General features: G+C 41.7%; 3 protein-coding genes and 1 long non-coding RNA gene across 5 annotated transcripts in view; 3 read left to right on the top strand and 1 right to left on the bottom strand.

Annotated features, from left to right (window-relative positions):
- Window positions 1-25,599: 25,599 nt before the first annotated feature.
- LOC117251721 (uncharacterized) lies at window positions 25,600-26,752 on the top strand. The gene is made up of 3 exons (XR_004501253.2): window positions 25,600-25,680; window positions 25,764-25,825; window positions 26,264-26,752. It is a non-coding gene; the product is annotated as an uncharacterized LOC117251721 (long non-coding RNA).
- A 63,164-nt stretch (window positions 26,753-89,916) lies between these two features.
- LOC144458867 (E3 SUMO-protein ligase ZBED1-like) lies at window positions 89,917-93,836 on the top strand. Its single transcript, XM_078162600.1, has 3 exons — window positions 89,917-90,150; window positions 90,958-91,156; window positions 91,925-93,836. The coding sequence occupies exon 3, from the start codon at window positions 91,969-91,971 to the stop codon at window positions 93,382-93,384; it is 1,416 nt and encodes a 471-aa protein (XP_078018726.1). The 5' UTR covers window positions 89,917-90,150; window positions 90,958-91,156; window positions 91,925-91,968; the 3' UTR covers window positions 93,385-93,836.
- Window positions 93,837-110,954: 17,118 nt separating this feature from the next.
- Window positions 110,955-140,385, top strand: LOC117264514 (uncharacterized). The gene is made up of 16 exons (XM_078163010.1): window positions 110,955-111,083; window positions 113,577-113,938; window positions 116,352-116,527; window positions 116,721-116,792; window positions 116,972-117,062; window positions 117,516-117,622; window positions 118,699-118,814; window positions 118,894-118,935; window positions 119,082-119,153; window positions 119,250-119,315; window positions 119,401-119,489; window positions 120,589-120,700; window positions 120,794-120,902; window positions 121,016-121,086; window positions 121,333-121,474; window positions 140,057-140,385. The coding sequence occupies exons 7-16, from the start codon at window positions 118,794-118,796 to the stop codon at window positions 140,383-140,385; spliced, it is 1,053 nt and encodes a 350-aa protein (XP_078019136.1). The 5' UTR covers window positions 110,955-111,083; window positions 113,577-113,938; window positions 116,352-116,527; window positions 116,721-116,792; window positions 116,972-117,062; window positions 117,516-117,622; window positions 118,699-118,793.
- Window positions 140,386-143,746: 3,361 nt separating this feature from the next.
- Window positions 143,747-144,179, bottom strand: part of cnn3a (calponin 3, acidic a) — a 39,993-nt gene continuing 39,560 nt past the window's right edge. For both annotated transcript variants that reach the window (XM_033639106.2, XM_033639107.2), the window contains exon 7: window positions 143,747-144,179. This exon is cut by the window's right edge and continues 2,507 nt beyond it. The gene's annotated coding sequence lies outside the window, so the exon portion shown is untranslated.

Here is a 144,179-nt window from a genome sequence, read left to right as displayed (position 1 = left end):
TGTAGATAAAGTAAAATGTCGTCGGCATATAGATTAATTTTGTGCTCTGAATTGGCGGAATGGATACCTATGATCTTGCTGTTCTGACGGACTGCCATAGCCAATGGTTCGATGAATATTGCAAACAGAAGAGGTGAGAGTGGGCACCCTTGTCTTGTTCCTCTCTGCAAAGTGAAACTTTGAGATGTGATCCCGTTGGTGGTGACTGTGGCCTTAGGGGAATTATATAAGGCTGATACCCACTGGATAAATGACTCTCCAAAGCCAAATCCACTCAGGGTGGCAAAGAGGAAGGACCAGTTGACCTTGTCGAAGGCTTTTTCTGCATCAAGTGACAAAATAATTGCTTTTGTGTTGCCGCGTTGTACTTTACTCATCAGATTAAGAACTCTTCTGACGTTATTACTAGAGTGTCTGCCATTAATGAATCCCGTTTGATCATTATGAATTATTGATGCTATTATTTTCTCCAGCCTAGTGCCTTGAGATAATTTTGATATCACTATTGATTAGTGATAGAGGACAGTAGCTAGAAGGAAGTGTGGGGTCTTTGTCTGGCTTTAGTAATAATTTGATTGCTGCTGTATTCATGTGAGGTCTTATACCTCCGTTCTTTTTGATCTCTGTCACTGTCCTGAAGAAAAGTGGTGCTAATATTGTCCAGAAATGTTTTATAAATTCGGCAGGAAAGCCGTCTGGTCCTGGAGCCTTACCTGTTGGCATTTTGTCTAATGCGCTCTCCAGGTCATTAATAGTCAGGGGAGCATCTAAGATGTTTCTGTGCTCAGTGGATAATTGAGGTAAACTTAGGTTATCGAGAAAAGCCTGAATATCTTCTGGGTTTGGATTGTTTACTGTTGAATATAAGTTATGGTAGAAAGTACAGAAAATCTGATTAATCTCCTGAGGAGACTGTGTGTAATTGCCAGACGGCCTCTGGATTGTTGGTATCAGAGATTTTTCTTTATTGAGTTGGAGCTGATGAGCCAAAAATTTTCCTGATTTGTCACTGTGTTCAAAGTTATTATATCTTAGCTGCTTTATGATAAATTCAGTTTTTTTTTGATAGAATATTGTCCAGTTGCGATTTTGCACACTGTAATTGGCTCCATACTTCATTTGGGATCACTTGGATTGTTTGCATATTCCTGTGTTAGTTGTTTAATTTTTTCCTCAATGTGTTTTTCTGCTTGCAATTCCTGTTTCTTCTTGTAGGAGGAGTATGATATAATTTTTCCTCTGATTACTGCCTTCCCAGCTTCCCATATTAAAGATGGAGATAAATTTGGAGAGTCATTATCTTCAAGAAGGTTTGCCCACTCCCGTCTCACCATTTTGTCAAAGTCAATCGATCAATCAATTTTATTTATAAGGCCCAATATCACAAATCACAATTTGCCTCACAGGGCTTTACAGCATACGACATCCCTCTGTCCTTATGACCCTCGCAGCGGATAAGGAAAAACTCCCCAAAAAAAACCCTTTAACAGGGAAAAAAAACGGTAGAAACCTCAGGTAGAGCAACTGAGGAGGGATCCCTCTTCCAGCACGGACAGACGTGCAATAGATGTCGTACAGAACAGATCAGCATAATAAATTAACAGTAATCCGCATGACACAATGAGAGAGAGAGAGAGAGAGAGAGAGAGAGAGAGAGAGAGAGAGAGAGAGAGAGAGAGAGAGAGAGAGAGAGAGAGAGAGAGAGAGAGAGAGAGAGAGAGAGAGAGAGAGAGAGAGAGAGAGAGAGAGAGAGAGAGAGAGAGAGAGAGAGAGAGAGAGAGAGAGAGAGAGAGAGAGAAAGCCTGAGCCAGCCTGAGCCAGCCCTAACTATAAGCTTTATCAAAGAGGAAAGTCTTAAGTCTAGTCTTAAATGTGGAGACGGTGTCTGCCTCCCGGACCGTAACAGGAAGATGATTCCACAGGAGAGGAGCCTGACAGCTGAAGGCTCTGGCTCCTGATCTACTTTTGGAGACTTTAGGGACCACGAGTAACCATGCGTTCTCAGAGCGCAGTGTTCTGGTGGGATAATATGGCACTATGAGCTCTCTAAGATATGACGGAGCTTGACCATTTAGAGCTTTATAAGTTAACAGTAGGATTTTAAATTCAATTCTGGATTTTACAGGGAGCCAGTGCAGCGAAGCTAAAACAGGAGAAATATGATCTCGTTTCTTAGTTCCTGTTAGTACACGTGCTGCTGCATTCTGAATTAGCTGGAGAGTTTTTAAGGACTTACTAGAGCTACCTGATAATAGAGAGTTACAGTAATCCAGCCTAGAGGTAACAAAAGCGTGGACCAATTTTTCTGCATCTTTTCGGGTCAGGATAGGCCTAATTTTCGCAATATTACACAGATGAAAAAATGCAGTCTGTGAGGTTTGTTTTAAATGAGAATTAAAAGACAAATCTTGATCAAATATTACTCCGAGGTTTCTTACGGTAGTGCTAGAGGCCAGAGCAATGCCATCTAGAGAAACTATGTCATCAGATAAAGAGTCTCTGAGTTGTTTGGGGCCAAGAACAATAACTTCAGTTTTGTCTGAATTTAACATCAGGAAATTGGTGCTCATCCAAGTTTTTATGTCTTTAAGGCAGTTATGGAGTTTAGTTAATTTATTACTTTCTTCTGGCTTCATCGATAAATACAACTATCATCCGCATAACAATGGAAATTTATAGAGTGATTTCTAATAATGTTACCTAAAGGAAGCATATATAGAGTAAATAGGATTGGTCCAAGCACAGAACCTTGCGGAACTCCAAAACAAACTTTGGTATGTAAGGATGATTCATTATGAACGTCAACAAACTGAAAACGATCAGATACATAAGATTTAAACCAGCTCAGTGCAGAACCTTTTAGGCCAATTAAGTGATCCAGTCTCTGCAGTAGAATTTGATGGTCAATTGTGTCAAACGCCGCACTAAGATCTAATAAAACAAGTACAGAGACAAGTCCTTTGTCTGAAGCAATCAGAAGGTCATTTGTAATTTTAGCTAGTGCTGTCTTAGTGCTATGATGCACTCTAAATCCTGACTGAAATGCCTCAAATAAATTATTATCATGGAGAAAATCACACAGCTGGTCTGCGACTACTTTCTCAAGGATCTTTGACATAAAGGGAAGATTAGATATTGGTCGATAGTTGGCTAACACCTCTGGATCCAGGGTGGGCTTTTTAGTAGAGGTTTAATTACAGCTACCTTAAAAGACTGTGGTACATAGCCTGTTAATAAGGATATATTGATCATATCTAATATATGAGTGTTAACTAAAGGAAAGACCTCCTTAAGTAGCCTAGTTGGGATAGGGTCTAAGAGACACGTTGATGATTTAGATGAAGAAATCACTGCGGTCAATTCTTGAAGAGAAATTGGGGAGAAGCAATCTAAATATATATTAGATTCTACAGCTGTGTTTGAGGTTAGATAGGTACTATCTGAGGACAGGAGGTCATGAATTTTGCCTCTAATAGTTAGAATTTTGTCATTAAAAAAGCTCATAAAATCATTACTGCTAAAGGGCTAAAGGAATACAAGGCTCAATAGAGCTTTGACTGTCAGTCAACCTGGCTACAGTGCTGAAAAGAAACCTGGGATTGTTCTTATTGTCTTCTATTAATGCTGAGTAATAGTTTGCTCTGGCATTGCGGAGGCCCCTCTTATAAGTTTTGAGACTGTCTGTCCAGATTAAACGAGATTCTTCCAGTTTGGTTAATCGCCAATTCCTTTCAAATTTTTGCGATATTTGTTTTAACTTACGGGTTTGAGAGTTATACCAAGGAGCAAACTTTCTTTGCTTTTTTAACTTCTTTTTAAGAGGAGCTACAGAGTCAAGTGTTGTTCGCAGCGAGCCTACGGCGCTATCGACAAAATGATCAAAACCCGGTACAGGAAACCTCTGTTACTGAGGGACTTGGTATTGAATTTAATGACAGAGTAATCTTTTCCTTAAATTTTGCGACAGCACTATCTGATAAACATCTAGTATAGTAACTGTTGCTGAGTGGTGTGCAATCGAGTAAAAAGAAATCAAAAGTAATCAGATAATGATCCGATAGCGAGGGATTCTGTGGAAAGACTTTTAGGTTATCAATTTCAATTCCATACGTCAGAACTAGATCGAGGGTATGGTTAAAACAGTGAGTGGGTTCATGTACACCCTGACTGAAGCCAATGGAGTCTAATAATGAGATAAACGCGGTAGCCAGGGAGTCATTATCAACGTCGACATGAATGTTAAAATCGCCTACAATAATAACTTTATCTGATTTAAGAACTAAACTGGATAAAAACTCTGAGAATTCAGATACAAATTCAGAATACGGGCCAGGAGCACGGTACACTATAACAAATAAAAGTGGCTGCGAGGTTTTCCAGGTCGGATGTAAAAGACTAAGAACAAGGCTTTCAAATGAATTATAATCTAGTTTAGGTTTAGGGCTGATTAACAGACTAGAGTTAAAAATGGCTGCACCTCCCCCTCCTCGGCCGCTGCCTCGAGGAACGTGGTTATTATTATGACTGGGAGGAGTGGACTCATTAAGACTAACATATTCATCTTGACACAGCCAGGTTTCAGTGAGACTGAGTAAATCAATATGATTATCTGATATTAATTCATTTACTAACACTGCTTTAGACGATAGAGACCTGATATTTAACAGTCCGCATTTAATTCTCCTGTTTTGTCTTTCTGTCACAGAAGAGGTTTTAATTTTTATGAGGTTGTTATGCACAACTCCTCTTTGTTTAATTTTAGATTTAAATAATTTAGGTGGTCGGGGGACAGACACCGTTTGTATAAAACTATGAAAACTATGGCTGGGTAACTGAACTAGAAGCTCGGAGAGGCGTATAGGACTGCGCATAGACATATATACATAGACGCCGCATTGACTGCCTGAGCGCGTCCTAGCTGGCCGCCATCTTGGATGGGTCTCGCTTCGCCTCCACAGTGCATTCACTTCTATTGAGGAAGGAGCTGTATGCACAAGTAAAATAGAATAACTCACTGAATTTTCAACTGATTTTCACGCAGTTTGGTTTGTTACAAATGGCACACATGTAGTTATGATACAGGATGCTTTCATACATTAAAAATGCGGGATATCATGCTTGAATACTTTCTGCAGATAGCAACAGCATGTTATTTAGGTCATAACACAGTTCTTTTATTCACCTCAACCCCAGAGTGGGGGATATATATATATATATATATATATATATATATATATATATATATATATATATATATATATATATATATATATATATAGTACAGGCCAAAAGTTTGGACACACCTTCTCATTCAATGCGTTTCCTTTATTTTCATGACTATTTACATTGTAGATTCTCACTGAAGGCATCAAAACTATGAATGAACACATGTGGAGTTATGTACTTAACAAAAAAGGTGAAATAACTGAAAACATGTTTTATATTCTAGTTTCTTCAAAATAGCCACCCTTTGCTCTGATTACTGCTTTGCACACTCTTGGCATTCTCTCGATGAGCTTCAAGAGGTAGTCACCTGAAATGGTTTTCCAACAGTCTTGAAGGAGTTCCCAGAGGTGTTTAGCACTTGTTGGCCCCTTTGCCTTCACTCTGCGGTCCAGCTCACCCCAAACCATCTCGATTGGGTTCAGGTCCGGTGACTGTGGAGGCCAGGTCATCTGCCGCAGCACTCCATCACTCTCCTTCTTGGTCAAATAGCCCTTACACAGCCTGGAGGTGTGTTTGGGGTCATTGTCCTGTTGAAAAATAAATGATCGTCCAACTAAACGCAAACCTGGATGGGATGGCATGTCGCTGCAGGATGCTGTGGTAGCCATGCTGGTTCAGTGTGCCTTCAATTTTGAATAAATCCCCAACAGTGTCACCAGCAAAACACCCCCACACCATCACACCTCCTCGTCCATGCTTCACAGTGGGAACCAGGCATGTGGAATCCATCCGTTCACCTTTTCTGCGTCTCACAAAGACACAGCGGTTGGAACCAAAGATCTCAAATTTGGACTCATCAGACCAAAGCACAGATTTCCACTGGTCTAATGTCCATTCCTTGTGTTTCTTGGCCCAAACAAATCTCTTCTGCTTGTTGCCTCTCCTTAGCAGTGGTTTCCTAGCAGCTATTTGACCATGAAGGCCTGATTGGCGCAGTCTCCTCTTAACAGTTGTTCTAGAGATGGGTCTGCTGCTAGAACTCTATGTGGCATTCATCTGGTCTCTGATCTGAGCTGCTGTTAACTTGCGATTTCTGAGGCTGGTGACTCGGATGAACTTATCCTCAGAAGCAGAGGTGACTCTTGGTCTTCCTTTCCTGGGTCGGTCCTCATGTGTGCCAGTTTCGTTGTAGCGCTTGATGGTTTTTGCGACTCCACTTGGGGACACATTTAAAGTTTTTGCAATTTCCGGACTAACTGACCTTCATTTCTTAAAGTAATGATGGCCACTCGTTTTTCTTTAGTTAGCTGATTGGTTCTTGCCATAATATGAATTTTAACAGTTGTCCAATAGGGCTGTTGGCTGTGTATTAACCTGACTTCTGCACAACACAACTGATGGTCCCAACCCCATTGATAAAGCAAGAAATTCCACTAATTAACCCTGATAAGGCACACCTGTGAAGTGGAAACCATTTCAGGTGACTACCTCTTGAAGCTCATCGAGAGAATGCCAAGAGTGTGCAAAGCAGTAATCAGAGCAAAGGGTGGCTATTTTGAAGAAACTAGAATATAAAACATGTTTTCAGTTATTTCACCTTTTTTTGTTAAGTACATAACTCCACATGTGTTCATTCATAGTTTTGATGCCTTCAGTGAGAATCTACAATGTAAATTGTCATGAAAATAAAGAAAACGCATTGAATGAGAAGGTGTGTCCAAACTTTTGGCCTGTACTGTATATATATATATATATACACAGTCAGGTCCATAATTATTTGGACAATGATACAGTTGTCATCATTTTGGCTCTGTACACCACCACAATGGGTTTTAAATGAAACAATGAATACCTGCTTAAAGTGCAGACTCTCAGCTTTCATTTAAGCCTTTTTTCAAAAATGTAGTATGAACCGTGTAGGAATTACAACCATTTCTTCACACAGTCCCCCAACTTTAAGGGCTCATAAGTATTTGGACAAACTAACATAATCATCAATTAAACAGTCAGTTTTAATACTTGGTTGCAAATCCTTTACAGTCAATGACTGCCTGAAGTGTTGGACACACAGGCATCATCAGATGCTGGGTTTCTTCCCTGGTGATGCTCTGCCAGCCCTTTACTGTAGCCGTCTGCACTTCCTGCTTGTGTTTTGGGTGTTTTGCCCTCAGTTTTGGCTTCAGCAAGAGAAACGCATGCTCAGTTGGATTCAGGTCAGATGATATGACTTGGCCATTGCAGAACATTCCACTTCTTTGCCTTAAAAATGTCTTTGGTTGCTTTTGCAGTATGCTTCAGGTCATTGTCCAACTGCACTGTGAAACATCGTCCAATGAGTTTTGAAGCATTTGGTTGAATCTGAGCAGATAATGTAGCCCCAAACACTTCAGCTTTCATCCTGCTGCTCTTCTCAGCAGTCACATTATCAATAAATACAAGAGAACCAGTTCCACTGGCAGCCATACATGGCCATGACATAACAGTACCTCCACCATGCTTCACTGATGAGGTGGTGTGCTTTGGATCAGCAGTTCCTTCCCTTCTTCCTTCTCTTGTCTTCCCATCATTCTGGTAGTTGATCTTTGTTTTATCTGTCCATAGTATGCTGTTCCACAACTGTACAGGCTTTTTACATGGTTTTTGACAAACTCTAATCTGGCCTTCCATTTTTAAGGCTAACCAATGGTTTGCATCTTGTGATAAACCCTCTGTATTTATTCTAGTGAAGTCTTGTCTTGCTTACAAGAGCAGCAGGATGAAAGCTGAAGTGTTTGGGGCACCATTATCTGCTCAGATTCAACTAAATGCTTCAAAGCTCATTGGACGATGTTTCACAGTGCAGTTGGACAATGACCTGAAGCATACTGCAAAAGCAACCAAAGACATTTTTAAGGCAAAGAAGTGGAATGTTCTGCAATGGCCAAGTCATATCATCTGACCTGAATCCAACTGAGCATGCGTTTCTCTTGCTGAAGCCAAAACTGAGGGCAAAACACCCAAAACACAAGCAGGAAGTGCAGACGGCTACAGTAAAGGGCTGGCAGAGCATCACCAGGGAAGAAACCCAGCATCTGATGATGCCTATGTGTCCAACACTTCAGGCAGTCATTGACTGTAAAGGATTTGCAACCAAGTATTAAAACTGACTGTTTAATTGATGATTATGTTAGTTTGTCCAAATACTTATGAGCCCTTAAAGTTGGGGGACTGTGTGAAGAAATGGTTGTAATTCCTACACGGTTCATACTACATTTTTGAAAAAAGGCTTAAATGAAAGCTGAGAGTCTGCACTTTAAGCAGGTATTCATTGTTTCATTTAAAACCCATTGTGGTGGTGTACAGAGGCAAAATGATGACAACTGTAACATTGTCCAAATAATTATGGACCTGACTGTATATATACACACACAGTATATATATACTGTATAAACATACTGTATAAACACAATATACCCAATACCAAACATAGTATAGCATATTAATACATTTATTAATATATTTTATAAATAAAATGCTTGACTGTTGATTGAGTTCATTTCTCACTCTCTTTTATACCCACAGCCATCAGACTTCATAATTCTTTGTTAAATAGATGATCTTACAGACTTCTTTGAAATTTCCTTTGGGGATTAATAAAGTTCTTCTTATTCTTATTACACTGACTGCTGTGATCCCTCAAAAGTAGCAAAAAACATTTTCAATATTTACATAAACACTGAAATTAATTTTGGTATTGGTATTATAACTATGAAAATGGGACTGTGGTCAAGATAATTTGAATAAAGATACAGAAGGATGAGCAGCAGGGGATATTTGCAGCTTAGCTGGTGGAAAAGTGAATATGTGCACAAAGGTGTGCTATACATAATATGCTATACTGTTTTGTATTGTGTATATTGTGTTTATACAGTATGTTTGTACTGTGTGTGTGTGTGTGTGTGTGTGTATATATGTATATATATATATATATATATATATATATATATATATATACATTCCACTCTGGGGTTGAGGTGAATAAAAGAACTGTGTTTGACCTAAATAACATGCTGTTGCTAACTGCAGAAAGTATTCAAGCATGAAATCCCGCATTTTTAATGTATGAAAGCATCCTGTATCATAACTACATGTGTGCCGTTTGTAACAAACCAAACCGCGTGAAAATCAGTTGAAAATTCAGTGAGTTATTTTATTTTACTTGTGCATACAGCTCCTTCCTCAATAGAAGTGAATGCACTGTGGAGGCGAAGCGAGACCCATCCAAGATGGCGGCCGGCTAGGACGTCGACTCCAATAGGCAGCGGCAGTCAGTGCGGCGTCTATGTCTATGGGACTGCGTCTCCGAGTCCTGGTCTAAACTCTGGGTTGTCAGGGATTTAAATTACTAATAAAGTTTGCCAGGTTCCTAGAAATGAGAGCAGCTCCATCCAAAGTGGGATGAATGCCATCTCTCCTAATAAGACCAGGTTTTCCCCAGAAAGTTTGCCAATTATTAATGAAACCCACATCGTTTGCTGGACACCACCTGGACAGCCAGCGATTAAATGATGACATGCGGCTAAACATGTCATCACTGGTCAGATTTGAGAGGGGTCCAGAGAAAACTACGGAGTCCGACATCGTTTTTACATATTCACACACTGAGGCAATATGAATTTTAGTGACCTCCGATTGGTTTAACCGGGTGTCATTGCCGCCGACGTGAAAAACAATCTTACTGAATCTACGTTTAGCTTTAGCCAGCAGTTTTAAATTTGATTCAATGTCGCCCACTCTGGCCGCAGGGATACATTTGACTATGGCCGCTGGTGTTGCTAACTTCATGTTTCTCAGAATAGAGCTGCCAATAACCAGAGTTTTATCCTCAGCGGGTGTGTCGCTGAGTGGGGAAAAGCGGTTGGAAACGTGAACAGGCTGGTGGTGAGCCGTGGGCTTCGGCTTGGAGCTGTGCTTCTGGCGAACCGTAACCCAACCTCCCGGCTGAACGGGAGCAAATAAGCAACACTTATTACAATTACCACTGTCGCTAAAGGAGGCAGAGGCATAACTGAACATTTGGCACACCGAGCAAGAAAGAGCAGAGGGAGAAGCCATCGCTAACTGTAAAGCTAATGTAGCTACCAAGGCTAGTAACGTGCAAACAACAGCTAAGAGATTAGCGAGAAAGTCATAGAAAGGAGGAGAGCTATAAGTGCTTAAACAGAACCAGTGTGGGTTAAGACTTGAAGTAGACGTTAAAGCAACGTTAAAGCAACTGAAGTGAGAAAGCAGGCTAGTAGAGTTCACCAGAGCAGTACAGAGACGCTGTCACAGAAACACCGGAAATGACACAACTCGCTTACCGCAATACATCAGCACGTTCTTGCCAAGACCTCTGTCAAAGTCTGGGTCTTTAAGTAAAGAGATATTAAAGCGCCACGTTGGGGACCGTTTATGGATGGTTTCTATTTGCAGATTGAGTGATATTGGTGCATGGTCGCTGATAATGATCGGATTATTTAAGAGAAAAAAGTCAATTCTTGAAAATGAGCAATGCACAGGAGAGAAGAAAGTATATTCCCTCTTCAATGGGTATTTGAGTCTCCAGCCATCGCCAAGCCCAAAATCATCCATATATTCCTGTATTAACTTAGCCAATTGTGATTGCTTTGTGTGTACTGAGTTACTAGATCGGTCTAGTGATGAATTTAGGACTGTGTTAAAGTCTCCTCCAATTATAGCTGTCGAGCTGTCTGATAGGTTAGATAGTAGAGAGAAGACTGTGTGAAAGACGGCTGGATCATCATTATTAGGGGCATACAGATTAACAATTGTATATAATTTGTTAAAGATTGTTACCTGAATAATGATGTAGCGGCCTTCTGGGTCTGTTACCGTGCTGTTTAAGGTAAATGGTAGTCTCTTGTGGACCATGATAGAGACACCTCTTTGTCTGCTGTTATAGCAGGATGAAAAATTTGGATCTTTAAGAGATTTTTCTTCTAACTTTAGTAAGTGGGTTTCTTGTAGGAGAAAAATATCTGTTTTCAATTTTGTGACAAAGTCCATCACTTTAATTTTTTTTCGCCTGTGAGCGAATGCCGTGTACATTCCAGGATACCAAGTTTAACTGTGACATTAACAAAGTGGGGGTTCTATCATACTGTGTGTGGATATGGAGAATAATCTGTGTGTGTTTCTATGTGAGTTTCTATCTGCATGGATTTTGCATGAGTAGATGTAATTGTTAAGTGTATGTATTATAGTCGACCGATGTGTCATGTGGTGAAGCACCACAGAGTTATGGAGCAGAGCCTTAGAATATATTTAAGCATGTTAAACAACCAGAAGCACCTGAGCCTTGAAGTATTCACAAACCTGAAAAACAAAGGGGTTACATGGAGTGAATGTGTGTGTGAGGTGAAGGAGGGGGATTGAGTGAGAGGGAAAGGGGGAGGGAGAGGGGGAGGGAGGGAGACATGGAGGAGGGAAAAAAGAGAGAGGAGAAGAAAGGGGAGAATTCTGGGTGGAGTATGTGAAGTGTACGTTCACACCTTGTGAGATTTTTTTTTCTTTTTTCCTTTTCACTAGTTCAGTGTTGTGTTCATTATATATACATATATATCCATATATCCACATGTACATACATATACATCTACATATACACATACATACATATATACCAGAGCCGCACAATTAATCGCATTGCAATCGCAGGAATGCTTAATTATTTGTTGCAGGAGAAATGTGTCAAAATACTATTTTGAATTAAATATTAGATTAAATATTGTCATGCTGCAGAGATGTTGTGGGTTATATATTATATTCTGCAGACTTAAGACGTCTCTGTTTTGTACAGATCTCCGCAATAGTCGCACCATAGTCATTTTGACATGTTTTTCAAACATAATGAAAATAATGATGTAAAAGTTGCCATTCGCCTTAATATTGCAGATCATATCACTATCGCAATATCAATCAAAGTAATCGCAATTAGATATTTTTTTCAAAATAGTGCAGCCCCAATACACACCTGCATACACACAGCTTTTGTTCTTTCTTTTCTTTTTTTCTTTTTTTTAATAATACAATTAAGCCATGAGTCTACTTTGATTTGTGGTTTTAGGGGTACTTATCTCATTTAGAAGAGCCATGGGGTGGTGGTAGAGTGTCGGAACAGCTGCCCATCTATGTATAATTTGTCGACCACAAGAGAGGTCCTTTTTCCCCTCTGCCTGTGCTCTTTTAGGATGGGATATAACACTTTCCGCCTCTCGTTGATTTCCCTGGGGAACTGATCGTTCATACCGAACGAAGTGCCTTTCAGCTCTCGTCCTTTACTTTTAACAAGCATTTTCTGCTGATAATGTTCGAATTTGGCGATGATCGGACTAGGACGCTGACCTCCTCGGGGTCCAAGCCTGTGGATGCGGTGAAAGATGATGTTGTTGACAGTCTCCGCCGGGATCTTGAGGGCCATCACCATGAACTTTTTTATCTGGTCTTCTGGGTTGTCTGGTGTGCTCTCCGGGATGCCAGAAATGATTAAATTGTCTCTCATGCTTCTGGACTGTACGTCGAGGACAGTTTCCTTCAGGAGTTTATTTTCCTTTTTGAGGAGATCTGCATCTGAAGTGACCGTCGATAAGGTGGAGCGGAGTTCAGCGTTGTTTTGCTGCAGGTCGCTAATCTGCTGGTAAGTGAACTCCTAGCTTACCTTCAGGTCTTTAATCTCCTGGTGGAGCATACCGAGCACTTCTAGCTTCCTGTTGATGGATTCCAAGACGCTAAATTCGGAGGATAATAAGTCTTGTGTATCGGTAGCGGAGTCGGTTTTCTTGCTCTTATTGGGGTTGTCGGCAGGACCCTCCGTGATGCACTCGTAGTAGTAGTGATCGATAAACTCTTCTAGGTCCTCCACTCTGGCTGATGGTGCAGGCTGGAGTTGTCACCAATTAGATAGTTATATTTGTTTTGTTCGAGATATATTTGGGAGGCTAGTTTGTTGATATCTAATCTAGCAGCTAGGCGCCGCCATGTTGAATCTCAAAATCTCACAGTGGTCTCGCGGTCTCACGCTGCCATCATTCCTGCCATCAAAAATATGGTTAAAAGATAATCAGGCCTGCGATCACAATCAGTAGTCCATACTAATCCTATAATTCTGTCTATCTGCTTGCGTGCCTCTCTGCCTCCATGTTGCCTGCTTGACTGCCTATCTGCTTGTCTGTTTCGATTGCTTACATGTTGCTTAAATGTGCATTGCGTTTTGTTTTGTATTTTTCTGTATTGTTTTGTTCCTGGTGTCCTGCCAATGTGTTGCATGACTACTATGTTTGTCTGTTTGCCTGATGTAGCCTACCTGCCGGCTGAAGCTTATTTTCCTGTCTTTTAATGTGCTTGGTGTGCTTTCCATTGTGATTTATGTGCCACTTCTTGTTTTTACTGTGTGTGTTATGCCTTCTGTTCTGATCCATGTGCTTTTATTTGTGCTGCATATTTTACTGTTATTACGAAATGTCTATTGTATTGGGTTTTTTTTTCCTTTTAGCTGGCATTTAACACCTTGCCTGGGGACTGCAGTTGGAAACTAGCTACTCAGCTAAAACTTTTACACACATTTACAGAAATGTTCATTAATGTGCACTGTCCCTGTACAAATAAACAAATAAATGAAAATGAAAATAAAAATGTAACCACCCGCTTGTCAGTTGTCATATCTCTGTGCTAGGGCCGCACTTAGACAGTGAGGTGAAAAACTTGCCTCCAGTTGAAACTCTTTGTCCTTGTCTAGGTAGGCCAGGCAGGGTGCCTGGTGCTTGTCTTTTCGGAGGAGCTCTGTAAGAGGTCTTGCTATCTCTGCATAGTCCTCAGTGAACTGGCGAGAGTAATTGCAAACACCCAGAAAGCTTCTGAGCTCTGACACATTGGTGGGGGCCTTGATGTCCTGGATGGCGTTGGTTCTACCACCCTGTGGCTCAGTACCATCTGTGCCAACTGTCAGGCCAACATACTCAACCTTGGTGCGGCACCACTGGCCCTTAGCGAGAGCCAGTTTGGCACCTGCTACAGAGAGCTGGTTGAGCACATGGCAGATCTCCTTCAGGTGAACTTCAAAGGTTTGACACTGATCTATCTGCTCTTGTGTTGTAAGAGCATCAGTTTTCGCAAGCTGTTGGTCAATTTTGTCAAGAGTCACATGGCAGGCGATGGTGATCATTTTGGTTGGGAAAGTAAAAAGGACTTTGTTAAGGTCATCACCTCTAACTTGGGATGAGGGTAGCTCACCAATGACAGGTACTGTCAACTCAAAGTCATGAAATGAGCAATCAACCAGCATCCCTAACGGTTGCCATGCGGTTACTTGAATCGGGACATGAGTCAGATTCTGAATCAGCAGGTAGGTTGAGTGATTGTTCAGTTCAGCAGGGATATGCCGCAGACTGTCAGGTTGAGTTCTTGAAAGTGAGGCAAGGGTTGGAAAAACGCCTGTAAGCCAGGCATTTTCTGTCCCATCAGGTGTGCAAGGTGCATGGGGAACCCCACTGTCCTTGCAAGGACGGTGATGCCTATTTCACTGGCAACGTGACATGTCAGGGGAATGACCTCACCTGATTCCATGTGCTCTGAGTCTGTTGTCACGGGTTGACTATCGGTGCCTGCAAGAGACCACAAGACCTGTGTCTAGCTGGGCACCGAGCCTGACCAGTTGGTCTGCCCCAATGGTGAAAGGACGCTGAAGATAAGGGACTACACTGATGTAGTGCATGACCTATTTCTTGCCGATCTGTACGGTAAGGGAGCACACCCCAGTTGTCATAAGAAGGGAAATAACGAGATGGCTTTGCTGTATGTAAGCCAAGGAGGTATTGTGCTGACACAAGGTCTTGAACAGGCCTTGATCAATGGCGGACTTCTCGGACCAGAGCGTTAGGATCACTTCAGGGACCAAGGTGCCATCAAGATGTACACCTCCAGTGATATAGGGGCTGTACAATGATGAGCTCACATTTTTCAGGGAGCCAAGTAAAGACCTGTGTTCTTGAAAAGAGGTTGGGCTGTCAGACTGCGACAGCTGTAGGCACACCAGCAGTGTGGAGGGGCCAGAGCTAGAGCTGGTTTCCACAGGAGGCATAAGCATCTTCGGGGGTGTTCTGGCAACGTTGCTGTCGGAAACTAGTGCACTAGCTGCGGGATTGAGCGGTTAAGGTGTGTCAACCTGTGCCCAAATGTGGCCACGGTGGCAGTCAATGAGTGGTGCCAGTCTGTCCAGTAGGTCCTGTCCAATGAGCAATGGCTCTGTGTCTAGGACGCAGATGTAGATGGGATGAACAAGCGTCATCTTGTGGAAGGTTACGTCGAAACAGGCATGTCTTGTGATTGGGTGTCCGGCGTATAATGCTAACATTGCAGGTCTCAATTTGGAGGGGTTTGCCGAGGAAGAGCATTGCTCTAGCAACCTCTTTAAACATGTCACAACTCATTAAGCTTATCTCAGACCTGGAGTCAAGCAGGGCTAGGGTGCTGACGCAGCCCCTATCACCACAGAGTTATATATGTGTCGGGCATTGCCCTTGCGGACAAATTCGCCCAAGAAAGCCAAGAAAGGGGTGTCAGTGGAGCAGGGAGTGTCCACTTTAAGGACTCCCTTGACCTCCCCTGGTCTTCTTCCCCAACCGACAAAGTAAACTTTGGCTGTGGAGGGGGAAGGTACCTGGTCTAGTCACGCTGAAGGGGGCTTAGTGTCTGGCCTCTCTGGGGGGTCGTGACGCGAGGTGGAACAGCTGGGTAGGTCAAGTTCTCAAACTGCTTCTGCCAGGCAAACTCGGATCAATTCCTTCATTTTTGACCCCATGCCATCCCTGTTAGGGTGGTTTGGGGCCTTCTGGTCATACTTACCCACTTGCTTTGAGTTCCAGTCAGCTTTCTGTTTTTGGCGGGAAGAGTTTTGTTGTCTCTGCCTTCCCCTGCTTCTCATCCCCTTGTTTCTGCCATCCACCCTGTTGGTTTGGTGTTTATCACCTCTGGGGTCCTGCTCGGGTAGCAGTCTTGGCATGAGGCATCTCATTGCCTTCAAGTGCCAAGTCTGCATCTTCCGCTGCTTGGATCCCCAGGACTCCAGCATCGCTCTCAGGCTTCTTTGCTGGGTGCACGTGTATCTCCCATACCATCTGTGCATACCTCCGGATCTCCTGCATAGGGAGATTCCTGGTCCTGCAATACACCGCAATGTTGTATCCTACTGTCTTATGGAGGTTGTGCAGAAACAGGGACTTGAAGCCATGTTCCTCCTCTAGTCCCGGTGCATTGCCGCCTTGGAAGTATGTGATTCTAAGGCACTGATAGTACTCCTTTGGAGACTCTTGCTTCCTTTGAGTGATGGTAAATGCGCAAAGGGTGGCAGAGGCAGGGTCTGTCAACAGGGAATATTCCTCCCTCAGAGCTTGGCAGAGAGCTGAGTAGCGGTCTCGGGTCCCTGATGGGAGTGACTCCATGAACACATGGACACTTCTGGTCATGGTTTTCTAGATAAGTTTGAGTTTCTTAGGCATGAGGGACGAGGCAGGTCAAGGAGACATCACTCAACCTCTCAAAGATAGTCATCAACATTTGTGTCTCTGTTGCTCGTGTCGAATCGTTCTATATCCCTAGCGAGACATTCAAGTTGACAAGTTCGCAGACGATGCTCCCGTGTTGGGCATGGACCATCCGAGTCATCCGAGGAAATGTCTCTGGTGCTTCTGTGGCGATGAGAGTGTGACACACGTGGGGGTTGACGGTCCCCTGTGAATGCCTGCCCATAGCCACTTGTACCGCGTTGGGCTTGAGGAGAAATCTCATCACCCCAGAATGGGGTCACTGTGTCAGTGAAGCGCAAGGTGGTGCGGCTAAAGACAGACTGAGGTGCACTCTCTACGACCGGGAACCTTGGTTTCACTAAGCTATTCATCAAACTAAACGGAACACCTGAGGAAGCTAAGGTGCTGGTTATCTGAAACATCACTGATCTGGACAAATACCAATGACCATGATGAACTGGACAATAAGGTAACCATCAAGGACACATACAACCATCGCACACACTCAATCTACATCTAGAGACAAGAGACACATAACTAGGGAAATAAGTGAACATGACAAAATGGAACTGAAAATATCTGAATACACTGATCATAATTTACAGGATTTGGAACATGATATAGACCCAGACAATAATTTCTTTTCCACCATCAACAACAACTGCTGCTACTACACTGAGGAACAATACAACCAGAACATTAAATCAAGGGACAAATTATCAATTATCCACTTCAACAGCAGAAGCCTCTATGCAAACTTCAATAACATCAAAGAATATTTACACAAATTCACACAGCCATTTGGCATAATTGCAATATCCGAAACCTGGATCAACATGGTAAAAGGAACATACTTTGAGCTGAATGGCTATGAACTGAGGTATAACAACAGACAAAACAAGGGTGGAGGAGGAGTAGCCATATATGTAGATAAAACACTGGATTTTAAGGTTTTGGATAATATGACAGCTGTGGTGGATAATTTACTAGAATGCTTAACAATTGAAATCTGCAATAAAAAACTAAGAATATCATTATTAGCTGTATATATGGAGCACCAGGCTCAAGCATAGAGAACTTCAATGACTGGATGGAGGGCATGTTTTCAAAAAAGGGTAACAAAGCAGTTTTCATATGTGGAGATTTCAATATTGACCTGTTATATCCAAACAATCACAAAACTACAGATGACTGTATCAATACAATGTACAGTATGAGCCTTTTTCCAAAAATCACAGGACCAAGCAGAATCACATCCCACTGTGCCACTCTAATTGATAACGTCTTCCCTAATGACATTGATAATAGAATATTAAGTGGTTTATTAATCAATGATATCAGTAACCACCTGCCTGTTTTCACAGTCTTCGAAAGCATTGACAGGAAAAATAAACATGTTAAACAAACTGAATACAGAAGAGTGAGGTCTGACAAATCCATCAATGCACTAAAAAATGACTTAATGGCACAGAATTGGGATATGATATATCAAGAAAGAGACACTGATAATGCATATGAAACATTCTTAGAAACATTTAAATCATTATATGACAAACATTGTCCAATAAAAGAATATAACAGAAAACTAAAATATACTAACTGTCCATGGATCACAAAAGGTTTACATAACGCATGTAAAAAGAAAAATACACTCTACAGAGATTTCCTAAGAAAGAGAACTAAAGAGGCAGAAAATAAATATAAAACATATAAAAATAAGTTGACTCGTATTATAAGGACAAGCAAAAAAGATTATTATAAGAAAATATTAGATGAAAATAAAAACAATAGTAAAGAAATATGGAATATACTAAACAGTATTATAAGAAACAGCTCCAGACAATCAAATTATCCTTCGTATTTCATTGACAAGGATAAAGAAAATTACAATTTGGAGGATGTAGCTAACAGCTTTAATAATTTTTTTGTAAATGTTGGACCTGATTTAGCAGGAAAAATCCCAGATCCAGGAACACCTGAAGAGGATCCATGGACAGAGAGTAATCCCAGCTCAATGTGTCTCAAAGCAGTGAGTGAGAGAGAAATATTGGATATAGTTAAAAAATGTAAAAAGAAAAAGTCTACGGATTGTAATGATATTGATATGACTTTATTAAAAAAAGTCATTGAGCGGGTTTCAAAACCATTAACATATATCTGTAACTTATCAACTTTCAACCAGGTTCATTTCCCAGCAAAATGAAAATAGCCAAAGTCATACCTCTGTACAAAACTGGGAACAAACACAACTTCACAAACTACAGACCTGTCTCGTTACTGCCACAATTCTCCAAAATATTAGAAAAACTCTACAATAACAGATTGGACTCATTCATAGATAAACACAAATTACTTATCAAAAGTCAATACAGTTTCAGAACAAACAGATCGACAGCAATGGCAATTATGGAATCAATTGAGGAAATCACTAACACAATAGAACAGAAGAAACATGCACTTGGGATATTCATTGACCTCAAAAAAGCTTTCAACACAATAAATCATGACATTTTAATCAGTAAACTAGAACGGTATGGGATAAGGGGTATTGCACTGAGCTGGATTAAAAGCTACTTAAGAAAAAGACAGCAGTTCGTGAGGTTGGGTTCTTTTAGTTCAATATGTTTGGACATTGCTGGTGGTGTCCCCAGGGGTCAGTGTTGGGACCTAAACTATTTATCCTTTATATAAATGACATTTGTAAAGTATCCAAACTATTTAAGCTAGTGCTATTTGTGGATGATACGAATATTTTCTGTTTTGTGGACGATTTAAAACAACTACTGGAGGACGAATGTTATTTGGTAACTCTAGAATGAAAACACAAGTTCAGATACAGATAGATGGAGTCAAAATTGAACAAGTTCACGAAAATAAATTTCTAGGGGTAACGATAGATTAAAAAAACTCAACTGGAAATCACATATTAAACATGTACACAATAAAATGTCAAGAAGCATCTCAGTATTATATAAAGCAAAGCAGGTTCTTGATCACAAGTCACTCCACATTCTCTACTGTTCACTCGTCTTACCATATTTAACTTACTGTGCAGAGATCTGGGGCAATAACTACACAAGTTCACTACATTCATTGTCTATTCTGCAAAAAAAAGAGTAATAAGAATCATTCACAATGCTGGATATCTGGAACACACCAACTCCTTATTCCTACAGTCAAAATTATTAAAATTCAAAGATCTGGTTGCACATTAAGCAGTACAAATAATGTTCAAGGCTAAAAATAAAACACTACCAGAAAACATCCAGACATTGTTCAGTGAAAGGCAGGGGGGTTATAATCTCAGGGAAAAACACAACTTCAAACTTTACAGTGCTCGTACAAACCGGCAAAGATTCTGTATATCCATCTGTGGTGTGAGACTATGGAACAGTTTGAATGTGGAGTTAAAGCAATGTCCAAACATACACCAGTTTAAGATACAGTACAAATACAAGGTATTCACACAGTACAGGGAGGAAGAAGAGGGTTGACAATCACAGGGTGGTTATAGGGGTTCTTTTTATTGCTACATGGGTCATTGTTTGCTTTGTATTTATTTGTTTATCTATTGGTTACTGAATGTGTTCTTTATGAATAATTTAGTATTAACATGTGTATATGTGTACATGTGTATGCATATATATATATATATATATATATATATATATATATATATATATATATATATATATATATATATATATATATACACATATATGTGCGTGTATATATGTGTGCATGTGTAGCCTACTGTATGTGTGTGTTTATGTATGTATGTAGGTACAGTATGTACAGTATGTGTGTGTATTTATATGCACATGTATATAAATATATATATAGGAAGTATAGGAAACTAATGATCATTAATCAATGATGGAAAAGGGGTGGTCTAAATAAGTTTTTTGCTTCTTCCCTCTCCTTTTCGAATATGTAAAATTGAATCATCAATTGTTAGAATATTTCTTGTGCTTTATGCCTATTGTTTGCTTCAAATATGAATGCATGTATATGCTTCTCATTTAAATTTTGTTGTGTATTTTGGTATTGACTAATATTCTGTGCTTAATGTCTATTTTCTGTGCATAGTCGAAATAAATATTTCAATCAATCAATCAGAGTGAGGCTGAATTTGTGTTGTTAATGCACAGGTGAGAGCTGTACCAGTGACTTACACTCAGGGTCCAAAACTAACACTCGCCACTCGCCAATTACGGATAGATTTTGTCTCTGGCTGGTAAATTTTTAAGACCACTCGCCACTCTGGAGAGTTATTTTTTTACCAGCGAAAAATGCATTTTTTGTTACTGGAGAACGATGCTGGTATTGGCTGGTTTCCTGGCAGAGTAATGTGTATTTCAGGCAGAGACGATCTTTGGTCACGTAAGTGCGTCAGTCATGACATTATCACAGCGCGCCGAGGTGGATAGCTGGCTCGTTGGCGAGGCGCAGCTGTGAGGCTAGCGGAGCGTTAGCCGCAGCATGACCGGAGAGAAGCGCAGCCAGTTAGCCTCCGCTAGCTTCCCAGCTAGCCCCGGCTCTCCGTTTGGATTCAACCAGAGCACTGAGCCCTGGTTTGTTATTCAGGTTAAAGTGGGAAGAAGCAGCGGGTTTGTCGGGCTGCTGAGTGAAGTGGAGCCTGCGGAGGAAACACCGGGACTGTCTGGATGTAATAGTCCGTGGAGGTGCCATGTGCTCAGCTGCACAGATAGGAAACCCCTCAGCTGACAGGATGTACCACTCTCTCACTCTGCTACTTTGTTAATAGGCTTGTTCGAGATGAACTGCGCCTCGCCTGGAAAGTGGACGAGAGCAGGCAGCCGCAGCGGAGGGCGGTGACAAAAAGCCGCGGTGAAGTCGGACAGTTTCCTGACAGTTTCCAGCAGCCTTCAGTCCGTACAGGAAGTCACAGACACACTTACATCCTGTCTGGAATGATGTCAATTCATTAAAAAAGTGATCAGGTCCATTTATCAGCTTGTTTTCAGTCTCCAGTTGTTTTAATTATGATAGATTAATTTATTAAAATGCTTTACAGGTGATCTGTAGTTTATGTTCATGGTTTACTCCACTGAGAGTGGAGTACGAGGAAGGTTCCTGTAAAGTTACGGGCTGCCATTTTGAGCGGGGCGACGTAGGGACGCCATTAGCCGATAGCGGTGTCTGTAATAACTCACTAAATGGCCCATGAAAAAAATATTTTTTCCAGTGGATGTCTTAGTTACAACATGATTGAGCTAACTAGAGTAGTTTCATGTCGTATCTGACAACGGGAGGCTTTTAACAGATGACGTCCTGATGTTAGCTGCTGCTGTTAGCTGTCCCTGTCAGCTGATGCTTTCTAGACATCGTGATTTCCCAAAACTGAATAAATACCACGCATAGCAACACAAAACTGCTTTGCTAGCTCAATCATGTTGTAACTAAGATATCCGCTGGAAAGAAAAAAATTTTCACAGGCCATTTAGTGAGTTTTTTTTACATGGCGGCGAAAGCTATATGAACGAGCTAATCCTCGTCTGCTGAGTTTTAAAAAATGCCGGCTATTTTGTTGCTTTCTGTTGACGTCACATCCCTCCTTGAGTATATCCAATCAGCACCAAGTAATCCTCAAGCCCCAGCCAGGAGACTTTAAGGGCCGTTCTGAGTACCTACCCCGAGGCAGGGACTTGTTTAGCCCCTGTAAAAGTTCCGGAACTCTGTCCCTCGGGGGTGGTTCCTGCGGTGGAGACACACACCAACAGCCCCGGCCCCGTAAAATTACCCCGAAGTTCCTGCAGTGGAAACGGGCCTAAAGTAGCGGAGTGAGAGAGTGGTACATCCTGTCAGCCCAGGGGTTTCCTATCTGTGCAGCCGAGCACAAGGCACCTCCACGAACTATTACATCCAGACGGTCCCGGTGTTTCCTCCGTAGGCTCCACTTCACTCAGCTTCACTCAGCTGCCCGACAAACCCGCTGCTTCTTCCCACTGTAACCTGAATAACAAACGAGGGCTCGGTGCTCTGGTTGAATCCAAACGGAGAGCCGGGGCTAGCTGGGAAGCTAGCGGAGGCTAACTGGCTCTGCTAGCCTCACAGCTGCGCTAAAGAGCATGGATACCATGAGGCGAAGCTCAATAGAACGCCCCATAGCAACAGACTCGCCCATGGTTTCGTCCTACCGCCGCCACTTTGGACTGTCAGCAGACCGCAGCAGACCCGCTTGCATACAAAAACACACAGACAAACTTAAGTATCGCTATTAATTATGCTTACAATGCTACTCACCTCCTGATAGCTTGGTCACAGCTGCTTTTTCACGTTTTTGAGCAAAATATAGACTTTAAAAAAACAAAACGAAGAAAAACGGCAGAGATGGCATCTCTACATATTACATCTATTTTGTTTGTCTCCCAGAAATAAATAGTACTTGTTTAGTTCACATCAAGAACTTTAATTTGCGAACTGGGTAGATCATGCATCCTCATACATGTTGTTTTCCTGAGTTAATCATGCTCTTCTTCCTACTACCATAACATTACTTTTTAGTCTGATAGGAACCGCCCCTGACACCTAGTGGCTAGGAAGTGTAATAACATCTAATCAACACATCCCCCTTTCTTTAAAGGTAAAATAAAGTTGACACACAAATCTCAGGTGCCAATTATTCTAGCCACTAACACTCAAAGTCTTATATCACTTTGTACAGTGTAAAACATACTTAGACATGAACTTATATATATATATTTTTTGGGTTCTGTGTCAAAATACTAACCTGAACAATAATGCAATAACAAACATTTTTCAAAAGTTTTTTTTTTTTTTTTTAAACTTTTAATCACAAGTTCAGTCTTTCAGGCTTCTTGATTGTTCATGTGGATCTCCTGACCACAGGCTCACTTGACATGTCTGAGTTAGTGTCACAGTCTGTGTGAAGTGAACGAGTTGGCTCAGACTCAGTTATGGCTTCACTGCGCTCTGTAACAGTCTCTAGAAGATTGTGGCGATTGCATCTGAAGATTTGTCCTTCCTCAGTCCTCACACTGTATCATCTTGGAGCTACCTCTTGAAGCACAGTAGCTTTGGTTTTCCATCCATCAGCATCTTCAATCCTGACTGTGTCGTTGCATGACAGGGGAGGAAGCTGCTTGGCTGTTTTGTCATAGAATGATTTCTGTTTCATTTTCTGTTCTTGCAGTCTTTGTTTCAGCTTTGGTGGTTTCTTTTGCTGTGAGTGGCTTGGCAGTGTGGTACGTAGTTTTCTGTTCATTAGTAATTCAGCCGGTGATGCTCCACACTCGAGTGGTGATGCTCTGTAGCTGAGTAATGCAAGGTAGGGGTCAGAATTACTGTCAGCAGCTTTTTTTTAGGAGTTGCTTGAGAATGTGGACTCCCTTCTCAGCTTTCCCATTCGACTGTGCATACAGAGGACTAGACGTCACATGCCTGAAGTCGTACTGTACTGCAAACTCTTGCCACTCTCTGCTGCTGAAACATGCTCCATTGTCACTTACCACTGTGTGTGGTATGCCGTGTCTAGCAAAGATGGATTTTACATGTGTTATGACACAGGCTGATGTCATGTTTGCCAGTAATGCCATTTCCGGGAAGTTTGAGTAATAGTCAATGACCACTAAATAGTCTTTACCCTTGAGATGAAACAAGTCCATTCCTACTTTGTGCCAAGGTGCTGTTGGCACATCAGACAGCATCATAGGCTCTTTGGTTTGCTTGTTTCTGTGTTTCTGGCATGTTTCACATCTGCTTATCAGTCTCTCAATGTCTTTGTTAATGCCAGGCCAGAATACCGTCTCTCTCGCCCTTCTTTTGCATTTCTCGACACCGAAATGACCTTCATGGATCCTGTGTAGCATGTCCCGTCTCATGTTTTGTGGAATAATGATCCTGTTCTGCCTGAGTAACAGTCCATTAACAACACTCAGCTCACCTCTGATGTGGTAGAACTGCGGACAGGAGCCTACAGGCCATCCATTCTCCATGTTCATGATTACCTGTTGCAGCTCTGTGTCTTTTTCTGTTACATCTGCTATTAGCTTGGACTTTGTGTCTGTTACAGGAAGTGCAGCTGATATCATGTTCACGTGAATTTGAACATCTTCATCCGTTGTGCTCACTCCGCCTCCTGCAGGTGCGCGTGAGAGAGTATCACCGATTGATTATCAGGTGCTTTCCAGGTGTGTAGATGAGTTCAAAGTCATATCTCTGCATTTTCATCATCAGCCGCTGAATCCTTGGAGTCATCTCATTCAGATTCTTTTTGATGATGGCGACTAATGGACGATGGTCAGTCTCCACAGTGAATGATGGTAAGCCATATATGTAGCTGTGGAACCTCTCTAGGCCGAACACCAACTCCAGACATTCTTTTTCTATTTGTGCGTACCTGCACTCAGTTTCCGTCATGGTCCTGGATGCATAGGCCACCGGTTTCCAATGTTCATCTTCAGCCTGCAGCAGAACTGCACCAATTCCGTCTTTTGATGCACCCGTCGAGACTTTGATCCTCTGAGTCAGGATGTTATTCGAATGTTAGCACAGGTGCTGTTGTTAGTGTCTCTTTGAGCCTTTGCCACTCTTTGTCATGTTTTTCTGTCCATTTGAAGTCATTGTCTTTATGCAGGAGCTCGCGAATGCAGGATGTCTTGGCAGATAGGTTGGGAATAAATTTTCTTACAAAGTTGACCATCCCCATGATGCATAATACACCTGTCTTATCTGTGGGTCCTGGCATGTTATGTATAACATGTATATGTATAACCCAGGTTAAAAAAATCTGCCTTAATATAACTATTAATTATTATTGCACACCCTCCGAACACCTCGACGTCACTACCTCACGTCACCCAGTCATGTGACCGCTCCCAACCAATCACGTCACGCAGAGCGAAATTTGTAGCAGCTGCGGCGGATCTCCTACTCAGACTTGCGGGGAGAGCCGGTTGACAGCTGCGTGCAGGTTCGTAACCATCTGGTCTTTACAGACGTTCGCTCTTTCGGTTGTTTTCTACTCAGCATGCTAAGTATGTCATAACCTTTTAGATCCGACTACTGGGCCGCTGGGAGTTCGTGCCGCCGTCGTGCGTGGTTTATCAAAGAAACTGGTGAGTGTTGCATGTTTGGGATGTTATGCTAACGCCGCTAGCGTTAGCATTAGCATCGGCCATTCATGATTCATGTGTCTGGGCTATGTTGTGCTAAGCAAGGCTAGCGTTACCTTGTGTTTTGGTTGCTACGTCTGCTGCATGTATTTCGGCTGTAGCACAAGCTAAATTGCTACATGCCCACAGTGAATGCATTGTTGTAATTTGTTATTGTGTTAACATGTGCAAACTATATGCCAACCTGTAGTACTTTGGATGTAGCTAAAACATGGAAACTCTGAAAGCACTTTGGATGTTTATATGAATTGTATTTTCTATGTTTAATTTATAATTTTTATTTTGTATACACATAAATGGATATAAATGAGGTAAGCTAAAAGTTAACACAACTATCTGCCATAACACCTTGGTTTGACTGGACCTGTTATTTTGATGCAGGCCAGGTGTCTCCTTTTGGAGCCGAAGATGGCGAGCTACTGAAACTACGGCTGGGAGCCAACAACCTCTGTAGCACTACAGCATCGCAGCCCTACTGGTCTGGTAGGAGGCTGTGACAGCCCCACGCAATTCTCATTAAACTGCCACAACTCCACTCACATCCCTTCCCTTCAATGGACAATATTCAATGGACAATTCCCCGTGAACACTCACTCAGACCCTCGTGGATTGTTGTGACAGTGTGTAGATTGGGTGCAAGCAACTTTGGGGATTCATTTATTTTCCCATTGTGAACCTTTGTATGTTGTTGTGTTAAATCCTGAACCAAACTGAGCCATATCTAAAGTGCACTTAAGTAATATTCTAACCGGTTGCCATAACTGCAGTTTTGTATATATTTTGGGTTTTTCTATTTTTTTCCTTACCATTTGTTGTTGTAAATATTTTGGGTTGTCATATTCACTTTGAAATACAAGGTACCTGCACTAATTAACCGCCTCTGGTGTCCTTATTAGTTGCTGATCACCAGTTCCCGCAGCCGCATCTAGACTTCTGAGCCGATTCTAGCCCATAGCCACGGTGCATTGGTTAGCCCATCTGGCTAATATTGACAACTTATTGATATTGGCTAACGAGTGCAACTACCCGCTACACGTACCTGCACTCAGTTTCCGTCATGGTCCTGGATGCATAGGCCACCGGTTTCCAATGTTCATCTTCAGCCTGCAGCAGAACTGCACCAATTCTGTCTTTTGATGCACCCTTCGAGACTTTGATCCTCTGAGTCGGGTCGAAGAATGTTAGCACAGGTGCTGTTGTTAGTGTCTCTTTGAGCCTTTGCCACGCTCACACTCGAATGCAGGATGTCTTGGCAGTAGATTGGGAATAAATTTTCTTACAAAGTTGACCATCCCCATGATGCGTAATACACCTGTGTTATCTGTGGGTCCTGGCATGTTATGTATGGCTTCAATCTTTTCTTGGTCAGGCTGAATACCTTTTGCTGAGAGCTTGTCTCCGAGGAAGATGATTTTCTGAACTCCAAACTGGCATTTTTTTTTTGTTGAGCTTCAGTCCATAACTCTCCACACGCTCAAACACACATTTCAGCCTTTCATTGTGTTCTTGGAGTGTTGACCCCCAGACAACGATGTCATCAACGTAGACTCTCACACCATCTAGTCCCTCAGTGATATGTTCTATAGCTCTGTGAAATATTTCAGATGCTGAGACGATACCAAAGGGCAACCATAGAAAGCAGTATCTACCAAAGGGTGTGTTAAAGGTGCAGTATTTGGTGCTGCTTTCATCCAGCTTCAACTGCCAGAAGCCTTGAGATGCGTCAAGCTTTGTGAAGTACCTTGCACACCATCTCACTGGTGATTTCTTCACGTTTAGGTATCTGATAATGTTCATGCTTGATGTTCTCGTTCAGATCCTTAGAGTCCATACATACTCTCAGGTCGCCATTTTTCTTCTTTGCGCACACCATGGAGTTGACCCAATCGGTTGGTTCCTCAACCTTCTTTATCACGCCAAAAGTTGTCATCCTATCCAGCTCTTTCTTGAGCTGGTTTCTCAGTGGTGTTGGAACTCGTCATGGAGCATGCACCACTGGCTGTGCATTTTCTTTGAGCTGGATTTTGTATGTGAATGGCAACATACCAAAACCTGTGAATACATCTGCAAAGCTCTGCACTATGTTGTCAACAGAGTCGCTTGGTGTACCCACTGCTGTGTTGATATGATACACTCTTTTTACCAGGTTCAGATCTTCACTGGATTTGTCACCCAGCAGTGACTCAAATCCTTCAGCCACAACAAAGAAGAGTACATGGTGCACTTTTTCTTTCACTTTTACTTTCAGCCTGCATGTGCTGAAACACTTGATACTCTGGCCATTGTAGTCTCTTAGTGCAAGCATTTTCTTCTGTATTTTTGGTTTCTCCTTCATTGCTTTAATGTCAGTCATGCTGATCAAATTTGCCTTTGCACCAGTATCAAGTTTCACAGTGATTAGAGCCCCATTTACTTGCAACACCGCTGTCCATTTATCATCTTTCACAGCACTGATTTGCTTTTCTTGCTCTCTTTCACAGTTTACAGTGCCCACGAAAAATGTCTCACTTAAATCAGTTTCCTCCACAGTGTGTACAGTTGCTCCTTTTTGTCCCTCTTTTCGTTTTGAGAAGCAATGCTTAGCATAGTGATTCTTTCCATGACAATTTGAACATTGCTTACTGAAAGCTGGGCACTGTTTCGGCTTGTGCTGGGAGCCGCAGCGCTTGCAGTTGAAGACCTTATCATCCGTCCGCTGTGCAAGTCGCATCTTCCTGCCTGTCTGTCCCTTTGAGATGGCATCCACAGCCGCGCTTTCACTCAAGGTTGTTGTGCTTGCCGCCCTATCGCCACACGTCCTCACATGCAGCTGGCAGAGTTCACTTGCCTGGCAAATCTTAATAGCTGTTTTCAGCGTCAGCTCAGTTTTTCTTAAAAGCCTCTCTCTGATCTTTTTATCCTCCACACCAAACACAATCTGGTCCCGGATCATGGAGTCCGTTAATGTAGCAAAGTTACACGTCTGTGCCTTTAGCTTCAGGTTGGTCAGAAAGTGATCAAAAGGCTCACGCTGTTGTTGTAGTCGAGAGCGAAAAACATATCTCTCATACGTTTCATTCTTCTTAGGAGAGCAGTGAGCATCAAACTTACTCAGTACAACGTCCAGTTTGTCTTTATCATCAGCGTCGTCATACACAAAGGTGTTGTACACTTCAATGGCTTGCGGGCCTGCTATTGTTAGCAGCAAAGCTATCTTCCTGGCGTCCGGCTTTGTCTCCAGCCCCATGGCCGCTATGTACAGTTGAAACTGCTGTCTGAAAACATGCCAGTTGCTGTCGACATTCCCTGTTAGTTTCAAAGTCTCTGGTGGCTTTAAAGAATCCATGTCGCTTGTCACAACTCAGCACGCTGTTAGCTGTGTTTACCTCCGTTGTACCTAAGTTTCACTTTTGGCCCACCGTCGTATCTCTTGATTTTTGCCTCGATGTCACTGTAGTTTTTACTCCTGGTACCACGTTTTGTTTGTTGTCTCCCAGAAATAAATAGTCCTTGTTTAGTTCACATCAAGAACTTTAATTTGCAAACTGGGTAGATCATGCATCCTCATACATGTTGTTTTCCTGAGTTAATCATGCTCTTCTTCCTACTACCATAACATTACTTTTTAGTCTGATAGGAACCGCCCCTGACACCTAGTGGCTAGGAGGTGTAATAACATCTAATCAACACAACATCCACTTATGAGAAGATTAACTTAATTACTCCTTCAAAATCACCCCATAAGCCAAAACACCAAAAAATAAAAATAAAAATCAAAATCAATATTTTAACTAGAAACACATTAATGGCGACGTCACATAGTCAGGAAAGTTTGTAGGCCTACAGTAAGGGGACAGTAATAATAATAATAATAATATATAGGCTATTTTTGTGTACAGCACTTTGGTCCATTGGGTTTTTAAAGTTGGTATTTTAATATGATATATTTTAATGCTAAAGCAGTAATCAGTTCTGATATAAATGGTCTGAGAGACCATGTGTATACATATACAGTACAGGCCAAAAGTTTGGACACACCTTCTCATTCAATGCGTTTTCTTTATTTTCATGACTATTTACATTGTAGATTCTCACTGAAGGCATCAAAACTATGAATGAACACATGTGGAGTTATGTACTTAACAAAAAAAGGTCAAATAACTGAAAACATGTTTTATATTCTAGTTTCTTCAAAATAGCCACCCTTTGCTCTGATTACTGCTTTGCACACTCTTGGCATTCTCTCCATGAGCTTCAAGAGGTAGTCACCTGAAATGGTTTTCCAACAGTCTTGAAGGAGTTCCCAGAGGTGTTTAGCACTTGTTGGCCCCTTTGCCTTCACTCTGCGGTCCAGCTCACCCCAAACCATCTCGATTGGGTTCAGGTCCGGTGACTGTGGAGGCCAGGTCATCTGCCGCAGCACTCCATCACTCTCCTTCTTGGTCAAATAGCCCTTACACAGCCTGGAGGTGTGTTTGGGGTCATTGTCCTGTTGAAAAATAAATGATCGTCCAACTAAACGCAAACCGGATGGGATGGCATGTCGCTGCAGGATGCTGTGGTAGCCATGCTGGTTCAGTGTGCCTTCAATTTTGAATAAATCCCCAACAGTGTCACCAGCAAAACACCCCCACACCATCACACCTCCTCCTCCATCCTTCACAGTGGGAACCAGGCATGTGGAATCCATCCGTTCACCTTTTCTGCGTCTCACAAAGACACGGCGGTTGGAACCAAAGATCTCAAATTTGGACTCATCAGACCAAAGCACAGATTTCCACTGGTCTAATGTCCATTCCTTGTGTTTCTTGGCCCAAACAAATCTCTTCTGCTTGTTGCCTCTCCTTAGCAGTGGTTTCCTAGCAGCTATTTGACCATGAAGGCCTGATTTGCGCAGTCTCCTCTTAACGGTTGTTCTAGAGATGGGTCTGCTGCTAGAACTCTGTGTGGCATTCATCTGGTCTCTGATCTGAGCTGCTGTTAACTTGCGATTTCTGAGGCTGGTGACTCGGATGAACTTATCCTCAGAAGCAGAGGTGACTCTTGGTCTTCCTTTCCTGGGTCGGTCCTCATGTGTGCCAGTTTCGTTGTAGCGCTTGATGGTTTTTGCGACTCCACTTGGGGACACATTTAAAGTTTTTGCAATTTTCCGGACTGACTGACCTTCATTTTTCTTAAAGTAATGATGGCCACTCGTTTTTCTTTAGTTAGCTGATTGGTTCTTGCCATAATATGAATTTTAACAGTTGTCCAATAGGGCTGTCGGCTGTGTATTAACCTGACTTCTGCACAACACAACTGATGGTCCCAACCCCACTGATAAAGCAAGAAATTCCACTAATTAACCCTGATAAGGCACACCTGTGAAGTGGAAACCATTTCAGGTGACTACCTCTTGAAGCTCATGGAGAGAATGCCAAGAGTGTGCAAAGCAGTAATCAGAGCAAAGGGTGGCTATTTTGAAGAAACTAGAATATAAAACATGTTTTCAGTTATTTCACCTTTTTTTGTTAAGTACATAACTCCACATGTGTTCATTCATAGTTTTGATGCCTTCAGTGAGAATCTACAATGTAAATAATCATGAAAATAAAGAAAACGCATTGAATGAGAAGGTGTGTCCAAACTTTTGGCCTGTACTGTATATCATATATGGCAGAATATATCAACTTCCAACTTGCTATGGTGAGATACATGTAAAAATGTAAGAATTTAGTCACACAGATTTTTTTTTTCATTGATATAAAAATTTATATAGCCCAGATTGTCCTGAAAAAAAAAAACAAAATATAGCATGTGTATGTAGCCTTTATAATATAATATATAATATAATATAATATAATATAATATAATATAATATTATCTTTGATATGAGCTTAAAAGTAAAGGCAGGAAAAATACCCCAAAAAGGCCTAGGGCCCAAATTAAATAACTCACACGAGTGTTACTTCTTGTTTAATCCATTTATACACACTGTTGATGTTGTGTAATTTCATATTATCCTCATTCATTTATTCAGTTGTTACCCATTTAGCTTAAATAAATTTTCATTTATCGCCAAGTCATTGTCTGTGGATATTTCTTTTGAGCAGGAATTAAGATCACTATATGGAGAATTCATAACTCAGATATTGAGAATGATTCATTATTGTTAAGCATGCTGACTAATAATAATTGGTTTATGGAGTTATTAATTTGATTAGTCGCTTCCCTCATTAGAAGGGTGGTGCCCCAAACTTTATTACGAGTGCAAACATTCTCAAAAAGGTATTTCCCCTACAGCTGTGATAAAGCTATGCCCAGTTGTTACATTACCGATCCTTGAATGGATGGAAGAAAGAGTCGCTTTGGTGGTGTGCTGCTTTGTTAGCTGGCAGAGGAAGGCGTGGTTCCAGATGCAATCTTTGTTTTGTCCTTTGTTCCAAAGGTGAAACTCTGAGGAAGCTGGTCGCTCAGGGTCTTTGCAGAGTTAGACGCTGGGTGCTAACTCACTTGATTCTCCTTGTTGCTAGAAAGCTAGTTGCAAACCTTGTGCTTACAAATCTAACTTCTCTAGGTCAGGTTTAGAGAGTCTGTGATCAGTTGCCCTCCCTTTAGTGGTTTGGGGCAATGGCCTCTGAGTTGGTCAGAGGTGGGACATCCTGGAGATGGGTGTCAAATAGCTCTCTTTGTTTGAAGAACAAAGAGCATGCAGAGAAGAAAAGCCTTCCCATGTCCAGCTTAGATTTTAATAAATGACAAATCATCTGTGGTCCTCTGAATCCCAACAGGATGGAACAGGCAACATGTTGTCTGCCCTCCCTCCGCCAAACCAGAACAGTCCAGTGAGACACATTGGGTGGTAGCTACGCCAGGGGTGAAAGTAAGCTGGTACGCTCCGGTACTGCGTACCACTTAAAGATTCAGTGGCGGTACTCAGTACCAAAAAGAGGAGAGAGCAGCTGCCTGCTCAAGCCTACATTCAGAACCAGTCACGGTCGCACTTTAGGCCAGAGAATAGATCTGCTAGCAATATATGCAGTTTTAAACACCACTTTGTCTGTTTATTAATTGCTTTTAACTCGTTCTGAATTGCTTCTGAACTGTCCGTGCTGTGTTTTGGTCCATGCTGGACGGAGCCTTGGCCGGACATTTCCCTCTTTCCCCCAGCCCCTCCCCTGGGAGAGAGTCTGGTGGTCTCCTATGAGCCCAGGCTTCGAGACGTGCAACCCTCCATTTTTGTAGCGAAAAACGCCTAAAATGACATACCCAAATTAAAATATCTGTGGCCTCTGAACCGCTCTGACTACATGCATGCATGAGGTCTTGCCAGAAAGCAAACTCTCTGAAGTTTCTTGTGAAAGTGTTAGAAACACTCTAGGTGATACAGCGACAGAGTAATGGACCTCTGAAGTCAGTAAAAAGTTGAAGATTTTGCCTAAAATAAAATAAAAAATGATTTTCAGGATGAATAACTGTCTGTGGCTTCATCTGAGCAGGTAAATGACACTGTGGGGCTGTAGGCACACTATCAATGAACATTTGTTTCAAGTTTGAAGAAAATTGCTCAAAGTATGACCATTCTACAGTGTTTTTTGCATGAAAAGATCCAGGCGGAGCTCCAAATGACAAGAGCGCTCACTCTGCTTCAAAACAGTACTATCAGTGATCAAACAACACTCAGCAAGCTTCACACATTGTACCTCATTGAAATCAGACGTGATTATGATAGCTGATGTTGTTTATGACAGAAACACCATAAAATATCACCAAATAAAGCCATATGAAATGTGAAAGTTGTGATCCTACTTTCTAGGCGGTATATCTCAGCCAAAAATAGTGGTAGGAGTGAGACTCTTACCTTTTCTAAACCAGCTACGTGTCCACTGACGGCTCGGCATGAGATCGAGAGTAATCTGTTAACTTTTCCCCTCGAAAAACGGCATAACATGGCTTGTCACCACTCATCGCTATTTTGGACTTCGTGTATTTAGGCTGCTCTGGTGCGAAATCCATAAGGAATAAAAGAAAAACGATGCCGGATTCAGGAAACCGAGAGCTTCCTGAATCCAGTGATACCAAACATCACATGGTTTGATGACGCAGTGCGCCTGTGAGATACCATTTAACAGAGGAGGGAGGGAGCGCGGACGCCGGCGTCCGAGGGGAGTTAAAGAGGTTAAATAACTTATTATACAGATATATATGGAGAAAGACGACGTTTAGAGAGCAAGCCCAAATAAGCAACTCCACTTAGAAACAAGCCAAAAGTCACGGTTAATAAGTGGACCTGGCAAGTAGCAACCCTGCGGCTTGTCCTCCTCACATTTCTTCCGTCCTCCTGCGTGCTGACATGAGATGTATCCCGCCTCTCATTGGCTGATGCTCTTTGTCAGTCGTGTCACACTTCTCCAGTTTTCTAGCATGCCAGATATCCAGTCCCAGTCACAGACGAGGGGGCGACTTGCACGTAGGCTTGTTAACACATGAGGACTCGTTGTGGCAGACTAAATGCCGACTCACCTTCAACCCAAGGTGGCTCTCAAGATCTTCTGTGACGTCAAATTTGTGGTGAAAATCGTGTAATGTGAACTAGGCTTAAGGCTACATACATTTGGGTCTGTTGAGCCACAATACATCACCTGTTAAAAAGTTACGTTAAGATGGAGCAATATCAGATTGTCAAAGTGTAGGTCTAGTTGTTCTAGAAACACCTCTAGTGTGTTCTTCCATCACGACGGTAGAACTGGAGCGTGAAGGAACACAACTGGCCGACACTGCAGTGAGTGGATATGGGAGTCTTAATTGGAAGTGATCACTACTGTGACATTGCGTCTGGAAAAGCAGAGCCCCTCTCTGGATCCATCAGTGTGCCAGACAGTAAATTTGGATGGCTTATCTAAGGAACTGTATCCATGTTTAATGTAACCCACATTTCCTACTGGGAAACTGAATCCATCTAGATTGTAACAGAAAGAAGAAGCAAAGAAACGTGACAAGGATGCAATGCAGCATTTTTAAAAAATCTGTCCAGGTCGCAAAAAATGCCCAAAAACATATCTTTAAAAAAAAAAAAAAAAAATCTGTCCAGGTCAAAGGAGAAATGTGGGGTGAGCCCCGGGAAAAATTTGAAAAATGACTTGCGCTCCAATTATATTATGACTGAGCAAAAAGACATTTTGATGAGCTCATTAAGACGTTTAAAACTAATCTGCCACTTTATGATCAATTATTGAGGTTATTGAAGTTAATGAGGAGTATTTAATCAGCTCAATTCAATTCACTTTTATTTATAAAGCCCAATATCTCAAATCACAATTTGCCTCAGAGGGCTTTACAGCATTCGACGTCCCTCTGTCCTTTGGACCCTCACAGCGGATAAGAAAAAAACTCCCCCAAACTCCCCCGTTAAAAAACCTTTAACGGGGGAAAAAAATGATAGAAACCTCAGGAAGAGCAACCGAAGAGGGATCCCCCCTCCAGGACTGACAGACGTGCAATAGATGTTGTACAGAACAGATCCTATGGATCACTAAGCTCAGAGGAGTGTTTGATACTTCTTCACATGCTACAGGTTGTTTATAGTTAAATGATTGCTTAATGACAGGCCAAAATCTGAATCCTGAGTTACTCAGTATATTGTTGGAGCTCAGACGGCACAAAGTATGATATCTATCTAATATATATATCTATCTATATATATATGATGATATCACAAAAGCCTTTTTGCAGATTTCTATATGAGAGCAAGACAGGAATGTATATGTGTAATTGACAAGCAAGAGTGAAAACATTGAATTTCCCCTCAGGGGGATTAATAAAGTGAATAAACTTAAACTTAAAACTTAACTTATCAATCAATCAATCAATCAAATTCATTTATAAAGCCCAATATCACAAATAGAGGGGGGTAGAAACCTCAGGAAGAGCAACTGAGGAGGGATTCCTCTTCCAGGACGGACAAACGTGCAATAGATGGCGTACAGAACAGATCAACATAATAAATTAACAGTAATCCGTATCAATCAATCAATCAATTTTATTTATAAAGCCCAATATCACAAATCACAATTTGCCTCACAGGGCTTTACAGCATACGACATCCCTCTGTCCTTATGACCCTCGCAGCGGATAAGGAAAAACTCCCCAAAAAAACCCCTTTAACGGGGAAAAAAAACGGTAGAAACCTCAGGAAGAGCAACTGAGGAGGGATCCCTCTTCCAGGACGGACAGACGTGCAATAGATGTCGTACAGAACAGATCAGCATAATAAATTAACAGTAATCCGTATGACACAATGAGACAGAGAGAGAGACAGAGAGAGAGATGCAGGTAATAACAGTAGCTTACAACAACATTATTGAAAGTAATAATATTATAGTTATAGTTCTGGCTACTGTGGTACAATATGTTGAAAGTATGTATTAATATCTGGCAGTATGCATGTGTGACAATAGTCATATGTGTATAATAACAGTAGAAGTATGACTAATGACTAATGATGGCAGCAGCAGCAGGAGGCATCTGGCAGGACCAAGGCAGCAGCACAACCACACACGTCACGCTGTCCAGGCACCGCTGCGATATGAGTTAATCTGAGAGACAGTGGAGCACAAAGGCTCCGGAGAAGAAGCCGAGTTAGTGACATCCAGAATGGCCGAGTTAGCAAGATGCAGTAACAGAATACGAGAGAGTGAGTATGACACAATGAGACAGAAAGAGAGACAGAGACAGAGAGAGACAGAGAGAGATGCAGGACAGACAGCAACGGTAATAGCTTACAACAACATTAATGAAAGTAATAATATTATAATTATAATTCTGGCTATTGTGGTACAATATGTTTAAAGTGTATATTAATATCTGATAGTATACATATGTGACAATAATCATATGTGTATAATAACAGTAGAAGTATGACTAATGGTAACAGCAACAGCAGGAGAGAGAAAGAAGGAGAGAAGGTGCCCGGTGTATTATGGGAGGTCCCCCGGCAGACTTACTGCTGGTATAAGGCAAGCCTGAGCCGGACCTAACTATAAGCTTTATCAAAGAGGAAAGTCTTAAGTCTAGTCTTAAATGTGGAGACGGTGTCTGCCTCCTGGACCGCAACAGGAAGATGAGAGGAGCCTGATAGCTGAAGGCTCTGGCTCCTGTTCTACTTTTGGAGACTTTAGGGACCATGAGTAACTCTGCATTCTCAGAGCGCAGTGTTATGGTGGGATAATATGGCACTATGAGCCCTCTAAGATATGACAGAGCCTGACCATTTAGAGCTTTATAAGTTAACAGTAGAATTTTAAATTCAATTCTGGATTTTACAGGGAGTCAGTGCAGAGAAGCTAAAACAGGAGAAATATGATCTTGTTTCTTAGTTCCTGTTAGTACATGTGCCGCTGCATTCTGAATTAGCTGGAGAGTTTTTAAAGACTTACTAGAGCTACCTGATAATAGGGAGTTACAGTAATCCAGCCTAGAGGTAACATGAGCGTGGACCAATTTTTCTGCATCTTTTCAGGTCAGGATTTTCGCAATATTACGCAGATGAAAAAATGCAGTCCGTGAGGTTTGTTTTAAATGAGAATTAAAAGACAAATCTTGATCAAATAAGCAACTCCACTTTAGAATCAATGTATGTAATGTAAACCCCACGAAGAGGTCAATATATCCATTATGTTATGACCAGAGTGGGAGATGCTCCAAAGGGGGATTAGACATCACTTAGGAAAATTTCAATTACAGTATCCGACTGTGATATGTGCACTCAATGAGTGTTGGTATATAGACAACCTGATTTGTAGTGCACCCGGTGTTCAAGCAGCCACCATCTTATCCATGCAAGCCAATTTTGATTTTGCAAGATGCAGGAATGAATCTGTATAAATGGAGCAAAACCTCTGGAGAGCTACAAACCTGTGGAATGATAAAAAAATGAAAATAAAAAATAAAGTTACACATGGTAAGTCGAAATGTGAAAATGGAAAGTACTGTGTTAAAAGTTCTTGGATTCATGTGGAGAATATAGCAGGATGACTTTGTTTTTGATTCGAGGGGTTTTGCTGGATTTTGTGGAGAAGAAATGGTACGCTAAAAGGAGTGTTGCAAGCTGCAGTCGGATTTCTTTCTCCCTTTACCATCACAGTGAATTGTCTCTCCCAATAAATGTGGGAACGTGGACTGAAATGGGACAATGGGACAATAGGATGAAATTTTGAATCTACGCCATCAGTGGTGCACAGTGTTACCTAACATCAGAAATTTAATGATCTCCAGATGTTATCAAGCAGTTCTCCTGGATTAGAATGCACCTGTGCAGAAAGAGGTGAGTGAGTGTACAGTAACTCTTATAACGTCTCAAACAAGAGTTACACCCTTTAAGAAGGCTGCGCTACCCAGACTTTCAGACTATTAGGTGCTCTTATTGGAGCTGGACTTAGTAAATACATCTTCACACATCTTGACATGAAAAGAGCCAGGTAAAATTGTGAACTGACTCTATGATTACTTTGCGCTGCATAAAGAACTCCTGTGGAGTCAAAGAGATACAGAGTCTACCAGAACCCACACAGTTAGAATCAGTATATTGAACGTGAAAATCTTGCAGATGTCACAACAGCCATAAATGGCAACAAGTTAAGATAAAATTCACTCTAGTGGACAGGCCCAATGTGGCTCAAACAAAGAGAAATGAATTACTTGGAAAATGACATTGAACCACAACAGAATGGTAAAGTTTTAAAGGAAAATCGGTAACACTTTATATTAAGGTACTATAATAAGCGCTAATTAATGCTTAATAAGCACAAATTAACAGTTAATGAGCACTTCAAAACAGTGTCGTATAAATGTTAATAAACTATGAATATGCACTTATTAACAACTCATAATGCGTCTTTCCAACTACTGGATCTAAAGTGGGAACCGTGTCGTATAAACGTTAATAAATTATTAATATGCACTTATTAACAGCTCATAATGCATCTTTGCAGCTACTGGATTTAAAGTGGGAACAGTGTCTTGTTGACATTCATAAACTCTTTATTATGCACTCACTAAAGTTAATAATTCTATGAAAGCCCCTACAAGGAACTTTCATTTTGAGTTGATTTTGGCGTAAGCGCCACCGCCGCTAAAAACGCAGTGGTCGACTGGTAAGGTTGAAGGCCTGTTTGGCGAGCACTTCCACGGCTTCTTGGACTGAGTATGGAGTGGTGCCTCACCTCTTTATTTCTCGGCTCTCGCTGGACCCTGTTGACGCCTGGCTGGTACCTGTCGTCGGCCCGGATGAGGTGTTCCAGCCCCGCGGCCCCTGCTGTCCTCGTCCCCGCTGGCGCGGGGTGAATCTGCGCAACCTGCAGCCTCTGTGTGTGGCTTCCTGGACTAGCTAACGCCGTGGACCCGCCGGTTCCTGCCAGGATTGGGCTGTTAAATGCTAGATCGCTAGCGAACAAAACGTTTATCCTGAAGGATTTCCTGACTTACCAAGGATTGGATTTTCTCTGTGTGACTAAGAGGTGGCTGACTGTTGGTGAGTCCAGTGCTTTCACAGAACTTTTACCCGATGATTGCTGCTATTTTAACTCCCCACAGACGTCGGGTCGAGGAGGAGGAATAGCGACTATTTATAAGAGTCACTATAGATGTAAGCAGTTAGGTAAAATGACGTGTGCCGTCTGAGTGCCGTAAATCATCATCAGCAGAAACGAGAGACTTTTGCATATCCAGTTAAAAGTTCCTTGTAGCAGCTTTAATTATGCACCTATTGCAACATCCAGATATCAATCATTATTTCAACATTAAAGAATTCTGATGTGTTCTTTTCACTCTAGTATGTTATTATTTTCTTTAGCAAAGGATCATGGGAATCTAATTTCCTCAAAATGGCATACTAAGACAAACATGAGTCATTTGAACTTAAACATTTGAGCAAATTGATTCAGAGTTAGCTGGTTTATTCACTCGTGATGAGAATTCAGCCTACCAGTGGTGGTGAAAACACAACATAAGGACATATTTCCCTTTCATATTGATTTTTAATGCAACCACTATTGTCAAAAACAGGAAAAAAGGATTGGAAACCCTAATAGTTGAATTCTGAAGTGAGTTGAGTTCCACAAAGCTCCCTTTAACCCATCAGTTTTCTGAAAGTAAGTGACAAAAGTCTCAACATCAGCCAGTCCAAAGGTGGCCAGATCAGTGATGTCTTCAGGCCAGTTGCTTAGGTCAAACATGGTGGCAGCGGCCTTCAAGACACCCATATCAAGACTGCCAAACTGCGTGGTGAGGTTGTCACAGAAGCCACTGATTAGTTTATCTTTCACTTTGTGGAAGTCATCATCACCCACTTGTTTCCTGTTGAGTTTTACACCAGATAAGGTGTTTCCGGGAAAAGGTTCCACTTCATCCAGGAAGTGCTTCAGATGCTGATCTGGGACTGTCTGAAATACAGAAGAAAAAAACTTTTACTGTCACGATTGCTAAACATACACCGTAGCATATTAATTCCTCTCTAGTTTAGTTTAGTTTAGTTTAGTTTATTTATAGTTTCGTGGACAATCCCCATTGATTGACTGACAAAGAAAAAACAGTAAATAGGGCAGCTTTAGCCAAGTCTTATAGTGTCTTATAAGCCAATAATAAATGTGGTTATTGTTCTATAATTAACCCTTATAAATCATAATTAATGTAAATAGACATCTTATTAATTAATATTTAGGATAGCTTTATAAACTGTTATCAAGTTTTTATTAAGTGCTTATAATGCTCCTATATGCAATAATATGTTGTTAATTATGCTATAATTAACACTTAGTCTTATTAATGGTAATCAACATCTTGAAAGAGGGATCCGTCCTCAGTTGCTCTTCCTGAGGTTTCTACCGTTTTTTTTTCCCTGGTAAAGGGTTTTTTTTTGGGGAGTTTTTCCTTATCCGCTGCGAGGGTCATAAGGACAGAGGGATGTTGTATGCTGTAAAGCCCTGTGAGGCAAATTGTGATTTGTGATATTGGGCTTTATAAATAAAATTGATTGATTGATTGATCTTATTCTGTTTTATAAGTGCTCATTAACTGGTTAATTGGTGCTTTTAAGCATTAATTAACGCTTATTACAGTAGCTTAATATAAAGTGTTACCGGAAAATCTGTCTATTGTGTAATCTACACGTTTGATGACTTCTGGAGGTTCAACTAAAAATGATTTACTGGAGTTGAAAAACTACAGTGATCTCAACCGAGGGTTACATGTAACTGGTTAACATTTAACCTCTCAGCCCTTTTTGGAAGACAAAGGGATATTAGAGTAAGAGGCTGGCTGCAGATTAGTAGTTGGAACTTTAAACAAAGACATCCCTGCATTCTTCCTGCTAATTCAATAAGGAAAAACATGTTTTCATAGTAAAAAGAATATTTACTAATGCACATAGGAATGCAAAATGTGAAAAGTCTTTGGCGATTAGACCCTGTAGAGATGGTATGATTTAAAGAGGGTGATGAATCCATAGTTGAAAAGGGACCCCCCCCCCCAGGGGCTAGATACTGGTGGTGGTAGAGGTGGTGAAGATGCAATGAGAGGAAGATGGAGAAGTGCTGATCATCTGGATGAGTAGAAGAGTGAGTCTTTGTTGAGCCTGTCCTGGACTCTGGATACGATGGCTGGAGGAGAACGGGGTGGAGGAGTGCACGAAGAAGCTGCCTAAAATCATGGCTGACAGCAGCAGAAGAAAAAGCAGATTTAAAATTTTGCAGTGGCATCCTGATTGGCTGAGAGAGATTGTAGCTAAGTTTGATAAGGAAAAGAGTGAACACCCATAGTCAGCTAATTAGAGGAAACAGTAGGAGTGGGATGGAGAGAGTTGTAAATGAATGAGTGCAAAGAAAGTCTTCCTGATTGAACTTGTGCTGAGCTTCATTAAAAGTCTTCTGAGTTGACAGTGAAAAAAATATCATCAGCAAGTGGAAAATTACAGCCTCAAAGATACTTCTAATCAAGTGAGAGAGAGATTCTGGATAATTAAAGGAAGACAAGTGACAAAAAGAGCGATACATACTTGTCTCATCTGTCGCAAGTACAAAGTCAAACCTGCTCAGCAGATTTCAGCACGCTTACCTGAACAGCACATTTAGGAAGTGCCTCCCTTTGAAAACACAGGAACACAGGAAGTTTATATTGCTCTTTTTACCTGTGCAGTCACAAGGACTACTCATTTAGAATAAGCGACTGATCTGACCACTAAAAACTTCCCAGTGGCATTTGGACACTTCGTGTCATGCAGAGGACTTTGTCACACAATATGTGAAATGCAAATGCAAAAACATTCAGAGGAGCCCATAAAGAACTGAACTTATTGTAGGGTTCCCTGTCGTCTTTGCTGACTGCCTTCACATGTATGATCCCTGACCTCCTAAGTAAAGATTTCGATCTAATTAACTGCTCTTGGTGTCTGGTATTTTTCTCTGTGACTGTGTCCCAGTTCTGTACTAAATCTTTACAGAAAGAGTCACTTGGTGCGGTGGCATGTGGGAGAGGCTGGTGAGGTCAGTGACATACGGACAAACTGAAATGATCCTTACAGAAGTGGAAGCAGTCGTTAATTATCGTCCCATCACTTTCACCCACGCAAGTAGTGACAGACCTGTCCCACCAACTCCCTTACATTTTCTCATGGGTCAACAGGTTAACACACTTAACTGTCACCGCAACATAAACAGTACCTGACATGAATCAAGGTCAGTTGAACAAACAACATATTACATATTTTTTTGGTGTTAAATGTAGTTTTTTTGTTGTTGGTAAATGAAGGTTATCAATAAAAATAAAACTTTTAAATTGCATTGTTAAAAATGTGAAAATATAGTATCGCCTACCAACTGAGCTTGTGCGCACGGCAGACTTGAGCGCATCCGTCTGAGGCTGTGGATCAACGCCAAGTTTTACCACTTTATCACTTTTCCCTCTAACTTGTAGCTGTTTTTTCGTTATCTTTTGAATTTAATATGAATTATGGAACCATTTTTGTCAACGTTTGTTTCTACCGTTTTGTATAATAAATTATTGATTAAAGTTTCAACAAGTTTCTTTTGGAGTGCGTGACACAAGTGTGTTTTGAAAACGACCGCGGACTGTCACCTGCTCAACGCATCAGTACCTTCGGATGCCATGACAGTAATAGCCAATAATGTCAAAATATCATTTACAGACCGATTTAACAGACGATCACTGCTGCCCGACCCGCAGGTCCATTTGCAGGTCCCGCGGGTTACGGGTTGACCTGCGCATCACTACTCAGCTCAGTCTATAAATGCTGTACACAACAGTAAGGCTATAGACATTATATTCTATTCAGGCCGGCAGAACCAGCAGTGCATCGACTCTACAGTACATGGCACTGCTGATTAACCATTTTATTGCAGCACAGAGTGTCTGCCAGCAACCAATTAATTGCAGAGGCTTCTTACAACTTGTTTCAACGGTTCCGATTTAATCAGAAGACAAATTAAACAGGATGACTAGCCAATGTGAAAATCAAAAGAAAGCATAGAATAATGTACTAAAGGAGACTGTTGTGCCATCACATTTTTTTGTGGTTTGAGAGCAAAGATCCAGTTGCCGCTGTGCAAAACTCTGCAATACAATTAGGTCCGAAAAAACCCCGGAGGAGGGCTTCGCAAGGAGTCTTTGAAAGGAGTAAAATGGCGTAAAACCGGAGAAAGCAGGCAGCACGGCCTTATCTTTATTGGCATTGTACATTTACAGTGAAAATGAATGCAACCCCCTCAATGCAAAGATAAGTAAAAAAAAAACCTAATAAAAATTTTTTTTCACATTTTTCTATCAACAACTTTGTTACAATTATTATATTTTGCTCCTTAATAAATATAAATATATATATATATATATATATATATATATATATATATATATATATATATATATATATATATATATATATATATATATATATATATGCCATCCATCCTGACCACCTCCCTGTGAATCCAGTGCGGTACATAAATGTAGTGTTTTATTAATACAAAGAAACATAATCTCTGAACATAATACAGGCAAAAATTACACCACAATGTAACTATAAATGCAATTTAGTAATATACACACACATAATTTCTAGGAGACAGGGTTGGGTGGGAAACACCAACTGTGGACAACCTTGCCTGCTGAAAACAGTGCTGCATTCTTTCGAGACTTGTTGACTCGCTCCAAGCAACACACCAACTAAAGACCTGGATCACCCAGCTGGCAGCAGCTGACAAGAGAGCTGGGAACCAGCAAAGCTGTTTAAATCAGTGCTTCCCGATGACTTGGCTGTGGGGGCTAAAATGAAAGAAAGATACAGAGGAGTATATTGTTAAGGGAACTTGGTCTTTATAACCGTTTAATTGATATTCTGTCAGAATGACTCCATCATTGACGATGCCCCTCTTTGTGCCCATCATAATTACTGTGAGTACTGTAGTGGCCTTTTCAAAGTATAAAAGCTTTGTGATTTCTGGGACTTTGCTCGGTGCTGAATCAACAGCTAAAGTTTTCTGAGGCCTCTGATCTAGGCTGTGGACTGTGCTCCTCTGTGTGGGAAGGCTCCTCCTCCCTCTTTCATTGTGCTTCACCTCCTTTCATGGTCATGTGAATATGCACAGTGATGTCAGGGTGGATGGTACCTCCCCTCAGACATACAGTAAGTTCAGACCCCATGCAGCATTCATTCCTATTTAAAGTACAATTTACTCTGCATTCAGATAGCGAAAACTCTAAAATAGCTTTTAATTCTAACTTCTTCTCAGACAATATGATGTGTACTTATCATTAAACTACTTATAAATTAAACTCCCAAAAGAAGATGCTGTTTGAACCTCTCTAACTCCGCCTGAACGCCAACGTCCTCGCTCCCCCCCTCCTCTGTTAAATGGTATCTCACAGACGCACTACGTCATCAAACCATGTGATGTTTGGTATTGCTGGATTCAGGAAGCTCTTGACTTTTCAAAAATAACATTGTTTTTCTTTTATTTATTATGTATTCCGCACCAGAGCAGCCTAAACACACAAAGTCCAAAATTGCGATGAGTGGTGACAAGTCATGTCATGCTGTTTTTCGACGGGAAAAATTAAAGGATTACTCGCAATCTTAGGCGGAGCCGTCAGTGGACACATAGTTGTTTTATAAAAGGTAAGAATCTCACTCCTACCACTATTTTTGGCTGAGACATACCGTCTAGAAAGTGGGATCATAACTTTCACGTTTCATATGGCTTTATTTGGTGATATTTTATGGTGTTTCTGTGTCAAAAACAACATCAGCTATCATAATCACTCCTGATTTCAATAAGGTACAATGTCTGAAGCTGGCTGAGCGTTGTTTGATCACTGATTGTATTGTTTTGAAGCTGAATGAGCGCTCTTGTCATTTGGAGCTTTGCATGGAAAAAACACTGTAGAATGGTAATACTTTGAGCACTCTTCCTCAAATTTGAAACAAATGTTCATTGATAGTGTGCCTACAGCCCCACAGTGTCATTTACCTGCTCACAGTCTGCACACAGACAGTTATTCATCCTGAAACACATTTTTTTTTATTTAGGCAAAATCTTAATTTTTTTACTGATTTAGAGACTCATTACTCTGTCTCTGTATCACCTAGAGTGTTTCTGACACAAGAAACTTCAGGGAGTCTTCTTTCTGGCAAGACCTCATGCATGCATGTAGACAGAGCGGTTCAGACGCTACAGTCATTTTAATTTAGGTATGTCATTTTAGGCATTTTTGCTACAAAATGGGGGTGGAGTGCAAGAAGGTCCAGTGTGTGAGATTTAGTGGCATCTACCAATGAAGCTTCACATATGAATCTTCTCCTGTGTGCCAAATGTGCAAGAGTACGGAGCCCGTTAAAGGTCAAGTCGGAGATTTTTTTTTGGACTGACTTTTGCGTCCCCTCGCATTACTTTTGCGTCCCCTCGCAATACTTTTGCGTTACCTCGCAATACATTGCGTTACCTTGCAATACTTTTTGCATTCCCTCACAATCATTTTTCCGTCCCCTCGCAATAGTTTTGCATTCTCTCACAATAGTTTTGCATTTCCTTGCAATAACGTTTTGGATTCCCATGAGCCACCTGTCACTTCCTCTTAGATGCCCGCACTGATCGGTGACCTAGTGAACTTGTATAAAGCTGGCGAGATCTCCTTTTAAACTGTAGTGCTGTTATTTTCTTTCACGCTGTTGTAAGTAGCCTACTTAATTAGGTTGGGGAACCAGCACCGTGCCGGTTCTGTGTCAGTTGAAATGTGCTATTTGTGACTCTGGGCCCAACTCTGCCACTGATTGGCCAGTCTGACAATCTTAATACATAAAGAACATTAGTGAAACACATAGTTACTTGTTCCACAGACGAAAGACACCCGTTGTAATACACCCGCTGTAAGTAACTTTTAACATACGTGAGTTTTTGTGACTCTTGGCTCTTGTCCCCTAACTAACGCTTGTTTCTGTTTCACTAACGATATTTTCACCCGATTAAGTCACATTCTGTTATTTCCCGTTATTTCCTCTGTAAACCTAACGTTACAGCAGCCTACAAGCATGCTGTGTCAATAAATCAGCTCAGACACTGTTAGAAATGTAGTATTTAGCCTAATAACATCATGCTACAGCAGTAATGATGTCAGCTTTAGTCAAATGGCTCTAGCTCTCCCGGTAAATGTCATAAACTCTGGATATATTTTCCCTGTATGTTGACATGATAATGGTAGCATTTCCCAGACCGCTCTTAGCACTAAGAGCTTCTTAGGAACGCTCTTAGGTGTCTGTTTTATGAAGATCGATTTTGTTTTTGTTTTTTTGACCCTCCCCGAAACTACACATATTAGCCATGTTTCCCACTTAAGACCGATCTTAAGACTTAAGAGCACAGTTAAGAATGTCTTAGCTAAGAAGGGTTGCTAAGATAAGAGTGTTTTCCAGATGCGTTCTTAATGCCCTTCTTAGGATCACTCTTAAGTACGCTCTTTAAGAAGCTCTTAACAGGAGCTGGCTGTTGCAGCCACAGCCTGGCCTCCAGTTTTTTCCTTGTGTTTCCCCTACCCTTGTGTCCCCTGTGCTCCTGTCTGTTTCTCTGTCTGTGTCTGTGTGGTGGGCGTGGCGCTCCTCTGCTTCCGGCTCCCTGGTCACTGCTGATTTGACACACCTGTTCCAAGCCAGTCACCTGCAAACCATCAGCTCATCAGCCCTGCAGTATATCTACCCCAGTTTTCCAGCCGCTCATCGCCAGATTGTTTCACTGCTGCGGTAGTACGCTTCAGGCCAAATCTATAGTGTTCTAAAGCTTTGCTTCTCTGTGACTCTTCGGTGCTTAACTTAATTTACTCTTCTGCTGCAGATCCATCACCTGCTCATCCAGCTGCCAGCCACTTACCTGCACGTCCGCCTCTCCACATCACTGCTGCCTTCATCTACTGTGGATCTCCTTGCCCTTGCCATCAGCCCTCCATCCAATACCCCCCCTCTACAATAAAAGACTTTATATCAACAACACCCCTCTCCGTGTCCTGCACTTGGATCTCCACCTTTGTTCGTAACAGAACAATCTGGCCAACATGGACCCAGCGGACACAGGGGAACCCCGCCCTGCCCCAGATGAGCTTCGCCATGCGCTCGCCAGCCAAGGCGTGCTTGTGGGCCAACATGACCAGGTTCTCCGTGAAGTTGTGGAAACCCTCAGGAATCTCTCAGCCAGTGTTCATCGGATCGGAACTCAGGTAGAACAACTCTCCTCGCAGCCCACACCTCCACAACCTGCCACCCAGGCTGACCCCCCTACTGCTGCACCTCCCCCAGCCCCTCCTGTTTATCAGCCCAGAGAGCCTAACATTCCCCCACCAGAGCGTTATGCAGGTGATTTAGGCACTTGTAGGGCTTTCCTCACTCAGTGTTCTCTTATCTGAACTGTCATTACCTGCATCTCTCTCTCTCTCTCTCTCTCTCTCTCTCTCTCTCTCTCTCTCTGTCTCATTGTGTCATATGGATTACTGTTAATTTATTATGCTGATCTGTTCTGTACGACATCTATTGCACGTCTGTCCGTCCTGGAAGAGGGATCCCTCCTCAGTTGCTCTTCCTGAGGTTTCTACCGTTTTTTTTTTCCCCGTTAAGGGTTTTTTTTTTGGGGAGTTTTTCCTTATCCGCTGTGAGGGTCATAAGGACAGAGGGATGTCGTATGCTGTAAAGCCCTGTGAGGCAAATTGTGATCTGTGATATTGGGCTTTATAAATAAAATTGATTGATTGATTGATTGATCTTTGAGCAGCAGCCCTACACCTATTGTACTGATGCAGCTAAGATTGCTTTTGTAATGGGGTTACTTAGGGGGAAAGCACTAGACTGGGCTACGGTGGTTAGGGAGAGCCAGCCTAACTTCAGCGTGTCCTTTACTGCTTTTGTCTCAGAAATGAGGAAAGTGTTTGACCACCCTGTCCGGGGGGGGGGGGGACGCTGCCAAATGGCTCCTTTCGCTTCGGCAGGGCTCTTGTAGTGTAGCGGAGTTTTCGGTGGACTTTAGGACGGTAGCGGCAGATTCTGGGTGGAATGACACAGCATTACAGGGGTTGTTTTTGAGTGGGCTTAGTGAACAGCTCAAGGATGAGTTAGCGGCCCGAGATGACTCAGACAGCCTAGACTCTTTAGTCTCCCTGGCTATTAAGTTGGATAATCGCCTGCGTGAGCGGCGTAGGGAAAAAGCCAGCCGTCAACCTCCCTTGCCCACCTCAAACCCCTCCCCTCCATCTTTCCCGGGAACAGCTTCAGGGTCCTTCCTAGCTCACCGCTCCTTCCCCAGTCCCAACACTCCCACTTCCACAGAAGAGGAGCCCATGCAGCTGGGTCGAGCCCGTCTCTCACCGGAGGAACTTCTCCAGAGGATGAAAGCTGGAGAGTGTATTTACTGTGGTCGGTCCGGCCATTTTCTTGCTTCCTGTACCCATCGACCAAAAGAGGCGGCTCGCCAGTAGCAGTGGGGGTTCTGGTGAGCCGAGCTTCTTCTTCACAAAGCCCCCGACCCAGAATGCAACTTGAGGCCACGCTATGCTGGAACCAGCAGTCCCTGCCACTGCTCACACTAGTGGACTCTGGGGCTGACAAAAATTTTCTGGACATCCACTTCGCTGCACAAGCCGGAATCGCCACTGAACCACTGGAAGTCCCCATTGATGCGAATGCTCTCAACGGTAAACTCTTCGCCTGGATCACCCACCACACCAAACCCTTGCATCTAATCCTCTCTGGTAACCATCGTGAGTACATTCAGTTCCATCTGATTTCCTCCCCTCTCTCTCCCATAGTTTTAGGCCAGCCCTGGTTAATTAAACACAATCCCCATATTGACTGGTCTCTGGGTAAAGTTGTTAGTTGGAGCCCTTTTTTTTGTCCTCGTGTCTGCAATCTGCCCTAGCTCCAGTAGGGGCCACCACTTCCCCATTGAACATTGAGCCTCCTGACCTGTCAGCCGTTCCCCCAGTCTATCATGCTTTGGGTGAAGTGTTCAGTAAACAGCTCGCTCTCTCTCTTCCCCCACATCGTCCTTACGACTGTGCTATTGACCTCCTCCCCGGTGCCCCTCTGCCTTCCAGTCGTCTGTTTAACCTATCTCGTCCAGAGAGAGAGGCAATGGAGAAGTACATCCATGACTCCCTGGCTGCCGGAATCATTCGCCCGTCCTCTTCCCCTGTTGGAGCTGGATTTTTCTTTGTTTCTAAAAAGGACCACACCCTCCATCCCTGCATTGATTACCGGGGTCTCAACGCCATCACTGTCAAAAATAAGTATCCTCTGCCCCTTATCAACTCTGCTTTTGAACCCATCCAGCAGGCCACCATCTTTTCAAAACTCGACCTGAGGAATGCCTACCACCTCATTAGGATTCGGGAGGGGGATGAGTGGAAAACGGCCTTCAACACACCCTTAGGTCATTTTGAGTACCTGGTCATGCCCTTTGGGTTAACTAACGCCCCTGCCATTTTCCAGGCCCTAGTGAATGATGTGCTACAAGACTTCCTCAACCGTTCAGTCTTTGTCTACCTAGACGACATCTTGATATTCTCCCGCAATCCTGATGAACATGTTCAACATGTAAAACAAGTGCTACAGAGGCTGCTGGAGAACAAACTCTTCGTGAAGGCAGAAAAATGTGAATTTCATGTCAAATCCGTGTCATTCCTGGGCTACATCATTGAAAGTGGGCAAGTGAGGACGGACCCAGAAAAGGTCCAGGCAGTGGCAGAGTGGTCCAAACCTACCACAGTTAAGCAACTGCAGCAGTTTCTCGGCTTTGCTAACTTCTACCGCCGCTTTATCAGAAACTACAGCCGAGTGACAGCGCCCCTGACCCAACTAACCTCATCTGCTACCCCCTTTTCTTGGACTCCTGAGGCAGATGCAGCTTTCACAGATCTTAAGAAATGTTTTACATCTGCTCCAGTACTCACCCACCCTGACCCCTCTCGGCAGTTTATTGTGGAAGTGGATGCCTCCAGCTCCGGGGTGGGGGCCGTGCTCTCCCAGCGCTCTGTTACTGACCAGAAGCTGCATCCCTGCGCCTTTTTCTCTCGCCGTTTGACCCCTGCCGAGCGAAACTATGATGTCGGTGATCGGGAGTTGCTGGCTGTTAAGCTAGCTCTGGAGGAGTGGAGGCATTGGCTGGAGGGAGCAGAGCATCCATTCATAGTGTGGACTGACCATAAAAACCTGGCTTACATTCAAACTGCCAAGCGGCTCAACTCCAGACAGGCCCGCTGGGCACTGTTTTTTGGTCGGTTCTCCTTCATTCTCACTTACCGTCCTGGCTCCCGGAACCTCAAGCCAGATGCCCTCTCCCGTCAGCATGCCCCTGAGGAAACACTTCCCTGTCCTGACACAATCTTGCCTGCATCCTGTGTGGTGGCTGCAGTAACCTGGCAGATTGAGTCTCTTGTTAAAGAAGCTCAGCAGGGCCACCCCAACCCAGATAACTGCCCCACTAACCTTCTCTTTGTTCCCAACTCTGTCCGGTCTCAAGTGCTCCAGTGGGCTCACAACTCCCGGTTTGCCTGTCATCCGGGTGTCAACCGCACCCTCTCCCTCTTAAAGCAGCGTTTCTGGTGGCCCACTAGTGTAGCTGACACCCGTGCCTTTGTTGCAGCCTGTACAGTGTGTGCCCGCTCCAAAGCCTCCCATCAACCTCCCTCTGGCTTACTCCGCCCCTTGCCGGTCCCTGGACGTCCATGGTCTCATATTGCTCTGGATTTTGTTGCTGGACTCACCCACTCATTCTCACCATTTCCATGTTTTTCGCCTCCATGGGATTCCCACAGACTTAGTGTCTGACCGCGGCCCCCAGTTCATCTCGCAAGTCTGGAAAGCCTTCTGCAAAGCCCTTGGAGCTATGGTGAGTCTGTCCTCTGGTTACCATCCACAGACTAATGGTCAGACAGAGCGGGCCAATCAAGACTTGGAAGCTGCACTCCGCTGTGTGGCCTTCAAGAACCCTTCCTCCTCCCAGTCTCCCAGTCCAGTGCCGCCACAGGTATGTCACCTTTTGAATGTGCTATGGGGTTCCAACCACCTCTGTTTCCAGCCCAGGAGGATGAGGTCTCTGTTCCCTCAGTCAAGGCGCACCTCCGTCGATGCCGTAAAATTTGGAGACATGCGCGTGCTGCCTTGCTGCGCTCCGCTGACCGCAACAGATACATTGCAGACCGCCATCGGAGACCAGCTCCCAACTACCAACCAGGTCAGAGAGTTTGGCTTTCCTCCAAAGATCTCCCTTTAAAGACTGTTTTCAGGAAACTTTCACCCCGTTATGTTGGTCCATATGAGATTGATTCAGTTATTAACCCCAACGCAGTTAGACTCAAGCTGCCCCCCCACATCAAGGTTCATCCCACATTCCATGTCTCTCAGCTCAAACCAGTTTCCTCCAGTCCTCTGTCTCCTCCAGCTGCAACCCCCCCTCCCCCCCGCATCATCGATGACTACCCAGCTTACACCGTCTGGCGACTGTTGGATGTGCGCCGCCGAGGCCGGGGCTACCAGTACTTGGTGGACTGGGAGGGTTATGGGCCAGAAGAGCGCATCTGGGTTTCTCGTCGGGATATCCTGGACGCATCCCTGGTTCAGGACTTTCATAGGGAGAATCCGGACAAACCTGGTGGGTCGCCTGGAGGCGCCCGTTGAGGGGAGGGTACTGTTGCAGCCACAGCCTGGCCTCCAGTTTTTTCCTTGTGTTTCCCCTACCCTTGTGTCCCCTGTGCTCCTGTCTGTTTCTCTGTCTGTGTCTGTGTGGTGGGCGTGGCGCTCCTCTGCTTCCAGCTCCCTGGTCACTGCTGATTTGACACACCTGTTCCAAGCCAGTCACCTGCAAACCATCAGCTCATCAGCCCTGCAGTATATCTACCCCAGTTTTCTAGCCGCTCATTGCCAGATTGTTTCACTGCTGCGGTAGTACGCTTCAGGCCAAATCTATAGTGTTCTAAAGCTTTGCTTCTCTGTGACTCTTTGGTGCTTAACTTAATTTACTCTTCTGCTGCAGATCCATCACCTGCTCATCCAGCTGCCAGCCACTTACCTGCACGTCCGCCTCTCCACATCACTGCTGCCTTCATCTACTGTGGATCTCCTTGCCCTTGCCATCAGCCCTCCATCCAATACCCCCCCTCTACAATAAAAGACTTTATATCAACAACACCCCTCTCCGTGTCCTGCACTTGGATCTCCACCTTTGTTCGTAACACTGGCCACTGCTGTGGTGCTGAAACTAAATCAATCGATGTCAAGCAAATCGATCACCCACCACTTAATCAGCGCATAAGTCACACACAGCGCTGCTAACTAACGCACTAATTCCCTGCTGCTTGTGTGTGTTCTAATAATTCTAATGAAAAACTAAGACGATAAATATTTGTTCATGACCTATTTTCATGATGAAAACAAGATTACAGTACAACTAAATAAGAAGTAGTCTTGGTAAGAGAATCACAAGGAAATGTATTATATTTATACAAAAATATGAAAGACGGACAAAAGGACAAATGATCTTAAGGACCTGCATTGTATCCTGACCAAATTGTATCCTACTCGCATTCATCAGCATTGTGTCTCTGCATCATGGATAAGGGATGGATAACAACATTGTGTCTCTGCATCATGGATAAGGGGCTATACTTGATGTGCGTTACAGAGACCTGGCACCAGCCAGAGGTGTACTTCTCTCTAAATGAAGCCTGCCCTCCTGGATATAACTTCTTAGAGAAAGCTCGCAGCTCTGGTCGAGGTGGCGGCCTGGCGGTCATATACTGGCAGGAATTAGAACTGTCGCCCCTCTCTCTGCCTACACTATCCTCGGCTGAATGCCTTGCATTCAAATGCAAGCCCCCCTTCTCCATTACCATACTCTTCATCTACTGGCCCCCTAAGCCCAACCCAGCCTTCATCCCTGAGATGCACAACCTCCTCACCACACTCTGCACAACCTCTGCCAGTACTTTAATATTAGGGGATTTTAATATTCACGTAGGGGCGGCATGGTGGTGTGGTGGTTAGCACTGTCGCTTCACAGCAAGAGGGTTGCTGGTTTGATCCCAGGTGTGGGAGCCCTTCTGTGCGGAGTTTGCATCTTCTCTCCATGTCAGCGTGGGTTCTCTCCGGGCACTCCGGCTTCCTCCCACAGTCCAAAGACATGCAGATTGGGGACTAGGTTAATTGATAACTCTAAATTGTCCGTAGGTGTGAATGTGAGCGTGAATGGTTGTTTGTCTCTATGTGTCAGCCCTGTGATAGTCTGGCGACGTGTCCAGGGTGTACCCTGCCTCTCGCCCAATGTCAGCTGGGATAGGCTCCAGCCCCCCCGCAACCCTCAAGAGGATAAGCTGTTAGAAGATGAATGAATGAAAGAATATTCACGTAGACACCCCCTCCCTCCGGTCTGCAGCTGATTTCCTTCAACTACTGGACTGTCTCAACCTCCAACACCACATTGAAGTCCCCACACACTCCAAGGGACACACTCTAGACCTGATCATCACAAACTTGCAGGTATATGATCTGGGTGTATCAGACCACAAGATCATCTCACTGGAGCTGTCTTTCCCCACCCCATACACCATGCCCAAGCAGGAGATCCATTTCAGGAACCTGAAAAGCATCAGCACAGATGCTCTGGCCTCTGACCTTCAACATTTCTCCTCCAACCCTGCAGACCTCTCCTCAGTCACGGAGGCAGTTGATTACTACAACCAGTCACTAAACACCCTGCTGGATCTCCATGCACCTCTGAAGACCAGAGCCTTCTTGCGCTCAGCCCCATGGTACACCAGTGAGCTGCGGGAGAAGGTCACAGTTCTACTCAAACATCATCAATAATAGCCCTGGTAACTCCAAGAAATTGTTCTCCACCATAAACCATCTCCTGAAACCACAAGCACTCCCCCTTTCTGAAGCCTCAGAGGAGCGGTGCAACAGCTTCGTCACTTTTTTCAGGAAAAAAGTTCATCAGGTCAGGTCTCTCCTCTCCAGCTCTACCAACCCCCCTGCCCGGATGGCCCACCCACAGTCTGGAACCGCCCAACCTCTCTGTTGTTTCTCAGACACCACACAGCAGGAAGTTGAGAACATCATTAAGTCAATGAAACAATCCACCTGTGCCCTGGACCCCCTCCCCACAGCCCTGGTGAAAGCCAACCTCTTTGCCATCAGCCCCCTTATCACCAAGGTCATAAATCACTCCCTTCAGGCCAGTCACGTTCCATCTGCCCTGAAAACTGCTGTCATTAGACCTCTTGTTAAAAAACCCACCCTTGACCCTGATGTTTTCTCAAACTACAGAGCCATCTCCAACCTTCCATTTATATCCAAGGTATTGGAAAAAGCAGTTGCTGCACACCTTCAGGACCATCTTAAGCAAAATGATCTGTATGAAAAATTTTAGTCCGGTTTCCGTCCTGGCCACAGCACTGAAACAGCTCTGGTCAGGGTCACCAATGACCTCCTGATGACAGCGGACACCGGCTCCCCATTCCTACTCATACTTCTGGATCTTACAGCTGCATTTGACACTGTGGACCAGGCCTGGAATTTCGTCATTTTAGGGCCAAGGCCACTTGGCCTTTTGTGTTGTCAATTTTTTGAGGGCACAAAGGCCAAAAGCCAGGGCAGCAAGGCCATAAAATAAAACAATGATTTTAAGTCCACGTTCATAATGAATTTAAGGACTAACGATGTATAACTATCTGTGAAATTAATAAATAAAACAAGCTCAAGTAATAATAATGAGTATAATAAGTAATAATGCGATTTATTTAATAGTACTAATAGACCCAATGTGTTTTAAATATAGAACAACCAGGTTTATGTATTTATAAGCAAACAATCTTAAATATTAGGCCTAAATATTTTTTGAGTGTACATGATAAACTGATTCACTGAACAAGACTGGCTTACAATTAGCCTATTTTTGATGTGTTGTTAGATAGCTAACAAACAAACAAACTACAGCAGGGCTATTCATTTAGGCTACTATTTCAACTGGGCCACATTTTTAGCAGTGAGCAACCGATCCACTTTTTTTTTTTTGCATACATATATTTATATACAGGCATGGCCGTCCTCAACGTGATGCAGAAACAGAATATAAATGAGCTATCAATGCACAGAAGCATAATAAGTGACATTAACAGTATCTAATAACACACACTATCTCTCTACCAGCATTAGAGCTTAGATTCTCTGCCCGGCCCGACCCGGCTTGGGCCTGCGGGCCGGGTCGGGTCGGGCCGGGAGCCCCCCTCCCTCTGACGGGCCCAGGCCGGGCCGGTCAGATATGACGTTTTTTTTTTTTTGTTTGTTTTTTAAGCTATGATTTGATAATGTTATAGGTTATCTATGTATTGTTGTATTCTGTGTTCTGTTCTGTTCTGTATTGTTGTGTTCTGTGTTCTGTGAGTTAATGGCATGTTTGGGATTGAATGAGGTGCGGGGTGCGAGTGTGACGGGGATGAGGAGGGCTGTGTGAGTGCGCGTGCTGGTGTGTGTATGAGCGAGCTGGAAGAGAGAGCAGGAGTGCACAGATGGAGTTACAGCCAAGTTATTGTTTGTTGGTTGTTTTGGCGTGGTTACGGCCAACAGTAACCTGTATTGTTCAGTAATAAACGGTGGTTTAATTGCCGAATAACTGTGTCATCCTTTCCACACGTCCAATGTTGCAACATTGTGCGTGCACAGCCCTTCACCACCTGGATCCTAAAATAAACACCTGTTTTATTACATAATCATGCTTCCGTGTTGCGCCATTCATTAAGATCCTATATTTCTGTCATTCAAATAACAAGAATTGTGGTTTAATACTCTTAATTATAACAGCCAACTTATTGAAAAATGTCGGGTTTAAATTGGGCTTGGACCCATAATTACAGTTAATTGGACGGGACGGGCCGGGCTGGACATAACGTGCATGGGCTCGGGCTGGGTCGGGCTGAATTTTTTGGGCCCGATCTAAGCTCTAACCAGCATCTCCCTCTCCCCTCTCCTCCACACACACACACACACATGCACCTCACCTCCTGATGCTTTCCTTATAGGTCAGTTACACAGGATATAGTTTTAATACAGTCCATGGCAGCAACAGTCATGTTTACAACAACAAAGTCACTATTTAAAACCTAATAATATCTCGCTGGAATATAAATATTCTTCCTGACATCACAATACTGAGTGAAGAAAGTCACGTTATCTCAGCATGAAGACAGACATCAGTATCAGTCATTTATCCTGCTCTCTGTCCCTCCTCTACTGAGGACACTCACTGTCTGCAGGTCGGCTGCCTCAGGTACATCTTCAGATAAAGTGTTAGCCTACATACAGACAGCTTTCATTTAGTTTGTCTTTAATATTTCACTGTTAGCACCAAGAGCGCGATGTGCTTTTGTCGACTGCGATCATAAATCATTATCAGTGTTGGGTAAGGGTTACTTTAAAAGTAATCAAAGTACGTTACTGCCTTACTTTTTAAAAAAATAACCAGTTACTTTACTGCGTTACTCCCTGAGTAAAGTAACTCAATTACTTTAAAAGTACTTCCAACCTTACTCCCTGAGAAAAGTAACTCAAGCACTTTTAAAGTACTTTTGAGTATTCTACATTTTCTATTGGGCAATGGACCACAGGGCCCTAAGCCTACATTTTTTTGTCTCCAAAATTAAAGTTATGGACCACTTGCCCTTCACTAAGATCCAATTCTCCCATCACAGCCGTCACTTTGACCAGTAGAAACACACAACGATCTGCTGCCGTAGACAGTATGACAACAACACCCCAGCATTTTTAATATTTCCTCTAGGGATGTTACCACACAGAGTAAAAGGGGGAAATGATGGTGTGAAACAGCAGAGGCACTTTGTCAACCCGCTGAGTTAACGTTACTGTCATTAGCATCAAGCTAGCAAAAAATGGTAGGGGAGAGCCGCCTTGAATGTAACGCGTCAAGGTTGTAACATCCACGTTTTCTCTTGATTGGTCAATGCGGTCATGACGTCATCACGTCAGCATGTGACGAGTACCGTAATACATGTGCCCAGGAAATTTCAAGTCTTCTCATCCATGCTGCAGGGAGATATCCGCGGAGAAGCTGGTTTTCCACAAAGTAAGTAAAAATTCACTCCCACAGTATTTTTTGACAACAGATTTTTTATTTAATGTTACAGAGCTAAAATCCACTTGGGTGTCTGTATGTATAAGTTCGTCACTAGTTTGCATCGTTTTAACACGTTATGATTGTTAGGTCCGCTCTGTAAACAACGCCAAATGAACGGTGCGCCGAGCGGCCCAGTTGTAACACGTTACATTTGAGACGACGGCAGAAATTTGCAAGCGCAGCTCGAATAATTCTGCTCTTTGTTTGCTTTTTTGTTTGTTTTACAGAATGTCCCCACAAAGGACCACAAAAAGGGGCTTGATATCAGCTGATGTGCTAAAGGCAGCCTCAGATGAGGTGTTAAAAGGGGGGCTGTCTGTGCGAAGAGTGGCCAAAGACTATAAAATGTGTATGGGGGAAATGTTCTGTTGTGTTGGTTTTGTTGTGTAAGTTGTAGGCTGATTTTTACTTTGTTATGTGCCTTATAACCTAGCAAATGTTTTAATGTGAACACATTTTTTTAATCCTTAATCTTTTTAATCTTTAATCTGACTCTTTCCCCTTGACTGCTGTAACACTGGAATTTCTCAATTGTGGGATCAATAAAGGTGTGTCTTATCTTTTAATATTTCTGGATGCTGTGTTTGTGCACTTTGTTCTGTGTGGCATGTTCTTTACGCCATCGAGGTCAGTTTTACCTTTAAATTGGTAGCCTATTTTTGCAGTTTTGCCTTTTAAAAAATGCACTAGATGCTGAACTGCACATATTATGATGTTCTTTGCACTGAGATGTAGGCCTAGTCCTACCTTGAAATGTAATAGGCTAACCTATTTGGTTCTGTCTGTAGGCAAATGTTATTGTAGCCTATTTTGGGTGCACCTTGAATGCACTTCTTTATGCAACTGACATTTTAAGTCAAGAGTTTTTGCAATAAAACTTTAAAATACAAATAGACTGTTTTTCTATAGCATAGACTGTAAAAAATAAGTGATTTGGGGTGTTGCTACATATTTGACCCTGCAGGGGTCAGTGCAGGTATGAATGGGACTTGTCCAAAAGTCATGCACCATATTTGCCAATATTCTGTGTTCAGTCAGCTGTCATTCAGTTATATTCTAAGTCAAATTAGGGTTGTATAACATTTTTACAACTCCATCAGTCAAAGTCACTAACTTTATAGGCATAATCAATGCATTTTCCTATCAAGGAATTCACACAAACGCTCCATCTGGTACATCCGGTAAGTTTTAGTAATATACAATATTTTTGATACATTCTTATCACATTCTTGGTATGAAAGAAACGTTAAACAGTTGCCTGAATGAAATATAATTGATTTGACCTGAAAACGATGAGTTTAATGCTACTTTTTAGCAGTATTACAATTGTAACTCCTGCTGTTACAATTAAGACTCAAACACGCTTCAGTTGTAACATCGGACAGAGTCTGCTTTCAGTTTTATTACTCGAAACCTGTTTTATCAATTGAAAAACTTTAAGTGGTTTATAATAGCAGACATGTGTTGGTGCTTTGCCTGAAAATATTACATATGTAGGTAAAACGATCTCTGAGTAACAGAGTGAAAAGTGAAAAACGTTACAATTGTGGCAGCTCTCCCCTACATTCTCACGGTCAGACATAAAGTAATAACATTGACAAATAGCGGCGGGGCTTTTACTCACCACAACTGCAGAGGCTCCCAGCTTCATTTGAAACAAACTACATTATAGACGGTCCGTTATTTATTAATCCCTCTGTGTGTTTATATAACGTTATTTACTTTTTATCCACTCCATTGTCTTTGTAAAGTTAACATATCGCAACACTTCAAATTAAAAGCCCCTTATAACCTCAGCTGAGAGAATCCCTCCATTTTCTAAATAGGCTTTTATTCTGAAACATTTGTCAGGAGTGCATAGTTGGAGTTACAGCTAAGTTCTTGTTTGTTGGTTGTTTTAGTAACCTGTACTGTTCAGTAATAAACGGTGATTTTCCGAATAACTGCATCATCCTTTCCATGCTACAGTATAGCAAGCATAAATAAAACAACAACTACTGTACACAGTAGGATTCAACGGCTTTGTTCAACTTAACCACATACTTTGAAATGAAAAAAAGTGCCAGGGAAAAATAAATCCGCGAACCCACGCGCGTATCGGCCAATGCCGATACAAGTAAAAAACTCAAATATCGGCCTGATATATCGGCCGGCCGATGTATCGGTCTATCCTTAATATATATATATATATACACTCAACAAAATATAAACGCAACACTTTTGTTTTTGCTCCCATTTTTCATGAGCTGAACTCAAAGATCTAAAACATTTTCTATATACACAAAAGACCATTTCCCCTCAAATACTGTTCACAAATCTGTCTAAATCTGTGTTAGTGAGCACTTCTCCTTTGCCGAGATAATCCATCCCACCTCACAGGTGTGGCATATCGAGATGCTGATTAGACAGCATGATTATTGCACAGGTGTGCCTTAGGCTGGCCACAATAAAAGGCTACTCTGTTTTGCTTTATTGGGGGGGTCTGAGGGGGTCAAAAAACCAGACAGTATCTGGTGTGACCACCATTTGCCTCAGGTTGTTGATTGTGGCCTGTGGAATGTTGGTCCACTCCTCTTCAATGGCTGTGCGAAGTTGCTGGATATTGGCAGGAACTGGAACACGCTGTCATATACGCCGATCCAGAGAATCCCAAACATGCTCAATGGGTGACATGTCCGGTGAGTATGCTGGCCATGCAAGAACTGGGATGTTTTCAGCTTCCAGGAATTGTGTGCAGATCCTTGCAACATGGGGCCATGCATTATCATGCTGCAACATGAGGTGATGGTCGTGGATGAATGGCACAACAGTGGGCCTCAGGATCTCGTCACGGTATCTCTGTGCATTCAAAATGCCATCAATAAAATGCACCTGTGTTCGTTGTCCATAACATACGCCTGCCCATACCATAACCCCACCGCCACCATGGGCCACTCGATCCACAATGTTGACATCAGCAAACCGCTCACCCACATGACGCCACACATGCTGTCTGCCATCTGCCCTGAACAGTGAAAACCGGGATTCATCTGTGAAGAGAACATCTCTCTAACATGCCAGACGCCCTCGAATGTGAGCATTTGCCCACTCAAGTCAGTTACGACGACGAACTGCAGTCAGGTCGAGACCCCGATGAGGACGACGAGCATGCAGATGAGCTTCCCTGAGACGGTTTCTGACAGTTTGTGCAGAAATTCTTTGGTTATGCAAACCGATTGTTGCAGCAGCTGTCCGGGTGGCTGGTCTCAGACGATCTTGGAGGTGAACATGCTGGATGTGGAGGTCCTGGGCTGGCGTGGTTACACGTGGTCTGCGGTTGTGAGGCCGGTTGGATGTACTGCCAAATTGTCTGAAACGCCTTTGGAGACGGCTTATGGTAGAGAAATGAACATTCAATTCATGGGCAACAGCTCTGGTGGACATTCCTGCAGTCAGCATGCCAATTGCATGCTCCCTCAAAACTTGCAACATCTGTGGCATTGTGCTGTGTGATAAAACTGAACATTTTAGAGTGGCCTTTTATTGTGGCCAGGCACACCTGTGCAATAATCATGCTGTCTAATCAGCATCTTGATATGCCACACCTGTGAGGTGGGATGGATTGTTAATAATTGGCAAACTTTCTGGGGAAAACCTGGTCTTATTAGGAGAGACAGCATTCACCCCACTTTGGATGGAGCTGCTCTCATTTCTAGGAACCTGGCAAATTTTATTAGTAATTTAAATCCCTGACAACCCAGAGTTGAGACCAGGACAGAGAGTTGCAGTCCTAAACGCCTCTCTGAGCTTCTAGTTCAGTTACCCAGCCATAGTTTTCATAGTTTTATACAAACGGTGTCTGTCCCCTGACCACCTAAATTATTTAAATCTAAAATTAAACAAAGAGGAGTTGTGCATAACAACCTCATAAAAATTAAAACCTCTTCTGTGACAGAAAGACAAAACAGGAGAATTAAATGCGGACTGTTAAATATCAGGTCTCTATCGTCTAAAGCAGTGTTAGTAAACGAATTAATATCAGATAATCATATTGATTTACTCAGTCTCACTGAAACCTGGCTGTGTCAAGATGAATATGTTAGTCTAAATGAGTCCACTCCTCCCAGTCATAATAATACCCACATTCCTCGAGGCAGCGGCCGAGGAGGGGGAGTTGCAGCCATTTTTAACTCTAGTCTGTTAATCAGCCCTAAACCTAAACTAGATTATAATTCATTTGAAAGCCTCGTTCTTAGTCTTTTACATCCGACCTGGAAAACCTCGCAGCCACTTTTATTTGTTATAGTGTACCGTGCTCCTGGCCCATATTCTGAATTTGTATCTGAATTCTCAGAGTTTTTATCCAGTTTAGTTCTTAAATCAGATAAAGTTATTATTGTAGGCGATTTTAACATTCATGTCGACGTTGATAATGACTCCCTGGCTACCGCACTTATCTCACTGTTTTAACCATACCCTCGATCTAGTTCTGACGTATGGAATTGAAATTGATAACCTAAAAGTCTTTCCACAGAATCCCTTGCTATCAGATCATTATCTGATGTCTTTTGATTTCTTTTTACTCGATTACACGCCACTCAGCAACAGTTACTATACTAGATGTTTATCAGATAGTGCTGTCGCAAAATTTAAGGAAAAGATTACTTCGTCGTTAAATTCAATACCAATACCTTCAGTAACAGAGGTTTCCCGTGCCGACTTTAACCTCTCCCAAATTGATCATTTTGTTGATAGCGCCGTAGGCTCGCTGCGAACAACGCTCGACTCTGTAGCTCCTCTTAAAAAGAAGTTAACAAAGCAAAGAAAGTTTGCTCCTTGGTATAACTCTCAAACCCGTAGGTTAAAACAAATATCGCGAAAATTTGAAAGGAATTGGCGATTAACCAAACTGGAAGAATCTCGTTTAATCTGGACAGACAGTCTCAAAACTTATAAGAGGGGCCTCCGCAATGCCAGAGCAAACTATTACTCAGCATTAATAGAAGAAAACAAGAACAACCCCAGGTTTCTTTTCAGCACTGTAGCCAGGCTGACTGAGAGTCAAAGCTCTATTGAGCCTTGTATTCCTTTAGCCCTTAGCAGTAATGATTTTATGAGCTTTTTTAATGACAAAATTCTAACTATTAGAGGCAAAATTCATGACCTCCTGCCCTCAGATGGTAGGCCTACCTATCTAACCTCAAACACAGCTGTAGAACCTAATATATATTTAGATTGCTTCTCCCCAATTTCTCTTCAAGAATTGACCGCAGTGATTTCTTCATCTAAATCATCAACGTGTCTCTTAGACCCCATCCCAACTAGGCTACTTAAGGAGGTCTTTCCTTTAGTTAACACTCATATATTAGATATGATCAATATATCCTTATTAACAGGCTATGTACCACAGTCTTTTAAGGTAGTTGTAATTAAACCTCTCCTAAAAAAGCCCACCCTGGATCCAGAGGTGTTAGCCAACTATAGACCAATATCTAATCTTCCCTTTATGTCAAAGATCCTTGAGAAAGTAGTCGCAGACCAGCTGTGTGATTTTCTCCAGGATAATAATTTATTTGAGGAATTTCAGTCAGGATTTAGAGTGCATCATAGCACTGAGACAGCTCTAGTTAAAATTACAAATGACCTTCTGATTGCTTCAGACAAAGGACTCGTCTCTGTTCTTGTTTTATTAGATCTTAGTGCGGCGTTTGACACAATTGACCATCAAATTCTACTGCAGAGACTGGATCACTTAATTGGCCTAAAAGGTTCAGCACTAAGCTGGTTTAAATCTTATTTATCTGATCGTTTTCAATTTGTTGATGTTCGTAATGAATCATCCTTACGTACCAAAGTTTGTTTTGGAGTTCCGCAAGGTTCTGTGCTCGGACCAATCCTATTTACTCTATATATGCTTCCTTTAGGTAACATCATTAGAAATTACTCTATAAATTTCCATTGTTATGCGGATGATACACAGTTGTATTTATCGATGAAGCCAGAAGAAAGTAATCAATTAACTAAACTCCATAACTGCCTTAAAGACATAAAAAATTGGATGAGCACCAATTTCCTGATGTTAAATTCAGACAAAACTGAAGTTATTGTTCTTGGCCCCAAACAACTCAGAGACTCTTTATCTGATGACATAGTTTCTCTAGATGGCCTCTGGCCTCTAGCACTACCGTAAGAAACCTCGGAGTAATATTTGATCAAGATTTGTCTTTTAATTCTCATTTAAAGCAAACCTCATGGACTGCATTTTTTCATCTGCGTAATATTGCGAAAATTAGGCCTATCCTGACCCGAAAAGATGCAGAAAAATTGGTCCACGCTTTTGTTACCTCAAGGCTGGATTACTGTAACTCTCTATTATCAGGTAGCTCTAGTAAGTCCTTAAAAACTCTCCAGCTAATTCAGAATGCAGCAGCACGTGTACTAACAGGAACTAAGAAACGAGATCATATTTCTCCTGTTTTAGCTTCTCTGCACTGGCTCCCTGTAAAATCCAGAATTGAATTTAAAATCCTACTGTTAACTTATAAAGCTCTAAATGGTCAAGCTCCGTCATATCTTAGAGAGCTCATAGTGCCATATTATCCCACCAGAACACTGCGCTCTGAGAACGCAGGGTTACTCGTGGTCCCTAAAGTCTCCAAAAGCAGATCAGGAGCCAGAGCCTTCAGCTATCAGGCTCCTCTCCTGTGGAATCATCTTCCTGTTATGGTCCGGGAGGCAGACACCGTCTCCACATTTAAGACTAGACTTAAGACTTTCCTCTTTGATAAAGCTTATAGTTAGGGCTGGCTCAGGCTTGCCCTGTACCAGTGTGGTTGTGCTGCTGCCGTGGTCCTGCCAGATGCCTCCTGCTGCTGCTGCCATCATTAGTCATTAGTCATACTTCTACTGTTATTATACACATATGACTATTGTCACACAAGTATACTGTCAGATATTAATACATACTTTCAACATATTGTACCACAGAAGCCAGAACTATAACTATAATATTATTACTTTCATTAATGTTGTTGTAAGCTACTGTCATTACCTGCATCTCTCTCTCTCTCTCTCTCTCTCTCTCTCTGTCTCATTGTGTCACATGGATTACTGTTAATTTATTATGCTGATCTGTTCTGTACGACATCTATTGCACGTCTGTCCGTCCTGGAAGAGGGATCCCTCCTCAGTTGCTCTTCCTGAGGTTTCTACCGTTTTTTTTCCCCGTTAAAGGGGTTTTTTGGGGGGGGAGTTTTTCCTTATCCGCTGTGAGGGTCTTAAGGACAGAGGGATGTCGTATGCTGTAAAGCCCTGTGAGGCAAATTGTGATTTGTGATATTGGGCTTTATAAATAAAATTGATTGATTGATTGATTGATTGATTGATTGATTGATTATCTCGGCAAAGGAGAAGTGCTCACTAACACAGATTTAGACGGATTTGTGAACAATATTTGAGGGGAAATGGTCTTTTGTGTATATAGAAAATGTTTTAGATCTTTGAGTTAAGCTCATGAAAAATGGGAGCAAAAACAAAAGTGTTGCGTTTATATTTTTGTTCAGTGTATATATATAGGCCTACATATACATACATATAAGCCTACATATCATGTGTATATATACTGTGTATTGTTTTCGGCACTTCCTTGTTCTCTATAGCTGATGTAAGGTGAATTACTCCTGTGTGGGATCAATAAAGTTCTTATCTTAGCCATCTGAGAAGATCAAATGCATTATTTTTGGTGCCTGTTTCCCAAGTATATTAGTGTGTGTGTGTGTGTGTGTGTGTGTGTGTGTGTGAATGAATAAACGAGGCATTAACGTAAATTTCTTTGTAGAAAGGCGCTTTATGAAATTAAGTCCATTCACTTCTATTAGTTTACAGCGCAGCCTTGCCACATCCAATATGGCGGCGACGTTGACGTATCGCAGCAGCGGGCAAACCCACTTGATGCAGCGTCTACGTATATATGTCTATGTTTTAGGTGACTACAACAACATGTCGGCTGGCACATGAACAGACACAGTTCTGACTCAAATAATAGTGAAATAAAAATAGGACAAGAATAACCCGATGACATCCCACACGCCGTGAAAGATGACCGGGGATAATTGGTGAGTACCAGCGTGTAGCTTGTACCAGACATAATGCAAGTCCTGAGTCTGAAATATGTCTGTCAGCGAGTCCTCCTCCACCTACTTAGACTCCACCGTAGACAACGGCAGCATTTCTCCGACCACGTAGCGAGCCACAAGCTCCTGGCTTTTTTCAGACTGATAGGTTTAACGTTATCTCCGTTATTAGAACCAAACGACAGCCGTTGCTGTTTCGGAGCTGTTTTCGGACCAGCATTCTAAAAGTAACGGAAGTAACTGATGTCTTGTTTGAAAATGTACTTAAGTATTTGATTACTCAAACAGCAAACTAACACGTTAGGTTACTTGTTACTGCAAAAAGTAATCAAAGTACACAAAGTACTCTAACTTATCGCACTTACTCACAGTAACAAGTGTAGCTGTCGTTAACTAGAGTGATCTTGAAGTTATATTCCCTTAATCCGCACCGCTCCCCCCGTATCCAACAATGGGAGGCTTTTAACAGATGACGTCCTGATGTTAGCTTTGCTGCTGCTGTTAGCTGTCCCTGTCAGCTGCCGCCACTGATGCTTTCTAGACATCGTGATTTCCCAAAATTGAATAAATACCACACATAGCAACACAAAACTGCTTTACTAGCTTGTAGGGAGTTTTTTTAAACTCTGAAATTGTATCCGCCCATCTAAACACAAAATCAGGGAGAAAGTCATCAGTCTTTAGTTAAGCAAAGCGTCTAAAGACTGACTTGTGAGTCTATGTCACCTGTGGTGTCCCTCAAGGCTCCGTGCTGGGTCCTACCCTCTTCACACTCTATATGCTCCCCCTCGGCCATGTTATCTGCAGGCATGGAATATCATTCCATTGTTATGCTGACGACACACAACTCTACCTCCGGACAGATTCCACCCCCTCTACACTCCTGCCATCTGCCTCACTCATTACCTGCCTGGAGGAGATATAGGCATGGACGAAGCTAAATTTCTTACAACTTAACAGCTCCAAGACTGAAGCCATCCTTGTTGGCACCCCACACCAGGTCAGATCATCCACCCTCGCCAGCATCTTTCCCCGGGGAGAACATCCCTCTGTCTACTTCAGTCACCAACCTCGGCATTAAAATTCACCCCCACCTTACATTCGAGACCCACATCAAACACCTTCCTTTTAGACTTCCTTTTACCACCTCAGAAACATTGCAAAACTCCGTCCATCACTCAACCTGTCAGATGCTGAAAAGCTCGTCCACGCCTTTGTCTCCTCCAGGCTGGACTACTGTAATGCACTCCTCATCAGGATCCCCAGTAAAAGCATCAAGAGGCTTCAATACGTCCAGAACAACGCTGCTAGAATCCTGATGAGGGTGCGCAAGCGTGACCATATCACACCCATCCTCAAATCACTCCACTGGCTGCCCGTTGAACTCAGAATTCAATACAAGGTCTCCCTCTTCGCACATCAGTGCATTCATGGACATGCTCCACTCTACCTTAAAGAACTCCTCACTCCTCAGACTTCCTCACGCACCCGCCGCACTGCCAACCTCCTCAACAACCCCCAATCCCCCCCCCAGGACCAGGGTCTTCATAAAACATGTAGATTCAAGATTCAATATGCACAGTAAGGACACGCGTTTCCCTGCAGAATGAAAATCGTTCTTTTCTGTCACCAATTAATGCTAAACAATATAAATCTGAAGTATAAAATAGATCAAAATATATACGGTGCGCACTGTTTTAACATCTTCTTGCGTAGTGTAATATTAATTTGCCTGACGCGGCTGGAGCTGTGAGCGTTTGGTCACTAAGAAGACTGTTAAGTGTGGATCAGCTCGTTCTTACAACTCCTTCTTAGTGAAAGATCTTCTTAAGCTAAGAGCGATCTGGGAAACGCGTTTTTCTTTCACAGGAGGCTTAAGAGCATTCCCAAGAAGCTCTTAGCACTAAGAGTGATCTGGGAAACGTGACCATTATCATGTCAACATACAGGGAAAATGTGCCCAGAGTTTATAACATTTACTGGGAGAGCTAGAGCCATTTGACTAAAGCTGACGTTATTACTGCTGTAGCATGATGTTATTAGGCTAAATACTACATTTCTAACAGTGTCTGAGCTGATTTATTGACACAGCATGCTTGTAGGCTGCTGTAACGTTAGGTTTACAGAGGAAATAACGGAAATAACGGAATGTGACTGAATTGGGTGAAAATATCATTAGTGAAACAGAAACAAGCGTTAGTCAGGGGACAAGAGCCAAGAGTCACAAAGACTCACGTATGTTAAAAGTTACTTACAACCCGTGTATTTACTGTATGTGTCCGGCGTCCTTCGCCTGTGGAACGAGTAACGTGACCACTAACTTATCCCAAACGAATGCATGTTTCTGTTAGGCCTATTATTTCACTAATGTTCTTTGTGTATTATGAAGAATGTCAGACTGGCCAATCAGTGGCAGAGCTGGGCCTGGAGTTACAAATAGCGCATTTCGACTGACACAGAACCAGCACGGTGCCGGTTCCCGAACCTAATTAAGTAGGCTACTTACAACGGCATGAAAGACAATAATAACAACACTACAGTTTAAAAGGAGATCTCGCCAGGCGAGAGTGACACACAATTTTACCTGATATGGGCAGCAGCTTTATACATTTTACGTTGGTCACCGATCAATGCGGGCATCTAAGACGAAGTGACAATAGTGGCTCATGGGAATCTAAAACGTTATTGCAAGGGAATGCAAAGCTATTGCGAGGGAATGCAAAAGTATTGCGAGGGGACGCAAAAGTATTGCGAGGGGACGCAAAAGCCAGTCCAAAAAAAATCTCCCAACTTGACCTTTAAGGGGCTCTGTACTAGAGAACTACAGTTCTCACAGGGGAGAGCTACCAACCCAAAAATGTAAATAGTGATATCGATAATATATGGAGGTCCGTTCACTTGTTTGTCTGTTCTTGACTACTGTAGAAACAACATGGCAGACTCTGTGGAAGAGAACCCGGTCTGTGTGTAGACACAAACAGGTCATTCTAACAAAAATCCAACAATTCTTATTTTTAGGTGATTATAAATTCATGGAAACAAAATTACTATACATATTATTATGCAAAATTGTATACTTACTGTGAATGTGATCCAATTATATTAATAATATTTTCACATGTATTCTTTATCTATTCTGTATTAAGACCTTATATTTTGAAAAGCAGAGTAGTCACATCTGTGTCCTGGGCTGAAAAAAAATGCCTTCCAATAAGTGATTAGAGATAAGTCAAATCAAACACTGATTGAAGAAATTACTGCATGGTATCACAGCGAACAAGTGAACAAATAGGCGTATTGTTTTTTCTTCATTTATTCATTCAATCTTGAGGCTACTTTAATCAAATATTTGTCAAATTGTGTGCAGGATTAAAATAGTATAAAGAGTATATGGCTGTCAACTCTCAGTTTTCCAGTCAAACTCAATGTGTGTCATTCCAAGACTGTTTATGGACCCCAGTATGCAGACATTTTTCAATACACTGAAAAATAACATTCCTTTTTCCCTAACCAAAGTTTAGTGTAACTGTGTATTTGGCACCCTTTCCAACAAGATAGTATAATATTGTTGGTACCAATGGCCTTATGTCCTCTAGTTTAACATGATACCTGTGTCTTCACTGTAGCTTTAAAACTGAGCCTGATACAGCATTTTTTTCACTGACATTAGTCGGCCTCACATCTCACCATCAGTTCTGCCTGTCATGCCTGCTGCTGCTTCATTTTTTTTTTCTTTTTTTTCTTTTTGTCCTTCACCTCTCTGCTCATTCATTTTCTTGTTCTCTATACTGAGAAGCGATTTTTGGTTAGGCATTCTGACTTTGCTAGTCAGACTGCAGTCCACCTCATATGTTTATTAATGGTGTAATGATCCATTGATCTGGATCAATATATTGATTCAATGATCAGTGTCCCAATATCATCAATGCAAAGTGAAAACATCAATCTATATCATCATCTCTAGGATATGCTTTTATTTTAAAAATAGGCCTTCACCGTCAAACAGTGGCAGGTAGATGGCAAGCAGCCAAGAGAAAGATGAAGAGGATAACGTTATTTACTCGGGTGTGGAAATATTTTAGATTAAGGAGAAAGTATGGGTCAACAGACAGAGCACATACCGTATGTAAACAATGCCATAATGAGATAAAATACAGTGTAGCATTACCTGCCTGGCTAGCATCTCACTCCACTAACTTCTCACTCCAGCAACATTAGCTGCTGTGTTTCAATAATACTGATCTGAAAAACTGTGCCTGCACGGGAGATACAGTGACTTAAACCAACGGTAAGTAAGAACAAGTATAAATTACACATGTAATCTATTGATTAACAAGCCGCTCGGCTAATCTATGCAATGTAATCATGCTTAAGCTAATAATGAATTACTAGCAAAAAAACAAACAAACCAAAAAAAACATTATTTTGTCTCTGAATCTTGACAGTAATTATTGAGTTGAATTTGATAATGATGTTGTTAATGGCAGTTGGGAGAAGTTTGCCTTCAAGGCTTTAAGCCAACTTTAAGCTGAAGTTTTATGAAGAAAGATGGTTTGAGTTAGAATAACAAGAATTCTTCCGTAAAGGACTTTCTGACAGAAAGCTCTTAAGGTTAACTTATCCCATGTGCTGTTTTATGTGTGTTAGTGGAGTCGGTTAAAAGTAAACTTTACTGCACTTAAGTGGTTACAATTATTTACATTATTTATGTGGGATGTATCTATCTTTTATATTCAAAAGTAAAAAAGGAAGGGGTGGGAGCTTCCTCTGTAATCCATTGTGTTAAATGGGCATAATATTAAATTATATTATATAAATATTGTATTGTTTTTCAAAGAATCGATATAATACCGTATCTCGATTAAAGTGGTGATTTGAACCCTTAATGTTTACATTGATGGGCTTGTGATTTCTGCACATCATGTATCTGACCCATGTCAGATGGACTGAGCCATTTTTGTATACCTGCAGGGGGTGAGGGCACCAGATGGAATGCTAAAATGTGTTTAAATGATAAAATACTTTGATTTATCGTGTAAATAATAGAACTTGTATTGTCAGGGATTTAAGTCAGTAAGTAAATTGTTGTACTTGATTCCATTTAAAGGTCAACCATAGACTTTTTCATTGGTCCCCCTTGGCCATCTGTACCCTTTGACCCCCCTGACGGTGGGCTTGATGGAAGGTACAGGGAAACAGGGCTGCTGAGGATAAAGCTGCATCTGTACTTTGGCCTGCTACCAGACAGGGACAGCTGATTTAGTATAAAGAGCTTTCTAAAGTTTAGCTGTTGTAGGTGCTATATGCTAAGGTATTGATGTTTATGTTTGTGTTGACATTAGCTGTCAGTTGACACCTTTCACACGTCACGTGGGTGTGGTCAGGGAGCAGTGATTGAATGAATGGGCATATATTCACCTGTTCACCGCGGCAGCTGCGTGGAGAGGGGGTGAGTAGGGAGAGCGTATTTTTTGTTGACCGCTTAACCGACCTGAAAACTGGGTATTTGAACATCTTGTCGTGTCTTGCCTTGCTTTGCCTGTTTGTTCACTGACCAAAATAAATACGGACACAGTCGGAAAACTCGGAAATGGCTTTGTCGTTTGTGTGGCGAGTCAACAGTGCCATGCTCCCTCACTTAGCCTCTCAGTGACTTCGTCTTTTTGTCTTTTGTTTGGAGTCACTATATCTTTGTCAACAAAAAAACTACACCCAAACGGCATACAGTGCCCTCCAAAAGTATTGGAACAGTGAGGCCAATTCCTTTATTTTTGTTGTAGACTGAAAATATTTGGGTTTCAATCAATCAATCAATCAATCAATTTTATTTATAAAGCCCAATATCACAAATCACAATTTGCCTCACAGGGCTTTACAGCATACGACATCCCTCTGTCCTTATGACCCTCACAGCGGATAAGGAAAAACTCCCCCAAAAAAAACCCTTTAACGGGGGAAAAAAAAAACGGTAGAAACCTCAGGAAGAGCAACTGAGGAGGGATCCCTCTTCCAGGACGGACAGACGTGCAATAGATGTCGTACAGAACAGATCAGCATAATAAATTAACAGTAATCCATATGACACAATGAGAGAGAGAGAGAGAGAGAGAGAGAGAGAGAGAGAGAGAGAGAGAGAGAGAGAGATATGCAGGTAATGACAGTAGCTTACAACAACATTAATGAAAGTAATAATATTATAGTTATAGTTCTGGCTACTGTGGTACAATATGTTGAAAGTATGTATTAATATCTGACAGTATACTTGTGTGACAATAGTCATATGTGTATAATAACAGTAGAAGTATGACTAATGACTAATGATGGCAGCAGCAGCAGGAGGTATCTGGCAGGACCACAGCAGCAGCACAACCACACACGTCACGCTGTCCAGGCACCGCTGCGGTATGAGTTAATCTGAGAGACAGTGGAGCACAAAGGCTCCGGAGAAGAAGCCGAGTTAGTGACATCCAGAATGGCCGAGTTAGCAAGATGCAGTAATAGGATGAGAGAGAGAGAGAGAGAGAGAGAGAGAGGGAGAGAGAGGGAGCCCAGTGTATTATAGGGGGGTCCTCCGGCAGACTAGGCCTAAGTCAGCCTAACTAGGGGCTGGTACAGGGCAAGCCTGAGCCAGCCCTAACTATAAGCTTTATCAAAGAGGAAAGTCTTAAGTCTAGTCTTAAATGTGGAGACGGTGTCTGCCTCCCGGACCATAACAGGAAGATGATTCCACAGGAGAGGAGCCTGATAGCTGAAGGCTCTGGCTCCTGATCTACTTTTCGAGGGTTTGACATCAAAAGATGAATATGGGACAAGAGATCAACATTTCAGCTTTCATTTCCAGGTATTTACATCTGGATCTGATACACAACTTAGAAGATAGCACCTTTTGTTTGAACCCACCCATTTTTCATGAGAGCAAAAGTATTGGAACATGTGACTGACAGGTGTGTTTTGTTGCCCAGGTGTCTCCCAATTACATTGATTATTCAAACAATAAATAGCACTGAATGTCTGAGCTCAGTTTCAGATTGGGTACGATAGGTTTTGCCTGTGCAGACTGCATTTAGAGGTGGAACCAACATGAAAACCAGAGAGCTGTCTATGGGTGAAAAAGAAGCAATTGTGAATCTGAGAGAAGATGGACAATCAATCAGAGCCATTGCACAAACATTGGCCATAGCCAGTACAACCATTTGGAATGTCCTGAAGAAGAAAGAAACCACTGGTGTACTAAGCAACAGACGTCGAACACGTAGACCAAGGAAAACATCAGCAGTTGATGACAGAAACATCGTGAGAGCTGTAAAGAAAGACCCTAAAACAACTGTTAGTGACATCAGCAACAACCTCCAGAGGGCAGGAGTGAAGGTATCACAATCTACTGTTCGCAGAAGACTTCATGAACAAAAGTACAGAGGCTACACCAGAAGATGCAAACCACTCATTAGCAATAAGAATAGGAAGGCCAGGCTGGAATTTGCCAAAAGGTACAGAGATGGGCCTCAGAAATTCTGGGAAAAAGTTTTATGGACTGATGAGACAAAGATTAACTTTTTCCAAAGTGATGGAAAGGTGAAAGTTGGGAGAAAAAAAGGATCTGCTCATGATCCCAAACATACAAGCTCATCTGTGAAACACGGTGGAGGTAATGTCATGGCTTGGGCTTGCATGGCTTCTTCTGGGACGGGCTCTTTCATCTTCATTGATGATGTAACACATGATGGCAGCAGCAAAATGAACTCAGAAGTCTACAGAAACATTTTGTCTGCTAATTTAAAGAAAGATGCAACCAAACTGATTGGGAGATCCTTCATCATGCAGCAAGATAACGACCCAAAACACACTGCCAAAACAACAAAGGAGTTCATCAGGGGCAAGAAGTGGAAGGTTTTAGACTGGCCAAGTCAGTCTCCAGACTTGAACCCAATAGAGCACGCATTTTACCTGCTGAAGAGGAGACTGAAGGGAGTAACCCCCCAAAACAAACAACAGCTGAAAGAGGCTGCGGTGAAAGCCTGGAAAAGCATCACAAAAGAAGAATGCAAAAGTTTGGTGATGTCAATGGGTCACAGGCTTGATGCAGTTATTGAAAGCAAAGGATTTACAACTAAATATTAAGTGTCATTCACTTTAATCTATTTTAAGTTTATATGTTCCAATACTTTTGCTCACCTAAAAATTTTGTGTTCAATTACAAATAATGCTATCTTCTAAGTTGTGTATCAGATCCAGATGTAAATACCTGGAAATAAAAGCTGAAATGTTGATCTCTTGTCTCATATTCATCTTTTGATGTCAAACCCAAATGTTTTCAGTCGACAACAAAAGTAAACGAATTGGACTCACTGTTCCAATACTTTTGGAGGGCACTGTATGTGGACACACGGATCACGCCACACGGTGCATAACTGCAACGCCAGAGACTGATCACAATGCGGACTTCAGACTGGTAGGCCTGTATCACTTGCATTCATTCATGCTGTGTATGTTGGATTGAACGCAGTTTGATTGACAGTGCGTTTATTGGGGAGCGCTGCCTGTATGTGAAAGTCCGCTGAGACATGCTGTCCTGCTCGTTGAGAGTGATTATCTGTGGTGTTTTCCAATACTTATGGATGTGAAACAAACGATCTGTGGAAAAAAAAATGAAAATCATGCCGGGTGTATTGTTGATTCACTGCGCAAATAGCTGAGTTGCTGAGCTTTAAAAGGCAATATGAGTGAAATAAATAAACGAGTGGAAAACAATGGGTCTGAAGCAGTGGATGCTAAACGAAGTGTCAAACTTACTGCAAAAGCCTTGGCAAATAAAATTGAAAGTCTGCAACGGGAACGTAAAACACATGTGAATAAAATAAAAGGCTTAATACCTGCAATGAAAGAGCTCATGAAACGAAATGAAAGTGCACAAGAGTTGAAATCCCAGTTACAAACTCTCACTCAGCTCCTTGACACTGCTGTTAACCTGCATCAGACAATAATTCCACTGTTACCTGAGGATGAAAAAGTTACACAAAATGAATGGTTCTCAAGTATTGAAAATTACAGCAGTACATTCAGGGATGATGTGATTCAGTGGTTGGATGAAAAGGCACATGTTCCCGATCCTGTTGAAAATGATTTGGTTGCAGCAACAAAGGATGTGTGTCACTTTCATGATGCCTCACAGGCAGCAGCACAGGACACAGGCCCCATCACACTTCATGAAGGCTCACAGGATGATGTAAAACCAAGTGATAGCATATCAAATGTGCAAAGCAGACAATCTGCACAAAGTGCTGCAAGTGGAAAAAGCTCTGGAAGTGGAAAAAGGTCCTCTGTATCAAGCACCTCCTCTGCTCACATTAAGGCAGAAGCTGATTTAGCTGCATTGATGGCACGACAAAAACTTTTACAGGACAAACATGCACTGGAGGAGGAAGAGCAGCAAATACGGAAACGTAAAGAAAGGCTCAAGTTGGATGAAGAAATTGCTGCACACTCGGCTAAAGTGAGTGTGCTAAGGGCTGCTAGCACATCTAGTTCTAAAAGCACTGTAACAGACCGGTCCAATGCAATGAATTCTTACCTTAAAAATGAACGAGGAAAAACAGCAAAGTTCAATATTGACGCCGCTCCTTTCATTCTTTGCAGGCTGGAAACACCTAAACAGCAATTGAAAATCATGGTCAGCGATCAGGTGACAAGGCCTAAAGCAGATAGGCTGACCCACGCTGCTCACTTTCAGCCTCCTACTTTAAAGCGCCACCTATCTGAGCCCAATCCTCAGTCCAGTGCTCATAATGATCAGACGCAACATGGAACCATTCTCAACACTGAAGGTTCATCAGGCAATGGGGAGCAAAGCAACGTTCTTGATATCATGAAAAGGCAAAATGAAATAACAACACTACTGATACAACAGCAGCAACGGTCATCCTTGCCCTAAAGAGATATTCAGGTCTTTGATGGTGACCCATTGCAGTATTATACATTCATGAGAGCATTTGAAAATGGTGTTGAAAGTAAGTCTGACAGTTATAGTGATTGCCTGTACTTCCTCGAGCAGTTCACTAGAGGTCGCCCAAGGGATCTTGTAAGAAGCTGCCAGAATATGGACCCAGAGAGGGGCTATGCTCAGGCTAAAGTCCTACTACAGGAACATTTTGGAGATGAACAAAAGATTGCAACTGCTTATATGGATAAGGCATTGTCATGGGCCCCAATTAAATCAGAGGATGTTAAGGCGCTCCAGGACTACAGCTTATTTCTCAGAGGCTGTTCAAATGCAATGAACGAAGTGCAGTACATGTTTGAAATGGATATGCCTGCTAATATGCTGACAATAGTAAAAAAAAAAAAAAGCTGCCATACAAGCTAAGGGATCGATGGACGACAATTGCTTGTGAAATACAAGAGAGGCGTAACCAAAGGGCTACATTCAATGATATTGTTCATTTAATTGACAGGCAAGCAAGGATTCTAACAGACCCAGTGTTCGGGGACATTCAAGATGCAACACCAGTATTAAGCAGAGGCATAAATCGAACCAGCTTAAAACCCAGATCTAGGCCAAAAGGAAGTAGTTTTGCTACAACTGTGACTACTGCAGAAAACAATAACACTACAACAGAAGGAAGGAGACCAGACACAATCTCATCAGTCAAGAAAATCTGTCTGTTTTGTGAGGGTGGACACACTTTGGAGTTTTGCCCTCAACTGGAGAAAAGGGCTCACACTGAAAAGGTCACCTTTTTAAGGGAAAAGGGAGTGTGCTTTGGCTGGTTGTGTATAGGACACATCAGCAAGGATTGTCGAAAGCGTCTCATGCAAAGTGTGCAGTTTGAAACACCCCACAATGCTTCACATCCACTTGAAGGAAAAGGAGCCAGTGACAGAAGGAGAACCAGGTGCTGCAGTGGGCTGTGCTCTGGTATCCAGTGGGCTTACTGGGGCTGGTGGTCATGATTGCAAGCTTCCTATAGTTCCAGTACAGATTAAATCCAAGAAAAGTAATCACACAGTGGTTACTTATGCCTTCTTGGATCAGGGTAGCATGGCTGTTTTCTGCACAGTTAACCTCATGAACAAGCTCAACCTCTCAGGAAAAAGGACACAAATCCTTTTACGGACAATGGGTCAAGAGAAGGTTGTCAATAGCTATGTGGTCACAGGACTGGAGGTGGCTGCTGATTGGAACAAACGTACCAAAGGCACTGGAACCACTACAGGTGATCCATAGTGTGGACGATGGACCCTATGCCATTAAGACTATTCTGGGCTGGACTGTCAATGGACCACTGGGAGGAGACAGTGGTGATGGAATGGATGTTATGACCATTAACAGAATCTCAGTCCTGAACTTGGAGGAGCTTTGGCAGCAGCAGTTCATAACAGATTTCCCAGAATGCAGCAGTGATGAACAACCTGGTCAGTCGAGAGAAGACCAAAGGTTCATGAAGCTGGTCCAGGATTCAGCCAGGCTTGTAGATGGCCATTACCAGGTTGCATTGCCTCTGAGGAAAAGTTGTGTGAACATGCCAAACAACAAGAAGGTTGCAGAGCAGCGTGCCCTGAACCTAAAGAGGAGGTTCAAAAGAGACTCATCATTTCAACAACAGTATACAGATTTTATGAATGACATGGTCACCAAGGGATATGCAGAGCAAGTACCTTCAGGTGAGCTGGCACGTAGTGATGGGAGACTGTGGTATATCCCGCACCATGGTGTTTACCACCCTCAGAAAGGAAAAATCTATGTGGTTTTTGACTGTGCAGCCACTTTCCAGTCAACATCTCTCAATGCTCAACTGCTACAAGGGCCAGATCTCACTAGCTCACTGATTGGCGTCCTGGCCAGATTCAGAAAGGAACCGGTGGTGATGATGACATACATAGAATCTATGTTTCACCAAGTAAGGGTACCAAAGGAAGATGCTGACCTACTGAGGTTTCTCTGGTGGCCCAACGGTGATCTCACCCAAGACTTGGTGGACTTCAGAATGTTGGTACATCTTTTTGGTGTGACTTCCTCACCAAGTTGTGCTAACTTTGCACTGAGGAAATGTACTGAGGACAATGAAGAATAGTTCTGTCGAGAGACCATTGAGAAGCTTCTGCACTGCTTCTATGTGGACGATTGTCTGGTATCGACAGCCAGTGAGGAAGAAGCGGTGGTGCTTTATCATGACCTGGTCTCCATATGTTCCAAAGGAGGCTTTAAACTGACAAAATGGATGAGCAACAGGCGTGCAGTGATGGCAGCAATTCCAGGAGACCAAAGAGCAAAGGGCATAAAGGATTTGGATCTGAACCACGACCTACTACCTGTGGAGAGAGTGCCTGGGGTGCAATGGTGCATTCAGTCTGATGCCTTCATGTTTAAGATCATGGTGCAGGACAGGCCTTTGACAAGAAGGGGGATCCTCTCTGTCATCAGTTCGATTTATGATCCCCTAGGAATCCTGAGTCCCGTTGTCCTCTCTGCTAAGATCATCTTGCAGGAGCTGTGCAGGCAGCAACTCGGCTGAGATGACCCCATTCCACCATCAGCTGCACAGGAATGGACAAACTGGTTAAAGGAGCTCCATCAGTTAGAGCACTTCCAGGTTGCTCGGTGCCTAAAGCCCCCAGGTTTTGGAGAAGTCACTGCAGTGCAATTACACCATTTTACAGATGCAAGTGAAAATGGTTATGGTGCAGTGACCTACCTACTCCTGCGGAATGCACACTCACGGGTGCATAGCAGCTTTGTCATGGGAAAATCCAGGGTGTCTCCTTTGAAGTCGGTCTCAATACCTCGCATGGAGCTTACAGCTGCTACCATGGCAAGCCGCTTGACACCTTCTGGAAAAGGGAGTTGCACATGTCATTAAAAGAATCAATATTTTGGACAGACAGCACCTCTGTACTAAATTGCATCAAGAACGAGATTTCAAGGTTCCATACCTTTGTTGCCAACAGGGTCTCAGAAATACTCAAAGTATCACAGCCATCTCAGTGGAGGTATGTAAACACCCTAAGCAATCCTGCAGATGTGGCCTCCAGAGGACTGAAGGCTGACGTGTTTCTGTGGAGTGAGACCTGGTTGTCAGGACCTGCATATCATTTGCAACCTGAACAGGACTGGCCTGTGAGTCCAGATTGTTTGGGCAAACTTCTGCCAAGCAATCCAGAAGTCAAGGTCAGTGTTGCGGTGAATGCAGCGCAGACTTCAGAGGATGTGGACGCACCCACTCGGCTAATCCGTCATTTTTCCTCTTGGACCCATTTGAGAAGGGCTGTGGCTTGGAATATCAGGCTAAAGAACTTGCTGCGGTGTCTCAGCCAGGAGGAAATGGTCTGACATAGCATCCACCCAGTCTGACTCAAGGCAACAACAAAGACCTTCCTCAGAGCAGGAAAATGGAGTGGTCAAAGACCTGGAATTGAGAGGTTTGCTCACAGTAGATGAGTTGCTGGATGCTGAAAAAGAAATCATCAGATTTTTCCTGATGAACTCTCCAGTCTACAGAGTGGCAGAAATGTGAAAAGGAATAGTCACATCTTCAAGCTCTCTCCTGTGCTGGAGGATGAGTATCCTGAGAGTTGGTGGATGATTAAGTAGGGCGGCTCTACCTGAAGATGCGAGACACCCTGCAATACTGGCCAAAGAACTCCACATCTCAGACATTCTCCTAAGGCACATACACATACATTTGGACCTTTCGAGGTCAAGAGCCGAAGGAGCGTAGTAAAAAGATATGGAGTCATATTCACCTGTCTGGCAATACGAGCTATCCATATCGAAGTGGCTCCCTCTTTGGATACAGATTCCTTTATCAATGCACTACGACGATTCATGGCAAGGCGTGGCCAAGTCTGGGAAATACGGTCTGATAATGGGACGAACTTTATTGGAGGAGAACGTGAGCTGAGAGAGGCCATCAGAAGTTGGAATCAAGCTCAGATAAATGACGTTCTTCTTCAGTAGGAGATAAAGTGGGTTTTCAACCCTCCAGCTGGTTCGCACCATGGCGGCGCCTGGGAAAGGTTGATCAGATCTGTGCGGAAGGTCTTGAATTCCATCCTTAAAGTGCAAAATCTTGATGAGGAGGGACTGCACACTGTCCTCTGTGAGGTAGAAGCCATCATTAATGGTCGTCCAATCACCAAGGCCTCAACCGAACCTAATGATCTTGAAGCTTTAACACCTAATCATCTCTTGCTGTTGAAAACCTCCCCTTCCCTGCCACCAGGGGAATTTCAAAGAAATGACATCTACGCTCATCGACGCTGGAAGCAAGTCCAGTATATGTCCAATTTATTCTGGAAGCGATGGACCAAGGAATATTTACCACAGTTGCAGGAACGTCAGAAGTGGACCGGCATCAAGCGCAACTTTGTGGTAGGGGACATCGTGCTTATTGTGGATGAGACAGCACCACGGAACTCATGGGTTATGGGAAAAGTCATCCAAACGTTCCCAGACAGAAGAGGATTCGTGCGACGGTTGCTGATCAAGACCAAGACCAGCTCCTTGGAAAGGCCCATAACCAAAGTCTGTCTTCTACAGGAAGCAGAAGTCTGACCCCTCACTTCTGAGAAGATAGTTTTGCTTGGACAGTTATACTGACTTTACTGACTGACAGTGTGACGTGGTCAAGATTACTCCATGAAGCTGTGTGTTTGAACTTATGGACTTGACTAGACATGACTTGCATTCCAGGGAGAAGAGCACACTGATGAGCTATACTGATGGACTATAAACAAGGACAATTTTGGATTTCACGATCTCATGTTTCTTGTTTATTTGTTATAATGTAATTATTATATTGATAATAATTAGGGGCTGGGTTGTAGGTGCTATATGCTAAGGTGTTGATGTTTATGTTTGTGTTGACATCAGCTGTCAGTTGACACCTTTCACACGTCACGTGGGTGTGGTCAGGGAGCAGTGATTGAATGAATGGGCATATATTCACCTGTTCACCGCGGTGGCTGCATGGAGAGGGGGTGAATAGGGAGAGCGTATTTTTTGTTGACCGCTTAACGGAACTGAAAACTGGGTATTTGAACATCTTGTCATGTCTTGCCTTGCTTTGCCTGTTTGTTCACTGACCAAAATAAATACGGACACAGTCGGAAAACTCGGAAATGGCTTTGTCGTTTGTGTGGCGAGTCAGCAGTGCCATGCTCCCTCACTTAGCCTCTCAGTGACTTCGTCTTTTTGTCTTTTGTTTGGAGTCACTATAGCTGTAATGATTAAATAACGACTTAAATAGAGCAAAATGTAAACTCTGAATTTTCTGTGAACATATGAACAATTAGGGGAATTAGGGGAGCAAATTCTTCGTCTATTTCACTATGGACAGTAAGGCTCAGCTTGGAGGTGGTGGGGTGGTGAGAGCAGAGTTTAGCTTTCTGTAGTTGATTCTTTTTTCTTCTTCTTTTTTTTCAGTTTTATTCTGAACAAGATTCAGTTTGTTTCACAGAACACTGGTGGACTTGCCACACTGGCACCCCCGTCTTTGCCTTCCCCACTCCCTTTACTGGGCTCAAGGATGCACACAGTGGGGTCTTCTACATTGACACCAGTGAAAATCCATCCATCTGATCAAGGGCAAAATGTACGACTTGTTAGTATTACAAAAAAAAAAAGCATTATCTTTTTGTGATAGACCTTGTGATCTGGTACACCTCTGGAATTTAACACCAGTGACAGCAGCATAAAAGCTGTGGATGAAGGTTACCAGACAGAAACCACTGTGTCCTACACATCATCATCGTCAGAAGAGGAAAATGGCAGAGACTTAGTCCAACCTGATGTCTCTGTTCAGATTTTGTCAGTTGTGGGAAAAGCATATTATATCTTAAACTTAAAGACCATGAATGTGAAAATCATAAATAGCACCACGTACTATGACAGTCAGAAGGCCTACTTGCACCCAGCTATTGAAAACATATGCCATCACCAGAGAACAAAGGTCTTGAGTTTTCCTTGAACAGGAAGATGGAAAGGAGACACACTTACTGGGTGATGACACCCCTGGGTTCAGTACCAAGTTCTGTCATTACTCCGTCATGCTCAGTGACACAATGACGGTGATAATTGACACAGAGGTCATGCAAGTAAATGTAAGATAAATAATAGCATCATTAGTAACAGTTAGAGTTGCTATTATGTAAAGCGATTACAAGAATGATTTAAACAAACTTATTTCTTTTAGGTCACAGCTCTGTTGCAATGGAGCCTCTACTTTTAAACAGGGCATGACAGAGATCCTGAATGAAGGTGTAGAATATGGAGGTGATGGCCACAGACTGCTTTGCATCTATCAGTAAAATCATGAAGACAGAATTTCCGGAGCTTTTTGTTTAGACAAGTATACAATTCGAGTCAAAAGTTTGAATACATTAACTCATTCAGGAGAATAGAAGGGTGTGTCCAACCTGTTCTGTAAAAGCAATGACAGAAATGTAATTCCTTATAGATGTTGAGTAAGGGGGAAAAAGGGATGTGAGGCAATGGTGTCACGGTCCAGCTGAGTGTGTGTTATGAGGCAGGCTAAAATTGTCTTTCACAGGTCATACACAAACAACATGTGGTTTTCCTGTGCAACATGCGTTGTTGATACAGGGGTAAGGGATTACAGGCTGTAACATTTCAACATTTTATATTTTGTTCATATAATCTTTGTTGTCTGAGAAAATGGACAACAGCACCAGTGTTATCATGCACTGCTAACTGCCGAGGAGGAAAAGAAAAAAGGATGTGGGTAAGGGAGAATTTGGCATTTCAACTTAAAATGGGTCTCCTGACAAAATATTACATGTAACTTCTCCCTTTTTCATTTTGCACTAATGTCCATTAACATGTCCATTATGTCTTAAGATATCAGAAAATACCCTGTTACCAGGTGCATTCTTAATGTCTTAAGATATTCAGAAGTGGGTGCCACCACTTCATCTGTTTCCAGGGGGAATCCCTACAAACATTTCAACAGAGAAAACAATTCCCCACTCAACCTATCTTGTATGGATTAAGGTTAAGAAATACTGATTGAATTGGGTTAAGGAAATAATGTCGAAAGGTGATGTTATTGACATCTGTATCTTTTGTGGGCTACTGGTTACTTATTGAGAAAAATGTAGCTTTTATACAATATCATTCTAGTCAGCTTATTCAGTTAATAATGTGGTGTGTTCTCCTAAAAGCCCACTAGATGGCAGTATTAGAGCACAAACACTATTAGTGTCCTTTGACAAACAGACTGTTGGAATCACTGTTTTCCTGAAAGAATTTCATATGTAGGCTAATTGAGACTGGATGACAACACACATAGGCCTACAGTCTATTGCTCACCTCCTGCTGGATATAAATGAGAACCTATAGGATGCAGATGTGGCTATGAGTGTAGCTGAGTGGAGCAGAGAGAAGAGCGCCATTTTAATCTGAGCGAGGAGTGCTCTTGAACCATATATTATTTTATTTATTATTCTTATTAGCTATAGAGACAGAGCGCAAAGCGTCATAATCTGAAAGCCACGCCCCAAAGGGGAAACGAGGACCACTTTCCCCTCACACTTTCCACCTCCGTTTCCAGCCTGTTGAGTTTTCCCTAAGTCCAAATACTGAAAAGTTGCTGTGTGGTGGGCTTCATGGTCAATAAAAACCCAGAGCTTAGCTTTTATCAGCTGCCGAGCAGAAAAACGGAACCTTGTAGAGGACCAAAGTGGATACAGGCAATAAAACAAGAGGCTTCAACAGGTAAGAAATTGTGGGATCCTGACACTCGGTATGCCTATGTGTGCAGCTAACACTTTGTCAAACCCTCCAAATGTATTTTTTAGAGTAACAGTTTAACTGTATTTATGTATGTAAAGCTAAAGCATTCACAGTATGAATGCAACTTACAATTGTGCCCAGCGCTCCGCGATTCAAGCAGTCCATTCCAGCGGTCTGCTCTAGCACTTCTATCACTCTACCAGCATGTAGAGGCATGTCTCAAAACAACAACGTGTGCCGGTAGTAGGAGCAGGCTGACGGCTGAGCATACCGAAATACTCATCTTCTTAAAAAAGTATCTCCACATCATGTTTTTTCCAAGACTAGCAAGCTAAGGAGAAGGGACACTGAGGTAGACCGGCAATATTAAGCTTATCAATATACCGTTGCCTCTCTGGTAGGCATAGCGTGCTAAAATAAGCCTTTGCCATCTTATTATTAGCAAATTATTAACTAGCTATAGCTAATAATTTTAGCTAGCTAGCTAGCAATTCAGTTGTGGAAACCTGAAGGCTCGGCTGAGGAGGCAGAATGACAGCAAACGAGCGAAGAAGCAGAGGGGAAAGCGGGCCTCGTTTCCCCTTTGGGGGCATGGCTTTCAGATTATGACGCATTGCGCTCTGTCTCTATTGTCATAGCGCAACCTATTGACTAGGGATGTAACGATTACCGATATTACGGTAAATTTCGGTTAATTTTTACACGGTAAGAATGGCCGTTTATGTTTAAATTAATTGCATTATCACGGTGGATTAACAGGATATGTAATAACAGCCTCATTCAAATCTCGCGATGCAGGCACGGCGTGAATGCGTAGCATGTGTAAACACAAAGAATTAAAACATGGCGGAAGCGGCACTCAGGACATTTTCCCCCCAACTACACGCACAGAGTCTGAGGTCTGGGCGTACTTTGGGTTTCTGAAGAATGCCGAGGGACAGCTGGTGGAGGACAACTATCCTGTGTGCAGAACATGCAGAAAGAAAGTTGCTGCGAAGGGTAGCAACACTACAGATCTGCTGCTCATCTCCATGACCATCATCCACAGCTTTACAGCCAGCAAGTTATGCTATGCAAACGTCAGTTACTGTGTGAGGGATTTCGGTTTTACTAAGATTGTCATAATGTGTAACTCTCGACGTATGCATTTGAGCCGTACCTGTCCTCCTAAACGGTGACTAGGCTTTCCATTTTCGTTTAAGACACTTAGGAGCTAATACTGGTTTATTAGCTAATATTATTAGCAGCTATGTTGCTAACGTTAAGTGTTTCAAAACGAAATGGAGCTGAAAACACTGAGCGGACCCAACAGAATATAAACCGACGTAACGTAACGCTAATTGAGATCAACTATGATTGAATCACTGTGATTATGGTTATTGTATGGCGAGCTAGAATCAATACAGACAGCCAGTTATGCTTTCTTGACATAAGCTCAAGGAAACAACATAGAACGCTGCCGTGTTAACCTTTGACCGAGAGCATGCACTCCTTTTGTCATACAGGTAATCCTATGACTCACATGCACACTTCTAATGTGTGAATTGTTCTGTGTAATGATGACCATTGCCCTTAGGGTTTTTTTTGGTTTCTCCTGCACATTTGTGATATCTGTTCTATATATTGTATGTCTTTTGTTCTACTCTTGCATTGTTTTGTTTTATATATATTTTTCCTCTCGTGCTAATAAATAAATAATTGATATATAAATTGTTTACATATTTTGCTGACTGTTAAAATGCACCAGACAAATAAGCTTTGCCCCTGTAATGTGCTTACATATTTTGTTAATTTAAAATAAAATTTTCTGTTGCTGTGCCAATCCCTTGCCCCTTTAATGCGAAAGTTTCATTTTAATATAAGATTTTGGCTGTTAACATTTTAATATGATAAGGAAGTTACAAGATTTAGTGAAGTTATTTCAATGTATCTATTTTTTGGACATTTTACAGCGCTTAAAAAAATATCGCAATATTATTGTTTACCGTGATAATTTGGTCACTATACTCGAGATATCAAATTTTCCATATCGTTACATCCCTACTATTGACAATGGGAAATTACATGTTTTATACTTCAACTTTAAACTAACAGAGGCGCCTCTACACAAACGTTAGGAATATCCTTTATAATAACTTTTTTCCTTGATATTACATGTCACTATGATCTGATGTTTGGACATGTCATATCTTTGGTGTATAATGTGATTGCTATATTGTCTGTTAAATGAACTTTTCTTCTTGTATGTATTGATATTACATGTCATGATGTTTTTTACCTGATGTTTAGACATGTCATATTCCTGACACATGATGCAAATACTGTTTTAGGTCTTGTTACCTACTTTGTGTCTTGTAGATTTTTATGTTGTATATCTCACAATGTTATCACATGACTTGTCAGGTGATCCTTTTGACATGTGTATATAGAGGTGTGTCCCCTACCAGTCTTTGTCTGATAAAGGGCGTTATCTATTAGTGGTTATCTATTAAACAGCTACAAGAGCTATATCTGGTGTGCGGCCTCTTCATGTAATTTTTATACTTTAACGCACTCCTCCCAGCAACTTGACCTGATCCACCTCTAATGTGCTCAAAAATCCTTAAGACCTTGATGATGGTTCATTGTGAAGAGTTTGCGTCAGTGTTCGTCATTTTGAATGTTTTGCCATAAAACAAAGTTATTATTTAGTTATAGTTATTATAACTTGACAATTCATTGTCAAATCTGCCCCAAATGTATCATGCTTGATAAACGTCCCAGCCTCATGACCTCTGCATGCCGAAATTGAGTTACAGTCATAGTGCCACCTACTAGCAACAGAAAATTATAGGTTTTATACATTCACAAGCTCCTCCTCGAGGTTTGGCCAAACCCATCTTAAACAAATGAGGTGAAAAAAACACTTAGGAGCTTAATGATGCTGTCTTGTGAAGTATGTGAGTTTTCATTCAAGTCCGTTTCCATTTCATCACGGTATTCCCCATGAAACAGGAAGTTGTTGGAACTTGAGTGTGCATTGTCCAATCTCCCCTAAATTTCGGATTTGATAAGACTCCAGGCCTGTTTTAAAGCATGGACCGCGGAACGCATCTGAACAGGGGGGGGCATAATTTCAAGTCACGCGGAGGTACACGCATGAACACGAACACATGCTTGCTCAGATTAACCCCTCTGATCCCACTCTAACATTCACACACAACAGGCCAAGCCTATTTACACATAAACGCACAGATGAAACTATAGCAAACAACAAAGTACATCCAGTCCACAGCCACAACCAAAACTCATCATGCTGCCTTGAATCTAAATCAACATCATATTCCTTATCATCACAAGTCAGCACTCATATCAGACTGATGTGCAGAGCCGCACGCACACACCCAACAACAAAACAAGCGCAGCTGCGCAGTTACTGAAAAGTAACCAGAACGCTGAATTTCTGACCATTACCGCCCGCAACCGCGATGTGTATGTCCACTCCCGCCCGCTCCCGCAAAACTCTGAGAATTTATGCCTGCACAATAATAGAGATACATTGATTTTGTGTCTTCTCCCGTCGCGCAGGAGAAAACAAGTCATTTTATAGGCTATTAATAAAGAGATTCATGGGGTTGTTTGTTTCGTTTCCCTGGTCTGCATGTCTTTTGACGCACTGGTCAGGAATAGCGCTCCTATTTCGTTGTTTTCATTTAGTTTTTAATGAAATAAAGGCTGTTTCATATTCTGTTCTCCTCCTCTGTATTTATTTATTTTTCTACCTTTATATAATCACGCAGTGATTGAGGTTAAGGCAAGCCCGGCGCCAGGATGAAGTTACTGAGGGGGCGGTTAAAAATTACAAGGGGGCAAATCTTTATTATGCAACATAGGTTCACACAGTGAGTTACGCCGGATTTCCCCAGGATGCGTGTCCGTTGCGGAACGGCAGCGCTGGTTATCCGCTGCATGCTCCCCCGTCCGTCAATACCCACCGGCTGCGTTTGCTGTGCGGAGCGGTGCAGCTCCGCCGGAAGACATCTCAGTGCACTGCCATGATTAATATCTCCTCGTCCATGGTGTCAACGGGGTGAAATGACGTCTGAAAACCTCTGACCTGTTGACTTCAGGCCTGCCTCCGCCCATTATGTAGTTTTCAAGGTGCAGTGCAGGGAAATATAATCCCCCGTGAACACTGTGTATTTTATTTTGAAAATTAACCGGATGTTTTATTGTGTTTCTGTGCACGACTTCCTGCCCCGCAAAAATAGAAGTCCTGCGTATCTGTTGCGGAGGGCTCCGGAGCTGAGACGGAGCCGGAACGCAGCACAGCCGCAGCCGGTGGAAACACACACATTGACTAGAATTGAATCCTATCGGCTCCGCTGCCGTGCCGGAGCGGAGACGCAACCAACACGCATCTGGTGGAAATTGGCCGTTATAAAGAACGCGCAGACGAGCGTAATAGTCGCTCGTAATGACAGCTCGTTGCCGGTGAAACACAAACTGCACGTCTTCTTTCATGTTTGTCTCATGGCAGATGGAACTGACACACAGACAGACAGGTGGAGCAAGCGGCAAGCGGCAAATTGGTATGAAAGCTGGTTCAGGGCATATTCGTCCATTTATGAATAAATATGGAGTGGAAACGCTCATGCATGTGCACCAAGTTCCTGTGTTGACATCCTGTCGCTACGCTACATCTTCTTCTTCTTCTTCTTCTCTTTCTTCTTCTTCAACTGTTTAATGGGGACCCGTGGGACCCGGCGGGACCCAATCCCAATGCAGCCCTCTATGTCAGAGTACAAAAGTTACCCGGGCCATGGCGGTTCCGCGGTCTATGTTTTAAAGTATGTACATACAGTCAGGTGCATAATTATTTGGACAATGATACAGTTGTCATCATTTTGGCTCTGTACACCGCCACAATGGGTTTTAAATGAAACAATAAATATCTGCTTAAAGTGCAGACTCTCAGCTTTCATTTAAGGCTTTTTTCAAAAATGTAGTATGAACCATGTAGGAATGACAACCATTTCTTCACACAGTCCCCCAACTTTAAGGGCTCATAAGTATTTGGACAAACTAACATAATCATCAATTAAACAGTCAGTTTTAATACTTGGTTGTAAATCTTTTACAGTCAATGACTGCCTGAAGTGTTGGACACACAGACATCACCAGATGCTGGGTTTCTTCCCTGGTGATGCTCTGCCAGCCCTTTACTGCAGCCGTCTGCACTTCCTGCTTGTGTTTTGGGTGTTTTGCCCTCAGTTTTGGCTTCAGCAAGAGAAACGCATGCTCAATTGGATTCCGGTCAGATGATATGACTTGGCCATTGCAGAACATTCCACTTCTTTGCCTTAAAAATGTCTTCGGTTGCTTTTGCAATGTGCTTCAGGTCAATGTCCATCTGCACTGTGAAGCATCGTCCAATGAGTTTTGAAGCATTTAGTTGAATCTGAGCAGATAATGTAGCCCCACCTTTTCAAGCTGGCATATTCAGCCTGATTTAATGGTGACACATGTATAGAAACTTGAAACCAGCAATTTAAAATACACAAAATAGGAGCTGCTGCAACAGGCTGCCGTTCACACAGCACCAGTTCCCGTGTCACGTGACATAGGGAAGTTGAGACGTTACAGCCGAGCTAGCAGGTTTTAAAACAGGAACAGCGGGACAAGCGATGACCAGCACAGCAGAGTGGAATGACGGACAGAAAAAGGAGCGTGGTGTGGTGTTATTTTTCACGGCAAAATGTACAATATGTGATAAGAAGGTTGCACACAGCAGCAACACCAGCAACCTATTTAAACATTTAAAAAGCACACACCCCGAAAGTCACAATGAGGTTGAAAAACGACAAGAGGAAGCAGAGAAAGACAGGTCTGCTGCTGCTGCACCACCCACTGTCCGGCAAAAGACCCTACATGAGAGTTTGCAGAAAGGAAAAGTATATCCAGGTACAGGTGAATTCCTCAACATCGTGACCATAATCTAATGATGTTAGCAGGTGAAGAGGGTAATTTTAATTGGGAGAAATCGCCATGGCACTCCTCTATTTAACATTGTTTTTGGCAATAATCTTGCAAAAAACTCTAGAATTTGCATATACATTTAGGAGTCCAAACAGTGGATTAAGCCAGGTTGAATTTACTATGAGGATAAATTAGTGGCAAAAGTTTCTGTAGGGAGGATGTGGGTAATTTTGTTTTTTTTATGCCACAAAATAAGTGCTTCTGAAATTTATGGCCCAGAGTATTAGGGGGAAAATATATATATATATATATATATATATATATATATATATATATATGTGTGTGTGTGTGTGTGTGTGTGTAGCAGGATGAAGTGCTCTCCCGTGGGTGAGTGTGCTACGTTGCTCTCCCCTACCTTATTAGCCAATCCGCACCTGAGGCCACCTTATTTAGGGAGGCAGTGTCCATCTCGCCTTCCTCTCGCTCTTTGGCTCTGAGGCCCACCCACTTCCAGGTCGCCTCACTTCCTCCTCTTCGCCATCGCCTGTGCAGGTAATGTAGCGGTAGCTGCCTGGTTTTGTTGTTTGCATTGGATTTTGCGGTTGTCACAGTTATGGTTGTGGGCGGACGCTGCGCCTGTGGGGCTGGCTCGCTCGCTGGTAATCTGCCATTCAATGCGCTATTGGTCAGCCGCGTTTGCCACTGCCGCTGGGAGACCTGAAGTGCTCCGACCCTCTCCAGTGTGTGTGCGTCATCGACGCTGCCTGATCGGTATGTAGGGCCCATGTTGGCCAGCCTCTCCGCCTCAGCATTAATCCTTTTAATATTAATCTAGTCTATTTTATATTTTCATTGTAGATGTTAATTGATATGCGGTGTGACGCTGTCTGAAGACCCGCTGCTGCTTTGCTGCATGTTTTGCTTAGTGCGCTGCTCGCATCACTCCTGTGCTGGCTTTAATCTGTTGGGCTCTGCACGTGCTTGCTGTATGCGTATGGCTGGGCTGGATGGGATGTTCTGTGCCCACCAACAGAACTTCTTCCCCCCTATTAGCTCCTCTTTCTTTTGCCTCAGCCCTGATGCAGCATGTGTTGGTTTTGATTTTCTTATGTTGGATTAATTTTTGTTGTTTTGGTTTTGTTTAATCAGATCTTATTTTCTTTTCAGATTAGTAATTAATTACCTTTGATTGACTGTAGCTCCTTTTTTTTCTCTCTTACATTAGGATTACTTTGTGATTTGTTTGGTCAAGGTGCCTGAGTTTTGTAAATTCTGGTAGCTGGACTTTCATCATTTGATTTATTTTGTGTATAAATGTTATTCCTAGTAAATCATTTGTTTTTCTTTTGTTTATTCACTTTTGTTAGCTTATTTTGTTAACCATTAAATTGAGTTATTTTTGGCAGCTACAGTGACTATTTTGTTAAGTTGGTTAATTTGTAACCTTGGTTGCTGCCTATCTTTAAGTCTCATTTATTTATTTGGTTATTTTGCTTATTGGGTTGTTTTGTTTGCTTTTGCTTGCTTGTTTTGGAGTTATCCCCTTCTTTAATATTTTCTTTTTCTTGTTTTTTTCAGGTGCTGGAAGCTTACGGTGGCAGTCCTGGTGTCCTGGTGGTGGGGTTCCCCCTTTTCTTTTGGTGTGTGTGTGTGTGTGTGTGTGTGCGGTGCGACCCCTCCTCAGTTACTTGGTTTTGGTGTTTAAGTGACACGAGCGAGTGGGGTGCTTTACTCCCTGGGTTCCTTCACCTCCCCGTTCTCCTAGTCTCTCCCACTGGTAAGCTCCAGCCCAGTTTGTGCATTTCTTTCTATTAAAGAGCTACACGCAAAGCTTCTTTTAATATATGTTGGTTTTATGAAATTTTGTAATAAAACAAAAAAATATATATTTTTATAACTGGAACCACGTCTCCTGCTCCTTAAGTAAAACAAACCTGAGTGCCTTGGTATTAGCTCCAATAAGGTAAAACAAAACTATTTCCTGGGGTGAAATTTCCAAGGTGGCGTTGTCTGGTTTGGTTGGTCATTCCCTAATACTGAAACCTCCCACTCGTATGCTGATCGTCACATATATATATATCGTACTAGTCCAGGAATTTGCTTTTTACAAAATATCTAATAGGGCTGTATGATCTGATCATAAACTGATTTTGAAGCTTAAAAAAAGAGAGATTGCAATTGCAATATGACTCATAATTATTGGGAATTGTCATTTTTACATCATAGTTTTATTTTTCACTGAAAAAAAGCCCATTCAAATCATTATGATTAAAACATTGTTTTTAATCTGTGACATGTTTTCTTACATCTGGAGAATATAATTCATATTTTATCACTTCATGATAAAACTGTTTTTCACAAGTTATACTTACAAATAATTGCAGCTTCTTGCAGGTTTGATATTGCACTTGGCCATATTGTGATTTCAAGTATTTCACATTTAAGTGTGTAGGCCTTGTATCTAATCAAATCCTTAACAAACATCTTGTACAGCAAAAACAATTCATCTTCCCTTTTTGTTTTTTGAAAACATTATCTTTTTCAGCTGAGTCCCAAAGAGCCCAAGAGATCACAAGGAGCCTCTCCCAGATGATTGTGAAAGACTTGCAACCAGTTTCAATGGTTGAGGATCAAGGTTTCTGTCATTTTATGAAAGTGGTGGATCCCCGTTACCAGATCCCAAGTCGGAAATCCCTGATGACAGGTGAAATTCCCAAACTATATGAACAAGTAAAAAAAAACATTGAAAGACTCCATACAATCAGCAGGCAGCACACAGCAGACAATATTTCTGAACTCCTCACAAAAATAACTGATGAGTGGAGCATCAGCAGCAAGATCCACGCTGTCGTTACAGACAATGGAGCAAATATGGTTTCAGCTGTACGGAAAACTTGCTGGAAACACATTCCGTGCTTTTCACACACACTCAACCTCATTGTGAAGGACTCCATTAAGGCTGACACAAGTCTCGAGTCCATCTTGGAGAAATGTGGTGCTATTGTTCGGTTCTTCCATCACAGCACCAAAGCAACTGACAAACTAAAAGAAGTACAAAGTCAGTTGCAATTCCCACAGCACAGACTAATCCAAGCAGTGGATACGCGATGGAATTCAGTATTGTACATCCTAGAACGACTGCATGAACAACAACAAGCTGTCACAACAGCACTTTGTCTTCTTGGGAGAACCACCCTGTGCCTGAATGAGGGAGAATGGTCCCACATTAGCCAAGCCATTGAAGCCCTTAGGCCTTTTGAAGAGGCCACTAAGGAGGTTTCAGCAGAGCACTACGTAACCATTTCCAAAGTCATTCCTCTGGTTTCTCTTCTCCAACGAGCAACCTCATCTGCTGGGCAGAGGGGTAACTCTCTGGCTTCACAGCTTTCAGCGCAATACAAGCGGCGCTTTCAAAATATTGAGCACAACCACACTCTTGCAGCCAGCACTTTTTTGGACATTCGATTCAAAAACATTGTCTTCTGTGATACTGGAAATGTGGAAATGATCAAATCGAGGATAATCAGTGAGATGCAAGCCCTGGGCAGCTGTGAGTGTCAGGCAACCAGCAGTGAAGCCTCTGCTACTGCATCAACCAACTCCATGACAGCAACCATGTCATTGACACAAGGGTCACCTGCTGCAAACACTGAAAGTAGTGATGCAAAGTGTTCAACGTCCAAGGGAGGATTATGGCAGGAGTTTGACACTCGTGTTATGGCTTCTCAGAGTAGTCGCACAGCAAACACAGATGCATACATTGAAATGTGCAGATACATGGAAGAAAAAGTGAAACAAAGGAGCGAGGACCCTTTGCTTTGGTGGAAGAAAAATGAGAATGCATTTCCACTGCTGGGCAAAGTAGCAAAAAGATACCTTGGAACTGCTGCAACCTCTGTTCCAGCAGAGAGGCTGTTTTCCAAGGCAGGAGAGACAATTAGCCAGAAGCGTAATCGGCTTAAAGCTGAAAATGTTAACATGTTACTGTTCTCAACGCCAACCTAAAACTTGAGTAAAATGTAGAGCTATACCTCCTGAGAGGCATGATAGTATAGGAAAGTGTATATTTTTTCTGCTAACTGTGCCATTACTTATTAAATGTGCTTTGCAAAGTGTAAGTTGTTATTTCAAATGATACTTTGCTTTTCATGTAAGCTTAAGACAACAAAATGCTTTTTAAGTCTGTCTCTTGTTTCTGCTCCACTTCAGTGAGAAGGTATGGATCACAGTGTTACAGACATGTTTACTTCAACACAGCATTGTTATGATGTAATGAGTTTGTTGGTAGTTTTCACCTACCTTACATTTAAGTAATTGTTACAGACCTGGTGTCTGGATTTGTGCCAGTGGTCAAAAGGGCAATTTGGTGCTTTAATAATCAAAGTGAAGTAACTTATATGTTAAGGTCTCTCTGTATAGGACGCCCTCTTTTGTTCTTAATAAATGTGTTTAAAAGGCCAGTCATGTATGTCATTTTTCATGTGATTTGCCTGTAAGTGTAATTACATTTTGATTTTAAAAAATAACCGATAAATGATCAGTATCGGTATCGGTATTGATGAAATTGAAAGAAAAAGTATCAGTATCGTATCGAATCTGAAAAGTGTGGTATCGCCCATCCCTATCCCTCAGGTCTCTGCTGCAGCGTCACTGAGGTGCTGCGTCTAGCGTCACTGGTCCTTAAAGGGACAGTGACACGAATTCTCTATCACCATATTTTGGATCTTCAACATTAAATTATTGTATTAACATTTTTTATTAACTGATGAATTAACTTACATTAAATTAATCATTTTGAACCTTCAAACTTATTTATGCATTTTTAAATTACTTATTCCTATTTATGTCATATTTTAACGTGGGTTACATCCTCCCCTCTTTACCTAATGCACGTCCCTGTGCATCCTGAGTTTAAAGGGCCAGTGTGTAATATTTGGCATGGTTTGTCAGTCTGAATCTGAATCTTCTACCCATTAATATGTTTATACAAGTGTATAATCACTATAAAATAAAATTCGTTTGGTTTTCGTAGCCTTATAGTTATGCTTTTTTATATATATATATATATATATATATATATATATATATATATATATATATATGTATGTATATATATATGTATATGTATATGTATGTATATATATGTATATGTATATATATATATATATATATATATATGTATATGTATATATATATATATATATATATGTATATGTATATATATATATATGTATATGTATATGTATATATATATATATATATATATATGTATATGTATATATATATGTATATGTATATATGTATATGTATATATATATGTATATATGTATATGTATATATATATATATATATATATATATATATGTATATATATATATGTATATATATATATGTATATGTATATATGTATATATATATGTATATGTATATATGTATATATGTATATATGTATATATATATATATGTATATATGTATATATGTATATATATATATATATATATATATATATATATATATATATATATGTATATATATATGTATATAGCAGTAGCACCGAATCCCATTCTGTGCATTCAGCCTCTCTTCTCGCCCGCTCAGCATCAAACACATGGAGTTCCTCATCTGTGTGCTCCGGCTCAAACAGGTATGGCTCTGGGTCTGTGTCCGCTACAAGAAACTCTTCAAAATCGCGTTCAAAGTCGTCCATTGCAGCTACTATAGTCCGGAGATATTGCTAGGCTAAATAAACAGCTGAGCTCTGTTTACCGGCCACGCTGTCAGTCAGTGTACGGGCTGGAGGTTGAGCAGAGAGGGGAGGGGGGTCCCCACTCAGCATGGTAAACGAGTGTGTGTGTAAAGTTATGAAGTGTGTCTGTTACGCTAGAAGAGTCAGAGTTTGGGACGGAGTCTTTTACCCCCTGGAGTGTTACCGGAGTTTCTGGAGTGCTCAAATAAACAGGCCTTTTTCCCGAACGCTCCTCTGGTCTCCTGCTCGTGAGGGATTCATTACAATATCGTAACATGATTTAGATTTCTAAATAAACATACAACTCGTCGCTAGATAGACCTACTCCTGAAAAACTCGTGCGTAAGGCTTTTTGTTCCTACGAGGCCGCCGTCATTTACCCGACGGGAGGGGTGAGCGAGTGAGCCCTGCAATCTAGAATTTGACCACTGATGTCACTGTTTTCAACCCATTTTACACACTGGCCCTTTAAACTGTCATAACTCTAGGGGTTTTTGGAAAGCTAGGTTCTTCAAGGGAGTCTGTAAACACATCACTCAAGGTTTGAAATAAAGACTGGATGTCAGTTTGATCCATAACACTTGTGTTTCCTTCGCTCTCCTGAGCAGGTTCAGTCGAAGGATGGACATTATCCAGATCTTCCTCAGGTAGGTTTCCAGTTTCCTGCCCAGTGTTTAAGTTTCCCTCTTTAGATTCAGGTAAGTCAATGTCTCCGGGGTCAGGTAAGTCTTTCTTTTCAGGATCAGGTAAGTTCGGGTCACAAGTCTCTACTGAAGAATCCTCAGGGAAAGCTTTGGCTACATCTGAAGTATCTTGCTTAACAGCAGTCAACTTTTTGGAAGGTTCCAGTTGGGATTCATCCCCATCAGCTCCATCTGAACTGTCATTTTTAGGATGATGTCGAGTTCTTGGTCGCCTTACTGCTTTTGGTGTGTTAGTTTCACTTTCAACTGGGGTTACAGGAAGGAAACCGCATGGCAGCAGGAGGTCACGATGAAGGGTTCTTTGTGGACCATCTCTTGTCTCAGGTCTCACGACATACACTGGGATGTCTCCAGACTGTCTCAGAACAACATACACGTCGGTCTCCCACCTGTCGGCTAACTTGTGCTTGCCTCTAAGGCGGACGTTTTGAACCAAGACTCTGTTGCCTTCCTTCAAGGTGGAGTCAACAACATGTTTGTCGAACCTTGCTTTGTTGCGATTAGCTGTCTTTTTGGCATTCTCAGTTGCTACTCTGTAACTGTCTTCGGGTTGAGATTTCAGGTTGCGAACATATTGCTAGTGAGAACCTGGCTGGTGATTGACTGGCAGGCCAAAGGCTAGGTCAACTGGCAATCTTGGCTGGCGGCCGAACATTAACTCGTAAGGGGTGAAGCCAATTGTCTCGTTCTTAGTACAATTATAAGCATGTACTAATGGTTTGACGTAATCCCGCCAGTGACTCTTTTTCTGATTCTCAAGGGTTCCCAACATGTTGAGCAGGGTCCTGTTGAACCGTTCTACAGGGTTCCCTCTCGGATGGTAAGGGGTGGTTCTTATCTTTTGAGTGCCAGTGAGCTCACACAGTTCTTTTATTGTTCGGGACTCAAAGTCGGGACCTTGATCACTGTGGAGTTTTTCAGGGATACCATAGTGGACGAAGAAGTGGTCCCATAGGGTCTTGGCCACTGTCCTGGCTTTCTGGTTCGGGGTGGGGACAGCCACTGCATATTTCATAAAATAGTCGGTAATGACCAGAATGTCTTTGGTGTTACTTGAGTCCGGCTCCACACTGAGAAAATCCATGCACACAAGTTCGAGTGGTCTTGTAGCCACGATGTTGACAAGTGGTGCGGCTTTCTTGGGCATGGTCTTACGTCGTATGCAGCGGTTGCAGGTTTTGACTTTAGCTTCCACCTCGGCTGACATTTTGGGCCAATAGAACCGCTTCCTAACAAGGTCTAAGGTGCGCTCTGTGCCCATGTGGCCCATGTTGTCGTGGAGGCTCTTAAGGACTAGGGATCTCAGGGCTTCAGGGAGCACAAACTGGTAATGAGTCTGAGCACCCTCTTGCCGCTTGCGATACAGGACACCATCTAAGACCTCAAGTTTGTTCCACTCTCTTAATAAGACACCAAGCTCAGGAAGTTCCTTCCTCAGGGATGGTGGGGGCTTCTCTCCCAACTCCACTTGCCTTAGTACCTCACGGATGCAGGGATCCGCATTTTGCTTGTCCCTTAATTCAGCTGGTGCTAACGAGGGGACGACAGGTAAGCCACCAAGCTGATCCTCCTCTTCAAAGCTTTCTGGGAGAGCTCTCGGATGATGGGCAAGCGACACAACCAAGGTGGTGCTGGGTGATGTTCCCCCAGAGTGATTGTTCACTTGGTGAACCAAGTGCTTCTCACAGATGGCCTTGATGATGTTTTCATTCAAATTTGCATAATCAGTCTCTGACAAATGTCTTTTTGTGAATTGTTGTATCCTCTCCAACTCTTTTTGCGATGTTGTGTCATCAGGTAATCTGCCATGAGGACGCCTTCACAGTCCGTCCGCGTCTTGATTTTGCTTCCCTGCTCTGTATTGTAGCTGGAAATCGAACGTCGACAGAGCGGCCAACCATCTGTAGCTTGTGGCGTCAAGCTTTGCAGAGTTAAGAATGTATGTTAATGGGTTGCTATCGGTGACAGCAAGGAATGGGCTCCTATACAGTTAATCCTGGAATTTCTCCGTTACTGCCCATTTAAGGGCAAGGAATTCTAATTTGTGTGCAGGATACCTGGATTCACATTTCGATAGACCTCGACTTGCATAAGCAACAACTCGTCTCTGTCCCTGTTGCTCCTGGTAGAGGGCAGCACCGAGGCCCGAGGTGCTCGCATCTGTATGTAAAATGTAGGAGAGCTTGGGGTCAGCGAACCCGAGGATGGGTGCAGTTGTCAGCTTTTCGATTATGGTGTCGAACGCTGCCTGGCAAGCAGGCGTCCATCTGTCGTCGAAAAGGTCTTTTGTATTGTAGTACTTCTCAGGGTTTACTGTGGTTTTAGTGCATTTTCTCAGCGGCGGATAGCCAGCAGTGAGCTCGTTGAGTGGCTTCACAATTTTTGAATAGTCTTTAACAAACCTGCGGTAATAACCGCAGATACCCAGGAAGGTTCTTAGCTCCTTCAAGATTGTTTGGTTTTGGCCAGGTTTTTAATGCTGCTACCTTGTCAGGATCTGTTTCGATGCCCTTTTCAGACACGATGTGGCCGAGGTACTTTACAGAGGTTTGGAAGAATTTGCACTTTGATGGCGATAGTTTCAAGCCAAACTCTTTCAATTGGTTGAGCACGCACATCAACCTTTCCTCGTGCTCCTCCAGTGTCGAGGAGAAGACGATGAGGTCGTCGAGGAAGACTAGGGCTTGCTTCAAGTTCAACTCTCCTATACAACGCTCCATAAGCCTCTGGAACGTGCTAGGGGCGTTAGTTATCCCCTGAGGCATCCTGTTGAACTCGAAGAATCCTAGTGGGCAGATGAATGCAGTTTTGTGTTTGTCTGCTTCCTCCATTTCTATTTGATAGAAGCCGGATTTGAGGTCAAGCACTGAGAACCCCTGGACCCGGTCAATGCTGAGAAGGACTCTTCCAGATTAGGTGAGGCATATGAATCTTTTACTGTTTGGGTGTTCAATTTTCTGTAGTCTATGCAGAGTCTGACATCGCCATTCCTTTTCCTGACGACTACAATCGGCGAGGAGAATGGCGACTCCGATTCACGGATGACTTCTGCATCGAGGAGTTGCTGGAGATGGTTACGCACAGCCTCTATGTCTTGGGGGTGTATAGGTCTTGGCCTATGTTTGAATGACATCTCGTCACTGAGGGTTATGTGATGTTTTATTTTGTCAGTGCGGCCAAAATCGAGCTTGTGCAGTGCGAACACCTCCGGCATGGCACTCAGTTTCTCAGTTATCCTCTCTTTCCACTCGTTGGGTACAGGAGAGTCTGTGAAGTCAAAGTCAAGATTTGGTTTATGGTCAGGTTTCGTGGGGGGGTCTGAGTTGGGGGTCTTAACAGATTGAACACTTTTAACAGCGTGTATCACTGCTATCACAGCCTTTGGAGGCAGGGTTATATCATGGTGCGACTCATTCTTGAGCACGACTGGTATGCAGCGTGGCAGCTTTGGTGGTAGACTTACCAGGCTATCTGTCACCAGGATGCCACCTGGCAGGGAAGCTGATTTTGGTGACTCTACCATCACCCACTTTCCAACATCAGACGTCCTGCAGCTCACCGATCCTTCAAGGACTTTGGTCTGTCCAGCTGCGATGGTCTCAAAGTCTCTACTATGAAGCCTCACCTCTCCCAGGCTGGAATCAAGAGACTGTCTTTTCCTGATTTCAAGGGTCTTTAAGACGACTCTATAGCCATAAGGAAGAGACTCACAGTTCTGAGGTGCGATGTCGGCATGCTTTTCATAAAGAACATCCAAAGTGTTTGTGCCTATAAGCACCAGTGACAAAGTGGAACGCATATGGGGCACAATCAAAACCAATGTTGGCACCTCAATGTCTGCTCCAAGCAAGCTCTTTGGGAATCTGATGGTGGCCTCAACATAGCCAAGGTAAGGGACGCTTTGACCATTGGCTCCTTCCACCTCAAGCAGGTCGTTCAAAGAATTGATAGGTAAGTGAGACAGGTTCTCTAGATAGAAAGAGTTTGGGATCGTTGTTACTTGAGAGCCTGAATCTAACAAGCAACTGCATTCTTTATCACCTATGGTCACTTGTGCGGTGCACTTGGCTCCAATCAGCCCTCTTGGCAGGGTCACTGACTGTTTTTGTTTGTGACAGTACATGACAGTTCTGCGCGGCTTCTTTTTAGGACTCTTTGTCTGTGTTCCAGTCCCCGTTTGTCCCACAACCGGAACTGGGTCTAGTTTAAAGGATCTGGGTTTGGGGCACCATTTTGGATGTCCCATGCTAGCTGCTTGTCTTTTAGCTGCTTCCTCTTCTCAGCTACAAGAGAGGGGTTCAGTTCACTTTCACAATGAGGCTTAATGTGTCCGTCCTCTCCACATCTAAAGCAATACCAGGGCTTTGGTCTATCGCTTGTGTTGTTATTTACATCTCGGCTGTGAGGCTGCAGCCTTTGACATGTTGGAGTGTCAGTAGCTGAATGGGGAGCTACTGGTATGGCAGCTGGTTTAGGCTTCCTACTGTCTTTCTGTGTGATACGTGTGAGCTGGGACTGTAAATCAGCTATTTGTTTCTTTAGGTCTTGGATTTCAGACCTGTGATCAAGAGTTGGCTGAGATAGGTTGCAGTCTTCTTCACTCTGCACATAAATGCCTTGATAATGAGAAGACACTCGTGGCTTTGAAACACTGAAGTGCTGTTTCATGCGGGATGCTTTGGAAGTACGCTTATCTTCTGCTGTGTGGAGTAACAGGAGAAGTTCAGCAAAGGTAGGTGGGTTCTGTTTCTTTTGTTCTAGCTGGAGTTCAGCTATCAAGATGTTATCCCAGCAGCCTCTGACAAACTGTCTGAGAAGATGCCAGTTAAGGTCACTTGCAGTTACACCTCCCCTCCTGAGGGTGGTGTTCAGCATCACCTGCAGCCGTTGGAGATAAGCTGAGGGTTTTTCACCATTATCTTGCATTGTGTTAAGACACTTTGCGAAAAGGTCATCTCCATCCTCGACAGTGCAGAAAGCGGAGTCCAAGATCTCTAAGTACACATTAAGGGGAGATTCAGGTGTGAGGTGCTTCACAATGTCAATAGCAGGTGACAAGAGACTTTCAAGGAGCTTTCGTGACTTGTCAAGGTCAGACTGTGTTGTGTCTTTGAGAAGAAGTTCCACATTGGAACGCCATGCCTCATAACCCACTTCATTGTTGGGACGGGGGAAATGCCCAGAGAAGGGTCTGAGTCTCAAGGAAGAGTGCACCTGCAGAGCAGAATCTTCATTTCTCACTATGTGCTCGACTATTACCTTTTGTATGTCAGGTGGATTGACATCAGAAAGTTTCAGAGCAGGCTGTGTGTTTTTGTTAGATGATGTCGGTGGTGGAGACCAACGATGTTGAACATGCTGCTCCAGGGCTGTGCTGGGCAGGGGGCTTACCTGCGCAGCAGTTTCAGGGCCATATTGCTCTGGGGTATCAGGTAAGTTCTGTTCCACATCTTCACTTTGGGTTTCTGAGTGATCTAGATCGACAGTCTCACTGATGCCTGAAAGCTCTTCTCTGAGGACAGCTGCAAAGTCTTTACCAGTCTGTTTCACAATGTCCTTTAACTCTGAAAGGTAAGTCTGTGTAGCTGTTTTGCTACCTACAGGTGTGTAGACACTGGTTAAAGCTCTGATGTGGTAAGTGACATCAGTTTGAGTCTTACTGTTAAGTCTGTGTGGCAATGAAGGTAAGAGAGACTGTATAGCTGTACCATACACAAACTCTACAATAACCTGTTTGCCTGACGCTGGGTCAGTGAAATCTACTGGGATTATCCTTTGAATGGAACCATATTGTTTCAGGAAATCATATAGCTCTTCATCAGTTTCTACACCGGCTATACCACTAACTATGACTGAGTTAGGGATTTTTACACTGTTTGTTTGGATTACATCCATATTAAATCACTGATAACAAAACTATACGGTATCTGGTTTCTAGTTTTAAATGCTTTAAGCCACTCCTGGCTGGCTATCGCCAAGTTTGTAGCACCAGTATCACACCACTTACTGTGCCACTGGACCAGTTCTAGGCTCTAAGGAGTGGGGAGCAAAAATAAAAGACCCAGAGACCGTTGCTTTAAATACAAAAGGCCGGCAATTTACTGAATGTAATATAAACATGTAAAACACAGTACACAAAACAAAACAAAAAAATACCCTGCAGGTTCTTACATTGAGGTAAGTATAATAAATGGAAAAGGTATTTCACTCTTTTCTTTTTGTTCTTTTGTTTACCTAGGTTATTTTGGTAAAGCTAATTTAAGTTAAGTTAAACTTTTTTTTCCCTAGGTTATACCTATTTTAGAATTCCTATTTTACTTCCTGAGTTAACTCTATTTTTCTCTTTCTTTTACAGGTAAAAGAATACTTTCACTTTCAGAATCAAATCAAAGTGGACCACAATCATTCAAAATCACATTAAAAATCATGAACCCAAGATACAAACAAAAGTATGACACTTTAAATCAGTTCAAGTCCAAATGTGAGTTCAATTGTTCAGTTCAATTAAAAGTTTCAGTCCGATTCAGTCCAAAAATAATAATTCCATCAGTTCTCAGTTCAGTTTGAATCAAATCCTGATACTCCTACCACTCTGGCAGTGAATCACCATGCGCAGAAGATTTCCTCACTGATGTGATGGAGAAGATGAGATGAAGGTCTGGGTCTGGCTCGCCATCTTGAATCCCGTCTGTGAATGTGCACGCCCGCACACTGCAGACCAATCTCCGCTCCGACCGAGCTTCCAACCAAGCAAAAAAACCTGACCTGTGTAACAGGTCATAAACACAATAAATCTCTTTTTAAATCCTCAAAATACACAAATAAATGTCTCACAGTCTCTGAGTTGTAATGTTACTGCTACGGTGCTTTTTCATCTCAAAATGGCGGCGGAGCGGTCTCTTTTAACTCACGGCTCCGTCTCCCACATAAACTACTGAATATATCTTCCATTTACACAGCATACATACACTTTTATAACATTCACAGTCATCATAAACCCAAAATATTAACTGGTAAACAGTTTATGACGGAGCATTTCCTTGTAAACAGCTATGTTTTTAGCGTTGGCTCTTCACCAGAAAAAGAAGGTACAACACGGTAAAAATGTAAGAAAATAAACACAAAACTCAACAAAACCGGTGTTGCTTAATTTTCACATAATCCCCATCAGTTCCCGACCAGGTACGTTATGTTTTCCAACTGCAAAATCAACTTTTTCACTCTCTTTTCTGCTTATTAACTGCCGTTCGTTCTCTCCGATCTCTTCTCTGCTCTCTCCCTCAGGTCTCTGCTGCAGCGTCACTGAGGTGCTGCGTCTAGCGTCACTGGTCCTTAAAGGGACAGTGACACGAATTCTCTATCACCATATTTTGGATCTTCAACATTAAAGTATTGTTGTATTAACATTTTTTATTAACTCTGATGAGTTAACTTACATTAAATGAATCATTTTGAACCTTCAAACTTATTTATGCATTTTTAAATTACTTATTCCTATTTATGTCATAATTTAACGTGGGTTACACAAGGCTTCACAGGTAAGGAGAAATTATAACTGGCTAAGGAAATGTGTATAGGATAAGAGTGACTCTAAGATTAATTTTCACAGCTATTTCAGAACTATTATTTATACTCTAAAATGTTTTTGTCTGTATTGCAATAGGTAGGACAGGGAGAAGGCTTAAAATATTTGATTAATTTTGCACATCTGTGCTGTCATATTTGACTAAAATGTAAAATACATCTTGATATTGATATGTTTAGTGTTGTGTCACTTTCTGTCTTCATAAAAAAGGGTGAAGTCTGCACACTGTTGTAGCTCCTCAAATGTTTATTGTATAAGATCAACGTTTCAATCACATAGATCTTCGTCAGGATCAGAGGGGTATAACCCATTAGAGTACTTTGATTACTTTTTGCAGTAACGAGTAACCTGTTAGTTTGCTGTTTGAGTAATCAAATACTTAAGTACATTTTCAAACAAGACATCAGTTACTTCCGTTACTTTTAGAACGCTGGTCCTTCAGCTCTGAAACAGCAACGGCTGTCGTTTGGTTCTAATAACGGAGATAACGTTAAACCTATCAGTCTGAAAGAAGCCACGGAGCTTGTGGCTCGCTACGTGGTCGGAGAAATGCTGCCGTTGTCTACGGTGGAGTCTAAGTAGGTGGAGGAGGACTCGCTGACAGACATATTTCAGACTCAGGACTTGCATTGTGCCTGGTACACGCTACACGCTGGTACTCACCAATTATCCCCGGTTGTCTTTCATGGCGTGTGTGATGTCATCGGGTTATTCTTGTCCTATTTTTATTTCACTATTATTTGACTCAGAACTGTGTCTGGTCATGTGCCAGTCGACATGTTGTTGTAGTTACCTAAAAGCGTCAGCAGATGGCAGGAGCTACATTTGAAGTGCTACACCTAAACTGTCAAGCTACTGTATCTTCCACAGGAAGTTCTGACAAATGTTTCAGAATAAAAGCCTATTTAGAAAATGGAGGGATTCTCTCAGCTGAGGTTATAAGGGGCTTTTAATTTGAAACAAGTGTTGAGTTTGAAATGACGGTGCGATATGTTAACTTTACAAAGACAACGGCGCGGATAAAAAGTAAATGATGTTATATAAGCACACAGAGGGATTAATATATAATGGACCGTCTATAATGTCGTTTGTTTCAAATGATGCTGGGAGCGTCTGCAGTTGTGGTGAGTAAAAGCCCCGCCGCTATTTGTTAATGTTATTACTTTATGCCCGACCATGAGGACATACCACTGTTTGCTAGCTTGATGCTAATGACAGTAACGTTAACTCAGCGGGTTGACAAAGTGCCTCTGCTGTTTCACACCATCATTTCCCCCTTTTACTCTATGTGGTAACATCCCTAGAGGAAATATTAAAAATGCTGGGGTGTTGTTGTCATACAGTTGTCTACGGCAGCAGATCATTCTGTGTTTCTACTGGTCACAATGACGGCTGTGATGGGAGAATTGGATCTCAGTGAAGGGCAAGTGGTCCATAATTTCAATTTTGGAGACAAAAAAATGTAGGCTTAGTGCTCTGTGGTCCATTGCCCAATAGGAAATGTAGTATACTCAAAAGTACTTGAGTTACTTTTCTCAGGGAGTAACGTTGGAAGTACTTTTAAAGTAATCGAGTTACTTTACTCAGCGAGTAACACAGTAAAGTAACTGGTTACTTTTTAAAAAAGTAACGCAGTAACGTACTTTGATTACTTTTAAAGTAACCCTTACCCAACACTGGTCAGGATAAAGGACAAAAGAGACACCTTGCTCATATAAGTTATTGGTCCCACCCCCCAATTAAGCCAGGGATGCAGCTCAGGTGAGGCAACCCAACAAAAAAAACACATACAAATCAATACAATCTGAGGCTGTTATTGGGAAAGGAAAAGGTAGGGAACTGAGCAGGTTGATAGAAAAACAATAAACATATAAATACAGATAAACAAGGTTCAACAAATGTTCCCAAGATAAGTATTTAGAGAACTAATTAGAATTTTTTGAAAAAAGTCACATAATAGCAATAGATGACCAGTATACACATCGATTAAATACATTGGATCCATTAAGTATAGTAAATATTCCGATTAAATTGCTATAGAAGGTGTGCATGTAGAGGAACTGAACTGAAAACCCCACACACATTTTTCATTTTACGGATCCATGCATTACTAGTGATTTGGAACGATGGTCTGTGCTACCCCTCTCCCTGATTGGTTGTGTTGAAAGTATCCGTATGAATGTTCTGCCAAGGCTGCTTTATTTATTTCAGATGTTACCTGTAGAAATTCCAAAGTCAACTTTTGATAAGCTGGATAAAATAATTTCACATTTCATATGGCAAAAAAGTGCCCTAGAATTAGACTTAAAACCTTACAGTTATGATGGTCTTAAGCTTCCAAACTTAAAATATTACTTCTGGGCTGCACAAATGAAGCCTTTAATACAATGGATTCAGAACGACACATATACTAGATGGCTTAACATTGAACAAAGTATGTGCCCAGAGCCCATGCAAATTCTACCCTTTCTAGACACACGCTTAAAAGAAATGGCAGATTGGACTAAGATTACTCTTAAAATCTGGAAAACGATACAATCAGCTTTTGGCCTACCCAAGATAATTTCATCATTAACAAGTATTGGATTTATGAAGACCTTTAAACCTAACAACTTAGATACTGGTTTTAGAAAATGGTCAGACTATAGACTGGTTTATTTGCGGCAATTATTTAATGGCAGAAATCTTAAGACATTCGAACAATTGAAAAATGACTTTGATCTCCCAAGGACAGATTTCTTTAGATATTTACAGATAAGAACTGACGACACACAAGGGATGCACAAAACTTCTTAAGAGTTCTTAACCCTCCTCCGCCTCGTATATATATCTATGCCTCCACCTAGTGTGTCGTCGACAACACATTTATGCAAGCACACTTTGCATTACCGTAATTCCGCGACAGTTTGTCCTATCGGAAAAATTAAAACGCGCGCAACAACAATAGAGCGGAGAAACGGAGCAGAGCAGCGATTTTGTCAAGAGAGAAAGAGAAATGTCTAGAAGACGGTCCTCCCGGGTGATAAAACCACCACTGAGGTTCAGGGATGGATTGGAGAAAGATGGAGCAGCTGAAGGAGCAATTTCTGGCGAAGGAAGGTAACGTTAGACCTGTTGAATTTCCGTGTTGAATGAAGCTCTCTGTAGCCAGAGAGAGCTTCATTCATCCAGAATGAGGCTTGGTAGTATCTAGTTTTTACTTTGTATAAGTTATTGTGTGTGTAAATCGACGTTTGTATTGTGTGGTCACCTTTAGAGCAGTGTTATAAGTCAGTACAATCAGTTTGTACAATGTATGTGTATTTTTTACTTCATGCGTAAATGTGCGCATGACAAAATATGGCGCATTCATTTTATGTTTGGTGACTTTTTTAGTGTAGTGTTGGCTACCAAGTGGTGATTGTATGTATATGTATATCTTTGAACAATGTACCATGCCTTGTTTTTGCTATATAGTGTGTGAACAAGCTGAATATTTTTCTCCACTACTTTCAGTTTGTCTTGTGGTGAGGAGCAGCCATCCTCAAGTGAGAGACCTGGGAGAGGGAGAGGCAGAAGACACACTCAGGGCCGTAGAGCCGTTGTCCCCAAACGTGCCCCTGGGGTCCAGCCCCCCCTCAATATGGGAAAACCCACCCCCAGGTGAAATTTTTGCACACTGTTTGGATGCTGCCATTCTCAAACTCCTGTGTCAAAACACCAACAAGAATGCAGCAGCAAACCTGGAAAAAGGGAGGAAGTTCCTCTGGACTGAAACAAAGAACACCTATATACCTATACATATAGTTTTCATTTTGGTCTGTTTTTGCACATTGAGAGACAAAGACTCAAAAAATTTCATTGTAAATATGTTTTATACTGTTCTAAAAAGAACACCTATATATAGTTTTCATTTTATTCTGTTTTTGCATATTGAGAGACAAAGACTCGAAAAATTTCATTGTGAATATGTTTTATACTGTTCTAAAAAGAACACCTATCTATAGTTTTCATTTTGGTCTGTTTTTGCACATTGAGAGACAAAGACTCAATAAATTTCATTGTAAATATGTTACTGTTCTAAAAAGAACACCTATCTATAGTTTTCATTTTGGTCTGTTTTTGCACATTGAGAGACAGACTCAAAAATTGTGAATATGTTTTATACTGTTATAATATCAAATTTATTATGCAAAATCTGTTGTTCATGTACAATTGCAGTGTTTTTTCCTCACTAAATCTCTAAAACCAAATTCCGTTTTTTGTTTTTTCTTCATTTAAAAATGTTATTACACTGTTATTACATGCAGTAAATTGTAAATAACTGTCAGATATTGAAAGCTCAAAGTGTTCTGGAAAAACAGGCAAAATCACTTCCTCACAGGACATTTTCAGGCCCTTTTATAGTTAAAATAAGCAAAAAAGTCCAGGCGGACATTTTGAGGCTTAGGTGTTTTAATAGAAATAACAAACAAATAACAAAAACACCATCTATAGCAATTCAATCTGAATATTTACTGTACTTAATGAATCCAGTGTATTTAATCGATGTGTATACTGGTCATCTATTGTGATTATGTGACTTTTTTCAAAAATTTCTAAATAGTTCTCTAAATACTTATCTTGGGAACATTTGTTTGTTTATCTGTATTTATATGTTTATTGTTTTCTATCAACCTGCTCAGTTCCCTACCTTTGTATGTGTTTTTTGGGGGGGGGGGGCTGGCCTCACCTGAGCTGCATCCCTGGCTTAATTGGGGGGTGAGACCAATAACTTAAATGAGCAAGGTGTCTCCTTTGTCCTTAATCCTGACAAAGATCTATGTGATTGAAACGTTGATCTTATACAATAAACATTTGAGGAGCAACAACAGTGTGCGGACTTCACCCTTTTTTAAAATGTCTGTTTGCTTGTTAGTCCTGCACCTGTAATACCTTGGATGTGCGTGCTCTACTCCACTTTACTTTCTGTCTTCATGCCATTAAATTAAATTATGTGGCTTATTACCCTGTTACCTTGTCACTTCCATTCCATTTTGTGTGCTAATAACTTGCTAACAGGAATGGTGTTTTACTGAACTTTTCATGTTCAGTGTTGTCATCTGGCTACTTACCCTGTAGATGCTCGAGGGTCATTCCGTGTCAACTCAACCAGAGTTTGGCAGCTAAAACTTTAGACTTTGATAGTATATCATTTTAAAGAACTAAAGTTGGTCCCCTGGTGCTGTACGGTAGCTGTGTTATGTGGCTCTTTAGCCGCTAAGGAGAGGTGCAACTGAATGCGAGAGGATGATAAATCACTCAATAAACCTCTGAACAATTTGTCCCCCTAACTTCTGAAATGATGGCTACACCCCTGGCTGGCTGCACCAGCAGCACCAAGATCGAAAAGTGGCTGATGGTATGCCACTAGTGATTCAGGGGTATAAGCTGATCCCTAGCTGATAAATCGATCCCTGGGGCACTTTGCTGCTCGTCAGTGGTATGCCACTAGTGATTCAGCAACAAAAGCTGATCCCTGGAGTGGTATGCCGTTGAGTGTTCTACTGGCACATACCATTTCCTAATGGCATATTCAACTGGAAAGCAATAGACCATTATTCAGACTAATGCATGTGCAAACATAAATACATATGGGCTAGTTTTGTTTTTGTTTTTAACTAAATTTTTATTTATTTTTGTCAAAAACAGTACAATATATTTCCATACAATTATCTTCCTTTCCAGCTGTATCCATATACAACTATACATATTCAAGTGTTAGTCAGATCCTTAAAATATTAAATGCCCACTCCAAGACACACAAAGTAAAGAGAGAGGAAAACAACAACAACAAACAAACAACCAAAAAAAAACAAAAACAAAGAACAACAAAAATGGATCTTTGTAGCCTTAACGAGTATGTAATTTACTCCATTTGATAAAGATCCCTTTTTGGATCCATAAATCATAAGTGGGCAGATTTGGTTTCAGCCATCTAATAGTTATACTCTTTAATGCAGCTGTAAGCAATATATTCAATAAATAATAAGGGCATCAAATACCTCTTTCCAATATGCATCTAATTTAGGACAGGACCAGAATATATCAGTGTGGGTAGCGATTTGTGCTCCACAGTTCCCCCAACATGAACTCGAATGAGCTGGGCCCATCTTGGCTTCTATTTCTGGTGTCCTGAAAAATCTAGTGATTATTTTCCACTTAAATTCCCTCCATGTGTTTGAATTTGTAGGTGTGCCTCAGTGCACACCTGCCTTCAGGTATCCTGTGATATGACCTTGTTCATTTCCGCTTCCCATGTCTGCTTTATCTGTAGGGAGTTTGCTAATTATTTGCTTATCTCTATTCCCTGTTTGTATTTCTATTAAGAACTCTTACTTGCCCTGCCTAAGAGGTTCTTTTTCTGGCTGTGTGGCGCATATTTTCGCTCATGACTTATATCTTATGTCAGCAGAGACGCTCAGCCAATGGAGGCAGCAGCACATAAAAAAGCAGCACACTGCAACTGGCCCTTCCGAGGACAGAAACAGGAGAGGAAATATACGATTACAGGCCTGGAATTAAGTCATTTTTAGGGCAAGGCCACTTTGGCCTTTGATAAATACAAATTTATTGGGGCATCATGGTCAAAATGTGGGGCAACAAGGCCAAAACCAATGGCTCAATAACAATATGTGCTAACTTCATTGAATGAAGACACAACAATATATGTGTTGAAAAACAGTACTGAGTTTATTAAAACTGGGTGTGCATGACTGGGGATATATCTCGTTTCTTGTTGTTTTGATTCATGTACCTTATTTTTTAAGTCTTTTAAATCTCTTTATTCTGTTGTTATCTCCTAGTTATTAAGAAATTATTATTAGAAGAAGATCCTTTATTGTCCTTTCTCACACACTACATACATTGAAATGAAATTTGACCTCTGCATTTGACCCATCCTGCTGTATACATTAGGAGCAGTGGGCAGCTGCAGTGCAGCGTCCAGGGACCAACTCCAGTTCTTTTGCCAATGCCAGTGGTCAGGGTCATTGACAGGAGTATCCACCTAACATAGCCTACATATCTTTAATTATATAATTATTTATATGTCTCTATGTATATTTTTACATAAATCCCCAATATTTAATTTGCCTTTAAAAAAATCCTCTTCCTTCATTTAATTTGACAATGTTTATTGTATTGTATTATATGTATTAATTCTCTACAGGATCTTGTATGTTCTTTAATGTGTGTTCAATTTATTAAAAGAAAAAAAAAACCAAAAAAACGTTTTGGTGAAACCTGCAGCAAAGTGAATCCTCTTCATCAGAGAGGATCTTTGCCTCCCAGTTTGTTCCCGGCGACAGAGCAGAGTGAAACGTCTTTCTTCTCAGAGGATCTTTGTCCCATGAGAGCAGGCAGCATGCTGTTCTTATCTATCGCTCTGCTCTCCGTGTCCGCTTTCAAAACATCTTTTGCACAGTCACTAGAAGCACATTATGACCCTTTGTAAAAGTTTCTGTGTGGTACCTGTGTTGTACATGAGCTAACGTTAGCAGGTAAGGACTGAGAGGCTGTCCGGTATGTGTGTGTCCGAGTCGGTGCTGCTTGCCCGATCGGTCATGTCTGCGCAGAGTTTGCTGGCCCGCCGGCTATTTTTACTTGCCCCGGGCATTCGGGCAACCGTTAACGTCGGACACTGTGGGGGTAGGTTTTTATAAGTTTTGTCCATTCCTTGTGTGTCGTCAGGAAAGTTCTTATCTGTAAATATCTAAAGAAATCTGGTAGCACAGACCATTGTTCCAAATCACTAGTAATGCACGGACCTGTAAAATGAAAAATGTGTGTGGAGCTTTCAGTTCAGTTCCTCTACATGCACACCTTCTATAGCAATTTAATCGGAATATTTACTATACTTAATGGATCCAATGTATTTAATTGATGTGTATACTGGTCATCTATTGCTATTATGTGACTTTTTTCAAAAAATTCTGAGTTAGTTCTCTAAATACTTATCTTGGGAACATTTGTTGAACCTTTGTTGTTTATCTGTATTTATATGTTTATTGTTTTTCTATCAACCCGCTCAGTTCCCTACCTTTTCCTTTCCCAATAACAGCCTCAGATTGTATTGATTTGTATGTGTTTTTTTTTTGTTGGGTTGCCTCACCTGAGCTGCATCCCTGGCTTAATTGGGGGGTGGGACCAATAACTTATATGAGCAAGGTGTCTCTTTTGTCCTTTATCCTGACCAGTGTTGGGTAAAGGTTACTTTAAAAGTAATCAAAGTACGTTACTGCGTTACTTTTTTAAAAAGTAACCAGTTACTTTACTGTGTTACTCGCTGAGTAAAGTAACTCGATTACTTTAAAAGTACTTCCAATGTTACTCCCTGAGAAAAGTAACTCAAGTACTTTTGAGTATTCTACATTTCCTATTGGGCAATGGACCACAGGGCACTAAGCCTACATTTTTTTGTCTCCAAAATTAAAGTTATGGACCACTTGCCCTTCACTGAGATCCAATTCTCCCATCACAGCCGTCACTTTGACCAGTAGAAACACAGAACAATCTGCTGCCGTAGACAACTGTATGACAATAACACCCCAGCATTTTTAATATTTCCTCTAGGGATGTTACCACATAGAGTAAAAGGGGGAAATGATGGTGTGAAACAGCAGAGGCACTTTGTCAACCCGCTGAGTTAACGTTACTGTCATTAGCATCAAGCTAGTAAACAATGGTATGTCCTCACGGTCGGGCATAAAGTAATAACATTAACAAATAGCGGTGGGGCTTTTACTCACCACAACTGCAGAGGCTCCCAGCTTCATTTGAAACAAACTACATTATAGACGGTCCATTATTTATTAATCCCTCTGTGTGCTTATATAACGTTATTTACTTTTTATCCGCTCCGTTGTCTTTGTAAAGTTAACATATCGCACCGTCATTTCAAACTCAACACTCAAATTAAAAGCCCCTTATAACCTCGGCTAGAGAATCCCTCCATTTTCTAAATAGGCTTTTATTCTGAAACATTTATCAGAACTTCCTGTGGAAAATACAGTAGCTTGACAGTTTAGGTGTGGCACTTCAAATGTAGCTTCTGCCATCTGCTGACGCTTTTAGGTGACTACAACATGTCGGCTGGCACATGACCAGACACAGTTCTGACTCAAATAATAGTGAAATAAAAATAGGACAAGAATAACCCGATGACATCACACACGCCGTGAAAGACGACTGGGGATAATTGGTGAGTACCAGCGTGTAGCGTGTACCAGGCATAATGCAAGTCCTGAGTCTGAAATATGTCTGTCAGCGAGTCCTCCTCCACCTACTTAGACTCCACCGTAGACAACGGCAGCATTTCTCCGACCACGTAGTGAGCCACAAGCTCCGTGGCTTCTTTCAGACTGATAGGTTTAACGTTATCTCCGTTATTAGAACCAAACGACAGCCGTTGCTGTTTCAGAGCTGAAGGACCAGCGTTCTAAAAGTAACGGAAGTAACTGATGTCTTGTTTGAAAATGAACTTAAGTATTTGATTACTCAAACAGCAAACTAACACATTAGGTTACTCGTTACTGCAAAAAGTAATCAAAGTACTCTAACGCGTTATACCCAACTCTGATCCTGCCGAAGATCTATGTGATCGAAACGTTGATCTTATACAATAAACATCTGAGGAGCTACAACAGTGTGCGGACTTCACCCTTTTTTTTATGAAGACAGAAAGTGACACAACACCAGGGGCAGCTGGCCAATAGAGGGCAATAGGGCGCCACCCCTCCTCAAGCCACAAAAGAAAAGAAAGGTGATGATAATAAATGTATGATTATCATCATCATTACTGTCATAGCTATATACACACAGTATATTAATTATTCTGATAATTTTCACTTGCCGGAACGGCAGCGGTGGTTATCCGCTGCGTGCTCCGCCGTCCGTCAATACCCACTGGCTGCGTTTGCTGTACGGTGCGGTGCAGCTCCGCCGGAAGACATCTCGGTGCACTGCCATGATTAATATCTCCTCGTCCATGGTGTTCACAGGGTGAAATGACGTCTGAAAACCTCTGACCTGTTGACTTCAGGCCTGTCTCTGCTGGTGTAGTGCAGGGAAATATGATCCGCCGTGAACACTGTGTATTTTATTTTGAAAATTAACCGGATGTTTTATCGTGTTTCTGTGCAGGACTTCCTGCCCCGCACGATCTGCTCTGTGCTGAATTGCTGCGTTGTGCTCCGGCGTCCGGCAAAAATAGAAGTCCTGCGTATCTGTTCTGGAGGGCTCCGGAATGCCGTAGCTGAGACGGAGCCGGAACGCAGCACAGCTGCAGCCGGTGGAAACACACACATTGACTAGAATGGAATCCTATCGGCTCCACTGCCGTGCCGGAGCGGAGATGCAACCAACACGCATCTGGTGGAAATTGGCCTTCAGAATGACCTACCAACACCGTGTGCACATGTGCAGAGCGAAAAAAAATTCCAGAGGACACGCCCATAATTTTAACTACCCGGGATCTTCATGGTGGAAAGAGCGGTCTTTTACAGGTAAATTAAACGAAATTATACAGTTCCTAAAGTTACGTTTTCTTATCTAGTTTTGCTAGTATCTTAGCCTGAGTGTCAGACTGAAGCTCTCAGAACCTTCAGTCTGACATCGCCTCCATTGAAGGCGATTTACAAGGGGGAGGGAATTGATTTTTCCCTAACCAATTAGTAGAGATCAACGACTCACCCAGAATTTGACGTCATTAGTATCCATGCGTCGGGGGTGCCGAAAACAAGCGAGCATTGCCCGTTTAAAATGTCTCCGTCGTCGTGCACGCCCAGCTGCATCGCCGTTAAATCCAGTTTAGCAGCTTCCTTAATTTGATCCTCCATTAACGCGAGTAGTGGTGAAATACCTCGATAGCATCGTTAATGTGGTCTGTAGGATCTGTAGCGGTCGCCATTGTTGCTATCCTCACCAGTTACCCACCGGCGTACAGCTTGACATCAGCATGGCGCTGATTGGCTAATCTCTAGACCCGCCCCCACCCCTGGCGTTCATTGGTCTGTCCATCGTTTGGACGAGATAAATCGCAAATTCATTGCAGTATGCCAGATCAGAGATGCAAGCCTACTCAGCTGAGTGGGCGGGGTCTATGGTCTGGAACCAGGCTACTAGAATCTAGCACTCTTTGGGTATGCGAAAGCGGTGCAGTTCGGATTAGCCTAATATACTCGACAAAGACGTTGCTAAAATGCTAGCTAGCTAAGGGGCGAATTCACAGAGTGGATTGCGGCTGCTGATAGCGACCGCTATCTGTACCGTCTCAAGGTCCGATTTACAAAAGATATTGCGCTAATGATATTGAGTCCCTGTCCTTAAGGAGCTATCAAGCCAGCATCCCAGAGATACTATCTCTAACAGATATGACGGCACAAATACGCCCATAAAGTTTTGCAATTGAGTGCAATTTGCCCTTGTTTTGCGATTGAGTGAGCGGAGTGGTTTCCAGTGTTTCGGGCTTTTCTCCACATTTCAGCACACAGATTGCTTCATAATGAAAACTGCAGGGAGCACAAAAGCCTCAAATTGTGTGTCTTTAATTAACGGAGGTGCGCACACACAGAGCTCTCCACAGTCACAAACCAGCTTTCATCTATTTTGCTTCTTTTAACTTACTTCTCTAGTATTTCGCATCTATAACATAATCTACTGAAATGTCCATTAAAATAGGCTACAGCTATTAATGTGACTCAGGCAGGTCTGAAACATGTTAGATTAAAGTCTGAGTCTCACTTTAATGTAGTTCAGGTGTCACTGAATGTATCCAGGATTTCGCAGAAACATCACTACTGATGTTCTGTTTGTTGTCAACAGCTGGCCGTGTGTCACAGCAACATTATACAGCAGCTGAAACGATAAGTGCGTCTCCATACTGAGAAGGAGGATGTGCGCATTTACGCACATGGCACAGCAGTGGTAACTTCTTTATCACCTTCTATATCACCAGCTGTCGGTCGGCTTTAACAGCTGTAGCGACTTTTGATGGAGTTTGTGTCTGCATATATGTGCACTGTGTTAATACTAAAAGTGAACAGTTATCACTGCCAGAGCAGCAGTGTTTCCTCTCTGCAGCCTGTTACCTGTTTGACAAACACCTGCACATGAATAAAAACCTGCATTCTGTATTTACACTGTGTCCTGGGTCCTGCTTGGAGGCACAGGATCCATTTCTACTAGCAGAATGCGTTTATATTATCTATTAATTTTTTTAGTCTGTCTTTATTGATATTCTGATTGTGAATTCATTATTTAATAACCCAGAATATGATTAGAGTGTCTGAGAGTGTTTGAACACTTGAAATTATTTCTTAGGCAAAATGTTTCAATGAAAATGGAAATTATGTAACTCATATCAAACCTGACGCTCAGGATTTTTCAGTCTCACATGTGATAAATGTGATAAACAATGTAAATGTAAATGTATTTAAAATGCTGCTGTCAGACAGACTCTCCCTTACTTTAATTTTATCCATAATAACAATTAATGGGGGAAACAACAGATCATGAAAAGAAAAATCTTTCTAATAAATGAAGAAAGTTGTTTATGGTTCTTTTTGTTGATCAGACAAACAATTGACAGATTTTTAACTAGATGATGAATCAGAAAACAAATAAAATGTAAATCTTGGGAGTGATACACTTGAGTTTAATCTGTAATCTGTCTCCACTTCAGTATAAAACTGCAGTGATGTTGTGAAGTAGCAGAGCAATCCATTCAGCTGCAGCGTCTAATCAATAACTGATATCCAGTAAGAGGGCTTGACAGCCAGTAAAAGACTTAATCCAAACAAGTGAAAAATAAAAAGTTGGAAATCATTTTTAAAATGACAAAAAGTTGGAAATCATTTTTTTTCCATATAAATACATAAAAACAAGACCTAACATAGCTTTACTTTTTTCTTGATGCAGATGGGGAACTTTTTAATGGACAGAGGAAGGCTGTGAGGACAAAGTCAGAGTGCAAAACCCTGTTTTGTGAATTCCGTAGCAGCCCTATTGGAGGCCTCAACGGGATTTTTAAAACAAGAAATGCTTTGTCCAGTCGATTCTACTGGCCAGGAATCTCTACTGACATTGAGAAATGGGTCAGTAACCAATGCCCTGCTGTCCTGATTAGCTGTTCATCTATTAGTTTTAATAATCAAATGTAACTGTTACTACTTCAATTAGTTTTCTAACTCTCACTCCATAACCATTTACATTTTTCCATTAAACTGTTCACTCTTCTTAATGGTTACCCTCAACAAACCCACTATTTTTTTTTCTTTATTTTTCTAGGTCAGTGAATGTGATCAGTGCCAAAGGGTTGGTAAACCACTTGTGATTGATGCTAAACTGGAAAGTATTAAGGTAAATGAGCTTTTTGGTTTACGTGAGTTACTGAAGAATTTAAAAAAGAAAAATCATTAATCAGGGTATATAAACATTTTACTCTCTGGCAAATTGAAAAACATATAACCCCAAGTCCTTCTAAATCACCACAAACAGGAGTTTATACTGTACTGTACATCCAATTCTGTTTTTGTTAGGTTTCATCAGTCTGTGAATTGCTTGGTATTGACCTCACAGGACCACTTCTGAAGACATCTGATGGCCATATTTACATTTTGACAGCCACAGGTTATTTCTCCACATGGGTGAAAGCATTCCCATTAAAAACTAAAACTGCTCAGGAAGTAGCTAGAAACCTTGTTTCTATCATTTACAGGCACAGTTGCCCAGTCAGAATTCTCTCTGACCAAGGAAGAGAGTTTGTTAATGAGCTGAGTCTTTGACAACAAATATATACATTAATTCTTTTGGTATATGAGGCCAATATCCAACTTTTGCTCTCCAAACAAAAGCTCTGCCCCTCTCTTAATCAGGGCTGTGCAGTAATTTATGTCTAATCATTCATTTCTTCAGTCCTACTATGTATACTGTAAAATCAATTGTGATGAATGTTGTGATATGAATTAATTCTGTATTGCGCAGCCCTACTGGAAATGCTATTTCAACATTGTGTTGCAGTTCTTAATTCTGGACTATTGGCTGGCTGTTTAATAATATAACATATTTATTAATTCATTTTAGATTAACAGCTCTCTTTGTGACCTGCTGTCCATAAAACGGAGTGTGACAGCTGCTTATCATCCACAGACAAACGGTCTGGATGAAAAAACAAATGACAATATAAAGAGGTAATTAGTGTATATGTTACTTGCGCTGTTGTGTATCCATCTTATCTTATGATGGATACACAATGAGTGTTCATTGTTTATTACAGTTCTGTTTTAAGGGCCCTCAGAAAGCTTGTCAATACCCATCAAAATGATTGGAATGTCTTCTTGGATGCAACTTTGTTCTCCCTGAGATCAAAGATTCATACATCAACAAAGTACAGTCCGTTCATGTTAAAAGTAGACTTCTCTGGACCATACACTATTCACAACATATCAGGGAAGAAAGTGTCACTGACAAACCAGGATGGTCATTTACTGAAAACTACATACAACATAAATAACCTAAAACCATACAAGAGAAGCCACTTAAAGGAAGACATCACAGAAACATCACAACTGACAGCAGAAATTCTTCCTGTCAGTGGATCGCCTTTTGAAGCCAGAGACCAAATGTCAGATGTGCCTTCTAGACCATCAGTTATCAAGTGGATTCAATCTAAAGTAAGCCAGAGGAAGACAGAAGAAGTTGAAAGGGAAAGAGATACAAGCAGAAAAGAAAAAGAAGGCCAGGAAAAGAGAACAGAGGAAGATGGAAGGAAAGGAGATGGAAGCAGAAAAGAAGGTCAGGAAAAGGGAACAGAGGAGGTCGGAAGGAAAGGAGATGCAAGCAGAAAAGAAGAAGGTCAGGAAAAGAGAACAGAGGAAGTTGGAAGGAAAGGAGATGGAAGCAGAAAAGAAGGTCAGGAAAAGAGAACAGAGGAAGTTGGAAGGAAAGGAGATGGAAGCAGAAAAGAAGAAGGTCAGGAAAAGCGAACAGAGGAGGTTGGAAGGAAAGGAGATGGAAGCAGAAAAGAAAAAGAAGTTCAGGAAAAGAAAAGAGGAAGTTGGAAGGGAAAGAAATGAAAGAAAGAGTATGTTATTCAGCATTATATAATGTAATGTTAAAATATGCTCATAAGAACAGTCGATTTTTTGTTATGTTACAGACTAGATTTCGGTGCAAATATTACTTGGAATACTTTTAAAACTTAAACCAGTATTTAGTGCAAGATGTTGATTTTGGGGTTTTACTATGCAAGTCTTTTTTCCCCAAGTCTTACAGATTTGGTCAGAAGAGGCAGTTATCAGGGTTGAAGCTGTGGTGGGACCATACAAACTATATGATTCATCGTTAAAGACACTTAAAGGGATGAATTGGCTTTCAGATGAGGTAGGACTCACAAATAAATACAAATACAAATAAATATAAATTAAATACTCGTGTTTAATTTATTCACTATTGGATGCAGGTGATTGACAGTTACCTTCACATCCTTGCAGAAGAACAGAAGGTAAATGTCAAGTATTATATTTTTCTGAATGTTTATTCTTTTGTGTAGATAAAACTTACTTTCATTAATATCACGAGATTTGTACAATATATTTTAGTTGTTGTAAATTCATAGATTAAGTAGGTTGATGTTTTACTCTTCTATAGGACCACATATTTGTGCTGTCTTCGGTTGTGTCAACATCTCTGTTTAATGGACAGTTTAGATGTGTGAGGAAGGTGAGCATATACAGTGAAACTTATGAGCTACACTTATTTCATTCATTGAAACAATATATTGCTACAAACTGTGGTGTAAACACTTTTCTTTTATAGATGATCATCCCAAACAGGGATTTGTGGCTGTGTCCATACAACACAGGAGGGCATTGGATTCTTGTGGTCTGTAAATCTAACAATATTCATATATTTAACAATATTCCACATAAATATGCAACTAAAACAGATAAACTGCAATGAGTTACAGATTGTGAAAATGTCAGGAAAGGCCCTACTTGTTATTGACCCCTTAAGCAATGAGCAGAGATACAGCAGGAGAATCTTGAGAAACTGGAGGTAATTATTTAAATGTTTTAGCTCAGTACACACAAGTGCTGTCAGGAAAGTCCCAGTGACTTTCTATTTTATGTGAGGCATTGAGTTATGAAATGCAAAATATAAACTGTTTGCCTTTTCCTTTGCCTTTTCCATACTGAACTAATGCTAAACCCTGTAAACTTACACCTGGGACACACAGCCTGCGTGAGCAGTGCATGTGCATTGCGGAACCTCTTGCTTTTCATTTCGGCGCCCATGTTAACAGGTTAGAGCAGCCACGCAGCCCGTCTCACACGTGGCTGCTGCGTCATCTAGAGATCCGAGGTCTTGCCTATTTTCTCTGCGTGACACGCGCGGTTCTCAGCAGAAATAGACAGAAAACGATCTGTTGATAGTCATATTAACATCATATCAGCAACATAACACCTTTAACTGTGGTTTCAATGTCTGCATCTGTAGAATATGTCACAGACATAAAGTGTCACCACTGCGGGTCAGCCTGCATGGTGCACGCCAGGGCAGGGAGCCTCTCTGGCGGGGAACTCCAATACAGAGAGTCAGTGACACACGGAGCTTCAGCAATATCATCAATAATAAAAACGTCCTTTTTGAGGAGTGTATGTGGCTGACAGAAGTAGCCCCAACCAAACCCCATCATGCCCATCAGAAAGAAAGCCGCTCTCACCTCACATAGTTTATTTATTTTTAACAACTGAGCACATGCTTCTTAATCATTTTCTGACTAAACTAAATATAAATGAAATTTATAATTAAATGATATGAAATGTGCTATTATTGATGGCCATTATCAAAGCCTACTCTAAGTAAAACTCTAAGTAGAAAGATAGAGCTGGCAGCAGAAGCGCCGCAGCAGCAACGCTGTCTGTGGACGCTGCAAGTGTGCGAGACGCAGCAGTTCAGCGACGCACACGCACTGCTGAGGTTCACACAGGCTGTGTGTCCCAGGCGTAAGTCATACAGTTAAAAAAAAAAAAAAAAACTACAAAAACACTGTGAAGTTCTATATTATACTACCAAATGGTTGTTTTAATTATGTCATCTAATCGTTGTGTTTTGCTCACTTTTTTCTACTAATTGTAATGTTAAATGTTTTTAGGAATTTCTTAAGGATGAGAGAGCACCAACTAAGCAGTGCATCATGGACAGTAGAAACACTGGGGCATGAGCTGCAGGTGGATGGGAGTAGCTGTGGAGTCCTTATTTTAAAAGTAAGACTGACATTTTAGAAATAATTAATATATTAGGTGTATGATAATGCTATATACAGTGTTTACTAAGTCTGGAGTGGTGCATTTTTTCAGTTTGTGGAGGAATACCTTCAGTCTGGATCGATCTTTGATGTGAAGACCGATCCTGCATCTGTGCAGGCTGCCAGACTACACATTGCCTGCAAACTCATTGAAAATGGTGGTGGGTCCTCAACCTTACAGGATATTTCAACATTGTTTATTTTTTTTTTATATTTTCTGATACTGGAGATAAGGTGTAATGGACTTACTAAGTCTCTTGTATTTTTCAAACAGGCAGTGTTGAAGACTACTGCATAGAATGCAACATGATCAACCCTGACACAGACAGTGACAATGTCAGCATGGTATAAATATAAATTCTGAAAATTTATAGAAATAACAAGATTTATTGATGCTTCTAGTCATAGAGGATAATACAGGGTTCCAAATGCATTTAAGTCCACTGTTACATGTAACGCATCACATGAAATTGACAGTATGATGGTCATTTCTGTCCCTGTAAACGGTTGGTAATATGAAATATTATGAACTAGTACTCTCAGTCTTCTATCCTCTATTGAGAAATGTCTGACCACTATTATTCTCCTCAGGTGCAGTGCGATATTTGTCTCCGATGGGCACATCATGACTGTCTGAAATCTGTTCCTGCAAATGGAAACTTACATTTGCTTGAAGTGCAAAGAATAAAGAAAAAAAGGAAGAAATTAAGTGATAATGTGTTTGTGTGTACATGTATTGGGTGCCTATTATAAGCTACTCTACTTTTGAACATAATTATAGTAGTCCATTCTGATAGATATTTCCTACCTGACAGAATGAGCTACTCTACTTATAATCACATTTATAGAGGTAATAGTCCATTCTGATAGATATTTCCTACCTGACAGAATGAGCTACTCTACTTATAACTACATTTATAGAGGTAGTAGTCCATTCTGATAGATATTTCCTACCTGACAGAATGAGCTACTCTACTTATAACCACATTTATAGAGGTAATAGTCCATTCTGATAGATATTTCCTACCTGACAGAATGAGCTACCATATATTTAATTACATTTATAGAGGTAATAGTCCATTCTGATAGATATTTCCTACCTGACAGAATGAGCTACTCTACTTATAACTACATTTATAGAGGTAGTAGTCCATTCTGATAGATATTTCCTACCTGACAGAATGAGCTACTCTACTTATAACCACATTTATAGAGGTAATACTCCATTCTGATAGATATTTCCTACCTGACAGAATGAGCTACCATATATTTAATAACATTTATAGAGGTAATAGTCCATTCTGATAGATATTTCCTACCTGACATAATGAGCTACTCTACTTACAACCACATTTATAGAGGTAATAGTCCATTCTGATAGATATATTTCCTACCTGACAGAATGAGCTACTCTACTTATAACCATAGAGGTAATAGTCCATTCTGATAGATATGTCCTACCTGACAGAATGAGCTACTCTACTTATAACCACATTTATAGAGGTAGTAGTCAATCAATCAATCAATCAATCAATCAATTTTATTTATAAAGCCCAATAGAAACCTCAGGAAGAGCAACTGAGGAAGGATCCCTCTTCCAGGACGGACAGACGTGCAATAGATGTCGTACAGAACAGATCAGCATAATAAATTAACAGTAAAACAGTAATCCGTATGACACAATGAGACAGAAAGAGAGACAGAGAGAGAGAGAGAGAGATGCAGGACAGACGGTAATGACAGTAGCTTACAACAATATTAATGAAAGTAATAATATTATCGTTATAGTTCTGGCTACTGTGGTACAATATGTTGAAAGTATATATTAGTATCTGGCAGTATACATGTGTGATAATAATCATATGTGTATAATAACAGTAGAAGTATGACTAATGACTAATGATTGCAGCAGCAGCAGCAGCAGGAGGCATCTGGCAGGACCACGGCAGCAGCACAACCACACACGTCACGCTATCCAGGCACTGCTGCGATATGAGTTAACCTGAGAGACAGTGGAGCACAAAGGCTCCGGAGAAGAAGCCGACTTAGTGACATCCAGAATGGCCGAGTTAGTAAGATGCAGTAATAGGATACGAGAGAGAGAGAGAGAAGGAGAGAAGGTGCCCGGTGTATTATGGGGGGTCCTCCGGCAGACTAGGCCTAAGTCAGCCTAACTAGGGGCTGGTACAAGAAAAGCCTGAGCCGGACCTAACTATAAGATTTATCAAAGAGGAAAGTCTTAAGTCTAGTCTTAAATGTGGAGATGGTGTCTGCCTCCCAGACCGTAACAGGAAGATGATTCCACAGGAGAGGAGCCTGATAGCTGAAGGCTCTGGCTCCTGATCTACTTTTGGAGACTTTAGGGACCACGAGTAACCCTGCGTTCTCAGAGCGCAGTGTTCTGGTGGGATAATAAGGCACTATGAGCCCTCTAAGATATGATGGAGCTTGACCATTTAGAGCTTTATAAGTTAACAGTAGGATTTTAAATTCAATTCTGGATTTTACAGGGAGCCAGTGCAGAGAAGCTAAAACAGGAGAAATATGATCTCGTTTCTTAGTTCCTGTTAGTACACGTGCTGCTGCATTCTGAATTAGCTGGAGAGTTTTTAAGGACTTACTAGAGCTACCTGATAATAGAGAGTTACAGTAATCCAGCCTTGAGGTAACAAAAGCGTGGACCAATTTTTCTGCATCTTTTCGGATCAGGATAGGCCTAATTTTCGCAATATTACACAGATGAAAAAATGCAGTCCGTGAGGTTTGCTTTAAATGAGAATTAAAAGACAAATCTTGATCAAATGTTACTCCGAGGTTTCTTACGGTAGTGGTAGAGGCCAGAGCAATGCCATCTAGAGAAACTATGTCATTAGATAAAGAGTCTCTGAGTTGTTTGGAGCCAAGAACAATAATTTCAGTTTTGTCTGAATTTAACATCAGGAAATTGGTGCTCATCCAGGTTTTTATGTCTTTAAGGCAGTTATGGAGATTAGTTAATTGATTACTTTCTTCTGGCTTCATCGATAAATACAACTGTGTATCATCCGCATAACAATGGAAATTTATAGAGTGATTTCTAATGATGTTGCCTAAAGGAAGCATATATAGAATAAATAGGATTGGTCCGAGCACAGAACCTTGCGGAACTCCAAAACAAACTTTGGTATGTAAGGATGATTCATTATGAATGTCAACAAACTGAAAACGATCAGATAAATAAGATTTAAACCAGCTTAGTGCAGAACCTTTTAGGCCAATTAAGTGTTCCAGTCTCTGTAGCAGAATTTGATGGTCAATAGTGTCAAACGCCGCACTAAGATCTAATAAAACAAGTACAGAGACGAGTCCTTTGTCTGAAGCAATCAGAAGGTCATTTGGAATTTTAACTAGTGCTGTCTCAGTGCTATGATGCACTCTAAATCCTGACTGAAATTCCTCAAATAAATTATCATGGAGAAAATCACACAGCTGGTCTGCGACTACTTTCTCAAGGATCTTTGACATAAAGGGAAGATTAGATATTGGTCTATAGTTGGCTAACACCTCTGGATCCAGGGTGGGCTTTTTTAGTAGAGGTTTAATTACAGCTACCTTAAAAGACTGTGGTACATAGCCTGTTACTAAGGATATATTGATCATATCTAATATATGAGTGTTAACTAAAGGTAAGACCTCCTTAAGTAGCCTAGTTGGGATGGGGTCTAAGAAACATGTTGATGATTTAGATGAAGAAATTACTGCGGTCAATTCTTGAAGAGAAATTGGGGAGAAACAGTCTAAATATATATTAGGTCTTACAGCTGTGTTTGAGGTTAGATAGGTAGGCCTACTATCTGAGGACAGGAGGTCATGAATTATGCCTCTAATAGTTAGAATTTTGTCATTAAAAAAGCTCATAAAATCATTACTGCTAAGGGCTAAAGGAATACAAGGCTCAATAGAGCTCTGACTCTCAGTCAGCCTGGCTACAGTGCTGAAAAGAAACCTGGGGTTATTTTTGTTTTCTTCTATTAAAGCTGAGTAATAGTTTGCTCTGGCATTGCGGAGGCCCCTCTTATAAGTTTTGAGACTGTCTGCCCAGATTAAACGAGATTCTTCCAGTTTGGTTAATCGCCAATTCCTTTCAAACTTTTGCGATATTTGTTTTAACTTACGGGTTTGAGAGTTATACCAAGGAGCGAACTTTCTTTGCTTTGTTAACTTCTTTTTAAGAGGAGCTACAGAGTCGAGTGTTTTTCGCAGCGAGCCTACGGCGCTATCAACAAAATGATCAATTCGGGAGAGGTTAAAGTCGGCACGGGAAACCTCTGTTACTGAAGGAATTGGTATTGAATTTAACGACAGAGTAATCATTTCCTTAAATTTTGCGACAGCACTATCTGATAAACATCTAGTATAGTAACTGTTGCTGAGTGGCGTGTAATCGAGTAAAAAGAAATCAAAAGTAATCCAATAATGATCCGATAGCGAGGAATTCTGTGGAAAGACTGTTAGGTTATCAATTTCAATTCCATACGTCAGAACTAGATTGAGGGTATGGTTAAAACAGTGAGTGGGTTCATGTACACCCTGACTGAAGCCAATGAAGTCTAATAATGAGATAAACGCGGTAGCCAGGGAGTCATTATCAACGTCGACATGAATGTTAAAATCGCCTACAATATTAACTTTATATGATTTAAGAACTAGATTGGATAAAAACTCTGAGAATTCAGATACAAATTCAGAATACGGGCCAGGAGCACGGTACACTATAACAAATAAAAGTGGCTGCGAGGTTTTCCAGGTCGGATGTAAAAGACTAAGAACGAGGCTTTCAAATGAATTATAATCTAGTTTAGGTTTAGGGCTGATTAACAGACTAGAGTTAAAAATGGCTGCAACTCCCCCTCCTCGGCCGCTGCCTCGAGGAATGTGGGTATTATTATGACTGGGAGGAGTGGACTCATTTAGACTAACATATTCATCTTGACACAGCCAGGTTTCAGGGAGACTGAGTAAATCAATATGATTATCTGATATTAATTTGTTTACTAACACTGCTTTAGATGAAAGAGACCTGATATTTAACAGTCCGCATTTAATTCTCCTGTTTTGTCTTTCTGTCACAGAAGAGGTTTTAATTTTTATGAGGTTGTTATGCACAACTCCTCTTTGTTTAATTTTGGATTTAAATAATTTAGGTGGTCGGGGGACAGACACTGTTTGTATAAAACTATGAAAACTATGGCTGGGTAACTGAACTAGAAGCTCAGAGAGGCGTATAGGACTGCGACTCTCTGTCCTGGTCTCAACTCTGGGTTGTCAGGAATTTAAATTACTAATAAAATTTTCCAGGTTCCTAGAAATGAGAGCAGCTCCATCCAAAGTGGGATGAATGCCATCTCTCCTAATAAGACCAGGATTTCCCCAGAAAGTTTGCCAATTATTAACGAAACCCACATCGTTTGCTGGACACCACCTGGACAGCCAGCGATTAAATGATGACATGCGGCTAAACATGTCATCACTGGTCAGATTTGGGAGGGGTCCAGAGAAAACTACGGGGTCCGACATCGTTTTTGCATATTCACACACCGAGGCAATATTAATTGTAGTGACCTCCGATTGGCGTAACTGGGTGTCATTGCCGCCGACATGAATAACAATCTTACTGAATCTATGTTTAGCTTTAGCCAGCAGTTTTAAATTTGATTCAGTGTCGCCCGCTCTGGCCCCAGGGATACATTTGACTATGGCCGCTGGTGTTGCTAACTTCACGTTTCTCAGAATAGAGCTGCCAATAACCAGAGTTTTATCTAGGCTGACCAAACGTCCTCTTTTGCCCAGACATGTCCACTTTTCACGTCCCGTCCGGGGCGTCCGGGGGGTTTTTATAAACTGATGATAATGTCCGGTTTTTCGTGTGTTTGTGTGTGTGTGTGTTAGAGTGCGGCACAGGCCGCATATTTCTGTCCAAACCCGAACTGAGCCCGACATTATTTAATGACCAAAGCACTGAGTTTGTGTCACACACTTGTTACGGTTACAGGCTATTTAACAGGCCGGGCGTGCTCAGCGGAGAGTGAGACCTCCGTGTTTGAGACGGGAGCGGGCGGTGGGAGCGGGCGGTGGGAGCGGGCGGCGGGAGGTCCGACGCTTCCAGCGAGAGGAGAGGGAGAAATAAAACAAAATAAGATAAAATAGGAAAAACCTGTCTCCCTCTTTTATTTTATTTTCAGCGTTTAATCAAGGCAGAGGCGGGTGGCTGGAGGTCCGAGACTTCCAGCCAATGTGTGTCTGTGTGTGTTATGTTCAGGTGTTGTCACGTAAATAACAGTGCCCAAGCAATAAACAGGACAGACAATAGGATTTTATTTATTTTTACACTACATTTTCACTGAAAGCTGACCGAATCCGACCTGAGCCCGAATACAATTTATAGCTACATTTTTGACCAAACCTGGCCCGACCCGTCGGTACCGTCGGGCTCACATCGCCACACAGTGTGTATGTGTCCCCTATTGAGGCCTATCTGAATTTCTGTCTTTGAGAGATAATATTTTGTAATATAACTGAATTTTCTATCCATACATTTTAAATATATTAAAATGATAAGGCATCTTTGAGTAAACTGCGAGTATCATTTAAGTAGGCTATGTCGCGGTCGGCCGAGTGTCCTCTTTTTTGGAAATCAAAATGTGGTCACCCTAGTTTTATCCTCAGCGGGTGTGTCGCTGAGTGGGGAAAAGCAGTTGGAAACGTGAACAAGCTGGTGGTGAGCCGTGGGCTTCAGCTTGGACCTGTGCCTCTGGCGAACCGTAACCCAACCTCCCGGCTGAACGGGAGTTACCGGAGGACAGCTAGCAGAGGCTAAGGCTATGCTATGTGGCTCCGCACCGGCTACAGGGGGCATAACTGAACATTTGGCACACCGAGCAAGAAAGAGCAGAGGGAGAAGCCATCGCTAACTGTAAAGCTAATGTAGCTACCAAGGCTAGTAACGTGCAAACAACAGCTAAGAGATTAGCGAGAAAGTCGTAGAAAGGAGGAGAGCTATAAGTGCTTAAACAGAACTAGTGTGGGTTAAGACTTGGAGTAGACATTAAAGCAACTCAAGTGAGAAAGCAGAAAGTAGGTTAGTAGAATTCACCAGAGCAGTACAGAGACGCTGTCACAGAAACACCGGAAATGACACAACTCGCTTACCGCAATACGTCAGCGCGTCAGCTGAGGAACATCAGAAAGCTTTGCGCTCTGCCTCCATTCTGACAGAATGAGCTACTCTACTTAAAACCACATTTATAGAGGTAATAGTCCATTCTGATAGATATTTCCTACCTGACAGAATGAACTACCATATATTTAATAACATTTATAGAGGTAATAGTCCATTCTGGTAGATATTTCCTACCTGACAGAATGAACTACCATATATAATATTACATTTATAGAGGTAATAGTCCATTCTGATAGATATTTCCTACCTGACAGAATGAGCTACTCTACTTATAACCACATTTATAGAGGTAGTAGTCCATTCTGATAGATATTTCCTACCTGACAGAATGGGCTACTCTACTTATAACCACATTTATAGAGGTAATAGTCCATTCTGATAGATATTTCCTACCTGACAGAATGAGCTACCATATATTTAATAACATTTATAGAGTTAATAGTCCATTCTGATAGATATTTCCTACCTGACAGAATGAGCTACCATATATTTAATTACATTTATAGAGGTAATAGTCCATTCTGATAGATATTTCCTACCTAGGGTTGCCTTGGATTTGTGAAAAAAAGGGACACTCGACCAAATGTTTGAGGCGGAGGGCTCGGCCATTATTATCAGTTCAGACTGACCAATGAACATGAAATTCGGACATAGGAGACCAGATTTGCCATCATTCCATGTCCTTCTATGTGCCTGTATTTTATATTAATTTTTATATCAATGAAAAAAACAAATCTGTGTTACTAAATTCTTACATTTTTACATGTATCTCACCATAGCAAGTTGGAAGTTGACATATTCTGCCATATATGAAGAGGGGAGACTCTCTGGAATCTGGCAATATAAGAACCATGATGCTGGGACATTCTGTCATTTCACAGCTGTCCAAAACATGTGGTTTGTGACAGGCGGACATGATTGCCAGTATTTTTTCATTATTGCAAGAAATTCCACTGACTCATTCACAAGTCAAAAATGTGTTTTATCTGAAAGAAACATGCAATATTTACATCTAAGATAACAGAAAAATAGTCAACCAAGTGCAATGGTGTCCTCCAAGATAATATTTGCCACTTTGATTGCAGTAAAAAAAAAATTGGGCACTGGGGGGGGGGCACATGTCCCCTTCAATGTATATGGTGACTACGGCCCTGTCAGCATGCATAATTAGGCCTCAGTTGTTTGGGTGCACAAAGGTGAAGTGGCTGGTCTTGTCATACAAAGTGTGATGGAGTGTCAACTGGACAATATAGAGATATTTGCATCTTGAAAGCCGGACTACAAATGTGGATAGACAGGGAGAAACACACGCAAGCCTAAGACGTGGTAAGATATGATATTCCTCACTATATGAAGTAGTGTTGTCACGATACCAAAATATTTGTTTCGGTACCGATACCAATATGAATATTGATACTTTTCGGTACTTTTCCTAAGGAAAAGTCCTTTTGGATACAAACCTTTAGAACAATAAATAGTAGGGGTGTAACGGTACCAAAAAATCATGGTTCGGTAAGTACCTCGGCACGGACATCACGGTTTGGTTGCTCAAATGTTTCACCAAGTTTGTGTTGTCTCGTGATGTCTCCCTTTGTGAGGCAGACTTTCTCTTGTCTTTTTCACTTGCACCAGCTGCGAATGTTGATACAGGTGTTGTCATACACACCATTTGCGCAGTATGTGCTCCAATAGGAACAAGAAAGGCGTTTGTGTGCATAAATGAATTAAATAAATTAATGAATTGAATCAATTTAAAAAGTACCGGTATTTTCCAAATGCAGTATAGTACCGTTTGGAATACTCTAGTACCGCGGTACTATTTTAGTACCGGTATACCGTGCAACACTAATATGAAGTGACTGATAACAAGATCTGTATAATGGGTTGTAAAGAAATTCGTCAGGATTTTATTTGGTAGACAATTGATCAGTATTTATAGCATGATGGGATGACAGCACAATGATGTGTGTGGTATCATTGGAAAGCTCTGGTCCTGCGATTTCATGTGATATGCGTGGCATTTCTGTGCGAGCCTGCATTCGCGAGTAATCCATCCAAGAGTATTGTGTGTGCAAAGCTGTATGAAAGCTCTGTTATAGATAATTTTAGTGTAACTTTATCTTTTTTTTTCGCTGTGAAAACACTCGGAAAGCTACGATTCCGCTGTTTCACGTGATATGCGTGGCTTCTCGCTATGATGCACGGTCGCAGAGAAAAACCATAGAGAAGAACAGGTGTGAATTTGGACGCACTATGCGTCGTTCGGGCCCATAGGGTTAAATATAAATGGAAAAAATACAAATTAAAACATGATTGGATGTGCAAATATACTAAGTGAACTGTTAGGACTTCCCACAGCTCCTCTTACCTCTTTGCTGTCTCTCTGACACAGATGTTCTTGAGCCTGTTGCACTGATTCTGGATGGACTCCTTGGCCTGCTGCTGCTGCATTTCCCCCAAAAAACGGGACAAATTGTGTCCCGGGAGAGATTTTTTTTTTCCCCCGGGACAGCTGATGAAAAAAGAGAACAATTCTGGGAAAAACGGGATGGGTGGCAACTCTATTCCTACCTGACAGACTGAGCTACCATACTTTTAATTACATTTATAGAGGTAATAGTCCATTCTGATAGATATTTCCTACCTGACAGAATGAGCTACTCTACTTATAACCACATATAGGTAGTAGTCCATTCTGATAGATATTTCCTACCTGACGGAATGAGCTACCATATATTTAATTACATTTATAGAGGCAATAGTCCATTCTGATAGATATTTCCTACCTGACAGAATGAGCTACTCTACTTAAAACCACATTTATAGAGGTAATAGTCCATTCTGATAGATATTTCCTACCTGACAGAATGAGCTACTCTACTTATAACCACATTTATAGAGGTAATAGTCCATGCTGATAGATATTTCCTACCTGACAGAATGAGCTACTCTACTTATAATTACATTTATATAGGCTGTATGTCTGCTTCTTACACATATCTGACCTGAGTAGAATGTTTTGCCAGGGTAGGTCATTAAGAGTGAGAGGCTTAGTTCATCAGACTAGTCTGTCTGAGTGGGTAGCGCAAACTTTCAGCACACAGGCTCTCCAATGCAATCTCTATGAGTTCCGGGAGGGCTTGGCCCGTGTTTTCGTCATACGTAAACCACCAAGTATCATTCATGTGCTCCTCGGATGGTCCGATTTCCCTTGTCGGGAAGTCGTTCTTACTTCATTGTGTGTTCATGAGCGTTTAGGCGGTAATGTGGAGACATCATGGACATTACAAAGAAGATGTGTTGTATTTTATCACTCAAAATGTTTAAAAAACATGTCGTCAACTGTTTCCACTGAAATATTGCTTTACGGTCGGAAACTCATTTTTCCGATTATTCCGACATCACATGAAGCAGCGCCACTGCGTAGCGGTCACATTCAAGATCAACATGGCTAACGTTTCCAGTTGATCCAAGAGGTTTTTTAACCATATAGGTTAAAAAGAAAACGACACATGGCGCGCCCAAATTCACACCTGTGCGTTCCTCTCTATGGATTTTCTCCATGACCGTTAGCGAGAAGCCACGCATATCACATGAAACAGCGGAACTGCAGCTTTGTTGGACACTTGTCGGTAGTCCAATGTTTTCACAGCGAAGAAAAAAATGATAAAGTTATACTAAAATGATGTATAACAGAGCTTTCCTACAGCTTTGCACACACATTACTCTTGGATGGATTACTCGCGAATGCAGGCTCGCACAGAAATGCCACGCATACCACATGAAAGCGCAGGAGCAGAGCTTTCATGTAATATCACACACATCATTGTGCTGTCATCACATCACGCTATACATACAGATAAATTGTCTACAAAATGAAAACTGACAAATTTCTTTACAATCCATTATACAGATCTTGTTATCAGTCACTTCATATAGTGAGGAATATCGTATCTTACCACGTCTTGGGCTTGCGTGTGTTTCTCCCTGTCTATCCACATTTGTAGTCCGGCTTTCAAGATGCAGTTATCTCCAGATTGTCCAGTTGACACTCCATCAAACTTTGTATGACAAGACCAGCCACTTCTCCTTTACATACCCAGACAACTGTAGCCTAATTATGCATGCTGACAGGGCAGTAGTCACCATATACATTGAGGGGGACACGTGCCCCCCTCCCCCCTCCAGTATATAACTGAAACTGAAAAACAACAACAAAAAATGTTCAGGTCAGGTCAAAGAGCAGTGATACTATGTGATGTGCATTGTATTAAGTTGTAGGGGATGCCTGCATTTATTTCTTTAATCAGAACACAAAATTAATTTCCACTTAGCTATAATAAAATGTTTTCTGATTAAGACTGACAATGACTCAGTGAATACCTTACTCAGTTTTATTTGATTAATGGTAAAACAGGTCTCTGTTTACATTCAAAGGTATTTGTGTGGGCAAACTGATGAAAATTATTCTGTTGATGACCACAGTGGATTGTTCAGTCATTGTAGAGCCACATTAATTCAAATTTACCCATTGAACGGGTCACCTCAGCCATCATCACAACAATTGCCCCCCCCCCCCCCCCCCCCGAGAAATTTGGCAACAGCCGCCACTGCACAACACTAAACATATCAACATCAAGTTGACACCAAGTTTGGAAGCTTAAGACCACCATCTAGTTTAGATAACTGTAAGGTTTTAAGTCTAATTCTAGGGCGCTTTTTTTGCCATATGAAATGTGAAATTATTTTATCCAGCTTATCAAAAGTTGACTTTGGAATTTCTACAGGTAACATCTGAAATAAATAAAGCAGCCTTGGCAGAACATTCATACGGATACTTTCAACACAACCAATCAGGGAGAGGGGTAGCACAGACCATCGTTCCAAATCACTAGTAATGCACCGAATCATTTTACCATAGTTAGCTTCATACAAATTATGTAAAAAGGGGGGAATATATATGCCAAGGTATTTAATACCTTCTTTAGATGTATATGTATATATATAGCTAAACTCTGCTGGTTTTCTACCCGGAAGTACAGTGCCCTCCAAAAGTATTGGAACAGTGAGTCCAATTCATTTACTTTTGTTGTAGACTGAAAATATTTGGGTTTGACATCAAAAGATGAATATGAGACAAGAGATCAACATTTCAGCTTTTATTTCCAGGTATTTACATCTGGATCTGATACACAACTTAGAAGATAGCATTATTTGTAATGGAACACAACATTTTTAGGTGAGCAAAAGTATTGGAACATATAAACTTAAAATAGATTAAAGTGAATGAGACTTAATATTTAGTTGCAAATCCTTTGCTTTCAATAACTGCATCAAGCCTGTGACCCATTGACATCACCAAACTTTTGCATTCTTCTTTTGTGATGCTTTTCCAGGCTTTCACCGCAGCCTCTTTCAGTTGTTGTTTGTTTTGGGGGGTTACTCCCTTCAGTCTCCTCTTCAGCAGGTAAAATGCATGCTCTATTGGGTTTAAGTCTGGAGACTGACTTGGCCAGTCTAAAACCTTCCACTTCTTGCCCCTGATGAACTCCTTTGTTGTTTTGGCAGTGTGTTTTGGGTCATTATCTTGCTGCATGATGAAGGATCTCCCAATCAGTTTGGTTGCATCTTTCTTTAAATTAGCAGACAAAATGTTTCTGTAGACTTCTGAGTTCATTTTGCTGCTGCCATCATGTGTTACATCATCAATGAAGATGAAAGAGCCCGTCCCAGAAGAAGCCATGCAAGCCCAAGCCATGACATTCCCTCCACCGTGTTTCACAGATGAGCTTGTATGTTTGGGATCATGAGCAGATCCTTTCTTTCTCCAAACTTTCGCCTTTCTATCACTTTGGAAAAAGTTAATCTTTGTCTCATCAGTCCATAAAACTTTTTCCCAGAATTTTTGAGGCTCATCTCTGTACCTTTTGGCAAATTCCAGCCTGGCCTTCCTATTCTTCTTGCTAATGAGTGGTTTGCATCTTCTGGTGTAGCTTCTGTACTTTTGTTCATGAAGTCTTCTGCAAACAGTAGATTGTGATACCTTCACTCCTGCCCTCTGGAGGTTGTTGCTGATGTCACTAACAGTTGTTTTAGGGTCTTTCTTTACAGCTCTCACAATGTTTCTGTCATCAACTGCTGATGTTTTCCTTGGTCTACCTGTTCGACGTCTGTTGCTTAGTACACCAGTGGTTTCTTTCTTCTTCAGGACATTCCAAATGGTTGTACTGGCTATGGCCAATGTTTGTGCAATGGCTCTGATTGATTGTCCATCTTCTCTCAGATTCACAATTGCTTCTTTTTCACCCATAGACAGCTCTCTGGTTTTCATGTTGGTTCCACCTCTAAATGCAGTCTGCACAGGCAAAACCTATCGTACCCAATCTGAAACTGAGCTCAGACATCCAGTGCTATTTATTGTTTGAATAATCAATGTAATTGGGAGACACCTGGGCAACAAAACACACCTGTCAGTCACATGTTCCAATACTTTTGCTCTCATGAAAAATGGGTGGGTTCAAACAAAAGGTGCTATCTTCTAAGTTGTGTATCAGATCCAGATGTAAATACCTGGAAATAAAAGCTGAAATGTTGATCTCTTGTCCCATATTCATCTTTTGATGTCAAACCCAAATATTTTCAGTCTACAACAAAAATAAAGGAATTGGCCTCACTGTTCCAATACTTTTGGAGGGCACTGTATTTGTAAACAACAAGGTGATTCCCTCTATTTATACTGCTACAGCATCAGGGGGCGTGTTTGTAGCAGGGATAGCTCCATTACGTAATGCGGCTATGATTTAAGGCCCGCCCACTAAATCCAGAACACAGAAACCTAGAAACACAGTTTGTGAAGCCTAGCTCCACAATTCAATTGTAAATGGTTGAAAGGCTTTTTTTTTTTTTTTTTACACATTTTGAGGAATACTTTTATGACCTATTTAATGTGTTTTGAAGAAAATAGCAGTGTGGTATTGTTGATGTTGGTTTTGTCAGGTAAAGTAATACATCGTCCGCATATAATGATATTTTATGCTCTTCTTTATTTATAACAATTCTTTTTATATTATCACTGTCTCTGATAAGCTGGGCCAGCGGTTCGATGCTAATGGCGAACAGCAGGGGTGATAGAGAGCAGCCTTGTCTGCATCCTCGTTACAATGTAAACCTCTCTGATCTATACCCATTGACTTTAATAGCCGCCTGTGGAGATGAGTATAATGTTTGTATCCAATTTATAAAATTAGGGCCAAATTAAAACCGCTTTAATGTCAGAAATAAATATTGCCATGAGACCCGGTCTGTCAAATGCCTTTTGAACATCCAGAGATAAAATCATTGATTGTGATTGCTGATCTTTTTGATGGGATATTATATTTAGTAGGCGCCGTAAATTAACTCCATAGTATCTTCCAGTAATAAATCCAGTCTGATCAGTATGAATAATTTGGGTGATTATCTGATTAACTCGTCTGGCTAGAATTGCTGTGAGTATACGCAGATCAGCATTCAATAATGATATTGGTCTGTAGGACTGGCGTTCAGTGGGGTCTTTACTCTTTTTGTGTATTACTACAATAGTTGCCTCTGTCCAGGATGTTGCCATAGTTTTAGATTCTAATGCATAATGATATGCTTTTAACAATAGGGGAGACAGTAGATCTTTAAAAGTTTTGTAAAATTCATTAACATATCCATCTGGCCCGGGGCTTTTGTTGTTTTTGAGTGTTGAGATCACCTGCTTAATCTCCCATTCCTCTCTCTCTCTCTCTCTCTCTCTCTCTCTATATATATATATATAGGAATGGGATATATATTCATCTAACTCCTTAGTTGTTGGTTCTGACAGTTAGGTCAATTTTATGCGGTTTAGGAACTCTGATTTTTACATCATCAGAACACGTATCTGTATTGTTATATAAGGATTTGTAAAACTCTACAAAGGATTTAGCTATTTTATTCAGTTTTGTGATGTAGGCAGCTTGTGATTTTATTCTCTGTACTGTATTAGATGATTGGCGTTTCCTCAATCTAAATGCCAATAATCTACTTGCCCTGTTACCATATTCGTAGTATCTTTGATTAGTGAATCTTAAGTTTCCCTCAATCTTGTCTGTTAGAAGATTATTAAGTTCTCTGCGAGCTGCATTTAAATCCTTTGTGAGACTAGTCGGAGTGGATTGTTTGTGTTTATGTTCTAGTTCTTTTATTTTATCTTCTAACTCATGTTCTTTATCATCCCTCTCCTTTTTCCTATCAGATGTAAAGGAGATAATGCACCCCCTAATGTATGCTTTTGCACAATCCCACAGTATAAGAGGTGTTGTTTCAGGTGAGGCATTGATATCCAAATAGCTCTTGAGCTCTGCTGTGATGAAGGAGTTAAATATTTTGTCATCAAGGAGAGATGCATTAAGTCTCCATCTATGGCCTATGTCCCACTTTAATAAAACAGGTGCATAATCAGAGATGGTAATAGGCAGTATCTCAATGTTTGCAATCCTATGTAATTCTACCTGAGGTGTAAAGAAGAGATCAGTCCTTGAATAATAATAATAATAATTATAATTATAATTATAATAATAGACACATAATAATAATGTGTCTGCTTGAATAGAAAGTGAAGTTCCTACTTCTTGGAAATTTACTCCTCCATACATCCGCAAGGCCTGCTTCTATAGATTGATACTTAAGTACTTTACTCATTCTGGATACAGGAGCTTTAGAGGCAGGTTGTTGGTCCATTAGTTGCGACAACACACAGTTAAAATCTCCTCCCATCAATAACAAACCAGAGCTGTATCGTAATATCATAGTAAACAGTGTTGTGATGAAACTAGGATCATCCTCGTTGGGTGCATATACATTTATGAGGGACACTTCTATGCCATCAATTAGTCCATTAACCAAGATATATCTCCCCTCAGTATCTCTATGTAGTGATGTTTGAGTGAAATGTATTTGTCTGTGTTTAAGAATGGATACTCCCCCTCTTCCTGCCCGATCGGTGTGAGGAATAGTATATTTCGTCTGCCCAGGATTTCCTTAGCTTTTCATGTTCCACGTCAGATAAATGGGTTTCCTGTAGGAATGCTATTTGACAGTTGACTCATTTCAGTTGGTGTAAAATTTTCTCTTTTAACAGGACTATGAAGACCCTTAACATTATAGCTTATAATAGTGTGTCCATTACTTACAATTTACAGTTTATGTCTTAATTCCCTGATATTGCAAGCTAGGAGAAAGAGATGGCGAGCAGAAACAATCAATCCATGCTTGGGTAGTATACTTTGTCACGCGAGTTATGAGGAGTGGAGCCCAATAGTGACACCAGAAGGAGTGGAATAAGTAAAAATATTTACTACAACTGTACCAAGAATTTTTAACATCAATAAAAGTAGTAGGAATCTGGATAGGAAAAAGGAATGATAACATTGTTGTTCCTGCATTTAACGCAGGATCCTCGGGGAATAGGAGGATCAGAACAAGAAGAACACAACACGTAGTAAAACTATAATTAACTAACATTGACAGTAGTACAGTGGGACCTAGTCCCTAGCCACTAAGGCAAGCAGCAAAAGTGCACAGTCTAGTTTGAGTTTGATTGTGCTTTGAGTGTGCTAAGATAAGGAGGAAAAGAACAGGGTGAAAGAAAAAAAAGTTATCATGTGTTAGCCGGGAGGTTGGGTTACGGTTCGCCAGAAGCACAGCTCCAAGCTGAAGCCCACGGCTCCCCACCAGCCTGTTCACGTTTCCAACCGCTTTTCCCCACTCAGCGACACACCCGCTGAGGATAAAACTCTGGTTACTGGCAGCTCTATTCTGAGAAACGTGAAGTTAGCAACACCAGCGGCCATAGTCAAATGTATCCCTGGGGCCAGAGCGGGCGACACTGAATCAAATTTAAAACTGCTGGCTAAAGCTAAACGTAGATTCAGTAAGATTGTTTTTCACGTCGGCGGCAATGACACCTGGTTACGCCAATCGGAGGTCACTAAAATTAATATTGCCTCGGTGTGTGAATATGCAAAAACGATGTCGGACTCCGTAGTTTTCTCTGGACCCCTCCCAAATCTGACCAGTGATGACATGTTTAGCCGCATGTCATCATTTAATCGCTGGCTGTCCAGGTGTTGTCCAGCAAACAATGTGGGTTTCGTTAATAATTGGCAAACTTTCTGGGGAAAACCTGGTCTTATTAGGAGAGACGGCATTCATCCCACTTTGGATGGAGCTGCTCTCATTTCTAGGAACCTGGAAATATTTATTAGTAATTTAAATCCCTGACAACCCAGAGTTGAGACCAGGACAGAGAGTCGCACTCCTATACGCCTCTCTGAGCTTCTAGTTCAGTTACCCAGCCATAGTTTTCATAGTTTTATACAAACGGTGTCTGTCCCCCGACCACCTAAATTATTTAAATCTAAAATTAAACAAAGAGGAGTTGTGCATAACAACCTCATAAAAATTAAAACCTCTTCTGTGACAGAAAGATGAAACAGGAGAATTAAATGCGGACTGTTAAATATCAGGTCTCTATCGTCTAAAGCAGTGTTAGTAAACAAATTAATATCAGATAATAATATTGATTTACTCAGTCTCACTGAAACCTGGCTGTGTCAAGATGAATATGTTAGTCTTAATGAGTCCACTCCTCCCATTCATAATAATACCCACATTCCTCGAGGCAACGGCTGAGGAGGGGGAGTTGCAGCCATTTTTAACTCTAGTCTGTTTATCAGCCCTAAACCTAAACTAGATTATAATTCATTTGAAAGCCTCGTTCTTAGTCTTTTATATCCGACCTGGAAAACCTCGCAGCCACTTTTATTTGTTATAGTGTACCGTGCTCCTGGCCCGTATTCTGAATTTGTATCTGAATTCTCAAACCCTGTGTGTGGAGGCAGCCTGCAACTAAACTCACAGTCAGGAAATGGACACCAGAGGCTACTGAGGTTCTAAGAGATATTTTTGAATGCACAGACTGGGATGTGCTGCTGGAAACAGAGGAGAACATCATGGACATTGATAGACAGGTGGACTGTTTTACTGATTACATCAACTTCTGTAGAGACACAGTCATACCTACAAAGAATGCTGTTTCCACAATAACAAACCTTGGATTACCAGTGACATAAAGGCAATCCTCAATGAGAAGAAGGCAGCTTTTAGAGATGGTGACAAAGCACGGCTCAAACAAGTGCAACATGAGTTGAAGAAGAGACTTAAGATGGCAAAGGTGGAATACAAAAATAAACTGGAGAGGAATCTACAACACAGCAACATCCGTGAAATGTTGAGGAGTCAACACCATCTCTGGTTACAACAACAAGAAAGACAGCCAGTGGTGGGTGATGCAGAAAGAGCTGATGAACTCAATCGGTTCTTCAATTGATCCAATACGGCAGCCACTCCCGCTTACAATACTGCTCCTCCTCCTCCTCCTCCCCCTCCACCTCCTCCTCCATCACCTCCACCTCCACAGCTTGTGTACAACTCCAATGTGGCAGCTACCCCCCCCCCCCCCCTCCCCCCTTACACCTGTGCCTCCACCCTTGTCTGTCACAGAGATGGGGGTGAGGTTGGAGCTGGGAAGACTTTGCTCTGGAAAGGCTGCTGGCCCAGATGGTGTGTGTCCAAGGCTCCTCAAAGAGTGCTGCCCAACTGTGTCAACCTCTCCACAAGATCTTCAACCTCAGTCTACAGTTGGGGCGGGTGCCAGCACTGTGGAAGACTTCCTGTGTTGTGCTGGTACCAAAAATTAAATGTCCAGCTGAACTTAATGACTTCAGACCAGTAGCCCTCACTTCGCACATCATGAAGACCTTGGAGTGGCTGAAACTAGGCCTACTGAGACTTGAGGTCAAAGACAAACTCAGCTCCTGGCAGTTTGCATACAAACAACACACTGGAGTGAACGATGCTGTCCTCTACATGCTTCACCGTGCCCTAGCTCATCTGGAGGAACCTGGCGTTTATGTGAGAATCATGTTCTTTGATTTTTCAAGCGCATTCAACACCAACTCCAACCCAACATACTTAAAGACAAGCTCACAGAGATGGCAGTGGATCCTTCCTTTATATCCTGGATCACAGATTACCTGACAAGAAGGCCACAGTATGTCAGGTTGGGGAACTGTGTTTCTGGGACATTAATGAGCAGCACGGGGGCTCCACAAGGGACTGTCCTGGCTCCATTCCTGTTCACGGCGGACTTCAAATACAACTCTGAGTCCTGCCACATCCAGAAATACTCGGACGACACTGCTATTGTGGCGTGTATCAGGAATGGGCAGGAGTCTGAATATAGGGACCTGATAAAAGCCTTAAGTGACTGGAGTCAAAAGAACTGTCTCAAAGACCAAGGAAATGATCATAGATTTCCGCAGGTCCAAGCCCCCTCTTCAGCCAGTGAATACCTGTGAGGTGGACATCGAGGTGGTGCCAAGCTATACTGTAAGTATCTAGGTGTACACCTGGATAACAAGTTGGACTGGTCCCTAAACATAGACGCTCTCTACAAAAAGGGGCAGAGCCACCTCTTTTTCTTGAGGAAGCTCAGATCTCTCGACATCTTTAGTAAGATGCTGCAGATGTTTTATCAGTCTGTGGTGGCAAGTGTGTTGTTTTATGCTATACTCTCCTGGGGAGGAAGCATCAGACACAAAGATGCAAGGTGGCTGGACAAACTAGTCAAAAGAGCTGGCTCTGTGATTGGAGTCAGGTTGGACACATTGGAGGAGGTGGTGGAGAGATGCACACTGAAGATGTTCGAGGCCATCATGAACAACCCAGATCATCCACTCCACAACACCATGATGGACCAAAAAAACTGTGGTGAACGACTCCTCTCTCTTCGATGCAGGACAGAGAGATACAGAAGATCCCATATACCAACAGCCATCAGGCTTTATAATTCTTTGACATATAATAGATGAGCTGACAGATAATTGAATTTCCGCTTGGGGATGAATAAAGTTATTGTTATTGTTATTCTTATGACTGTAGAGATTTCTCTCCTCAAGGAAGATAAAATGTCTGCCTTCATTTCTTCAGAGGCCATACCTGGGCTTTCACTCCGGGTGGGTGAGGTTTGAACTTGGCTGTCGGGTGTGTGCTGCCTCGTGTTTCTTGCAGGCCGCGGAGCACTGGCACTACTGCCATATTTGTATTTTTGGAGCTTTTCTGCCATACAAACTCGATTCTGACTATGTACATCGAGTTATGGTGTCCTTGGTGAGCTTCAATGCTGGACTTGATGCCGAAATAGCTGTTTTTATAAGAAAATATGGTAGATTCTGCAGGAGCTCTGAAAAAGACGTCTTACTCCATACCTTTGCTCACTAAGCTAAGCCCTGCCATCATAGCCAGTCTGATTAAAGGGCCACTGTGTAAAATGGGTTGAAAACCATTGAAAACAGTGACATCAGTGGTCAAATTCTAGATTGCAGGGCTCACTCGCTCACCCCTCCCGTCGGGTAAATGACGGTGGCCTCGTAGGGACAAAAAGCCTTGCGCAGACATGAGTTTTTCAGGAGTAGGTCTATCTAGCTACGAGGTGAATGTTTATTTAGAAATCTAAACCATGTTACAATATTGTAATGAATCCCTCACGAGCAGGAGACCAGAGTAGCGTTCGGGAAAAAGGCCAGTTTATTTAAGCACTTCAAAAACTCCGGTAACACTCCAGGGGGTAAAAGACTCCGTCCCAAACTCTGACTCTTCTAGCGTAACACACACACTCCATACACACATTCTCGTTTACCGTACCAAGCAGGTACCCCCTCCCCTCTCTGCTCCACCAATCTCCAGCCCGCACACTGACTGACAGCGTAGCCTGTAAACAGAGCTCAGCTGTTTATTTAGCCCAGCAATATCTCCGGACTATAGTAGCTGCAATGGACGACTTTGAACGCGATTTTGAAGAGTTTCTTGTAGCAGACACAGACCCAGAGTCATACCTGTTTGAGCCGGAGCATACAGATGAGGAACTTGAATGCTGAGCGGGCGAGAAGAGAGGCTGAATCCTCCGCTCCCATTTTGCTGCACAGAATGGGATTTGGTGCTACCATCGCTGGGGAGATATATTATCAGGAGGAAAAGCGCCGCAGAGAGTGCATCACAAGGAGTGAAGTTGCATCTTCTTTTCCTCGCAGATGACGGTTCAGGTTCATTCTCTCCTGTTGTGTGGTAAGTGTGGTCCATTCGCAAACTTTATAACTAAAAACACTTTTCACTACTCTCTATCGACGAACTACTAACACTCTCTGCTGTTTCCTCCTCCTTCTTCCTTCCTTCCGCTGTCTTCGTTGGTTTATTTACACACGCGAAACGCGTTCTCTGGCTGGCTGGATTGTCCACTCGGGCTGCCTTACATACATGGCGGCGCAAGATGGTGACCTCTCTAAAGCAAGGCCCTTGCTATATATATATATATATATATATATATATATATATATGTAAAAAAGCATAATTATAAGGCTATGAAAACCAAACAAATTTTATTTTATAGCGATTATACACTTATATGTAAACATATAAATGGGCAGAAGATTCAGATTCAGATTTGACAATAAACCATGCCAAATATTACACACTGGCCCTTTAATTGTTAACAAAAATATTACTGGTATTATCTGCGGCATAGTGTATTAGGAGAGAGCGGTCATACTTGACTTCAAATGAAAATCCACGCCGTGAAACATTAATCTGGCATACGTTTGACAATATTATTTAGTCATTCAAACTATTTATGGTGAATAATATGTGGTTGCTATTATTGTGGCCTAAGCCCTTTTCTACCAGCAAAACACCTTAAAGACAAAAAATCCTGGATGAGCTCCAATTTCCTGATGTTAAATTCAGACAAAACTGAAGTTATTGTTCTAAGCCCTAAACAACTCAGAAACTCTATCTGATGATATAGTTTCTGTGGATGGCATTGCTCTGGCCTCTAGCACTACCATAAGATACCTCGAAGTAATATTTGATTAAGATTAGGCTTTTAACTCCCATTTAAAACAAACCTCACGGACTGTGTTTTTTTCATATATGTTACATTGCAAAAATTAGGCCTATCCTGTCCCAAAAAGATGTAGAAAAATTGGTCCACGCTTTTGATACCTCTAGGCTGGATTACTGTAATTCCCTATTATCAGGTAGCTCTAATAAATCTTTGAAAACTCTCTAATCCAGCTAATCCAGAACGCAGCGACACATGTACTGACAGGAAATAAGAAACGAGATCACATTTCTCCTGTTTTAGCTTCTCTGGCTCCTCAGTTGCTCTTCCTGAGGTTTCTACCATTTTTTCCCCTTTACAGTTTTTTTTTTTTCTTCCCTTATCCACTGTGAGGGTCCAAAGGACAGAGGAATGTCGTATGCTGTAAAGCCCTCTGAGGCAAAGTGTGATTTGTGATATTGGGCTTTATAAATAAAATTGATTGATTGATTGATTGACATTTCCACCAGAAATAGATGCTGAAAAGACATAAAAAGAATGCAGGAAATGAAGTGCTTGACCCTCAAAAAAAGAGCCCAAGAATCTTTCTTTAATGTGTCCCCTCAAATGCTGAAAGAAACCTACACCTTTGGATCATATAATATGACTTAGATGACTTATATTTGTGTGATCTATAGTGGTGGGCTGGTCTTGGCCAAAATTCCAGGGCCAAGTTTTTGTTCCAGTCAACTCCTGTATAGACAACCAGCTATTGTTAAAGAAGTTATGGTAGTACCTGCTTCCTAGACATGTTTGTTACAATAGTGTGCAGATGCGCTTCCAGATGAAGAAGAAGAATTTAAGGATTTATTCATAACATATAATTTTCTTTATGAACCATATAATGGTGGACTGTTTTACAATACGAGACATGGCAATAAATACACTTTAGAAATATAAGGAAAATAATATGAAAATATATGTAATGTAACGAAACAACGACGTCTGTCTGTAAATTAGAGTTAGCTTGATTTTGGTCATCTGCACCATGCTTATCATAAAATCATGTAGTAAAAAAAAAAAATAGAAATAAAAGGAATAACACTATCACAAACTGTGGCTGTTATTGTGGCTGAATACAGACGGGGAAATAAGGCATATAATTCAGCCTATTATTGAATTCCTTTCACGTGGATCATCAGCCCAGTTTCAGTCCAGGAATACAAACATGGAATGCTGCAGTCTCACCTGATGCTACATCACAGGTTCACAAAGTTA

Source organism: Epinephelus lanceolatus, chromosome 20, assembly GCF_041903045.1.
Source record: "Epinephelus lanceolatus isolate andai-2023 chromosome 20, ASM4190304v1, whole genome shotgun sequence".
Taxonomy (NCBI): Eukaryota; Metazoa; Chordata; class Actinopteri; order Perciformes; family Serranidae; genus Epinephelus; species Epinephelus lanceolatus.
This window is presented reverse-complemented; position numbering and strand designations above follow the sequence as displayed.

What these genes read in the sequence shown, in the direction of transcription:
- LOC144458867 (XM_078162600.1), top strand. Translation starts at nt 91,969, where the DNA reads ATGATTGTGAAAGACTTGCAACCAGTTTCAATGGTTGAGGATCAAGGT.
- LOC117264514 (XM_078163010.1), top strand. Translation starts at nt 118,794, where the DNA reads ATGAATTGGCTTTCAGATGAG. An exon ending in TGAATTGGCTTTCAGATGAG is followed by an intron (nt 118,815 to 118,893) that starts GTAGGACTCACA and finishes TATTGGATGCAG; the next exon opens with GTGATTGACAGTTACCTTCA. An exon ending in ACAGTGACAATGTCAGCATG is followed by an intron (nt 121,087 to 121,332) that starts GTATAAATATAA and finishes TATTCTCCTCAG; the next exon opens with GTGCAGTGCGATATTTGTCT.